Raw genomic sequence first — 121896 nt, 5'->3', positions numbered from 1 at the left:
ATTGTCTGTAGGAGCCAGAGCATGGCATCCACAGTCCACTGGTTCCAATGCAAAAAAACAATTATGCACTTTTTTATCAAATAATATGGGTGCATTTATTATTTTTTTGCAAAAGATGGACTTACTGTAAGTCGGTCATAGATGAGTAAAAAACCGAACAAAAATTTGTGTCTATCGTCAAATCATTAATGTGCCAATAGTGTGCATCATTAGTGTGCCAGCTGTGATGCGCAATTCTTGTGCTGCAATCAAAATTGCCTGATCCAACATGCTGGTTTTTTTTAGAAAAACTAAACAAATGATGGCACAGTCATATTTTTCTGTCATTTTTCAGTTGACAGAATGTTTGGTTTTCTACTCTCTATGGCTGGCTTTAGCCTTTTAGTCCACCCTGCACACATCTCCCAAATAGGAAAACATTGCATCATGCTTTTCTTCTATTGTCACTGCACAAGTCAAAGCCCTCGGATCTCATTCAGTGAATGGAAGAGTAGTAGCTCAATTGATTAAATGAGACTTTGCACGGCTTCCGTAGACTCTGACCGGAGTGCTGATTATGTAGATTATCCAGGATCAGAGCAAGTTTCAGCAGCTGTCAAGATGTGTTCTCTTGTTATGATCGCAGCTTGTTTCTGGGATCGTGTATAAATGTACTCTTTGAAATCGCGCTTTATAGATAAATCCAGCAGTGTTTTGGTGATGAAAACTAACAAAGACAATTCATGAACTTCGGCATCTAAAGCTACAGCAATGCCTGAGACTGTGGGATCCTTGATGGGAACTTTCTGCTCTGTAAGTTGAAATTTTACACAGTGGCCGTGTGCCAGCATTCTATTTTATTCAGGTCACGATGCTGTTGCTCACAATTAACACAAATCCTGTTTTTGCTAGAGCTTGAGAAAGGGTTAACACAGAAAAAAGCTTTCGTGTGGGTAAGGAATTTGTATGGAAAGCTCTTCACTTGTTGAGGAATGTCACTGCCTTGGGCAGATCTCCTTACCTGCAAATAAAAAATAGCATAAAATATAGGATGGTCTTTTCAGGTTACATGTCAGCAGTTACTGTAACCATTGTTTTTCCCAATTTACTAGGTTGTAAAACAGTAACTAGACATTGACTTGTGTGTATGGACTATGACACCTATGACGAGAAAGCAAAAAAAAAAAAAAATAGTATACAGTATGTAAGTTTTTAAAAAGATGATCACATTATGAACTACTAGGGTATGTAAAATGACGTCATAAACATTTTTTTACAGCAGTAAAATATGTCGGATTATTAACACATTTGTTTATCTAGAATGGCTTTACAGTGTCTATGTTTGTTTTTCATTTTACAGCAGTGGAGTTGCTTAGTGATTAGTAAAGAGATCCCTCGGGTTCATAAGATACTGTTTATTTCACTCTGCACAAAAGTCTATAGAGATTGTAATTTTTATACTATTTATCTAAATTTTGGTCATTTGAGAAATTAAACATATAAAGGTTTATAAAACTCTAATTCCTCTGAAAGTGGTTGTAAACTCTACATATACCCAGTGAAGTGACTGGCCTCATGTGATACACAGAGATGAAACAAATCCTTCTGCATAAGGTGTACTTGTCTATCTGCAGCTCCCTCTTCTCTACATCCGTTCAAAGTGCTGAATTTTAAAGCTTGTCTGAGAGATCAGAAAAAAGGAGGCAGAGAGCTGAAGTTACACTCTGCAGAGCTCAGTGAGGAGAGCTATGACAGCTGATTGGAGGGAATAGACCCCCCCCCCTTCACGCAGGAACAGAGCTGAGGCTGTCAATCAGCTAGAAGTACCTCCCCTGTCACCATTTTTCTCTTGGTGTTAGGAAAACTTGTCAGAAGTGATTTATGCTGAGCTGATACCACAGGAATGAAGCAGTAGACAAAAGTGACACTTAGTGCTCTTAATTGACACCCGTACACAATGTAGAGGGATATGCATTGTTCATATTTAATGTCTGAAGTTTATAACCTCTTTAAATGTATTCTTCAATTTTGCTTGAATATGTTCCTCAGTCTATTCTGAATTCATCAGAGGGCAAATCAAGAACCATACACAGTGCCCCAAAAATGAGTAGTGGCAGCAGCAGCATGAGGGGCTATACCATGGATGCAATGGGAGTTCCAGTAGCAAAATAATTCGTTTTCAAATTACTAGGGAGTTGACAATATCCTCTAGCTGTGGAGGTAGTGTCCACAGGTTCAATGACCAGTGTTTCAATGTGGGAGCTGGAATACCCGGATGGAGAGGAGCGGTGCCATGAGTGTTTGTTTCACTAGCACACTCAGAGCTCCATTTATTGACACACTCTTTGAAGCAAGTCAAGAGGAGAGACTCAGGAGGATGGCATCAAGAAAAAAAAAAAAACTGGAATGTTTAAGTGAAAGAAGGAAAGTTTGAAAGCACAATTGTCCGTGTTGATTTTTTCTGCATGTATCACTGCAACATTATGATTGATGGAGGCCATCTAAAATATATGTCAGAGCAAAATATATCTAAAAAGAAATATGCCATACATTTCTGCATACATGCACATTTCCCGCATATTTTATTAATTTAAAGGGTAAGGAAACGTTCCCACAAAGTCTCTTTTCACTTTTGCCCTTAGCTGCCTAAGTAAATCTAGCCCTCACTTCCTTCTAAAAAGTCGTATTTGCAACATCAGAGGCTATGAATGGAGCTTGTTTCTGTTAGAATACATAGTGATGGCTACCTTATGTGTCTGTAAAGGATTAATTGCAAAGGTAAACTGCCCCAGTGACGTCAGTCTGCTCATGCTAGATTGTTGACCCAGAGAAGATTAATCTCTGCAAGTGTCAATCGTACAATCTTGTTCCCTTTAAAGCAGATATAAAATATGCCATTTAAGTAGAGAGGAGAAATGGACATGAGACCTTGTCTTAACAACAGAATAGTGAAACCCCCTTTAAAGAAAGGGAATCAGCTAACCTCACCTCATCACCCACCCCTCTTCTCTTATAAGAGTTGCAAAGCACACAGCGTTGTGGATAATACAGTATTCTTTAGGGACCCACTCAACTGAAGAAATTATCAAGACCTGAAGAAAGTATATGTACCCTGTGTAGGAATTTGCCACCCAGTGGTTGCTCTTACATTGATGGCAAAGGAAGTAATTTCTTGGTTTAAAGAGGTGCATGCAGCAATGAAATCTAATGTCAATCTTGAAAACATCATCGCAATAGATCTAAGGCTAGCTGGAAAACTCATGGGGCAGGCAGTGTTAGACATAGTCTGCTGCTCAACCAGGTTCATGCTACACTCCATTATGGCCAAAATAGCCTTAGGGTCAAGCCCAAGGCAGCAGGGTTCTATAGTGAATTGGTAGGAAGTTCAATTTAACAGAAACATTCTATTTGGTTGCAAATTAAACACTGCCATTTTAAAAGTCACTAGAGGGCATTCAGAGCTAACACCTCAGGATTGGGGCCATGACACAATAGGCAAAATGCTGACAAATAACTATTCTCCTAAAAATTAAATGAGGCCATACTGACTTGAAAGAGAATTCTGCAGAGCACGGTGAGGCACCAAATCCACCTTTGTGAAGCTGGCAAAGAACAAAACTCAATTGTCTTCACAAGAAGTCCAAAAGCCCTTTTGAGGGTGCACCTATCCCCATCAAAACATTTAACCTCAGGAGATATCATCCTATAGTGCGCAGTCACAAGAATGTAATCGCCTTGAACATCAGTCATCTAGGCTGAGGAGTCCAAAATCTAAATTATTTGCTCCAAGCCCATTGGAGGATCCTCTCAGGAAATACAGTGTAAGACATTATCAAAATCAGTGCAGCTTATCAAGCTCTAAAAGCCTTCCTGCCTCTCATTCTCAACAAGAAAGCAATCCTCCAAATGAACACTATCACAGAAGTCTCTTATGTCCATTGCCAAAGGGATATGCACAGCCCTTCCATGCTAATAGAGACCCACTCACTTTTGTGTTGAGCCCAAAAGCACCTTGAAAACCTCCCAGGCACTTGCATTGGACAAAAAGATCGAGATGATCACCAGAAAGTGTGGCAGATCAGAGAATGATCTAATGGTTACACCTGACAACTACTAGTATGCTCACAACTCACTTCCTAGCTCACTACCCCTTCTGACAGCAGTGGAAGGCATAAGTGCAATAAACAGTCGTGGGGCTTCTCCATGGAATGTGCCTCCCTCCCGACATCCCTCATAGAATAGTGAGCAGACTGAAGAATGAACCAGTGGTTCTGATTGCCCTTCCTGACCACAGAGGCTGTGGTTCACAGTGCTTATAGGTCTCAGCATCAAGACCCCAATATAGCTCCTGGCTCATTGATTCTGTTCGTACATGGAAAGTTTCTCCACCACAGTCTGCAGATTCTATTTCTCATGGCATATAGATCAAGAGACAGAAGCTAAAAAAATTAGTTGCTCCTCACAAGTAATAGTCTGTTGAAAGCAAGGAAACCATCCACCAACCAAATATATTAGGATCTGAAAGAAATTTTACCAGTTCTCAAGCTTCTTCCATCCATTGTGACTAGAGGTTAAGAACGCCTTAGATTTTCTTCAGACAAACTTAGGAAAAGGCCGTAGCGCAAGTTCCTTGAGTGTTCAAGTTTCTGCAGTCTCAGCCCTCTCGCCAAAGTAGTGGGTTTCACACACTTGTCAAATAATACATGAAGGCTTGCACAAAAATGCATCCACCAAAGAAAGCCTCTTTTCCCAAATTTTGCCTCTTTTCCATTTTGCTAGAAGTACTTTTACTTCCTCCGAACCACAGAGAATTGCTTCTTGAGCTTGAAGATTTTTCAATCTAGTGGCAATAGCCTATGGCTGATGTGTCAGAAATGAACTCCTTTAGATTCCAAGAGCCATTAACCTGTGTTTTTCCCAGACAGAGTGGTTCTGCAAGTGGGACTCCTCTTCCCTCCAAATTCACATCTTCGTACCATCTAAACCAAGAGGCAACACTGCTAATTCTCCCAGATCAATAAGGTGTGACTCATATTTTAAGTGTTTTTTTCTGCCAAGGGAACTAGCATTTTTTCAAGCCCAGTGTATTTGGACCCTTAATATAGTTTCAATATTCCAAATATACCTTGAAATAAAGTAAACTGCTCAGAGTCACAGACAGCCTTTTTGTTATTTCACACGGGCACAAAATGGGGCAAGAACCTTCTGCAGGGACCATCACTACCTGGCTTGTCAGAAACATTCAGAAATCCTACAAGAACGTGTTTCCCTGTGCTGGTAAAAGTTTGGACTCATTCAACAACAAGCATAGCTAGATCCTGGGCAGCTTTTTCTAAAGTTTCTTCAGAGGAAATCTGTAGGGCAACAACGTGGTTGATCATCCACACATTCATAACCAAATAGACCCAGTCTGTCTGACCACAGACAGACCTGTGTTAATCAATGTCAGGTCTTATGTTTAAATAAAGTGTGTTGTGCTTCTTGCATCTCTCCCAAGTCTGGGAAATTTAAGTCCCATTGGTATGCTGCCATGATGCTTCAGAAAAATGGAAAATTGAATCCTCACCTGATGGTAATTTTCCTTTCATGGTGCATTAAATGGCAGCACACACATACCCACCCATATTGGTGTCATAAACACAAGAATACTGCAACCAGAACTACAATTATTTATTGATATTCATTCCTTTGTGGTTAAGAGGGGAGGAACTTAACTCATCAGTATTCTGCCACTGGATGCACCAGAAAAGGAAAATTACCGTTAGATTAATATACAATTTTCAGTTTTGTTATCTTAAATATAATAAATGAGATATATATAACATATATAACAGTATACATCCCATTTCACTTATTGACCTGTTTCAGGGCTAGGTATGCATTTTACTTTACAGTGATGCTGATATAAGGATGTAATCGTGGATTATGTATACGTATACTTGTATTTAAATAGTCCAAGCCTAATAAGAAAGGCTGGCTGCATAGCTGTGGTAAGTATTAGATAAGCATTAGATTCAGACAAAAATTAAATACATTTATTGACAGTCAGACATCTTCTGCAAGCTGAGGTGATTCACATAAACACTTGTGCAGCATCCTCAAATAGTATGGCAGCTAAATGTGATGTAAACTGTATGCAGCAATATAATGATGCCTCTGTCTGGTAAGACCATAAGGTCTAGTATTACATGCAGAGTTATAGTCTGAGGGTTATTATATGCATAAACATACACTGGTTTTACTGGTTTCTGTTAAAGAAAGTCTAGTGAAAATCCACCTGTTAGCCTTGGCCTACTACCAATATTACATATAGCCCTACAGAGCTACAAACAGTGCACAGTCCACACTTGTTTATCTTCTGCTTCTATGCAAATAGGAAACAGGAACTTTATTACAGAGAAAAGACATAGATGTTTTATCATAGATGCAGCTACAAACTTGTAAACACTGCCATCTACTGGTTGAAGAATATATCTGTACTGAATACTGAAATAGTTATTACATGAACACTGTGTTCCAACAACTTTACTGAATTAATGTTAGTAGTCATGTTTTGAATATTCAGAGCTGCAAAGTGGTATGACTCATATAGAACACGTTTACGTATTAATGGATGGTGCATGGGCTGGTACATTGCTCATAGTCTTTTATTGAATTTACCAGTGGTAGATTTTAAAATCTTATAAACATCAAGTTGCTAAATAATTATAACAATATCCGCTGCACATCTAAGGACACCGGAAGATTTTAGAACAAAAAGAGTCTATTAGGTTTAGACATTGTATGCTGTGAGTTATGAGGGATGAAGAAATGGGGACATCACACTGCTCATTGCTGAATGGATGGGGTGGTGGATCATTAGTCAGAACATCCAGCAAGAGAAAATAATCTAGGGGCATTTTTATGACTAAATCTGATGTGATGAGCTGTGAAGGCTTTTAAAACATTGCCTATAGACAAATTTTTTGTATCATGTTTTACTGCTTTGCCGTCTCACAAGCAACTTTAAGGCTTGACATATTTGATGGCTAATTACTTGACACAGTCTCATCTTTTAAAACATTAATTTAGCAACATTAAATCTTGCAACTACAGTCTTTTTATTCTACAGGTTCTTGGCTTTCAGGGAAATAGATTTTTCCATTTTAACATGTTTTTCTTTGGGGAAATGTAACACTAAGGGGTTGATTTACTAAATGCAAATAGATTGTGCACTTTGCAATACTCTGAAAGTGCAGTTTCTCCAGCTCTTAGTAAATGAGCAGAAGCTCTGCTGACTTCAATCAGCCAACCATGTGCTAGCAAAAAATGCTGTTTTTTATTTTTTCCTTTCACATGATTGGATAATCTTTGAAAAGTGAAGCTTTACCTCATTTACTAAGCTCTGGAGCAACTGCACTTGCAGAGTGCAAATGCGCTTTGCAAAGAGCACAGTCTATTTAATTCAACCCCTAAGGCGGCTAAAAGGATTCAAAAAGCTAGAGATACACTTTAAAGTGTCAGAAAGAACAATTTGTGTCTATCACAGTATAATGTTTCCCCTTTCATCAATCTGCCCTGCAAGCAACAGAGAATCTGTTTGCTATGTCCAGCAATGAGTTAGGACTACGGTTGGTAGTTCGAATTCCAACCACAGCATTACCTGCAAGGAGTTTGCATGTTCTCCATATGCCTGCATGGCTATCCTCCGGGTACCTCCCACACTCCAAAGACATGCTGATAGGTTAATTGGCTCCTGTCTAAATTGGCCCTAATATGTGTATGTATGAATGTGAGTTAGGGATTTTAGATCATAAGCTCTACCTATACCTGTAATAAATAATTAGTAATATTTTAAAATGTACTTGTTCACTCACTAACACTTTTTTTTGTTACACTGTATATAGAATTATTATTTTACAGACATATGGTATAGTGCCCAGGGGAGGACTGACAACTCATGGGGCCCCCGGGCAATAGGGGATCATGGGGCCCCTGTGTCCTTGCCCAAACTCAAAAAAGCTTATCAAAAAGGTACCAGGGGCATCTCATGGGGCCCCCTACTGACCCCCGGACCTCGGGCACTGCCCGAGTTTCCAAATGGTCAGTCCGCCCCTGATAGTGCCTATTGCATAAGTAAATCATTGTCTGTGACTTTTTGAATCCTTTACTATTACTTACCCATTTTTCTCTACCCTCTATACCTCCTATTCAGAACGTGCTGTAATGCTTATATTTTGCATTGAGTTCATTGTTAGCACTTTGACATGTATCTGAATATGGCAAAATATAATAACATAAAAAATTACATTGTGTGTCTAATTCCCCAGCTAAGAGAGTGTAAAGGCAACATAGGAGGAGCTTTTGAAGATATTTTGGAAGAACGGAGAAAATCCAGTGATTTTCGACATGCCATTAGGAATTTTACTCCAGTGATATACAGAGATCTTACTCCAATCAAGCCAAGTGTCATTAAAACCACTGTCATGGATTCTGCTCGGATGCAATATGTTATGGAACAGGTAAGACCCCTCAAAATAATTAGCTAGTATCCTTAGTGCATGGCTACATGTGGGATTTTTGTATCTTTAGGGATTCTAAATTGTACTCTGAATACTGACTTTGGGGTTGATTTAGTAAAACTGGAGAATGAAAATCTGGTGCAGCAGTGCATGGTAGCCAATCAGCTTCTAACTTCAGCTTATTCAATTATGTTTTGAAAAAAAAAAAAACCTGGAAGCTGATTGGTTTTTATCCAGAGCTGCACCAGATTTTGCAATCTCCAATTTTAATACATCAACTCTTTTGTGTTGCTGCAAGAAATTGGGTGATTCTTGAGAAATAAAATCACCAAACAATCTCATGAATCAATTACTCTACTTATCTTATTCAAGTATAATTTTACTTCACATATTAAGTAGGTAGGAATTTTGTTTGCCCCCCTCTAGATAAGTGGACAATGTCTGCCTCCGACTAGGTCATAGAGAATGCTGATAATCCTAAGGTTGAACCCACACAACTTTTTTTGCAGCTCAGGACATGCTATAGAGCCATTCTTTTTTTCTAAGGTTTGCAAGGCAACCCAGTGCTGACTTATTCTGCTGACTTGTCCAGTTATTTTTAATGGTGTAAAGGGACTGATGACAAAAAAAGCTGCTCTTATTTATGCACCGTTATTGGTATTTCTGTGCAGTAAGGTTGAAAAACTGACAAGATTGGATATTGTAATAAATATAATGTTAGGCAGACACACAAGTATAAAAAAATATTACATTGAACTTTGGATGCAGAATATAACATTTACATAAATGTAGGCATATACATTTTATTTATTGTGCTGTTTTGAATCATGTAGAATAAAAGGAAGATATAAATAAATATAAGAATTGCTAATCATTAATTAAAATGCCAACACTTGTGAGTTACAATATTTTAACAGATAACATGGAAACGATTTATGCTCAGACATTTGCATTCTTCACAATCCTAGCAAAATGTAATATTATAGAGACGCGAAAAGCCTGTGATATAAAGCAAATCTAGCAAAAAGAAAAAAAAAGACCTAATATTGCTTACATTTAAAAAAATAAAAATTTAGAATATACTCCCCTTATTCCCTGGGTTCAGTTCACTTTCTGCTGCTGAGGTCAGTGTGTCTCATAGCAGAATGTTGGACAAGCTGAGGATCACAAATCTTGCAAAAAGAAGCTCCAGCACTGTGCAGATGTATTTGTAGTTTATAGCACTCACCCCCAAAGAAGCTGATGGATGTTTAGCATCCCTTCTGTCCTGCTCTAATGATTACCCACACTTACTGGTACCTGAATAAGTACCTGAATACCACAGCACACTTGAGAACTTTCAAAGGGCTTTACTGGAAAGGGTTAGCAGGCATGTAGCGCAGTGCAGTGCAACAGGCATTTTCAGCTGAACAGACCATTACTGACCTGACCATTACTCAGGTTATCTAGTGGCTTAGGCCTACCTAGCCACTGCCCAGTGAACTTGATGACAAAGTCCTACTAACAGTGGAACCCCTGTAGCACTGGATTGCTCCGACAAACAGAATAGTTAAATTACATAGTTGCAAAAGACATCTCATGAGTGCACCAGTTGGTTCCATGATGGCCAGAGAAAGAGTTTTCTCTCTCTGCCTGGGCTCACCACTAAAACCAGATTTTTACAGTGCTCTCTATTCTCTAGGACACTTTGTCAGCAGCAGCACTTTGCAGCAAAAGGACAGGGATAACTCACATAGTCTTTAGGGATTTGCAGCATACACAGCATTAAAACAGTTTCCCTCTGGATCTCTGTACACAGACACCAAGCTCTGCATGCAGTCGGTCTCTCCTGGGCTCTCCAGTACACAGCCCAGGCACAGCATGGCTCCTCATCATAAAACATGGGGGAAGATGAAACACTCGCCACTTAAGTTTTGGTAGCCCCCAGGAAACACAGCCTTCCATGTGGGTTCCCAGAGCTCCCCTCTTAGCAACTTGCTCCCAAGTAGAGCCCAGGGTACTTTGAGTCCATCCACAGTGAGCTTAGCTTCCAGCCGTCCAGTCAATCAGAATCTTCCTGGCTGGTAGCTAAAGACAGGTACTGGCCCATAGCTGAGCTGGCAGCCAATCACAGCTAGTTTAGCCTCTTCTTCCCTGCAAATGCCACTCAAGCAGGCAAAAGAGAAAAAATAAATTTACTGTGTGTAGCGCTATAACTTCGAGGGCTGCTGGATTTGATGGGTCCCCCTAAGCTCTGCATGGCCAAGCAACACAAACTTTCCACACCTTTACACACACAGTCAGTAAAAAAGTCCGTAAGCTTGTTTTTGTTGCTTTTATTATGGGTTGGATGGGGTCTAGGAGAATATGGGATACCAAGGAGCTGTAAAACTTGGAGGCAACTTCTCAGCAACTACTGTACACTGTACAAATATGTGGAAGAAAAAGTAGCAACTGTCTTTAACCACTTGCCAACCGCGCTATAGCCAAATGACGGCTACAGCGTGGTTGTCCAGTTCTGAGAGGGCATCATATGACTCCCAGAACGTGCCCTCCTGTGCACCCGGCATTCTCCATGATTGCTGTGCCCTACGGACACAGCTGATCACATGATGTGGTAAAAGGCCAATCACAGCGGACTTTTACCATGTGATGAGCAGTGTCCAATGACACAACAGATCACCGGTAAATGCAGTTGCCGGTTATCGGCTGCACTTTCCTCATGCTATCACAACGTGAGGAAATAACTGCCGATAGCCGGCAATAGTCAGAGGACGGATCGGCACCAATCATCAGGGCACTGATGATCAGTGCCCTGATGATCAATGCCCAGCAGTGCCACCCAGCAGTGCTCCCCACCTTTGCCCAACAGTGCTGTCCACAAGTGCCCATCAGTGCCACCCACCTGTGCCCATCAGTGCCTAGTAGTGCCACCCACCTGTAACCAGCAGTCACCCACCAGTGTCCCCTATCAGTGCCGCCCATCAGTGCCACCCATCAGTGCCCAGCAGCGCCGGCAGTCAGTGCCAGCAATCAGTGCTGTCTATCAGTGCCCATCATTGTTGCATATCAGTGCAGCAGCATCAGTGCTGCCTAATAGTGCTGCCTATCAGTGCCACCTACAGACCCTACAGAGGTTACACAGGCAGTCCAAATCCTCCAGGATGGCACATCAATACGTGCCATTGCCAGAAGATTTGCTGTGTCTCTCAGCACAGTCTTAAGAGCATGGAGGAGATTCCAAGAGACAGGCAGTTACTCTAGGAGAGCTGGACAGGGCTGTAGAAGGTCCTTAACCCATCAGCAGTACTGGTATCTGCTCCTTTGTGCAAGGAGGAACAGGAGGAGCACTACCAGAGCCTACAAGATGACCTCCAGGAGGCCACTGGTGTGAATATCTCTGACCAAACAATCAGAAATAGGCTTTATGAAGGTGGCCTGAAGGCCCAATCTCCTCTAGTGGGCCCTGTGCTCACTGCCCGGCACCATAGAGCTCGATTGGCAATTGTCATTGAACACCAGAAATGGCAGGTTTGCCACTGGTGCCCTGTGCTTTTCACAGGTGAGAGCAGGTTCACCCTGAGCACATGTGACAGATGTGAAAGGGTCTGAAGAAGCCACGGAGAACATTATGTTGCCTGTAACATCGTTAAGAATGACTGTTTTTGTGGTGGGTCAGTGATGGTTTGAGGAGGCATATCCATGGAGGGACGCACAGACCCCTACAGGCTACACAATGGCACCCTGACTGCCATTTGGTATCAGGATAAAATCCTTGGATCCATTGTGAGACCCTACTCTGGTGCAGTGGGTCCTGGGTTCCTCCTGGTGCACGACAATGCCCGGCCTCATGTGGCGAGAGTATGCAGGCAGTTACTGGAGGATGAAGGAATTGATACCAGTGAATGCCCCCCACGCTCGCCTGACCTAAATCCAATAGAACACCTCTGGGATATCATGTTTTGGTCCACCAGGTTACACATCAGACTGTACAGGAGCTTAGTGATGCCCTGGTCCAGATCTGGGAGGAAATACCTCAGGACACCACTGTCAAGGTCCTACCTTTTCCCTGAGGTTATGTTACTCCATGTGCTGGCGTCCATCTTGGATTCTGCTGTGCATGGTGGGAATCCTTTTTATGCTTTCAGGTCTCTGAGGTCCACCCCCCAGAGGGGCGTGGCTGATGACATATAAGCCTGTGGCCCGCACATGCTCTTTGCACTTGTGTCTTGTGTCTTTGTGTTACTATTACTCTGTTCTGACTCTCCTGGTATTCTGATTCGGCTTGTGACTTGACTATTCTTTGTATTCTCCTTTGATCTGACCCTCTGTTGCTGAACCCGGCTCGTAACCTGTGATTCTTGTCTGCTGTCCTGTACTGTTTTGTCCTGTTGTTGTTGACCCCGGCCTGTCTGACTACTCTTTTGTCTCTTCCACCAGCTACACGCCATTGGCGGCGGCCATTACCGCAGCTGAGGTGTCTCGGGGGCCGCGACCTGGTTCCTGACTGCGTCAAGTCCATCCCCACCATCAGGGGCCCTGGTGAAGGGCAGCCTGGGACTTAGACTTAGCGCCCTGAGGGACTTTGATCTGTGGGTGGTGGTTGTCGTCAGCCAGTGCGTTACATTGTTAGGCCTGCCTGTCCGTTCCTCGGCTCCTGCCCTGACAACCATCCATCATCTCATTAGGAGCATGCCCCGACATTTTCAGGCATGCATACAAGCACATTGGGGCCATACAAACTACTAAGTACTATTTTGAGTTGCTGCAATGAAATTTCAGCAAAATGGACTAGCTTGCTGCATAATTTTTTAACTTTAAATCTTGGGGTGTCTTTGAATTCAGTCCTCTGTAGGTTGATCATTTTCATTTCCATCAAACGATGGGGCATCCTTTACGTTCCTAACACATTACCCAGTCCATATCAGTACAGATATCCAGCATGATATTTTTCCCCATTGAGATCTGTTGTGTTTCTTTAATTTTAGTATATATAGATGGACACCTGTATAGAAATACTTTAAACTTCATATACAGTACTGTGGAAAAGTTTTGGGTTGGTGTAAAAAATGCTAGTGATAGTTTATTTTTAACAATTAACAAAATAGAATGTAAATGAACAGAAGAGAAATTCAAATCAAATTAATATTTGGTTTGACCACCCTTTGCCTTCAAAATAGCATCAATTCTTCTAGGTACACTTGCACATAGGTTTTGAAGGAACTTGGCAGGTAGGTTGTTCCAAACATCTTGAAGAACTAAATTAATCAAAGAAAAAATTCCACGATATTGATATCAGGTCTCTGTGGGTGCCAAACCATCACTTCCAGGACTCCTTATTCTTATTTACGCTGACGATAGTTCTTAATGTCATTGGCTGTATGTTTGGGGTCATTGTCCTGCTGCAGAATAAATGTGAGGGCAATCACATGCCTCCCTGATGGTATGACATGATGGATAAGTATCTGCCTGTGTTTCTTAGCATTGAAGACACCATTGATCCTGACCAAATCTCCAACTCCTTTTGTCGAAATCCACCCAAAACTTGCAAGGAGCTTCCACCATGCTTCCTGACAATCATTATTGTACTGCTCTCCAGCCTTTTGCGAATAAACTGCCTTTTGCTACAGTCAAATATTTCAAATTTTGACTCATTACTCCAGAGCACCTGCTGCCATTTTTCATTGCCCATTACAAAGATTGGTCAGTGTCATTGTCCACTCATTTTCAGTGTTCTTGCTGCTTCTGTATCTGCGGATGAAGTTTCACGGATGAAGTTTCAGCGCCAAAATCTTGTTCACTTGTGCTTACTCTGACTCCTTCTTCTTTTCTTATGCTGTATTTCTCTCATTTCTTCTCAGCTTCCTTCCTTCCTCTGTTACCATCTCATAGAGCAGGTGTCCTAGTTTCTGCACAACTTTTGCCTTTGTTTCTTGTACTTGCCGATTGACTGAACACGTACAGTATCATTGCTCTCATTTCTTTGGTGCAACGGTAGACCCTTGGCTGACCTATTACAGTGAAATGCTTGCTGATTTTGTTTCTGCTGAATTTTAGACTTGCCATAATTCAAAAGCTTGTCCTAGTGTCCCTGCTCATTAGTCTTGCAGGATTCCTGTCCACACATTGGCTGGATTTATTTTTTGATCCAGCAAACGCAGATGAATAACTGTAATAGCCTGTTTTACTTTATACATCAGTCTCTTGACTGTTTTTTTTTTTTAAGAATAAAGTTTTATTAAGGTTGCGGGACAGATACAATAATAAGCACACTGTTTTGGTTTCTTCATCAAAAGGGAAAGAAGTTACAATCTTTCTGTTGGAATATAAAAAAGCGCTGATGTACACCATAGAGGAGATGAACAAAACTACAAAAAAAATCTACAGGTGTCTGGCTTAAGCAATCCCTTGAACAGAATAAGAATGTAGTTCAGGGTGAAGGCAAAGAAGAGGAGCCAGGCCTGGCCTCTTGGTTGTCTTTACTGCTAACTCTTATTTACCTTTTGCGTTTTCTTTGTTTATCAACTATTTATATTGGAGCCAATGCTACAATACAAGTAGGATATCAAATTACAGCATGCATTACAAAATATAAGTATAAAAGGTGTATATCACAGCTCTATGCTTTTTTGTTTAAAGGAAACAATAGCAATTCAAACAGGAATGAACAACAGTAAGATGACATTAAAGATGTAATGCAGTAGAAAGAACACTGCTGCATCATAACTATTAATATACAGGAGCAAACAAAAATACCCATAGATATATCATATAGGTGTCTTCAATAGATCTTAGAGGTCAACATTCAACTCAAATACTACAGAAGTCTCTTTACAGAAATAACTCAGTAGGATGGCCGGTTTTCCTATTTGCTGTCAAAAACTGACATGGTATCCATGATAGTGTGATAAATTCTCTCCATAATTTTTATGGCCTTCATACGTAATAAAATTTGGGACCAGGGGACTTTACCATTGCTTTGAGGATATCCTGGTGATGAAGTTTGGTACTGAATCCCACATCTTACTGAATTGCCTAACTCATCCAAAGTAAATAAGCAGCTTTATAAGAGAATATTTTCTCAGGGAAGCCATACTTTGCAAAATGAGCTTTGAGGTTTTTTTGATGACTGTTTTTGTTCTTGTGTTTGTACATAGTCTACTTCTCAGAAGTTTGAAAAAATAGCCCACAGTTTTAAGGCACATTTTGTAATTCCAGTTGAATAAATCTTTACCTGTTTTAGACTAAAGACTATCTGGAATCTAATGTGGTTACAATGTTTCCTTTTGTTGCTTGTCACACCATGATGTAAATATATCACATTTTGTAATCCAGTTTAGTTTTTTGGTCATTCGTTTCAGGCCAATAAATGTATTCTCATGTCTGGTGTAAGCGTCTTTCTACACCAGTATGGGTAGAGTTTACTCTCTCTAGTATCTCTTTACTGATCAGTTCTGGTATGAATGCTCTTTCACCTTCCATGCTGCCATCCTGCACTGACAGTTCACCATATGTGAAAAAAAGTTGAGACTTTCACTGGTGCATGTTGTTTGTATTATGCATTCTTTAAAATCTGTAATTAGAATATGATAAGCGTTTTTTCTATTACACTTTGTGAGCGGCTTTTTAAACTTATTTAATAAAGCAGAGATTATAGTTTACTGTACCATTGGAGTATATCTTTTACTTTTTCACGATTATGACATCTGGTGGAAAGAAGTAAGGAGAAGTATAAAGTCCATCCATGACCTCTTTGTCTCCTGCTCCCTTAACCTCCTAGCGATCACCGAAACCTGGGTCCAAGCAACAGACTCTGCCTCCCCCGCAGCACTCTCCTATGGAGGTCTCATCTGGACCCACTCGCCCAGACCTAGTGGTCGGAAAGGTGGTGGGGTTGGTTTGCTCCTGTCACCCCTGAGCACCTTCCAAGTCCTCCCTAACCCTCCCTCTCTATCCTTCTCCTCCTTCGAGATCCACTGCATCCAGCTATTCTCTCCAATCTCTCTGAGGATTGCAATGATCTATCGCCCTCCTGGACCCGTGTCCCGCCTTCTTGACGACTTCGCCACCTGGCTACCCTTCTTTCTCTCCTCTGAGCTACCCACTATCATTCTCGGAGACTTCAACATCACTATCAACACCAATAACCCGGCTACATCCCAACTCCTCCACATAACCTCTTCTTTTGCACTAGCACAGTGCATACAGTCCTCCACCCACTCTGACGGGAACACTCTTGACCTTGTCTTCTCTCACCTTTGCACTCCCTGCAACCTCACACACACACCCTTTCCTCTCTCCGATCACAATCTCATCACCTTCTTTGTCTCCTCGTCCTCAAACATCTATCCCTCCAAGCGGCAAACAATTACCAGCAGAAACCTCCGGAATTGGAACCCTGCTCCCTTCCACTCTGCAACTGACCAACTTTATGACAGCATCCATCCCCTGTCCTGCCCTGACCTGGCCACTGCTGTCTACAACTCGCTTTCAGCCACTCTAGACTCGCTCGCACCCCGAACACGAAGCATTAGGCCCCGCCCACTACAACCCTGGCAGACCGACTACACCAGAAACCTCAAATGACATAGTCATGCGCTGGAGCGACTATGGCGTAAAACCAAATCCCAACAAGCGTTCACCCGCTATAAATCTGCATTCTTAACGTACACTTCCTCCCTTCACGCTGCCAAACAAGCCTACTTTATTACCCTCATTAGTACCTTCTCCTCCAGTCCTCGCCGGCTCTTCTCCACTTTAACTCTCTACTTTCTCCGCCCCCACCTCCACCCAGTACCTCACTTACCGCCCACGAGATTGCCAACCACTTCAAAAACAAGATTGACGCAATTCGTAGGGACTTCGCCACTGCTCAGACACCCACCACACTTAGAACTCCTCACACAATAACCCCCTCAACACTTTGCTCCCTTGACCTCACTACCACCGAAGAGGTCACTAAGATTTTCTCCGAAGCCCGCCTCACCACCTGCCCCCTGGACCCTGTCCCCTCACAACTCCTGCAGTCCCCCTCCTCTTCCATCCTATGCTCCCTCACATCTTCAATCTTTCCCTGTCCACCGGTACCTTCCCCTCCCCTGTAAAGCACGTGCACATCACTCTCATACTTAAGAAACCCTCCCTGAACCCCTCCGACCTGAACAACCTAAGACCCATCTCCCTACTGCCATTTACCTCTAAACTCCTATAATCGCCTGAGCTCCCATCTCACCGACAACAACCTTCTCGACCCTTACAGTCCGGCTTCTGCCCCCTACACTCCACTGAAACTGCCCTACTCAAACTCACCAATGACCTACTAACCGCCAAAACCAATGGCCACTATACTATACTCCTACTACTTGACCTCTCTGCGGCTTTTGACACGGTTGACCACCCCCTCCTCTTCAAAAAACTGCACTCTCTTGGCCTCAGAGACTCCGCTGTCTGCTGGTTCTCCTCCTATCTATCGCAGCGCTCCTTAAGTGTTACCTACAACGCTGCCACCTCCCCTTCACTCCCTCTCTCTGTCGGGGTCCCTCAAGGCTCTATCCTCGGACTCCTCCTCTTCTCCATCTACACCTCCTCCCTTGGCCAATTGATAAACTCCCACGGCTTCAACTACCATCTTTATGCCGACGACACACAAATCTATCTCTCTACCCCTCACCTCACACCCTCAATCTCCAATCGCATCACCAGCCTACTAAGTGACATATCGGACTGGATGTCACTCCACTTCCTCAAAATCAACCTTTCCAAAACTGAGCTTCTAGTATTCCCCCCAGCCCGTGCCCCCCCTGACTTCTCCATCAAGATCAACAACACTACCATCAGCCCCACCCCTCACGCCAGGGTACTAGGTGTAATCCTAGACTCCAATCTGTCCTTTCAGCCCCAGGTCCAATCACTGACAAACTCATGTAGACTCTACCTCCACAACATCTCCAAGATACGACCGTTCCTAACCTCAGAAACCACTAAGAAACTCATTCATTCCCTTATTATATCACGCCTTGACTACTGTAACTCCCTCCTCACTGGCCTACCTCACCGCAGGCTATCCCCACTACAGTCCATCATGAATGCTGCTGCCAGACTCATTCACCTTACTAACCACTCTATATCTACCACCCCTCTCTGCCAATCGATCCACTGGCTTCCAATTGCCCAACGGATAAAATTCAAAACACTAACACTGACGTATAAAGCCGTTCATAACACTGCCCCTAATTACATCCCCGACCTTGTCTCTAAATACCACCCAAACCGTACTCTCCGCTCCTCGCAAGACCTCCTACTCTCTATCTCCCATGTCTCCTCCTCCCATGCTCATCTTCAGGATTTCTCAAGGGCTTCACCCATCCTCTGGAACTCCCTACCCCAAGCTATCAGGCTATTGCCTACTCTGCTTACCTTTAGGCGCACTCTGAAAACCCATCTCTTCAGGGAAGCCTACCCCACCCCCAGCTAATACTGGAATCCACTACTCCTCCTACCACTCCATTCCCCACAGCTAATTACATCTTGTACCACTATCCCCTCCCTCCTAGATTGTAAGCTCCAAGGAGCAGGGCCCTCTATTCCCTCTTGTATTGAACTGTATTGTTACTGTACTGTCTCTCTCCATAATGTAAAGTGCTGAGCAAACTGTTGGCACTATTTAAGTCCTATATAATAATAATAATATAAAGTTTACATGGCGATACCATGAGAATGGAAGGCATGTGGGTCTGGTGATTGCATACCTAAATGGGAAGGCTGTTTCATAGCACATGGTGATTTTGGTTTGGGGATACTGAGCTAATAGGAAGATTAACCACTTGCCCTCCTGAAGATTTACCCCCCTTCCTGACCAGGCCATTTTTTGCATTACGGCGCTGCGTTACTTTAACTGACAATTGCGCGATCATGCAACACTGCATCCAAATGAAATTTGCGTCCTTTTTTCCCCACAAATTGAGCTTTCTTTTGTTGATATGTGTTCGCCTGTGTGTTTTTAATTTTTTGCGCTATAAAAAAAAGACTGACAATTTTGAGAAAAAAACAATATTTTGGACTTTTTGTTATTAAACACGTCCAGTAAAAAAATTTTAAAATCAAATTTCATAATAAATTTACCCCAAATGTATTCTGCTACATGTCTTTGCTAAAAAAAAATCCCAATATGTGTAAATTAATTGGTGTACGTGAAAGTTATAGCGTTTACAATTGGCGGTATAGATACTGGAACTTTTAATTTTTTTTCAATTTTTACTAGTAATGGTGGTGATCAGCGACTTATAGCAGGACGGATACTCTGACACTGGGGGGAACTGACTTGGTGTCACTGACATCCCCTACCCGGAAATGCAAAATTGCGTATATATATGTAATTTTGCGCATATGTGCTGCCCTGTAGCAGTATTTCTGCTATAGGGCGGACAGAAAGCGGTTAAAGCACTGGAAGTGACCTCCTTTACTTTCACAGTAGTGGATCAATTTAGATTTCAGGATTGTTTAATTTTATTTCACTTTTCACATTGTCACTGTAGAATGTGTTTAGTTATTTAAATTTATTTTATTTAACTGGCAAAACACCTCGTCCCTCTGAGTGGACACCATATGGCGTCCTTTCAGGAAACACAGTGCGCCTGCCCGCAGGGCCGCTCTGCAGCACGATCTATCACCGGCCATGTACCTCGGACACGGCCGATGACAGATCTGTGTACCGGCCCCGTTTCCAGTACCATGTGACCTGCTGTGACCAATCACAGCAGGTCACATGACAGTTGTATACAATGGATGGCTTCCTTTCATGCCATCCATTGTATACTAGTGTGTCTAGCTGTGAATGGTCACAGCGATCACATGAACAAGCTGGGTCAATCACAGCCCGGCTGTGTCATGTGATTAGCCGTGGCCAAATCACAGCTAAGCACAAAAAAAACCCTGAATGAATTGATGTAATTCAGGTAATGCTTGCTTATAGCAAAGTAATTCTATGATGATGCTGTACTGCACTGTTGACAGTATGTAAAAAAAAATAGTGAAATTTTTATTTTTAATTTTTTAATTTTCCGTAAAATTATGACAAAAAAATTACAACTTCAAAAAACTCGCCATGCCTCTTATGAAATACGTTGGACTGTCTACTTTGCAAAAAGGGGTCATTTGGGGAATATCTGTACTGTTCTGACATTCTTGGACCTCAGGAAATTAGATTGGCCGTCCATACTTCAGGATTGACCAATATTCAGATATATACCATAGTTTGTGAACTCTATAAAACTTTCCTACAAACAAAATAATACATCCTAATTTGGGTTATTTTCACCAAAGACGTAGTAGAATACATCTTGGCCTAAATTTATGAAGAACAATTATTTATTTGCAAACTTTTATAACAGAAACAAAGAAAAACGTTGTTTTTTTTTTTCAAAAGTTTTGGTCTTTTTTTGTTAATTTAGCAAAAAATAAAAACCCCAGTGTTGATTAGATACCACCAAAAGAAAGCTCTAGTTGTGTGAAGAAAATGATAAAATTTTAATTTGTGTACAGTGTTGTATGACTGCGCAATTGTCATTCAAAGCGTGAGAGTGCTGAAACCTGAAAAATGGCCTGGGCAGGAAGGGGGGTAAAAGTGCCGGGTATGGAAGCGGTTAAGGTGGCAGCGGTGTTCAATATTTATTTATTATCACTTAAGTGAGATAATTTATTCATATGTTGAGTAGTTCCTTCTCAATCAAACCTGTTCTGTAGGTTTTAGATTTCTGCTTGTAAAGGCAATGGGCTGTTTTCCTTGCATCAATATGGCTTCTAGGCTAGTTTCCGAAGCATATTGTATTGCCACTGCTTCATCTGGGCTAAAGAATTTAAGGGTGGTCATGTCTGCACTAGCATTTTTCACTGCCTAGAATGCTGCCTCCTGCATGTCTATCCATTTCCACAGCACATCTTTATGTGTTAACTGTGTCAAAGGGTTGCACATATGAAACAGATGCTTCCAGAATTTGTTTAGGTAATTAACCATACTCATGAGTCACATAACTCTCCAAACATATGTAGAAGTATAAATAAATATTATTACGGGCTGCGCCACAGGCAAAAAAGTTCTTCAAACTGAAAATTACTGATCTAATCGCTCCCGGCAGATGCTATTCTAAATGAAGTAACCATCACCAATCAAGACAAATAAACATGGAACAGCACTACCTGCACTACAACACCACAATATATGTTCCTCATATAAAAGTGCAATGTGCAAAACCACAACCTCTATTCTGCAGACAATACTCTCCAAAAATATTCTAGCGTGCATAAAATCAATATGCAGATTATATATTGTGGCAGCACCCAAATATTGCAGAGTTCCCCTGTAAGCTTTAACATTTCTAAAAGCATCTGTTTGCAGAACCAGCTCATCAGCTCATTTCCTCCCACTCATTTCCTGTGGAACAATATGTTCCAGTCTAGCAGCTGACACCCTAACTTTCAGTTGGAGATATTTTATCTAAATGTGAAACCACAAAGGCTATATTCTGAACTGCTCAGAATGTATGTTAAAAGGTACAAATAGTAAAGAGGAAATATATGCATTGTGACATAATTGTTGAAATATACACCATGTAAGATGCTTTTCAAGGCACTTAGCTTGCAGACACAAGTCTGGCTAAGTCCCAGCTGGTAAATAAAAAGCTTGTTTTCCTCCGTGTCCGTGTCCAGAGTTTTCCTGGAAATCTGAAGTTGCTATTACAATATAACACCCCCATATACTGATGAAAGTGCAATATGCTCAGAAAAGTGCAATAAATAATCAACATACACTAATATTCATCTAAAGTGCAGGGGATCCTCAAATATCCCCACTTATATCCATATAAAGTGCATGAAAAACATTGTGCAAACTATATGTAACATCCCCATAAACAAATGAATGTATAATATGCTGGAATAGAGCAATAAATATACAATAATGCTCAAATAAAGTGCCAAAAATCACAGACCATGTACATACTTATTTGAATGAAAATATCATATAACTCATATATAACTCCTTATTGATTATAATGTCCATAAAATATATAAAAACTATAAAACAGTCCACCAGTGCAAAGCAAACTTCTGAATCTTCTCGTAACACCCCAAACCAGTGCTCTTGCACCACCAAATGAATTGAATAAACTCACCAGAGCAATAGGTGGTGCAAACACCTAGCGCCTTATCCAAGGTTTATTTGAAATGAAAAAAAAGAAAAAAAACATACTCACAAAATGAAGTACATGCAAAAGCCTAAACGCCACAATGATGGCCCACAATGATGGCAGAGTGGCCGACTGGTGGTACGGTTATGTCAATATCCATCGCGGCGCCGGCTCTGCGCAGGCGCAGTGTGCCGATTCGCACTAGCGTGCGGGCACTAGGTCCTGGGCGGCCACGACGACGGCAGAACACGCGCATGCGCACTCGGGATCGCGGGCGCATGCCTGGCACCAATGAAAGTGCAGGGCGCACTATTTAAATCCGCTCTGCACTGACACTGGTTGCCGTACGGTCTAATCTACCTGCTCCTGCGTACCTGTTATTTGATTGCTGCCGACCCTGCTTGATCCTGACCTTGCTGACTTCTCCTGCCCTGATCCCTGGCCTGTTTGACTTCCCTTTTGGATACCCTTATTGGATCTGACCTCCTGTTACTGACTCGGCGAGTGACCCGACTATTCTGTGCCTGCTGCCTTGTACCGCGCTGTCCCCTCCGTTACCGAGTCGGCCTGTCTGACCACGCTTCTGCTCAGCCATCCATCCATCCGTCCTACACGGACCCATCCGCCTCTTCACGTCAGGCTCTTCTCCAGAATATACCTCTGGCGGATCCCTCTACCACGGGTGGATGTACTCGGGGGCCGCGACCTGGTCTCTGTCTGCTCCAAGTCCATCCCCACCATCAGGGGCCCTGGTGAATAAGCAGACTGGGACTTAGACTTCGCGCTCGGGGAATCCTATCCTGTGGGTTGCTAGAGGTACCGCCAGGCGGTGCATTACAGGTTAGCTTGCTGATGTATTTCGGGGATGTATCGCCTTCCTCAGATACATCTCTGACAGAGCTTGAGCTATTTTGCAAAGAAGAATGGGCAAAAATTTCACTCTTTAGATGTGCAAAGCTGGTAGAGACATCCCCAAAAGACTTGCAGCTGTAATTGCAGCGAAAGGTGGTTCTACAAAGTATTGACTCAGAGGGGCTGAATACAAATGCACTCCATACTTTTCAAATATTATTTGTAAAACATTCGGAAAACCATTTATCATTTTCCTTCCACTTCACAATTATGTGCCACTTTGTGTTGGTCTATCACATAAAATCCCAATAAAATAGATTTATGTTTTGGGCAGTAACATGACAAAATGTAGAAAATTTCAAAGGGTATGAATATTTTTTCAACACACTGTATAGAGGTCCATAGAGGGTTAAACAGCACAAGTCCCAAGATCACTTTTGAATGGTCTGTACTCACAAGGCCCTTGCTGCAGGTCAATTTCCTCTGTGATATCAGACAAGATCTGTAGACATCCCCCTCAGTCAGCTCTCACAAGCACCCTGGGTTTCAGTGTTCTGGCTCTCAGGTTGCCCATCCGAGGCCTCTTGGCTGCATGTGCCAGAGGAGGCAGCTGCCTCAATCCTGGCTGGAACTACTTTCTCAGAAGAAGAACACAGATTCCATGTGCTCACTGAATATAAATACTAGTACCCAGCATGCTCAGGGGCACCACTTCCTGTAATTGGCTGAAGCTGCATTCATATTCATTTTACTCATCTGCATGGCTCCATCCTGTCAATCCAGAACCTTCCATGGTTACCTGGACACAGTTGAATCTTCAGCCAGATGCAGAAGCACTGTTGGGAGGGGAGATTTACAAAAACGGGTGCACTCAGAATCTGGTGCAACTGTGCATGGTAGCCAATCAGCTTCTAACTTCAGATTGTTCAGTTAAGCTTTTGGCAATAAAACCTGGAAGCTGATTGGTTTCTATGCAGAACTGCATCAGATGTTGCACTCTCCAGTTTTAGTCAATAACCCACCTAGGGGGAGATTTGCCTAAACTAGTGCACTCAGAATCTGGTGCAGCTGTGCATGGTAGCCAATCAACTTCTAACTTCAGCTTGTTCAATTCAGCTTTGGCAATAAAACCTGGAGGCGGATTGGTTTCTATGCAGAAGTGCACCTGATTTTGCACTCTCCAGCTTTAGTAAATAAAACCCTGTGAGTCTCACAGGGTGAACTAGCTAAACAACTGTAGCTCTTCTGTTAAGCAGAGAGAAAGCTACTAAATTTGCTTAACAATCTCTTGTTAACCACTTTCCGTCTGGCCCATGTACATAAATGGCTGGACGGGAGCAGTGCAGGTGTGGGTTGCCGTTCATAAATGGCGCCTGCATTTACAGCCTGTGTGCGCTCCCTGGAAAAACTGATCGCTGTATGGGACCTCTGTGTGAGGTCCCGATCATGTGATCACTGATTGGCCAATCAGTGATCACATGAATAGTAGTAAGCAAGATGTCACTTCTGACATCATTGCTTACTACAAGTGAAATCTGTGAATGATCACAGAGGCAGGGGCGGACTGACAACTCATGGGGATCATGGGGCCCCTGTGTCCTTGCCCTAACTCAAAAAAGCCTATGAAAAAGGTACCAGGGGCATCTCATGGGGCCCCCTCATGACCTTGGGCCCTCAGGCAGTGCCCGAGTTTCCAAATGGTCAGTCCGCCCCTGCACAGAGGTCACATGGTACAAGGCTATTCACAACAGCCACGTGACAAGCTGTGACCAGCTCTCACAGTATTTCTCAATGGCTGCAAGAATGCAGTCAGAGAGAAGGAGAAATAATTGCTTTTACAGCCTTTATGGGTGTAAAAGCAATGTGTAAAAAAAAAAAAATCTTCATCACCCGCCACAAGTAGTACAGTATCATTATGGTGACACTGTACTGCTAGGGTGACAGTTTGTTAAAAACACTAAAAAATACAAATAGCATAAATAATAAAAAGATAACTGAATAAATTGTGTCCAAGAATCATGAAGAAAGATTATTTATTTGCAAAATTTTATAAGAAAAACACTTATTTAAAAAAAATTTTTGGACTTTTTTATTTAAATAGCAAAAAATAAAAATCCCAGTGGTGAATAAATACCACCAAAATAAAGTTTTATCTGTCACAAAAAATGCTAAAAAAATTCATATGGGTACAGTGTTGCATGACCGCGCAATTGTCCTTCAAAGTGTGATAGCGCTGAAAGCTGAAAAGTGGCCTGGACAGGAAGGGGGTAAAAGTGTCCAGACTGGAAGTGGTTAAGCAGAGGACCATATTATACTATACTCAACTATCTACATCCTAGCACCTATCTAGGAGGGCGCCACACTATGAATAAAGTCTGTGGAGTTTCTCTCTCAGTGCTTCCACGTTTGAGACAGATTAGTCTTCCAGGAGTTTCAGTTCAGTTTCCATGATGTCTAAATATGACAATGACACTTACAGTTGCTGTGGCTCAGGGGCGGACTGCCAACTCATGGGGCCCCCGGGCAATGAGGATCATGGGGCCCCTGTGTCCTTGCCCAAACTCAAAAAAGCCTATGAAAAAGGTACCAGGGGCATCTCAAGGGGCCCCCTACTGACCCTGGGCCCTCGGGTAGTGCCTGAGTTTCCAAATGGTCAGTCCGCCCCTGCTGTGGCTTTATCTTCAGCTGTAGGCTTTCCTTTCTCTCTCAGTGATTTCAAGACTCTGAAGTCCTGTATATAGCTGCTACCATGTTTAGAGAGTTACCCTTGCTTAGGATTGCTGACACGCATGGTGGTGTACTGTATAAACCAAGGGGGTTATTTACTAAAACTGGAGAGTGCAAAATCTGGTGCAGAAACCAATCAGCTTCCAGGTTTTGTTGCCAGAGCTTAACTGAACAAGCTGCAGTTAGAAGCTGATTGGCTGAGTACACCACTTTTAGTAAATCTCCCCCCAAGTGTTCTATTGATGCACAAAATATGTCCACGTAGCATGGACGTATTTTGAACATATATGAACAGAAAATAGCAAGTTCACATACATCCTTGGTATCAACCTTAGTGAGACATCTAGTGGCAAAATTACAATATAACACAGTACTTCTCATGCTTTTTCCAGTCAAGGCATACCACTTGCCCCCCAGAAAATTTGCCCCCCCCCCTCCTGACCAGGACATTTTTTGTGATAGGGCGCTGCGTTACTTTAACTGAAAATTGCGCGTTCATGCAACGCTGCACACAAATTAAATTTCTGTCCTTTTTTTTCAACAAATAGAGCTTTATTTTGTTGGTATTTGATCACCTCTGCAATTTTTTTTTTCACACTATAATCAAAAAAAGACAATTTTGAAGAAAAAAACAATATTTTTGACTTTTTGCTATAAAACATACCCAGTAAAAAATTAAAAAAATCTAATTTCGTCATACATACATTTAGGCCAAAATGTATTCTGCTACATGTCTAAAATCTCTGTATGTATTCTGCTACATGTCTAAAATCTCTATGTATTCTGCTACATGTCTAAAATCTCTGTATTTATTCTGCTACATGTCTAAAATTTCTGTATGTATTCTGCTACATGTCTAAAAAAAATTCCAATACATGTAAATTAATTAGTTTACATGAAAGTTATAGCATCAACAAATGGCGGTGTATATACTGGAATTTTTATTTTTTTTATACTAGTAATGGCGGCGTTTAGCGACTTATAGTGGGACTGCAGGAAGCATTCTGACACTAGGGGAGGGGGACTGACTAACTGCCACTGACATCCCCAGTGACACTAATACAGCGATCAGTGCTAATAAAAAGCACTGACACTATACTAATGACACTGGGCAGAAAGGGGTTAACATCTGGGGCAATCAAAGGCTTAACTGTGTGCTGTTTTAATAGGGAAACAAGCTGCTTTATATTGCTCTGCTGTGCAGAGCAATATAAAGCAACCTGCTTGTGCTGACAGGGGTGAGATCTGTGTTGTTTACACGTAGACCTTTCCCTTTTCATTGTTCTTCAGTGAACGCTGGGTGCCATCGGGGAATCTCTCTCTGGTACCTGGCGATCGGCAGCTGTAGCCACCAATGGCAGCACAGGCAGGGCAGTGCTCGCGTGCACCCCCTTACCTAGCAATGCAATATCACACACACATATCTGAGAAGACCTTGGTGACCTCCTCAGTGGTGGCAAGGCTGAAGGAGCGGAGTGTTGGGGAGGTAATAGTGTGCGGGATGTTAGATGTGGAGGGGGGCAGGGCGGATGCGAGGTCAGAGGAGGGGAGAGTTGGTGGGGTTATGGTGGGAGGGAGGCTAGGTGGGGAGGTAGGTTGAGCATTGGTGATGTCCTTACGGATTGCGTCGATCTTATTTTGGAAGTGCTTGGCAATCTCGTGGGAGGTGAGTAAGGTACTGGGTGGGAAGAGAGTAGGGAGTTGAAAGTGGAGAAGAGCCGGCAAGGACTGGAGGAGAGGGTGTTGATGAGGGTTACGAAGTAGGCTTGTTTGGCGGCATGGAGGGAGGAGGTGTAGGTGAGGAAGGCGGATTTGTAGAGGGAGAACGCTCGAGGGGATCTGGTTTTGCACCATAATTGTTTCAGCGCACGACTGCATCATTTGAGGTTTTTAGTGTGGTCGTTCTGCCAGGGTTGAAGCGGTCGGGGTCTAATGCTACGTGTGATTAGGGGTTCTAGGGAGTCTAAGGCAGCTGACAGCGAGTCGTTGTACGTAGTAGTGGTCAGGGCATGAAGGATACTGTCGTATAGAAGGTTAGCTGCAGAGTGGAGAGGGGCTGGGTTCAGGTTGCGGAGGTTACAGCTGGTGATGGTTTGACGTTTGGGGGGGTGGTGTTAGAGGACGGGGAGATGGAGAACGTAATGAGGTTGTGGTCGGAGAGAGGGAAAGGGGTGTTAGTGAGGTTGTGGGGGGTGCAGAGATGGGAGAAAACGAGGTCCAGGTTGTTCCCGTCGGTGTGGGTGGAGGACTGTGTGCACTGTGAGAGTGCAAAAGAAGAGGTTAGGTGGAGGAGTTGGGATGTAGCTGGGTTGTTGACATTGATAGGGATATTGAAGTCACCAAGGATGATGGTGGGTAGTTCAGAGGAGAGGAAGAAGGGCAGCCAGGCAGAAAAGTCGTCAAGGAAGCGGGATACGGGTCCAGGAGTCCGATAGATTACTGCAATCCTCAGAGGGGTGGGGGAGAAGAGTCGGATGCAGTGGGCCTCGAAGAAGGAGAAGGATAGAGAGAGTGGGTTTGGAAGGACCTGGAAGGTGCCGACCCCACCACCTCTACGACCAGTCTGGGTGAATGGGACCAGACGAGACCTCCATAGGAGAGTGCCACAGGGGAGGTGGAGTCAGTGGCTTGGATCCAGGTTTCGGTGACCGCTAGGAGGTTGAGGGAGTGGAAGATAAAGAGGTCATGGATGGCGGCGAGCTTGTTTTTTGTTGATGTTCTATGAACTTTACATGCAATTCATTTTTATGTCAATTCTTTTAATGTAATGGTTATACCATTGGATCAGATTATAGAAAATTTGCATTTGCTGAAAAATCATTGGTAATTAATTAGTTTTTTGCTGATTTGTATGCCCCAGTTTTGCAAATACTGTTGTGTTAGAAAGAAAAGTGTGACATGTGTCTTACATTAATAATTTTCAGTGGAATCCAATTCACTGCATTTATCAAACACATGTAGCGCTACCCCCACAGGGGCTGCTGGTATTAACTGGTTCTCCCGAAACAGTACAGATGCCACCAGCCACCCAAGCAACAATTCATATGCTCCAGCTCCAATGAACAGTCTAGGGGTTGTCTTTATGTAATTTATTGAAGGTAAAACTTGTAACAAGAGAGGAGTTGGTTCATGGCATACTCCATAAAAAGCTCAGCAGTAGCCAGTAATCACAGGACCGTCTTTCTAGCAGTAGTAGTAATGGTTATTAGGCTACTTTCACACTGAGGAGTTTTTGAAGCATTTTTGTGTTAAAAAAGCGCCTGAAAAGCTCAAGAAAAACACTTCCCTATGTATGTGAATATATATCTATATACGTTTTCACAATGAGGCATTGCGCTCGTGGTGCGGTGTAAAAACTCCTGCTTGCAGCATCTTTGGGGCATGTTTGGTGAATTAAAAAAAAAGCCCCAAAAACACCTCTTCCCATTGAAATCAATGGAAAACGCCTGAAAAGCGCCTGAAAAATCCCTGAACAGCGCCTCAAAGGCCCGCTGAGAAGCATTTTTGGTGCAGTTTTTATGTCATGTGTCCTTTAAAAAGGTTCAGAAAGCGTAAAAATGCAGATGCGTTTTTGCAGCGGATCAGTGTGAAAGTAGCCTTAGTGAACAATCTGAGGCCCCACAGCTGTTGATCATGGGGCAAGAATTTGGGCATCTGGTTACCTTGCGCCAGTGCTCAGCTTTCGGTACACATTGCAGTGCCCAGCACTCAGTCTCAGGGATCAACTTAAAGTCACTATTCACAAGTTCCCTGGACAGCTTCCTCCAGATACAACCCACTGCATGAGATAGCACCTCTCGGGACTGGATCCCTTTGTGGTATGGGTTTTCAGTCAGCTCTGAACAAAGTCCATTTGAGCCTTTGATCCTAGCAGCTCTGAAGCCTCCTTGAGCAGTTGTTCAATCCATGGGCTGCCTGGCAGCAGCCCCTGCACCTGTGGAACACTGCTGGGAAGAAGAAACCCTGCTCCCAAGTATCTCAAACTATTATCATACACTCCAGCCTCCTTCAGGAAACTTCCCCTTAAGGGATTGGCCAGAGCCTAATAAATATTCAGGCTGGGCGACTTGAATCTCCCACCCTAAGCTCTGGAAGTTTCTACTAGAGGCAGGGGGAAGAAATCAAACTCCCTGAGACCTTGAACAGGCAAGATCAAACCATTACTACTCTCTTGATTGCAGAAGGAGCCAAGAGCTAAATTTATCTAGCCCCTACATTAGTTGGGTGCTCCACAGATTTCCTAGCAAAGCGTGCTGTACACATTTTGCTGGACCCATAAACATTTACTGATGCTCACCTATTACTATTCATTATTGCTATTTCACTATTACTATTCACCCTACTTATCACCTAGTGAATTAGGCATTCACATTTAGTTTGCTCATTCACCATTCTGAAGTGGCAGATTTTTGCTTAAAGGGCATTTGAATGATTTGTAAGTGTAGTGCTACCCCCACAGGAGCCACTTGTTTGTTGCCCCATTTTCCCCTTACTTTGCTCTGCAGCCAGGCACAGTGTATTTCTTCAGCCAAATACACACACACACACTTCCGCTCATTATATTCAATGACCAGCCCAGGATGTTTGTTTTTGGTGTTAATATAGAACTGGGGATAGGGATGGGAAATTGTAGTAGGATACTCCAAAATTAGAACTATTCACACTGAGGACATCTAACTGATCTCTTCGTTGAACACTTATGAAGTCTTGCCAGTCAGTAGATAGCAGACTTCCCTTTGCACATATAGCAGAAAGTAGTTTAGGAGTGAGCAAAGTCCCTTTAGAAATAGTAGAAGTTACAGAGTTCAGCTCCTCAGCCAGTTACGACAGACTGTGACAGCGCAAAGGTAACATAGCTAAGCAAAGCCCTTTGCAGTAGCAACACTTGGACAATTCTTCGGAACACCAGCCAGTGTTCCCTTTTTCCAGACCCACGCTGACTATCAAACCCCAAGTGAGGTAGCATGCACACAGCATCCCAAATATCAATACTCACAAGGCCCAAGGATAGAATGGTTGCCTCCTTCCAATCTTCCAAGCGAAACCCTCCAGTGATACTAGACAGAGCCTTGGCAGACATCTCCCCTCAGTCAGCTTCCTGCAAAACCAGGTCACTCTCTCTAACTTCAGGCCCGCAGGTTGACCCACCCAAGGCCACATGGCAAGAAGTGCCAGGCGAGGCAGCCTCCAGCCTGGCTAGTGCAACCCAACCCTGGGAAAAGACCCTGAACTCATGTGCTCTCAGAATATAAAACCATTTTCAGCATGCAATGGCACTGCCTTCTCCTGCAATTGGCCAAGGCTGTATCTATAATCATTCTATTCCTTTGTCTAGCCCCTACGCATGTTCTTGAAGGCTCTCATAGCTTCCTGAAGGCGGGCAAAACTCAGACAAACTCCAACAGCACCAGAGCAGAGCAAGCAAACCTAACTAATCAATCACAGCACTTTGTTAAGCAGAATGCCACACTGAATTTACCTAACATCCTCTCTGGTAAGCAGAGAAACACAGCTATGCTTAACCTAACTATACACATCCAAGTACCTAACTAGGAGGGTGCTACATAAGTATAAGAACTGTGAAAAATTGGCTATCTGTCTCTCTGTAGGGATTTACCTGAGGTATCCTGTATGTAATAAAAAAATTTTCTCTATAATATGTGAAATGTAATGTGTCATATACAATGTAATATAAAAAAAAGATTTCAAGGAAAAACACGGGTTGTTAACAATTTGATTTGATGAACTAACCAGGTTGATTCAAGGAATTGAACCTGAACTTGATATAAATTAATAACTGGTACACATTTGTTTGCCTAACATAATAATAATATAATAAAAAATAAAGAAATAATAATAAATGCATACCATGTATCTTTAGGTGAATACTTTCATTATTATTATTATACAGTATTTATAAAGCGCCAATAGTTCGCTCAGCGCTGTACATTACAAAGGGGGACAGAACATGTGACAGAACAATAACAATACAATGCAAAACATGAGGGGATTGAGGGCCCTGCTCTTTCGAGCTTACAATCCAGGAGGGAGGGGATGGTGGCACAGGAGGAGATAGCTGTGGGGGATGGAGTGGTAGGAAGAGTGAAGGAGGTTGGCAAGTTAGCAGGGGGTGGGGTAGGTTTTCCTGAAGAGGTGGGTTTTCACGGTGCACCTAAAGGAGAGGAGAGTAGGAGATAATCTGATGGGTTGGGGCAGGGAGTTCCAGAGGATGGGTGACACCCTGGAGAAGTCCTGGAGGCGGGCATGGGAGGAGGAGACCAGGGAACTAGAGAGAAGGAGGTCTTGTGAGGAGCGGAGTGTGCGTGCTGGGTGGTACTTGGATATTAGGTCAGTGATGTAGTTCGGGGCAGTATGGTGGACGGCTTTGTACGTTAGTGTTAGGATTTTGAATTTGATCCTTTGCGCAATCGGAAGCCAGTGGAGGGATTGGCAGAGGGGGGTGGCAGAAATGGAGCTGTTGGAAAGGTGAATGAGTGGGGCAGGGTTAAGGTTGCGGAGGTTACGGCTGGTAGTAGTGTGACATTTGGAGGGGTAGGCGTTGGAGGACGAGGAGATAGAGAAGGTAATCAGGTTGTGGTCATATTTAGATTTAAAAAGTTAAAGGCAAATTCTAGGGACAATCAGACTGTGCTAAATCAGAGCCATCAACTGCCCCTACTATACTGTACATTACAGCTAAACTCTGGTCAGCAATTTAAAACATTAGAGGTGCCTCCCCTTTCTTTTTACACTAATGCTGCTTTTGTTTGGGTGTAAGGAGGGTGTAAATCAGAGCAGTAGTTACTTTATTCCTCACTTTCCTGACAGCCATCTCTTTTCGATGATCCACTCCAGCCCTGAAACATGAGTAGATTCTCAATGTCTGATAATGTTGGTGAGGCATCAGATGCATGACTGGTTTAGAGAAAAGCTTTAGGGAACCAGTGCTCTGTGCCGAAAATTGTGGGGACTGAGGAAGAAGCCTACAGGAAAGAGGAATGTGGTAAGTATTCATCTGCTTTACACCCTCCTACACAAAAAACAATTAAGTAATTCCTTACAATATCGGGGGTGGCTAACTAGAATTCGGCTGTAAACATGCACCTACAGTCCAGCACTAAAAAAGGCTCTTTATACTGATAAGTAAAGAAAGCTGCTAGCAGATATAAAATGCTGGTTGACAGAAGAGCTCCTAGATATCCGCAGCAGTCTTCAGTATCCTCTGGTTTTCCAGATTGCCAGTCATTTTTATTAGGCAATGTTCTGTGATTTTTGGATGGCCAACCTTCAGCACTATGAAGTGCTAACTCTTTTCCAAATCAGAACAAGACAGCATTCACGTGAAAAAAAAAAGCACACAGGTGGCGCAAACACCTAGCGCATTATCCAAGGTTTATTAAAATGTATAAAAAAAGACAAAAACATACTCACAAACTTAGCGTATAAAAAGCCTCTAAGGCCACAGAGATGGCCGAAATGGTGGCAGAGTGTCCTTTTGGTGGTGTGATCAGCCTGCTGAAGCGTTTCGGGGATGTGTCCCTTTCCTCAGAACTGAAGCTGAAGCATTCAGGTGAAGTAGAGGATAGTGAAATCTGACGCTATTTGCAAGTATATCTGGGTTCCTGCACTTAATACGTGTAAGCTGCTTTCAGTATTTTTTAAATGACAGGGTCCCTCTAAACATTTTCCAGCTGCATACAGACTTTATGAATATTGCTGATGAATGTCAGGGAATTCAGCATGGCTTTCATATATAGGTTTGTTTGAGTTTTATGAATATGACCACATTTGACAAGAATTTGCAAGGGGTTTAATGTTATTCTCTGTCATTTTTTGTGACCTGTTCTTGTCTTCAATTTAAAGATCAGCTTGGAAACTGGAGAACCCTTTGAAATGATTCAGGAACAGGCTCGTGAGATATTGGATGAAATGGGTCACAGTTTAAAATTGGGTGCAATTCGGATATTTGCTCTCAGTTTAAGCAAGATCTTTAAACAGCTTTATGGGAAAATATTTTGCAATGTGGAGGGCATTCAGAAGGTAAGTGTTATCAAAAGTCAGTCTAAAATGTTAATGTAGCATTCAAGTACTACTAGTGCTAATATGTAAAGGTATAGCCTTCTTTATATTTTTTTTAAATGAAATAAATAAAATTACAAGCTTGGCTATGCATGCTAACATTAAATATGAAATCTACAAGTCAATCCAAATCCTTTTCCATTCAGCTAATTTGGTTCCTTCTAGTTTAAATTTTGGAGTACATATATTTAGCATCTAAATATTTTACTTTATACTTGTCCACATCGGCTTGGAAATAAATGTAGCGCTATTGACCACATGGGGCCATTTACTATATGGACCAATTTCCCATTTCTGACTATTTGTTTTCGAACTATCAATGTTAAAGGGTAACTCCACTTTTGTGGGGAAAAATAATTGCAAATAAACAATTTAGCATATACAATTGCTACACAAGCCTTATTAAAAAAATTACCTTTCCTTTTCAATCTGCAGTGCTGTAGTTTTCTGAAACATTTAATGCAGTAGGCAATCTGGAGGCCTTCTGTGCAGAGTTGGTATACAGAACTGTAATTTCCTGCTTGTGTGATTGACTCACTGATTTTCTCAAAAGTCTGCACTAAGATACAAGTCAGATTTTAGGCATCCTCTGCAACAAAAATGTACTTTTTGGCGAGATACTTCCAAAGGGTAAATTACTTTTTAAAAGATGCAGACCCTACAACTTTCCTCATCAGAAAACTACAAGTGAATCACCTTTTCAGCAGTATTTACATTTTTCTTATAAAAGTTGGTGAGCATAGGTGTTAGGAGGCAGGAGGGAGCATTTTTAAGACTGGTAAGGTCTAAGAAGACTGAGATTGAGCTCTGCAATCTTTTTTGTAGCAGTTGTTTTCTTATTCCGGGTCACAATCCTGCACAATGTCCTTTTGTTTCTTTTGGTCAGTTGACCATGTTGACCACACTTATCAGATGACGTTTTCCCAGAAACTGTATATGCCAGCATAACCTTTGATACTGTACCTCACAACACGGCAAATACATTGGCAACTTCAGTCACAGAGGCACCAGCTAAGCAGGCACCAACAATTTGCCCTCTTTGAAGCTCAGTAAGCTCTGACATGACTATGTATTACTAGTAGCTCAAGCAGTGAATTATGAAAGTGAGGCTTCCTGACTGTTAGCTAGGTGTCTCATCACACAGAGAAAGCAAAAGAGTGTTACATCACTTCCGCTTTCAATGTGAAACATGTTGTCACTTTCACACCTGCAATATATGTGGTTTTTCCATTTTTTTGTCCAACACCTGTATGATGTGCATAGCAATATGAAGATGCAGGAAGCATGAGTGGGATTAGCTTTGTACACTTTGAGGAAGTGTCCAAATTTGAATCATAAAATGCTGAAGAAGACATCTAAGCTAATGTATGTACTGTAGAGGCATGGCCATGTGATACCACAGTCTGTTCAGTAAAATATACCGTATGTTAGTTTTAAACAGCTGTTAGCAGTCTCCTTATCTGCCCCACTAAATTCAATGTGCTGCTAATGAGATGATTGTCAACAAGTACTTAAACCACTTAGTGGCAAGAGATTAAACTGCCAATGTAGTCCTAGCTTTAGAGCATTCCTGTGGTTGTTGTTGTTAGTCGAGGAGAACCTAAAGTAAATAAATTGAAAATTTCTTCCTCTGTTCTCAGGTTTAGCTGGGCTTTTTTATAACACTTGCCCATATCCTTTAAGATAATTTATTTTATTTCTGCAGCTGGCAAAAGCAGTTCAAGAATATCCTGTTGTTTTGATGCCCAGCCATCGGAGCTATATTGACTTTTTGTTGATATCATATGTTATGTACACCTATGACCTCGCTATTCCTGTGATTGCTGCAGGAGAAGGTAATTGCTTTTAATTTTTATCACTCATGGTTTTTTCATTCTTATTTAGTGATATTTCACCTTGTTCAACATTTTATTGAAGAACTACCCTCTTAAGGCCCACTGGATTTGGTTTGGGTCCCCTTATGCTCTGCACAGCCAGGCCACACGCATTTTCCACACTTCTACCCTCAAAGTCAGTAAACAGTCCTTGAGCTGGTTTTTAGTTGTTTTTATTAAGGGGTTAACAACATGGATATGGTCTAGGGGTAAATGGGATGCCCAAGGAACTGTAGAACTTGAGGACGAACTTCTTAGCAACTATGTACAAAAATGTGGACTAGCAAAAATATAGCACTGTCCTTCTTTGGTATACCTCCTCAGACCCCTTATGAATCTTCCTCTCCAACCAGCTGTATTGAGAGTATTCCTGAGCAAGAGGTCCCAGAATCTTGCAGTTAAGCGGTCCCGGATGAGGACTAGTTGTTACAGTCAATTACTTCTGTTTATAAACAAAGTTCCTTGGTGAGGGTCTGATATAGATGTTAATTGGAGACCATCACACAAAAAAAGGCATAAGGATAAGGGCCTCTTCCCCACAATCCTGGCCTGGTGGTTGTGGGGGTCTGCAGGTAAAGGGACTTATCATAATCTAAAAGCCCCCTTTAAAAATAAAGATCCCCAAATAGGACCCCCCCATGTGAATGAGTAAGGGGTACATAGTACCCCCCACTCGTTCACACAAAAAAATAAACACTAAATAAAGACAGTTACACAGATTTTAACCCTTATTACAAAGAAAAAATGTCCCACGGTATACATCCATTGTCAATGATGTCGCCCAGTGATGTAATCCACATCAGGCATGATAAACAATGCCCACCAGAAGAAAAAATCTCACTGACCAATGGACATATTTGATACCATGTCTGCCCACAAGAATCTCCTTGGTGACCCAGGGTTAAAACTCCTAACTTGAAACTGAAAACTGGATGAACCTTGAAGTACTGAAGTGTTTTAACCACATGCCGCCCAGCCACTGTATAAATACGGCGGCAGGGCGGCACGGCTGGGCAAAACCACGTTTTAAAACGTGTGTTTTCAAAACAGGTAGGGGGCGCAGACGAGGCGCGCCGCCGCCCTACCTGTCCTACCGATCACGGCTGCGGATGTCAGTTGCTGGGTCACAGCCGGTCGATTAGCGGCAATCAGTGACAGAGAGCACAGCTGTAGTAGCTGTGCTTTCTGTCAGTTCCCTGACAGCTCCTGACAGGCTGATCGGGAGAGAAGAGTTTATCTCTCCCGATCAGCGATGTTCCCTGCAGTACACACCCCGGTCCCCTAGTAAAACACTCCCCTCAAACAGTTAACCCTTTCACTGAATAATAAAGTTAACCCCTTCCTCCCCAGTGCCATTAGTGCAGTGTCAGTGTTTTTTTTTTGCACTGATCACTGTATTGGTGTCACTGGGGATGTCAGTGACCCCAAGTCAGTTCCCCCCCAGTGTCAGAATGTCCGCCGCAGTCCCGCCATAAGTCGCTGATCGCCACCATAATTCGCTGATCGCCGCCATTATTAGTATAAAAAAAAATTAAAAATCCCAGTATTTTTCCCGCCATTTGTAAACACTATAACTTTCACGTAAACCAATTAATTTACACATATTAGGGTTTTTTGTAGAAAAGACATGTCGCAGAATGAATTTTGGCAGAAATGTATGACTAAATTTGATTTTTACATTTTTTTTACCGGACATGTTTTATAGCAAAACGTCCAAAATATTGTTTTTTTTCCTCAAAATTGTCAGCCTTTTTTTTTAGAGCGCAAAAAATAAAAAACGCACAGGCGATCAAATACCACCGAAAGAAAGCTCAATTTGTGGGAAAAAAAAGGATGTAAATTTCATTTATGTACAGTATTGCAGGACCGCGCAATTGTCCGTTAAACTAGCGCAGTGCTGTATAGCAAAAAAAAATGGCATAAATTACAGTATCTATACCATAGTTTGTAGACGCTATAACTTCCACACAAAGCAATCAATATACACTTATTGGGATTTTTTTTTACCAAAAACCAAAAATTTATAACTAACTTTGAGTTTACTATATATTTTTTATAGCTTAAATAAAAAATATTGCTTTTCTTCAAAATTTTGGGCCTTTTTTTGTTTATAGCGGGAAAAATAAAAAGCGCGCAGGTGATCAAATACCACCGAAAGAAAGCTCTGTTTGTGTGAAAAAAAGGACGTAAATTTTGTTTGGAAGCAGCGTTGCATGACCGCGCAATTATCAGTTGAATTAGTGCAGCACCGAGTAACAAAAAGAGGCCTGGTCATTAAGGGGGGTAAATCCTCAGGAGGGCAAGTGGTTAAAGGCATCTAGTCATCAGCAGAGTATCAGTGATAATGGACACTTATAATAAAAAAGGTTATCTGTATGGAGAAATATGTGCATATTGCGCATAACAGCTAGTCAGCATTATTAAAGCCACTTTTTAAAGCCATTATTCATGCTTGTTAGTGCAAAACTTTTGGAGGTCTGTTAAATTGTTTATTTACCTTGTACTGTGAAATATATTTAAAAATGTAATACTTTATCCTTTCCTGACCAGGTCACTTTTTTGGGATACGGCTCTGCGCCTAACTGACAATTGCGTGGTCATGCCACGAAATTTACGTCATGCGCTATAAATAAAAAAGACTGACAATTTTGAGAAACAAACAATATTTTTGACTTTTTGATATTAAACATGTCCTGTAAAAAATTTTTAAAAATCACATTTCTTCATAAGTTTAGGCTAAAATATATTCTGCTTCATGTCTTTGCTAAAACAAATCCCAATACGTGTAAATTAATTGATTTACGTGAAAGTTATGGCGTTTACAAATGACGGTATATATACACTGGAATTTTTTTTTTTAACTAGTAATGGTGGCGATCAGCGACTGACTTATAGCGGGACTGCAGCAGGCATTCTGAAACTGGAGGGAACTGACTTGGTGTCGCTTACATCCCCAGTGACACCAATACAGTGTCAGTGCTAATAAAAAGCACTGACACTGTGCTAATGGCACTGGGCTTGAAGGGGTTAACGTCAGTGGCAATCAAAGGGTTAACTGTGTGCTGTTTCACTATGGGGGCTGTGTGTGTACTTCACTGTAAACACACTGCTTTGTATGGCGTAGAACTGGTTATAGAGGAACAAATCTGCTGCTCCAGTAAAGAGCTTGGACTGTCTTTTAAATTCGTTCATGTTTTTCTACTTCCTTTAGATCTCAGTCGAATGACACTTATTGGACATCTTCTTCGCTCATCCGGTGCCTTTTTTATAAGACGTACATTTCAGGGGAACAAACTGTATTGGGCAGTGTTCTCAGAATATGTGAAGACTATGATACGGGTCAGTTCACTCATAAATTCATAATAATTGTTTCCAAAGTTTGAAATTCATATAGTTGAAGTTGAACTCCTTTAAAATATGAATCTGCATAGGAACAAAAGGTGAGCATTATGTATAATTTTTTGTTGATCCATCAGTTTAATATCCTAGTTAAACAACTTCCAAAACCTGTCACCCAGCATGTCCATCTCCCTTTTCCTAGACAATGGCTTAAAGTGGGCCCTCGGTGCAGTTACACATACCCTGTAGGGCACCACAGTCCCAGCCCTCTCCTAGTTCTAAACTTTCCTGTCCCCAATCCAATGAGGTTGTGGGGCTGATTTACTTAAAGCAGAACTCCGGTTAAAAATGTTATTTTCCCAAGCAGTGGGGCTGTGCCCACACTGTATGGGTTAAGTGCTCATTTTATCTAGGGGCTCATGCAAACATTGTACTTACCCATTCCTCCAATCCTCCAGAGAACCGTGCTCCCCCACATCCAGGGGTGGACTGTTTCTGCTGTCCTCATATCCAGAGCCTGTCTGCGAGTGTGATGATGTCAGCACACTCATAAGACCTCTAGCATGTGGGGGGCAGGAGAGGCGGGGATTGGCGCTCAGAGGATCAGGTAAGTATATCTTTGCTTTCTGAGCCCCTAGACAAAAAAGGAGCATTTAACCCATGCAGTGCAAGGACAGCCCCACTGCATGGGAAAATAATAATTTTGCCCGGATTTCTTCTTTAAACTGGAAAATGCAAAGTCTGATGCAGCTCTGCTAAGAAACTAATCAGCTTCCAGTTTTTTTTTTGTCAAAGCTTAACTAAACAAGCTGAAGTTAGAAGCTGATTGGCTAATATTATAATTGGCATATTTTGCACTCTCCAGTTTTAGTAAATTAACTCCATTGGCTGTCTTGCTCCTTGGTGCTGTACAACCACTTGTAAAAATACTGCTGGCTGGGCTCGCTCATGTGCTGTACAGTCTCCACTGAATCTTATGGTGAGTTGTACTCCAAGGAAGAAAGGTTTTAGTAGTACTTGGCAAAATACTACTCCAGTTATTGCTCTGGGCCCTTGAGTTTTTGGTACTAGAAAAAAACGTTAATGTATAGTTAATTACTTTTTAAAAAAATATACATTTACTAGGATAAAACCCCATTTATATATTCACCTTGAGTTTTGCTTTAAGTTTGCAGAGCAGTACAGTAACTAGGAACAATTCAGAAATAATCTTTGTTTTGGTTTCATATTATAGTGGGAAAAACTGAAATGTTTTACCAAGAGAAAAATATGAGTAGGTGACTTATGAATAAACCAATGCTAAATAAAAACAGTAATTGAGTGACGTTCATAGCAACCAAAACAAATACATTGGATTTTTTATCCCATTATTTTTTGTAAAATATTTAATAAAAATATGTTTATTTAACCACCTTTCAGAATTCATTGACTTCAAATATTTGTCAGCATTACGCTGGAGTATTATCTAATGCAGTAATTCATCTACAATAGTCCTGTTTTTTACTATGTTTTCATAGTTTCATTCATTTTCCTTAATTTTATTGCTTCTGATGCAACGTTGATCCCTGTAATAGTATTTGTAGTAGTTAGTAGTCATTTGGCACCAGGGGTGGACTGACCATTTGGAAACTCGGGCACTGCCCGAGGGCCCGGGGTCAGTAGGGGGCCCCATGAGATGCCCCTGGTACATTTTTCATAGGCTTTTTGGAGTTTGGGCAAGGACACAGGGGCCCCATGATCCCCTATTGCCCGGGGGCCCCATGAGTTGTCAGTCCACCCCTGTTTGGCACTTACATATACTGTGACATCAGTGATTCACCTTTGGTGCTAATCTGTTTCCTGTATATAAAGATACCGTACATGCTTTCACACGAGCAAAACAGCAATCAATCAAAACATCTGCTTTTGTATGAAATTTATCATAACTGAAGGCTTTTTTTTACAGATTGGATATGCTCCTCTGGAGTTTTTTATTGAAGGTCAAAGAAGCAGGACAGGAAAGACTATACATCCAAGGCTTGGTATGTATAGATTGACACCACCTTGTACAGTAGAAGTTCCACTATAAAATAACTGATTGCATATTTCATAAGCGAACACAATATTTTATTCTTTTTTTAATTCTTGGCATATTTCTCTATGCTAAAGTATAAAATATAAAATTGAACCTTTACAAATTACTTTTTGTCAGGAATTAGATACAACCCAATGATTTATATTGACTATAAAAAGAAACAGTAAAAGAGGCTAGGATGAACACAAATGGAATTTACTGCAAATTCTGTGTTACATCAAATTCTTACTAAATGAAGTTTAGAAATATAATCCTTTACTTCCATTAATTATTGCTAATACGTTTACATCACCTACATATCATTTAGCTTTCTAACCTTAGTTTGCCACAGGTGTAAAAAAATAATTAATTTTTAAGTTCTCTTAACTTTCTAAATTTAGTTTTGGATAGAGTGAGGTAGGGTTAGCGTATCTATAAGCTTTTAATTACCATCTGTGTCCCTGTTGGGGATTTTTTCCCATCCCTTTTCTGTCATAAATGAGAGAAAAACCCAGGCAATTTTTTTCTTTTTTTTAATGCAGTGGGAAACGCTAGAACTGGTGACATTGGGGTTAATTAGCAAATTGATTGTTCACTTTGCAAGGGAAGTTGGACTTTTCAAGGGTATTTTCCACAGAGTATAATGAATAAGGTGAAGTGCCAATCATGTGCAAGTAAAAATGCTCTTTTTTTTGTTTTTATTGCATATGAATGGGTATTTTTTTTGCAATGTGAAATTTCACCAAATTTGCTAAGTTCTGGGGAAAATCCCTTGCAAAGTGAACACTTCTTGGCAAAGTGAACAGCCTATCTGTCTTTAGTAAATCAGCCAAAATGTTTTCATTTCTGATTATTTCTTCCTGTCCTGATGACATATAGAAACTCAATTTTTTGGGTCACAGAGAGGAAGTAAGGAAAATCTCCCAAATGGGGTCACATACAGAAATAAAAACCTGATAGGCAGATGTTTTAACCCTCTCTCTTTATCCAAAACTGCAACATTTTGGCTGGCATTAGGCTGAAGGCCCGGTTCACACTAGTGGTTTGCCTGCATTTCACATAAGGAAAAGGTGAATGCACCTTTTCCAAAATACATCTGCACGGAAGCTACATGCAATTTCCTTGTGGTGAATGGCGGTAGCATGTGGGCCAGTGTGAACCTAGCCTTAAACAGGTTAATCATGAGTTTTATTTACTGTATGATAACTTGGATGTGGTCTCCATCCAAAAATTATTATTAACTATTATTTCCTCCCCTTAATCATCTTGCCAGAAAGCCAGAAAAGAAGGCTCAACTAGCTGCAGTACAGAGATGCTTATGCTATGCTGGGGAATTCTCACAAAAAAAACCTGCCTTGTGATGTAATTGTAGAGACTCATGCAGGGAAGTAGATAAATGCATGCCACAGCTGTTTAACACTGACATGGAACAAGTATAAGAATAAGGAATTCCTATCCTTTTCTGAACCCATTTATAGGATGCTTGATGTTATTGAAACCAGAGACAGCAAGCAATTTGCTTTATCAGAACAGGGGCAACAATGGAAGCCCACATACTCAAAAGATGCAATTCCATTCATGCCAACACTAGCTGCTGGTGCTACTCTTGTGGTTTGCAGGCCTTCAAGCTTTTTTCTTTTTCCCTTGTTCATTGTTGACTTTACAGCTGGTTCTTTGGAAATGCTAATATTCTAAATGGAATAAAGCCCAGTGTCCTCAATGCTAAACCCAAAAAATGTTAATGGAAAACAGTTATATTTTACCTCAATACCTGTAGAAAAACATAATTTTACCTACAGAGTCTTTATTAAAAGACCTTGCTAATGTGTGTTAAGGAGCTTACTCATCTCATTGGTAATAGTTTGCTGCCCTTGCCGAGGCCTTAAAACTAAATTGCAATGAGAAAGAACAATTATGGTATGTATCATCTGAAAAAATATAAAATGTCTTCATAAGTCAGCTTAAGACAATGGAAAAGGACTTTGTTGACTCATTGCCCTGCTTGTTTAAAGAATACCAATGCAAAACAAATCAAACATAAAATAAATGTAAGAAAATGCAGTGAAGAAAATTTGTAATAGGTTGTGTTTGTGTTGCAGGGTTTTTGAATGTTGTAATGGAGCCATTCTTAAAAGGAGAAGTATTTGATACTTACCTCGTTCCCATCAGCATCAGCTATGAAAGATTATTAGAGGAAGCCTTCTATGCGCAAGAACTTTTAGGAGCTCAAAAACCCAAAGAATCCACATCAGTAAGATGTACTTCAGGCTGACTTGATGCCTTCCATTATGTGTGACATAGTTAAATAATAGATTTGGTGCACAAATGCCCAGTGGGAGTTTCTAGAGGACTCAAAGTTGGCACCATTTTATGGAGAACCACACAAATGCTTCTAATCATTAAACCAAATATATCCCTCCATGTCCAGTGCTCTGTTCAAATTTTCCATCTTAACACCAAAAGCCCTGTCATAACACCCATTCAAAAACTAACTAAGCTTAAATCTACTGTCACTCCCATTCTAAGCCTATTATAGCTATCCTGTAAAGGGAAAGACGTCTATACTTACATATTCTGAAGTTGCTCTGGTCTGGTCACATGACCTCTCCAGCACCTGGCTTCAGTGTAGATGAGAGATCGCGAACAACAGCTGCAGAGCCTGTGTGATGACGTCACCTATAGGCTTACTATGAGGCATCCATTTTCAGCTGTCCCTCCTCTACACTGAAGCTGATGCTGGAAGCCGGTCATATGACAGGACCGGAGCAACTTCAGAGTAGTTAAGTATATGCATCTTTCATTTTGCAGAGTAGATAGAATAGGCTTAGAAAGGGGGTGGGTGTAGTTTTAGGCTTAGTTAGATTTTGACTTGCCTTTTACTTTAAATAACATACACTTACACTCTAAAAAGTAATGCAACATCCCCTTCCTCTAACTCTACAAAATGCAGCCCAAGGGCCGGATGCAGCCCTTTGCTAGCCTTTATCCAGCCCTTGGGGCACTATTCTTCCCAGTGATGTGAGGTTTATTCCTCCCACTGACACCAACAATGGGGCACAATTTCTTCCACTGATGCCAATGATAGGGTACTATTTCTCCAACTAATACCAATCATGGGGTGCAACTCCTCCTCCTACTGACCACCAACCCTGAGGCCATGTTTACCCTCACTGATGATGGGCCCAGGACATTTTCTATCCCCACTGGCCACAATCTGGCCTCCCTAATGTCTGAAGAATAGTAAAGTGACCCTTTGTTTGTAAGGTTTGGAGACCCCTGCTCTAAGTCATCCAAGTTAACTGCTTGCTCAGATGTCAGAATAGCAGTTATCCACCATCTCAAACATTATCCAATTTCAAATGATATTAATCGTTCAGTGATCTACTTGGAATTACACTTGACAAATGGTTCCAAAATACCCACAACTCTCTTTCATTTGTCCCCTAGGCCAACTTAAATGTCACCTTCTCTATTGTCTAATGACGTCAGATGTTCTAAACAGATCACATATACTGACCCTTATCAGATGTCTATCTGCCACTGCTATACTTTCTTTGAAAAACAGTTGAGATGTTAATAAATTTCAACTGGACTTCGTCTGGGCTTCCTAAAATTCACCCATGTTTGTGTACAAACAGTCCCCTCTCTCAGATATTAAAATAAAAAAAAAAAACCTGCTTACATGAGAGGAGGCATGACAACACCATCCTGTATAAAATCCTTTCCCTATGACAAGGCATGCAACAGGCTTCACATATGACTTGATTATTCTTAGTTTCCTCCTGTGATGTGACCAGACATTTTCCTATCCCTAAATGTGATCCTACTACTTATTTTCAGTAAAAATCTGGCTCTAAAGTGTCCCTCATCCGCCTTTCCTCATTTAAGACAAGCAGAAAAGCAGGCCAGTCATTATTTTATCAATATGCACAGGTATGACCTTATCCTCCAAATTACTTGCATCCCCTTCTATCTAATGTGCTTTCCAACACCTGTATTGTATACACCCACCATTATATTTTGCATATCGTGACCAAAAGACAGGCCTCTTGATTGGTGTTTAACTACTGGTTAGTAGGTCTCATGACATAAAATGTCAGCCGCTACAGATGTAGATAATTCAGTCAGGCATTATTTGCAATACAGAGTGTGCTGATCAGCTGGTCTCTTCTCAATAGTGACTCTATATTTTTTAACCTCCCTGGAGGTATTCCCAAGTGTAGCTCGGGGTAAAGTTTCAGCACCAAAAGCGGTAACCCCGAGCTACACTCGGGAATACCTTGCAGCGTTGCTCCGTGATCTCTTCTTCACTTACCTTGTCCTTCGCTCCCACGATGTCCCCTCTGCAGCGTCCCCGGCAATTTCCCCCAGCCGATGCCGGCATCTGTCTTCCGGGTTCTGTTCCCTGTGATGTCAGGACGTATGGGGACGGAACTGGCGGGAAATTTAAAAATGTCAAAAAGTGGCATTCATTAAATACACTAAAATCACATAGTAAAACATTACTGTATCAAACCATTTCACATACATTTTGTCCCTAGTGCTTTTTTCTGTGCCCTGCCTGCATTTTTACCATTCTTTCTGCCTGGAAACTGAGAAATGTCCATGGCGCCCAAAAAGCGTCCCTTTAGGTCAAAAGCAGTTTTAGACCAGCTAGAGAACAGCGATAGTAAATTAGAACCACTTGCAGGATTAAGTGATAATGATTTGTGGGGAAATTCGTCATCAGACACTGAAAACGATTTTGGACTTTGCTCAGTGATGTGCTAACTTGGCGCTATATTTCAAATTTCAGTGTTTTTGGTTTGAGTATATTATTGAGTTAAATTTATTATTATTATATTATTTTTTATGATCATTTATTAAATTATAATTTATGATTTCTTGTTTCAAATTTTATCATACCCGGGATGTTTACTAGACTCTTGTTCGGACAGATTTCAGTGAGTTATTCCTAAAAATTACAGGCCTGCAATAAAAAAACGAAATATTTCCATGCAAAATAATGTACCGCTTTGAGCACAGAAATACTGATATAATCAGACCTCTAGGGAGGCTACAGACTACAAAACTCAGTGGCAGGCATCAGTGTCAGTACACTTAGTGCTGTCAGTACAGACTCACTGAAGATGTGAATAGAGGAAAAGAAGAGTCTCACAGTGCACTGTTCTAGCATGTAAGCTCCATAACTGAAACATGAGCACTATGGGTATATTTTCTACATTTACATGCGTATCAGACAGACACACTTGTGTTTTATTACAAATTTAAAGGAAACCTACAGTGGATATAAAAAGTCTGCACACCCCTGTTAACCTCCCTAGCGGTATGATTATTTCAGATTTTTGGTGCTGAAAGCGGTACCATTTTTTTGCATGGAAATATGTATTTTTTTTATTGTAGGCCTGTAATTTAGGAATAACTCACTGAAATCTGTCCGAACAAGAGTCTAGTAAACATTCCAGATATGATAAAACTTGAAACACAAAATCATAAATTATAATTTAATAAATAAGCATAAAAAATAATAATATATTAATAATAAATTTAATTAAATAATATAATCAAACCAAAAACACTGAAATTTGAAATAGAGCGCCAAGTTCGCACATCGCTTAGCAAAGTCGCAGAATCGTTTTCAGTGTGATGATGAATTTCCCCACAAATCATTATCACTCAATTCTGCAAGTGGTTTTGATTTACTATCGCTGTTCTCTAGCTGGTCTAAAACCGCTTTTGACATAAAGGGACACTTTTTGGACGCCATGGACTTTTCTAAGTTTCTAGGCAGAAAGAACAGTCAAAATGCAGGCAGGGCACAGGACAAAGCAGTAGGGACAAAATGTATGTGGAATGTTTTGAAACAGCAATGTTTTACTATGTAATAATCATTTTTTAAAAAATGACATTTTTAAAAAAATGTCAAATTTGCCGCCGGTTGCGGCGCCCGTACGTCCCGACGTCACAGGGACAGGAACATGGAAGCCGGATGCCGGCATCGGCTGGAGGAGTTGGCCGGGGATGCTGCAGGGGACACATCGCGGGAGCGAAGGACAAGGTAAGAGCTGCAGGGACTCCCTATGCAACGCTGCATGGTAAGCCCGAGTGTAGCTCAGGGTTACCGCTTTTGGTACTGAAACTTTACCCCGAGCTACACTCGGGAATACAGCTATGGAGGTTAAAGTTACTGACTCCTGTTTGACATGATTTTAAATGTGAATGCTTAATCCTGAACACAGCTACATCCCCAGTTATAAAAGGGTGTGCACATTTCTGAAACCACGTTATTTTTTTTTTATGTTTACTTCCCCCTCCCTAAAAGATTTCAGTTTGTTTTTCATTTGAGTTTTACAGTTTATAGGTCACATTAAAAGGTGGAAAAAGTTCTGAAATGATTTATCTTTGTCTCATTTTTTTACATCACAGAAACCTGACATTTTAATAGGTGTGTAGCCTTTTTGTATCCACTGTACATTCAGAAATATACAGGCTTCTACTGTAAACCTTAAATACCACTTTTCAGGCTGTCATGATATATCATCAGCTTCAGTACTTTATGACTGACCAACCTGGAACAAGTTTGCAGATCAAAAGTTATGACTTTACACTGACTTTGATGGAACTGAAATAGAGACAGCAAGGCAACTAGCTTTTTCAGAAGGAAGTCAGTATTGGCAACATCAATATTTTATCTGTTTAGATTTTCATTGAGATGTACTGTTAGTAGCACTGTAAGTAGAGTGGGTTGAGGGGAGACCAACAAGGCACCACATCCCGATAATACACACATTAGAATCAAACAAATTAAAAATTGTGGAACTTTTAAGGTGCCGATAACCACCTTAAAAGTCCCAACATTTTCAGTTTAGCTTTTTCTAAAGCATGTACTGTACATAGATCAGCCCAATAAAGTGATTATTTTTATGTAGATGAGTATTTGGAAGCCTTCATAATGCAAATGAGCTGCACTCACATTTATTTTTTGTTGTAGGGTTTGATGAAAGCCAGGAAGCTTTTAAGTGAGAATTTTGGTAACATTCACATTTACGTTGGACAGCCATTATCTATACGGTCACTGTCTTCTGGGAGGATAAATCGCTCTGAATATAATCTTACCCCAAGGTACTGTGTCATAGACATTATGGGGTAAATTTACTAAAAGGAAGAACCGCATTCAACAATGGCAGAATATAGGCATTTTGGAGCAGGAGCACATGGAACAAACAGATTTAATTCTGCTGCAGGCCCTTTAGAAACTCAAAGTTCTTCTTCTCCGTCTGACTATAGTCATGGGTTATAACCTGAATTGCCTGGTGCATTTACATTTTGCATTTGTGAAGTTAATTATTCACCTTCTTGCAACATGCTAGCTTCAGTGGGTTCATTAATTGAAGCAGTAAGCACTAGTCTCTGGCTAGATGCACCTAGCTCTGCACTGCCTCCACTTAATCCAATAGACATGAAAAAGAAGGCAATTCCTAGATAAGCCCCTCCCTATTCTTGATCAAGCCAATTGGGATCTATATAATAACTGGCCCAAATCTGGTACCCTTCCTGACATTTTTGCTGCTTTCATGGATATCAGTGGTTCCAAAATAATAACAAGTACTGCAGTCGGGAACAAACAGAAAAAGATACACACAGTATCTTTAAAAAAAAGTTTTTTGTTTTATTTTGCGCTTTTTAGTTTTTCTATAAACATGCTCAAAAAGTTATGGCATTAATATTATAATTTTACTTTTAAGTAACAATGGGAGTGGCTGAAGCAGTACATGGTTGGGTTAGTTCTTTATCAGGGTCTTAGGAATGTACGTGCCAGAAGAATTAGGATAATGGAAAAGACTTTGGCTGCAGTGGACAAAATGAAATACCTGTATACACAGAGTTTAACATTTCTTTCACACTGCCTTGTACCCTATGGAAAAAGAATTAAAAAAATGGACAGTTCCCATGGTGGACCCAGCCATTCTTGCACTAAATAATGTACTGTTTCTACTGAGGGCATTGCCCAGTTGCTTCAGTTGATAGGCATTTGAAAACTCTTTCTGAATTCATCCTATGAACATATAGGTCTAGCCCTACAGCCAGCTATTACCACCTTATTAGTTGCCCAGACTATGTAGAACTTGATTGGAGAACTCAATAGTGAACTGTCTCCTGACATAGAAACCTGAATCATATTCCTTCTGCAGATTACAGACTCTTGCCCTCAGCCCTACCATTCTGTGTAGATGCCTTGGAGTATATGATTCATCAGATCTCCAGAATGTTCCTACTTCCTGTGCATATGCACACAATTTTATGGCTTCAAGCTTGGTTGACTGACCTTGGTCGGGGAAAGATACTTTTTGTGCATGCCCTTTGAATATAAGCTCCTTGGAAAATGCCTTGAGGAATACATTGAGATGGTTACAGAGGGAAGAAGTTTCCTATACCACTATCAACAATGATACCTCCCTGTTGATTTTTCCCTATCTACCTTATGTTTACAATCTGTTTGGCCCCTCCAGGCATCATTATCCACTGCAGCTCCATCCTTTTATAGTAGACCCTTCACCTCTATACCCACTGGACCTGGTCAAAAGGCTCAAGGTCATTGGAACTCTCCTCCTCACTGTGTAGGGAGTTTAGCTCCACTATATAGTCCCCCTTTTACACATATCTCCCTGGCTTATAACCGTCAGACTCTGTTCTTAGGTTTGATATGCCCTTCCTTTCTGCATCAAGGTTGCGGAATACCAAGCTGCTTGCTTTACGAGTTGAGGAGCCATTCTGTTCTTCCTTCCTCAAAAACATGACCAGTCGGCTCTATTTGCTGGCTTAATGCTGGTAAAGATTGCATTGTGCCTGTTCTCAGCACTCCCCTTATGCATTTGTTTCCCCTTCACATGCGATCTGTAGGTGCCCCAGCACTTGTCTACCTCTCCCATATAACAACTTCAGTTATATGATTGCTCTAAAGATTTGTACCCAGAGATCTCCCAGCATTCATCACCAGCACATTCCAATCTCTATACTCTGCAATTTATCGTGTGAGGTAGTTCTCATCCACTGTGAGGATAGGGGACTTCATCCCAGAACTTGTTTCCATTCCTCATCCTGCAACTTCTTTTGTTTGGAATCAGCACACACTTAGCCCTTGGAACCCTGAAGGTATTGGTTCTGCCTTGTAGATCTTCTTCCTAGTACCTTGACCAAAGTATTTAAAAAAGCCAGTCTCTCTTGCTTCCCTAGGGCTCTTCTTATCACATTCTGTGGGAATGGCATTCTTCCACCCCATGTTCTGCCTTAAGGGCATGTCAGACAACTTACAATTCACAATATGGGTGCAGTCAGGCCTGTCATCTATGGCTGCCTGCCACGTCCGTCCTTGAAAATTGACCCCTCTTCTGTTTCCCCAAACGCCAGACCCTCTGTGGGATTGCACTCAGCTGGGTAATCTTTTTTCTAGGCCTTCTGTCCTCTGAGATGAGTCCCTCCTTCCCTACCTAAACCCATTCTTCGAAAGATGTCTGGGTTTTGGGGCTTTTTACAGCATCTAGCATCTGTTTTTTCTCACATGTTGCAGGGCTACCTCTGTTTCTCTGTTCACATTTTCAAAGGTGGTTTTTTGACCATTGGCAGTTTGATTCTATGCTGATCTGTGTTTCTGCTGTCAACTGTCTATTTGAGCCCACTGAACTTTGTTTTTTCCTGTCAGCCTATTGCTGCTCTTATGGTTAATTGTTGTTAACCCCACCAAATATTGCCTGGGGATATCCCATGTTTTATGAATCAATTACTGTGGCCTGTGCTGTAAGATTAAAATAATAGGAAATTATTTTGTACGGGCTCAAATCACACCACAAAGGTATCAGTACTCAGATTCGGTGAGTACTTGACTGAAAGTATCGGTACTCATACTTGCCGGTAAAAAAAACAGTATCAGTACAACCCTATGTAAAACTTTGAAAGTTTACATAAAACCTTGTGTCAATAATAATAAGAAAAGTAATCTGCCGTTTTTGTAGACTAGAGTCATACAGTTCAATGCATTCTTAATTCACTGGATCATTTAATGTAAGGCAATGTATAAGTCTATTTAAAATGTATAATTCATTACAGAACTGGTTGTGCTCACCATATTCCTAAACACTGCTTTTCTTATAGTAAAAATAAAGTTATACCTGCAAAAACACCCTTTTAGGATCCATGCACACTGGCAATTTTTAAGCTCCTAGAAGCTGTTATTAGCATTTTTGTACTGCTCCTAGAAGCTAAATAGTGTTATCCTATGTGTCCATGCACACTACTTTAGGCTACTAGCATTCTCTGAGCTTCAACGTCTAGGAGCAGAAAGAAATTGTTTTTGTAGAGTTTTTTGGAGCATTTTTCCAGCAGAAAAAAAAACACTAAACGCTCCTAAATGCTAATAAAGAGCTCCTAACAGCTTTTTTCTAGCTTCTTTTCCCCTCTACATGTACTGTGAAAACGGTTATAAACCACTCGTAAACACCTCGGAGTGCTACAAAAATGGTATTAAAATGCTATTGCCAGCACTTTTTATCCAGTGTTTTTTCCAACGTTTTTTGAGCTTAAAAAAAACTCTAGTGTGCATGGAGCCTAACTGTTCAGACACAGGTTTGATTTTTCTTTGTGCCTCTTGCATGTTTTAGGCATTTATCACATCGACCATCTGAAGATATTCAAAAGTTTATCACCAATGTAGCCTATAAAGTAGAGCTTCACCAAGTAGCCAACATGGTCCTCAGTCCAGGTACCTTGATAGCAGCCATTTTATTGCAAAATTTACCAGCTTTGAACTTCAACATATTGGTTGAAAAAACACTGTGGCTAAAGGATTTAACAGAGGACTTTGGAGGGATGCTAGAATGGCCTGGTATGTATTTACATTGTTATCACAACTGATATTTTACAGTTGATTACTAATTTATAACGAAAAGCTTAAGGCAGATGATTGGTGTTTTTTGTGATCCAAGTCACATTATTTTGCTGCCAAATGTGTGTTATGACCAGGGGCGGACTGACAACTCATGGGGCCCCCGGGCAATAGGAGATCATGGGGCCCCTGTGTCCTTGCCCAAACTCAAAAGAGCCTATGAAAAAGGTACCAGGGGCATCTCATGGGGCCCCCTACTGACCCCGGGCCCTCGGGCAGTGCCCGAGTTTCCAAATGGTCAGTCCGCCCCTGGTTATGACATTAGTAGGCCTTCCCATCATTCCTGTTATCCTCTTTTATCCAGGAAACAGCTTTCTGCAACTCAGTTTGGAGAATGGCAAATGTTTTTATTTGCTTTTACTGTCACTCAAATCTTGAAACATGAACACTTTCTACATCTGAGACTCACACTAGTCAACACAGGGCCAGTTAGACAAACTTTTAAGCATATCCTTCTCTTTTCAGAGGCCAACATGTTTTTTTGGAATCTTAGCATGACAGGGCGTCTAGGACAGTTCCCTAGTACACTGAGCCCGGCAGCTTGCTCTAAACTCTGGGAACGCAAACCTTTCCAAGTTAACCACAGCTGCCCTATATAGAGGTTAGGCTTCTCTTCCTCAGGCCAACTTACTGTGACAGATTGGTTCAGTTTCCCAGGTCAACACCAATGACACATGGACCAAATGTCCCTAGTCATTCAGAGCTTCTCCGTGAGTTTGTAAAATAGCACCCACAGGCTGTACATGATTGACACAGTGAAGCACCAGAGATTTACAACTCTAGACTCAGTGCCAGGCCATGTCTCAAGAAATATATTATCATTTTCTAGCAAAATGTCCATTTTATCTTCAGCCCAACTATTGACCCATTAAATGAAGCATCACACCTGGATGTTGCTTTCCAGATAACGTAATCTTTACTGTGTTCTACACATTTCACAACAGAACACAACTATTACAACCAAACCTTCAGCAAGGATGTACATTCTGTTCCAAATTGTTCAACAATTCTCTGTTGGAGAAATTATAGTGCTCATACACCTCCTTGAAGGCTACTCTTCCTCCCCACTTCAGAGGAAAACTCATCCATTTGCTTCCCAATCTCCTCCAGGGAGGAGTCCTACTTCTCTGAAGGGGAGTCTCAGCCTGTGAAACCTACATAGTCACCTTCTTTGGGTCTCTCTTCTGCTAAAACAAAGTTCAGTCTTCAGAATCTTTCTCTCGCACACCAGCACTGACTCTACTCACAGCAACTTATATATCCCAGTACAGGCAAGTTGCATGACAGGGCACTCCCTTTTTGTGAATCAGGGCAGAAGCAACCCCCCTGCCTATTTCCTTGCAACTACAGCCCTACAAACTGCTGGTAGAGTCTACCAGACTCAGCTTTTTTTTTTAAGTATGTCTGCAAAGCTCATGCTTTCTAAGTTTTTTTCACTCTGTGTTAAAATTCCTTTATGCTATTGCATTTACCATATTACTAGTAGAGTACGCTGACAACCTGCCTTTTTTGCACTTGCTATCAAAGCTGACACTTGTTAATAGTTGATTTTTATTCAATCTGAATAAAATTGGCAAAAGCATTCTTTAATAATATTTGAGGGCAAGGACTGCCACTTCTCTGGACTGCCACTTCTCTGCTTAAATTGCTTTTCAGAGGTGTTTGATAGGTGTTGGTAATCCTCTGAATGCCACACTACCATGTTGCAACCATGTGCATTGCATGTGGTTGACAGGCGGTTGCAGCGTGGCCTCATTCACTTCAAAGAGTAGTGTTCAGCAGGAGGTAGTGCCTGCCAAATGCGAAAGGGTATTTACTCCCTGCTGCGGCTGTGAAGCAAAGCATCTTGGCTGTGGCATGTGTACACCCCAAGCTGCTTCATTTGCAGCTTAAGGGGGAGTGCTTGGGGGTGGTAAAAACAACATGACTCAACCATGTGTTTTTACCACTGATCCACCCCCGATCACAAGTATAAACAGGATCTAAGGATAGGTGAATCTGCCTAGATTTGATTCGCTAAGTGTTCAACAAATCCTTTTTAAAATTCAGCAAGCTCAAACTTCACTGCAAATCCTACTGAGGTCTACTGTGATGGAAATTTGGCCATGTTTGGGGCTAATAGGCAAACTATCGTCAAAAAGGGTATGGGAAGCTGGGCACTGCCATGGCGATACATGGATTAACAATCCAATTTTTTTTTTCTAAAATTACCAAACAGCAAGGAGAGGGTCTTTTCTTGCGGTTTTGAGGACAACATTTAAAATAAACAAATCTTTTAAATACTATGTTTTGGAGATACCATAAAACTGTACTTGGTGTAACAGAACAGTACGATTTTCATGGACAACAAAAGTTTACTATGACAGTGCATACTTGGCAGTGGCTGTGTAAGGGGCCAGCAACAGGGCAATTCTTAAATAGCAAGGCTAGGCCCAAATGTACTAGAGACAAAGAACACAGGCTTGGATTTTCCTACAAGAGTTAGGATACTGCAAAGCATACAGCAGTAAAAAAAAAGTCCCTATCACATAAAATAAAAATTAAAAAAAAACTATATGAAAACCCCAAAATACAATCTCTTTGAAACAAAAGCCCACATTTTTTAAGAAAAGAAAACCTTGCAGCAAAAAAAAATGAAATAATGTTTGTTATGGATTGGGCAGCAGCCAAAAATAACTGCTAACCTCGAATCATTCATAAATAAAATAAAGACAACCCACTACAACCCCCACCCCCAAAAAAATATATGATCGAAAAAGCAGAAAAGGGGCTGATTGTCCAAAAAGATAGGAAATAGAATGAATCTCTCCCTATGTGGTTTGTCAGTTCTCCCTATCCTTTTCCAATAGCAGATTTCAATACACTGTGCTTCTCCCGTCGTTTAGCTCTGGTTCACACTGCATGGGCTAATTAAAGGTGTAGGAATCACATCTGTTCCCACACCTGCAACCACCCACAGTCAAATGGCACTGCTCCTAGGAGGCACGCGGGGCTGCCATTCATTCTGAATGGCATTCCCATGCATCTCAACCTGCAGTGTGTTTGTAGGTGCACAAACTGCAGGGAAATCGCATGGTCAAGAAGGACATGCGATTTCCCTACAACCACATTTTTAGACAATGCATGCACCTTTTAAAAAATCCGCCACAGGAAAATCGCATGGTCGTTTTAACCATGGGATTTCCCTGCGGTTCCTACACCCGCAAGCGCAGCGAGTTTATATTGAAGAGGCTATCTTATCCAAACCCACCTTATTGACTCTTCTTAGTCTCCTGGTCATAGTTCAAAGGTTATGCAGTGGATTATAGTTTATTGGCAAATAAATTAGCCAGGACCACAAATCTTGAACCAACAGGATTTACCTCAAACCCATTGTAACAGTGAACCCAAGCCTCATCTCTATATCTGACACTAAGCTTTGCATTCTGTGTCTAAACTCTGCCTGCTTGGATAAAAGGGAATATCGATATGCAAAATGTCATGTTTACCTAAAAAAAGAAAAAAAAAAGATATGTAACATTTTATATAAAGAAGAAAGAAAGCGATTGATGTGCAAGCCTCTTCAGTATATACCAACAGTTGGCCAATGCCCATCCAGCAATAAACATTGTTCCATTTAGGCTGCTTTCACACTGAGAAGTATTCCAAGCGTTTTTGCATTAGAAAAAGCGCCTCAAGAGCTCAAAAAAAACTGCTTCCCTGTGTATGTGAATGTATATCTATATATGTTTTCACACTGAGGCATTGCGCTTGTGGTGTGGTGTAAAAACTCCTGCTTGCAGCATCTTTGGGGCATGTTTGGGAAGTTACAAAAAGCCCCGAAAACGCCCATTCCCATTGAAATCAATGGAAAATGCCTGAAAAGCGCCTTAAAAACGCCTCTGAGAAGCCTTTTTGGTGCAGCTTTTAAATCATGTGTCCTTTAAAAAACACCCAGAAAGTGTGGCAAAAGCGTTGTAAAAATGCCTGTGCGTGTTTGCTGTGTTTTTGCGGAGGATCAGTGTGAAAGTAGCCTTAGTCTACATCCTGCTAATTGCAAGTCACTATATAGCTGATTTTATTTATAACTTTTACTTTTAGTAATTACATCTGGAGTACATTAAAAAACAATACTTCAATAATATTTCTTCTTTGTGATGTTCTGTGTTTTATTTTATGATCTCATATGCAAGCTAACATGTGTAAAGTTGGAATCTCTACATTTTGTTATATATTTATATGTATTATAGGTAACATACCTGTTGATGAGGTGGTTCGATCCAGTCTACACCTACATTCAAACTTTATGAGCCTTGTGGATGATCAGGTAGTTTTGCTTGAACATAACGATGATGACATGACTGAAGATTTGGTGAACAAACGAGCGGTCACATTTCTGATGGGCGCTTCCTACAGAAACCAGCTGATTAATATTTACATAAGGCCTGCTCTGGTTGTATTGGCTTGTAAACTGACAAAGACTTTCAAGAAAGGTAGGATCTAATTTCTTACACAGGTGATGACCACATGCATTCTTAAATGGACTTAAAGAATGAATCCAATCAAAATAATCCAATTTTGGTAGGAATTTGAGGCAGGATTCAGATAAAAAGTAATACATAATTGCTGTGCTTAAAGTGGTAGTAAACTTGTTAAAAAAAAGTTTCCTTCTGCAAGGTAATATCATAATGTGCTAGTATGAATTGCATACTATCACATTATGAAAGTTTTACCTTAGAACAAAGCCCTTCAGCAGTGCGCTGACACTGGTACAGAAGGCTTCCATCTTCACCCGGTTTTCCTTTGCCGGCTGTGGCTGCTTGAATGGCCGAGCCGCAACGATGTCACTCCTGCACAGGAGTTTCAGCCATGGGACACAGCTCTGAAGGAACGGCGTGGGCATGCCGTTCCTTCATAACGTATGTGCTTGTATTGTCACCGTATGCTGCTCGGTGAACATTTAGGAGATATTCATATTATTTACAGGGAGGCCTTTTTATAAGCTTACCTGTAGGTAAAAATATACAAAGTGACTTTACTACCACTTTAATGGTGTAATTGAACCACTTCTGCACCTTGCATCCGTTTATGAGAACGGTTCAGTTAGAAAGAAAACTTTGAAACAGCTACTGTACATACAATGTACTACATTCACAAACATTTCACAAACATAAGCTTTCAAAATCTATTTAAAGGCTAACTAAAATCACATAAGTAAACATTAAAAGAGAAGTTCAGGAATTTAAAAAAAAAACATACATACTCACCTAGGTGGAAGCAGCAATGACCCGGAGCAGCATCTATCCACCACCACCTCTAAGATCAAGAACTGAGCAATCAAAGACGTCTTCAGTGAGCAGAGAACTGGTGATTGTCAGTCACTGGCTTTCTACGCTGATCCTCCAGCTTCTGTGGAGCGCTGGGCTGTGGAGGGGAATGGGAGTGGTTGGCTCAGGCTCTGAGCACAGCACTGAGTGGCTGAGCCAGTTGCTGGTCCAGGCATCTGACTGGATCCTAACCAGGGGCGGACTGACCATTTGGAAACTCGGGCACTGCCCAAGGGCCCGGGGTCAGTAAGGGGCCCCATAAGATGCCCCTGGTACCTTTTTCATAGGCTTTTTTGAGTTTGGGCAAGGAAACAGGGGCCCCATGATCCAATATTGCCCGGGGGCCCCATGAGTTGTCAGTCCGCCCCTGATCCTAACTTTAAATTTAGGATCTCTCCAGAGCCTGGACTGGCTCACTGACATCAGTCAGCAGCAGGCCTTAGCCCACCTTCGGCTGAATATGGGTCACAAGAGTGCAGAGCTAAGTGCACTCCTTTGACCCACAGGACAAGTAGGAGCAAAAAGAGCTTTGGCCTTACTTCTCTTTTAATTTACACTCACTGGCCACTTTATTAGGTACACCTTGCTAGTGCCAAGAACATATCCCCCACACCATACAAAGTAGGATGGATCCATGCTTCCATGTTGTTTACACCAAATTCTGTCCCTACCATCTGAATGTCACAGCTGAAATCAAGTCTGCCCATTCTCCTCAGACATCAACAAGGCATGTTCGTCCACACAACCACCACTCAATGGATATTTTCTCCCTAGAGATGATTGTGCGTGAAAATCCAAATAGCTCAGCTGTTTTTTAAATACTCAGACCGGCCCGTCTGGACCAACAACCATGCCACATTCAAAGTCACTTAAATCCCCTTTCTTCACCGTTCTGATGCTTGGTTTGAACGTCAGCAAGTTGTCTTCACCATGTCTACATGCCTAAATGAGTTGCTGTCATGTGATTGGCTAATTAGAAATTTGTATTATCAAGCAATTGAACAAGTGTACTTAATAAAGTGGCTGGTGAGTGTAGATAGACGTTGTATGAACAACCTCCATTTTGATAGTCTTACTTCCACTTGGCACCAGTCCAATAAGCATTAGATTTTGACAATGCTAAATTGCACTTCCCAGTTGATCACACCTGGTTATCTCCTCTATTTTTAGACATTTTTCATCGAAAAACAGTTACAAATCATGATATACAATTGATCATCCAGAAACAAAGCTAAAACATTACTGCTTAGGCTACGTTCACACCTATGCAGGTTGTGTTTTATCCGTTTATTCATTGTGTTTTTGCACTTGCGTTTTTGATGCATTTTTGATGCTTTTTTTTATTTTCCTTGTTGCTAGGCAGATTTAAAATGCATCAAAAACGTGGCAAAAACACAGCTAATAAGCAATACATTCTTTTCTGCAGCGTTTCCATTTTAGTCTATAGAAACTAAAATGCAACTTTTTGCGTTCCAAAAAGTCCCTGACCCTTTCCAAAGAACGCACCGGGTGAAATTGCACAGGTGTGAACATGTCCCATAGGAAATCATGTTAAATGGACTGTACTGCGTTTCTGCAAAGCGCTGCAGAAAACGCTTGGGTGTGAACCTAGGGTTAGAATGCCCTGGTATGTTATTCTGACAAGCTATTGCTGCTTTCAGGTGCTGGTTGGTATTTAAGCTGATCAGGCTCAATTTAAGACTACAACAAAATTTCACCCTCCTGCCCACTGTTAAAGCATGCTCATGGTCACAAACTATGTAAAAGTGGCTTCAGCTTGTCCTCCACCCATGGAAGAACCCCCTCTCCAAGTGTTTCACCCAGTTTGGGGCTTATTAGGAAATCTGTGTGGTTCCAGCAACACAGTGGCTAAATGGTTATCACTTCTGCCTGGCAGTACTAGGGTCATTGGTTCAAATTCCAACCACGGCACCACCTGCCTGGAGTTTGCATGTTCTCCCTGTGCCTGCATGGGTTTCCTCCAGGTCAGGGGCGGACTGACCATTTGGAAACTCAGGTACTGCCCGGGGTCAGTAGGGGGCCCCATGAGATGCCCCTGGTACCTTTTTCATAGGCTTTTTTGAGTTTGGGCAAGGACACAGGGGCCCCATGATCCCCTATTGCTCGGGGGCCCCATGAGTTGTCAGTCTGCCCCTGCTCCAGGTACTTCGGTTTCCTCCCACACTCCAAAGATATGCTGGTAGGTTAATTGGTTTCTATCTAAAATTGGCCCTAGTATGTGTATGTATGAATGTGAGTTAAGGACCTTAGATTGTATGCCCCTTGAGGGTTAGGGACTGCAGTGAATGTACAATATATATATATATATATATATATATATATGTGTGTGTGTGAAGCGCTGTGTAAATAATCATAATAAATAATAAATAAATAAATTTACTCTATATTCAATGTCAGCTCTTTATAAAACTTTAGAAATGCTGGAGCTCTTGCTACTGTGGGACATATACAGTAAGAATGCCGAAAAGTATCAGCCTTTTTAGAAATGAATTGAAAACATATTAAAGTCCCAGGGGCTATTTTAAAAAGGAACTAGTTTAACAGTTATTTATCCTACCACTGTCTCCAAATGGAACCCAGTCTCAGCTGATCCGGTGGATGCCTACAGGATTCAGTAATGGAACTGTAATGGAACTATTGACTGTAAAGGACAGCTGCAGTCCGGAACTAAGCCCAGAATCTAAACTATTCAGCTTCTGGGCTTCTGATAGTGCTACAGAGCTCTCAGGTACATTGGTCCAAAGTGGAAAAAGTGCAACACAATACTTTTGCATTGTGTTTAAAATGGAGATTTTATTACCTTACCCCAATCAGGCCCCCTATATTAATGTTGTCTGAGATAACCAAAGAGTTATTCATTAATAATATTCTAACTGTATCATCTTTGTTTCAGATGATGTTTACAAATCATTTACGTTTCTGCGAAAAGTTCTTTCTAGAGAGTTCATATTTTTCCCCGGAAGTGAAGAGCAGGTAAGGCATAACAGGGTTGATTTACTAAAAATAAATAGGGTATTTTAATTTAGAGAAGGTCATGAAAATTTACCATGAAAACAATACCTAATCAAGTGCTATGAAAAAAAAATTAAGGATTTTGTAACTTGAACATGATTGGATGAAGTCAACAGAGTTTCATCTGTGAAAATCCCCTTGCAAACAACCTATTTTCATTTCCAATACATCTATATTATCCCATCCATAAAATCCCAATACATCTATAATATATTTCAGCATTTAGTTTAAATAATAACTACTTGCTCTTTAGAGGATTTACCCCCCTTCTTGACCAGGCCATTTTTTGCAATACGGAGCTGCGCTACTTTAACTGACAATTGCACGGTCATGCAACACTGCACCCAAATGAAATTTATGTCTTTTTTCCCACAAATAGAGCTTTCTTTGGTGGTATTTGATCACCTGTGTGTTTTTATTTTTTTCCCTATAAACAAAAAAAGACAGACAATTTAGAGAAAAAAACAATATTTTTGACTTAAAAAAAATGTAAAAATCAAATTTCGTCATAAATTTAGGCCAAAATGTATTCTGCTACATGTCTTTGCTAATATAATATACCAATACATGTAAATTAATTGGTTTATGTGAACGTTAAAGTGTTTACAACTGGCAGTGTATATACTGCAATTGTTTTTTTACTAGTAATGGCGGCGACCAGCGACTTATAGCGGGACTGTGGCAGGCATTCTGACACTGGGAGAAACTGACTTGGTTTCACTGACATCCCCAGTGACACCAATACTGTGATCAGTGCTAATAAAAAGCACTGACACTGTACTAATGGCACTGGGCAGGCAGGGGTTAACATGTGGGGTGATCAAAGGGTTAACTGTGTGCTGTGTGCTGTTTCACTACTTGGGCTGTGTATACTTCACTATAAGCACACTGCTTTGTATGGCTCTGCTATGCTATCACTGAGTACCGGCGAGTATTCACCGGCCGGGACCCGGTGATTGACATCCGAGGCCTCGAATGGTGGCGCTGGTAGGGGGTGCATGCGCCCCCTACCCGGAACTGCAAAGTCACATGTATATATATGTGATTTTGAGCACCGATGCCGCCCTGTAGCAGTATTTCTGCTATAGGGCGCCGCAGAACTGGTTAAAATGGTTCTAAAACCTAAACATTTTTTACCTTAATGGATTGCCTGCATTAAGGTAAAACATTTTTAGGTAGAAGTATCACCCCCTCAACCCCCCCTCATACTTAACTGAGCCCTCACTTGATCCAGCACTGTGCCTGTCTGTAGTGGTTCCCATTTCTCTCCCTACTCTCACCGGTTTTGCAGAGGTCATTGGTTACCACCACTGCAGTCACTTAAATCCTGTAACAAGGAAGCCGAGGCAAAGTGTGTCTATGGAAGTAGGCAGCAAGACTCGGGATCAATCCAGCATGAGTGCCCCCATAGCAATGCTATGGGGGCAATTATAAGGGAGGAGGAGATAGGAGAACCAAAAGCACACCCAAGAAGAGAATGATCAGGGCTGCTCTGTGAAAAAACCATTGCACAGAGCAGGTAAGTATAACATTTTTGCCATTTAAAAAAAAAAAGACTAACATTTATTAATTTGCAACAGCACTTGAAAAAAAAAAAAGAGTTAAAGGAAACCTGTACTGAGAAAAATATATTGGCTGTCAATGTTGACCTCTCTTTCTGAAAATGCTTTTTGACTAGAGGTTATACTAATGCTTTAGCTTCAGCATTTACTAACCTGGAACAAGTATAGAGATAAGGGTTCAAAAAAAGCTCCTAGCAGCAGCGTCTAGAGTTCTTTTTTCTGCCTCTATGTGTACATGCACACTTTGTAGCCTAGAGGCGTTTTTTAGGCTCTTTGTTTAGGAGCAGAAAAAAACGCTCTGGTTGGTGTTTTTGAGAGGGATTTTCCAAACTGCTCCTACAGGATATTACTGACACAAAAAAAAAAAAAATGCAGCAAAAAATGCTAATATCAATGTTTTTTATCCAGCGTTTTTCTGCCATTTCTTTAAGCTCTTAGTGTGCATCAGTTGCTGTTTGTTTGTTCCCTCTGACTCCAGCAGGGCCTTGGATAAGGGGGTACCACCAGTTCTTCTATAAGGGGCCAAGGCCAGCATGGGGACCCAGACAGCTGGGTGAATCGGATGTGGACAGGGAGGGTGATTGGCATAGTGGGGGGGAAGGGGCAATTACTGGAACTGAACCCACCCTGCCACGTTGATCACCCTCCTTGTGCACCATACATTTCTCCCTGTTGCCCAGCCCCCCACCCCCATGTGCCCCCACCCCCACATTGGTGACAGCTTCCCTCCTCTCCCCCCCACCAGCAGCTGCAAGCACACAATAGGATCCTTCAGGATGGTGAGAGAGGGAAGGGACCGGTGAATACTGTATGTAACATTTACCAGCCCCTTTCTTTCCTGAGTGAACACAATGAGTGATCGGTACCGATTGCTCACTGTATTCATTCATAATTGCAATTCTATGCATAAAGCAAAGAAAACTGTTTTTTTTTAGGGCAGGGGGCCCTGTCAGGTTGGCTAATATGGGGCCCTGTGGTTTCTAACAGCATCCCTGGACCCAAGACGGGATTGAAACCAGGCATAGTCAGGTAACTATTAAGTGTAATATTATGTAATGGAGCACAGAGCAGAATATCAGCCCTGGAGCATCCACCTTTCAAAACAACAGCTCCAATATTTCTTTCTAATTTTAGAATTGGAAAACAATCCATCAGGTTTGTTTTAATGTGGGTCATTTAAAATTGGTCCAACAGCTGTTTAGCATATATTTGTTTGTAAGCATATGTGACAAACTGCGTTAAACAAACGCATACGTGTTTACCAGAATAGCATATGTACAGATAATTCAATGCATACTTTCAACTCATTTCTTGTAGGACTTTGAAGAAGGCTGCTTCTTGCTTGGCAAATATAATGCTGTCCACATTACATCAAATGAAATGATATCACCTGACTCCAGCGTGACTCTCTTTTTATTCAGAATGTTGCATCCTCTTCTGGAAGGCTACCAGGTATAGAAATGCTCCATGTGGTGCAACTATAGTCTATATCTGGCTACATACTTAGAGACATCAGTGTAAAATATTTATATAGAGAGAATGAAAACACACAGGATTGAATGCTATTGTTATGAAGAAATGATTGTATAAATGGTAATTTCCCATGTAAGCAATGGTTTACTTTAGACTAGACAATGCTTTAGTGGATTCATATTGATGCATGCTTCTTTTTGTCCAGTTAGCTTGCAACTACCTTTCACAGGATATGTCTGAGAGTTTCACAGAAAAACAATATATGTCTGGTATGAGATGTTTTGTCTCCCGCACTATTGCAACAGGTATGTAAAATGTATGAGAGTATAAAAAATACAGTGAGCGCTCCAATGGTCAGCAGCTGAACAGTCAAGGAAAACACATAAAAGTCCCAAAAATATATATATAAAGAAAATGCAGCGCTGTGTGATGTTACTATATTGCGGGCAGATATAAATAATAAATGAAACTAAAGCAAATGAATAAATAAATCACTAAATAAATAAATCACAGTCCAGTAATGGTGCTCGCTGATTCCCAGTGTAAAAGTTAGAAATGCGCACTAACCAGAAACGTATTAATAATACGCTTGTGTATATGATATCGTGGAGATTCCCATCTCTTTTCTGGTCTGGTAATGGGCAGGAGCTGGAGATAGTAGAGGAGGAATTTTCCACTTCACACACTTCTGTAAGGATTTCTGTGACCTGCTGGACCTCCATTTCGCCACACGAGGGCGCTTCATCTCTACTATCTCCAGCTCCTGCCCATTACCAAACCAGAAAAGAGAGGGTAATCTCCATGATATCATATACACATGCGTATTATTAATACGTTTCTGGTTAGTGCGCATTTCTAACTTTTGCACTGGGAATCAGCGAGCACCATTACTGGACTGTGATTTATTTATTTATTGATTTATTTATTGATTTATTCATTTGCTTTGGTTTCATTTATTATTTATATCTGCCCGCAATATAGTAACATCACACAGCGCTGCATTTTCTTTATATATGTAAAATGTCTGGTTTACAGCAATGGAACAAAAAACAAAACATTGTGTATGGAAGAAGACGTGGTATTTGGGGATCTGAAAATGAAAAACGGATAGTATGAATATGTTGTATTAGTTTTAATGAAGTGTCTCTAAATGTTATTGGTGTTTCTCCCTGAATGATATTTGCATTTCACCCTGAGCCTGGGTTCACACTGATGCGGTGTGGAATTCGCACCGGTTTCTGTGCAATTCTGCACCGCATCATAGTCGCACCCAGTTCATGAGAACCGCTGCGGGTGTGTGTGTTAGGGTAACAACACCCCGGAATCAGTTCATAAATTGCAGTGTGATGTGCACAATCGGATTGCATGGGTGTGAATACCCATGCGATCCGATTCTAGTGCAGACAAAAAAAGGGTCCTACACATTTTTGGTGCGGATGCAGTGCGATTTGAGCCATACAAAATGTATGGCTTAAATTGCACCGCACAGTATTCGCATGTGATTTGCACTGGAATGTGGTACGGTTCCTGTGTGAATCGCATGCGATATGCCGCACCGCAGAAGTGGAACCCAGGCTACATGTTATTTGTATTTTGAGTGACCTTGGTAGAGTAGCCAACAGGGAGGCAGTGTAGATAAAGATACAATTTGCATCTACAACTGTTTTTGTTACGTTTTTGGGGTTGTATTTGATATGTGCAAAGGTAGATCAAACAAATACTTTTAGTGTAGCATTTAATTAAAGGAGAAGTACAGCCAAAGCACTTTTGGCTGTACTTACCCTATGGATCACAGGAGTGCAGTTCATTCTGCACTCCTGTGACCTGTTTTCAGCTAACAGCAGGCTGAAGCCCACTGTCCAGGTTGGGGAAAGATCCCTACTTTAAAGTCGGGATCCATCTCAGAGTCTGGAGCGTCACCTGGCTCAGTCTGTCAGCGATCTGCTGAGAACCTGAGCCAACCGCTCCCTCCCCCTTCACAGCCCAGTGCTCCAGTGAGCACTGGGAGAGGGGGCAGAGCAGACGGCAGTGACTGACAGACACCCCTCTCTGCTCACAGCGGCAGTGAAAACTCAGAGATCAGCGGTCATGTGATCGCTGAGTTCTCACACTTAGAACCGACAGGGGACAGATGATCAGTACCCTGATGATCAGTGTACATGTCCCCTCTGAGGAATTAAATCCTGCTAGATCACTTCAGACTGGCTCCTGTTTAAGATATAGCTATGTACAATATTAAAAATAAGTGCCTATACTGTTTAAAATCCAGTAATACACTGTCTCACCCTGCTCTGCACATGCTCAGTTGCTCTCTGTTTTTAGGCACTGTGCTGAATTTGTAGAGGCCAATCTGCTGACAGCCTACAAATTTCATGCGGCTTAAGCAAAATGGCAGCCTCCAGCTAGAAGAAACAGGAACATTGCTGGAGGCAATTTACAGCACACACTAATTTTGGTAGCATCATTATTATTGTGGAATAATTAATTGCTATGTGGTCTTTCTCTACTGCACACACTCCAGTGATCTGCCCTAACAAGCATATAACCAAAAAGGTTGATGGTGTTCTCATGGAGGTTACTCACAGGCAGTTACATTTTCTAGATCTCAGTTTGAATTAAGAGGGGTGACTCACCATCCTATGTTGGTGGAAACCTCGGTTTGTCAAACTGTTTCACAATGGGCTTAATGTCTTATTGAGGACTACTCCATCAAAAGGCAAGCCCTGGTGTCATGGTACATTTGAATTAATGTCTGGAGTCCTGTGCTTTAGCTGTGAGGGCCTCTTGTGTCTTACATGGGGATGATGTCTGTTCATATGAATAGCAGTTTGTTTACATGCCAGGGATGCTGCTAATACATCCAAACAACATATCAGTTGCCTTTCAAGAAAAGTTGACTCTTCAGTTCTGATCTTGATTCATTGGTTGTTGGAATGTGCTCCTGCCTTAATTAAAGAGGTCTGTGGATGGGGTATAGGAACCTTACTTTTCACCTTCATCTACTACAACAGTAGTTTCTTGTAGACAATAAGAGCCTACATCACTTTCAAGCTGCAGGTTTCAAGGCCAGAGGTCCTCTATCCCCTCTGCTCAGCCTTCTGCATGAAGGCGTGCCTCAACTACTGCAATTGGGGTGCTGTTTGTTTATCCTTCTGGGTCTTATGGTAGTTTGCCTCCTCAACATTTGGGTGCTCATGTCACCCCTGTAGCCTCCATTGTGATACCTTGAATAAGGAATCTCGTTCAGTTGCTCCTTGCCCTTCTGGTATTAGTGCAACTTATTGTGCCTGGTTTGTTTGGACTCACTGCACCCTGGGACCTCTCATACCTACTCTATTAGGAGCTTGCCTTAGTGAATGGTATTCCACTCAAACTTGCACTCATCTTCGTTTTCACCTGCAGGTGGTTTCAACCCTTGCGGTAATTGAATCTTTTTAGTGCTATCCCTCTTTTGAGTGACTTTTTGTCCTACATGGCAACATTGATCAATCCATATGCCCCCCTGTCCTAGCAAGGACTTGACTCTGCTGGGTGCTTTAGCAGTTCTCAACCCTGCTCATAGCACTGGCCTTTATATCCACCCTAATGCATTTTCCTTGCATCCCCATTGTAAAACACTCAGGAGATCTCTCTTGAAGAAAGCCTTTTTATATTCTCACAGTTGCCAAGGGTCACACTAGTACACTGCTTCATATTCCCCTTAAGGGAGCATAGTGTAATTTCAGAGCTCTTTGTGAGATCTGATTACTGGGGGGATAGGTCATCTTTGAGAGGCTGAGCTGTGGTATTTTGAGGAAGGTTTGGCTCAAAAGCATTTTTTTACTACATTAAGTGTTGCTCTTTTTTCCCCCAATCAGGTAGCGTGTTTGTTTTACCTGTTCTTTGATGGATGGATAGATGATCGGTCCTTCACTTGTGCCCATCGTTCCTTCAGGTTGCAGTTTCACCTGTGCCGTGATTATCTGTCCTGGCCTAGAGCACCAGGTTGATCCTTGGTAGCCTCCTATTAGTTGTGGCAATTTCCAAATTTGAGTTGGTTTTTTTGTTCATCTAGCCTAGATTCAGAAAATTTGTTGTAGAATTACCTTCACACTTGTTGGACCATTCAGTGGCTGTTGCAGCCCCCCATTTAGATTGTTTTTTAACATCCCAACTGTTTAGGAATTCCTGTGCTCCTCAAGGGACTAAAAATATATACAGTAAATATGTTTTTTGTACTTATCCTAAAAATGAGGCAGAGTTATACAGGGGCTGGCTTGAACACTTTTTGTTTGCCATTATCCCTACCTCCTGTAGGCAGCAGTATAACTTAATTGTTCAAGAATTCCTGAATTCTTGTTGTCTGGGCTTCAAGAAAAAGCTTTAGGGTAAGTACAAAAATCTTATTGTCTTGCTCTTTTGGTATTACATACAAATGACATACAATACACTAATAATTTCTTTTTTGCAAAAAGTACAATGACCAAATTCTCAACTATTTCTTAAACATGTAATCTCTTTCATACCATTTCCAACCGTTTATTTTGTGTCTTCACAGGAGCCAGCAGTTGTTATGAAATCTTGTCTTCTGATATGTTGAAGAACTCACTGTCATCGTTTGTGATGCTAGGTGTTGTGGAGGCCAGTAAATCGTAAGAGTAATACTCTACATCTAATATAACATACTACAGTAGTAAAGTATATACAGCCGGAGAATAGATGCAGGTGCTCCCTCTTTTGTGTCACCCCTTGTCTCCACCCCCTTCCCAGCTATGTGCACCATCCCTTGGTTCCACCCCCTACCCACCTCCAAGCACCTTCCCTTGGTTTCACTCCCTACCGACCTCCTAGTACGTAAGTTTGTCTGGAATTTGGTATTGATAAAATATATCTCCCGCAGCCAGTGACAATAGACCCCCAGCAATAATACCTCCCCCAGTAACAATAGATCCACCCCAGCAACAATATATCTTGGAGCAGCCAGCAACAATATATCCTTCCCTCGACAGTAGATCCCTCCCAATAACAATTGACCCCCCCAGCAACAATAGATCCTTCACAAGCAACAACAGACAAAACTGTTACAATAGACCCCCAGCAACCATTAACAATAGACCCATCCCTCAACAGTAGATCCCTCCCAGCAATAACTGACTCCCCCAACAACAATATATCTTTCACAAGCAACAGTAGACAAAACTGTAACAATAGACCCCCAGCAGCCAGCAAAAAAAGACCCCTCCTTCAACAGTAGATCCCTCCCAGCAACAACTAACCCCCCCAGAAAAAATGGCTCCCTCACAGGAAACAATAGCCGCCCCAACTACAATAGATTCCCCAGCAGCCAGCAACAATAGACCCTCAAGCACGCCCCATCAATGCTTAGCATTGCATATATTCAGTGCTGGAACTGTGTTTTCCCACTGAAAAAAAGCTCTGCATACAGCATATCTTGTACATAGGAGTTACTTCAGGGATTACTACTTCCTAATGCATTGAAATTCTACCCTACTAAGTCAAACCTTTGTGTAAGAATATCTGCCTTTTTGATTCTAGAACAGTGACTTCCATTTTTTTTGTGGTGTGATGTCAATTAGCCAGCTATTTATTGCTAGGATTATATTTCATGTCTAGTGCCAAATATACATTTCTTGGTTTAATATCAATAATTATGTTTTCTTCAGATTACCTATATAGAGCAAAAAAAGAAAACTATACTATAACTATACTATCCAAATTACCAAACTTCTGAATGTAATTCCAAAATATGGATAAGAATGAGTATATATTCAGCCTGGCCAGGTTTTCTGGCCTTCTAAGGAGAGTAGGGAGAATAAAACTTGTCCATGGAATGTGCCATTATTTCCTTATGATTAATGAAAATAAAGCTAATCCATGGGTCAAATGATATTACAACTTCATACTTATGGTGTTGGCAATAAAGCAGCAAGTCTTTGTTCTGCCACCTAAATGTGTACCCCACAAGAGAATTGTGGCAAATGCTTCAGAAAGGACTACTGTTTATTAGTCATATCACAGAAAAATAAAATTGCTTTCTGCTTTCCCACACTACAACATTACTAATTTCTTAGATCAGAGCCACCAATTCTTTTTACCTATGCAAACTATTTTTTTTTTTAATTCACATTACATTTTTGAATGCTAATTCTGTTGACAGATTCTGTTGTAACTGGTAAAATGTATGCTCTGCAAGGTACAGTGGAAGACCACCTGTCATCTGAATAGTGATGAGTTTAATGTTTGTGTGACAAGTTTTGCATTATACTTTAATGCTTCACCCCATATAACCAGTGCGGCTTGCTTTTGCCTACTACCTATATTCCAAACATATGTTCATGTGCATACTTCCTTTATACTTGTTCACTGCCTTCTTATCTGCCTACTATCAAGTGGGCACACTACCTTTATATCTGTCCACTATCAATTATGTAAATCAGTGGAGCATTCATCACATGGAAAATTCTTGTGAGGTTAACCTAAAACTTTCCAGAGAGAAAAATGGAGGGCTACCATTGTTATCCTCCTTTCCTGATAAACATGTTCCATGCCTGTTATGCTGACCCTCTGGCTTCAATACTAACATTTACCGTAGATGCATACCATAAAGTCCCTGACTTTACTTGATGTACTGTGTTTTTAACTTTTGCCATAAACATATCAAAGCTATTCAGCATGCAATGATTAGGATGCTTGCTGAGAATCCCAAATTAATTTTTTTACATAATATGATCAATCCAAACTGTAATCTGTTAAATTAGAGTGTGTTTATTTTCTAGGTCAAGTGGAACAAACTATATTGTACATAGCAAGACAGCAAAGGATATGGTGACAATATTTGGTAAGGTGTTGAATGTTTGGTTTTTGAGAATTTGTTTTGTAAAATCCCTTCAAAGCTCGGGTAAAGTATTACAGCATTATGCTGAATACAGCTTTTAATACTGATTCCATTATTCTTTTACTTTTATAGAAAAACATCAAGGAAAATTCCCAGGAGCCAGACTCTAAGGATATTAGCCAAATTTCACATTCCATCCACAGTGGTGGCTGCTTGACAAAAATATAATTTATTGAAACACAGAAGCCAGCTATCAGCATGCAGTCCATGGACAAGTTACAATAACCATGTCATTCAACTTATACCACTGTGAAATACTATATTATGTATTCATCTGTTGAAAATGTACAGCTCAAAACTCATTCAAGATTGCAGCCTTCTGAATTTAAATGCAGTAAATGTTTCTTACTATAGACAAGTTTGCTAGCAAAATAAACACTTAGGGGCATATTTTTTAAAGTAGTGGAGACAACTTTCACCAGACATTTCCTGTTACTTGAAACACCTGCACTAGAAAGGTTTGCTACAATGGATATTTGGTGAATGTCAGGTTAACTGCTTTGTTAATTTGCCCCTTATTGTAATTGGCTTTATGAACAGATTAATAGGTTAGATCAGGAGTGGGCAAACTTTTTGACTTGAGGGCCGCAATGGGTTCATATATTGGACCCGGGGGCCGGACCAAGAGTAGATGAATGATGTGTATGTGTCATCCATAGTAAGTATAGTAATATTCCCCCATAGTAAGCATAGTAATTAATCCCCCATATAGTAATTCATCCCCCATAGTAATTCATCCCCCATATAGTAATTCATCCCCCATAGTAATTCATCCCCCATAGTAATTCATCCCCCATATAGTAATTCATCCCCCATAGTAATTCATCCCCCATATAGTAATTCATCCCCCATAGTAATTCATCCCCCATATAGTAATTCATCCCCCATAGTAATTCATCCCCCATAGTAATTCATCCCCCATATAGTAATTCATCCCCCATATAGTAATTCATCCCGCCTATAGTAATTCATTCCCCATATTAATTCATCCCCCATATTAATTCATCCCTCATATAGTATTTCATCGCCCATAGTACTATTCCCCCCCAAGTAGTAAGCCAAGTCCCCCCTGTGTCAATTTACTTACCTTTGCTCCGCGCGTTCCTCTCGCTGTGTTCCCGCGCCGTTCCGGTCTTCAGGGCGGACTGTGAGAGGAGCCTAGCTCCCCTCACGTTCGTCACGCTGCCCCGCCTACACACATCCTGACAGCCAATGTATCACGCTCCACGGGCCGGATTAAAAGGTCCGCCGGGCCGTAGTTTGCCCATTGCTGGGTTAGATACCACTATAAAAGGACATGCAGTAGTGTCAATCTTTCAACTTTCTTTGAGCACCCAAGCTCCACTCATAGGAGGAACATTTGTATCAGTGAAGAATGCTGTATTCGACAACAGGTAAATTAGGGGCAGAAAGTGCCATTTTCTAGCTCAGGGTAGAACATGAGAAATCATGTTAATGTGCCATAATTAACATTTCATGAATTCTGAGAAAATATTATTCTTAACTGGAAATCCAGTATATTATTCCTAACCATTGTCAACTCTTGTGTTTTTTTTTTTATCTTATTCTCGTTTATACAAAAATATATTTTTAGCAAAACTATTTTACTAATTTCAAACCAAGAGATTTTTTTTTTGTGTTTTTCATTGTTGTAAATAACTTTCAATGGCTGATGTTTTTTTTTTAAATGATAGCAGAAAAATTGTGACAATGCTTTATGCAGTGTCCTGTAAATCATATTCTTTTATGATTAAATTTGAATTAATGATGATGATATTGTAGTTAAAATGAAGAATAACACTTAATTTTTTTCTTGTTCAATGATTTTTTTTTCAGGGAAAAGGTCAGTTGGGTTACAGAGGTCATAATAAATTAAAAGCAAAGAATAAAAGTACAGTATCTCATATCAAAAGTAAGTTAGATGTGAAAAATTTGGGCAATCCAACAGAGCATCTCTGGAAACACAAATTCAAACAAGAAAGGTCAGCTGTGGGCAAAGTCAGCCCAAACCCATAATACCTAATAATGGTTAAGATGAGCTAGTACATAACCTTCAGTCTGTTTCAGAAAGCAAGTGCGTGCTTTATAATTGGGATAGAGATATGTTTGCGGTCTCCAGGGCTTAGCCAAAGATTAGCCACTGATAGAGGGTCAAAGACAGATACTTCAAAAGCTACCCACAAGGGTATTTCATGCACTGAATGATATTTTGTCAGATGAGCCACTTGTGCAGCATAATAATATTTTGTAAAGTTAAGAAGACCGAGTTTGTCTCTCAGCGTCGGTAGCTCTATGGTGCGTTTAGGTAGCCAGGGTTTAATAGGGCCCAGGTAATATCCCCAGGTAATACTCTAGAATCAGGACAGGTAAAACTTGGAAGAAGAAAATTTTTTGAAAGGAGCATCATCTTGACTGCATTGAGGCAACCCATCCTCAACAGCTGAAGAGAAGTCCAGCATTTGAGAAAAGAGGAAAGATGAATCCTAGAATATGAAGCTAGCGCTTACTGTAGCAGCTAATGCACCAAAAAAGTAACCACAAACTTTCCCAAATAAACAGATTATAAAATATATTGCAGCGCTAAAATAAATAAATGCCAATATATTAGTGTCTGAATTAGAATATAAGTGACCAACCAATCATAAATATAAAAAGTCAATATAGTGTCCAAAATCAATGATTCAGATGGTGGTGGTTATCCCCACTGGTGAACAAATGGACAGGTTCTATATGTCCCCGTGTGTATCAAATCGTTCTAGGCTGTACCATCAAGGGAACCTCCGCTTCTGGTTTATCTGATCTTTGCGCATTAAGATTGCGCTTCCGGTGAGTGGGCAATCTTTCCATTTTGATCGCATGTCACCGGACTTCAAGATTTAATACACACGGGGACATATAGAACCTGTCCATTTGTTCACCAGTGGGGATAACCACCACCATCTGAATGATTGATTTTGGACACTATATTGAATTTTTATATTTATGATTGGTTGGTCACTTATATTCTAATTCAGACACTAATATATTGGCATTTATTTATTTTAGCGCTGCACTATATTTTATGATCTGTTTATTTGAGAAAGATGAATCCTATTTGATAAAAAAAAGAGGAAATATGAATTACCATTGGAGAGTAATTAAGTTTGAAAGTCTTCAAACCTACATGGAATTTTAATATCTAGACAGGTAGGTCACTGAGGTGCCCAGGTGAAGGAAAATGTCTCCTGCAGGTGTCGAAGTTCTTCTTTTAGAAGGGTTTCTTTGAGAGATTTTAGAATTTATTTCATCGATGTGCGTTTTAGGGGGATAACTTACTGTTGAAACAAAAGTTTATTGGATCTTTGTATTTTTGTAAGATAAAGGTCAAAACAAAGGGAGTGGTTATAAGAGTTGTCCACCATAGAAGAATCAATCTCATTCCAAAGGAAACACTCAAACTCACATGTAGGTTATTTTTGGACATTTTGTACTGCACTAGATATTATTTGTAAAAGCTTACTTCAAGCTTTTCAACATATCTGGGGATGTTGGCTCTGGTTTGTCAGGGCAGATACTGACCATGTGGCTTGAAGCTGACCTCCAGACACACATAAAAGGTGCACATCAATGCAGCTTTGTATTCACTAATACTTCATTAGACTTTTTTTTTTTTTTTTTTTTATGAAGTGATGTAAGTACCTGATTTTAACTTGTAATCAGTCTCTTGCATTCTCCTGTACAGTAAAACACAGACTGGGAGAGGCAGAAGTTGTAGGAGGAGCCAATCCATTGTACTCATGCTAACAAGGAGTATACTGACAGACATAAGCAGAAAGAAATATAGACTATCTCATTAGTGTGCTACTTTTCTTTTCGCTGTTTAATTAAAGGCTGGGGAGGGACAAGACCTATAAATGTTACTAAAGTGAAACAGATTAAAATCAGGTCTTGTCTTACAAGGCAGAATTGTGATGTATGACAGATCTGTGTAAATCCCACCTAATGGGCAGAAATACAAATCCATTGGCTGGTAAAACAGCTCACATATACAGTATTTTTTTTTATGTATTTAGCCATCAGCCTGGAGTTCGACTTTAACCACTTCAATACCGAACACTTTTACCTCCTTTCTGCACTGGACAATTTTCATATTTTAGTGGTATCCCATTTTGAATGACAATGGGGACAATTCAGTAAGGGATCTTTTTACCGCATTTGAGTATGCAGTAAAATGATACACAGAGTTTTTGAAACAAACTGTGTAATTCAATAAGAAACGCTACTTAATATATCATATATATATTGCATGCCTTATATTGCCAAATCATGCAGTAATTACCACATGAAACCATGCGGTAAGTTAAGCATATAGCATAAATGTCAATTGCACCAAGCAAATTTGGGATTCCGGCAATCCAATAGAAATCATTTTTAATTTGATCCCACTCTTGACGAGATTCCAGAGAGTTTATATATTTGGGTGCTGTTACACGGAAACCGTGCAATATATTGGTGGGGATATGGGAAAATAATGCCTGTGAAAATTCCCAACATCTCGCCAGCTACCATCTGATAGGATGCTTTCCCAAAAAAATGTAATGTATCCAACAGTTCAGTCATAGCTGCTATGACATGATTTGCTGGGTTGGGGGCTCAAGGTAATCTATGAGTTGGGCATATAGTTCCATAACTAGTACCTTGGATAACCAGAGCTTCTGGAGGGTATCAGCATACATTATCCAGCAATGTGCCCTTCTTAAAGTATCTCTTCTCTGAAAGGACCACTCTTGATCTTCTCCTCTTCCTCTTCTGCATTACTTTAAATTCCAGAAGATTGCATTCAAAGGGATCCATCGTCTGTGCTATGCAGTCTGACAACTTCCAGAGACAATTCCTGAGTGGAACCTTCAGTGGATATAAAAAGTCTACACACCCCTTTTAAAATGTCAGGTTTCTGTGATGTAAAAAAAATGAGACAAAGATAAATAATTTCATAACTTTTTCCACCTTTAATGTAAACTGTACAACTCAGTTGAACAACAAACTGAAATATTTTAGATTAGATTAGAAGTAAAAATAAAAACCTAAAATACTATGGTTGCATAAGTGTGCACACCTTTAAACTAATACTTTGTTGAAGCACCTTTTGATTTTATTCCAGCACTCAGTCTTTTTGGGTATGAGTCTATCAGCATGGCACATCTTGACCTGGCAATATTTGGGCACTCTTCCTTGCAAAAGCACTCCAAATCTGCCAGATTGCAAGAGCATTGCCTGTGCACAGCTCTCTTCAGATCACCCCACAGACTTTCGAGTGGATTCAGGTCTGGGCTCTGGCTGGGCCATTCCAAAACTTGAATCTTCTTCTGATTAAGCCATTCCTTTGTTAATTTGTATGTATGCTTTGGGTCATTGTTATGCTGAAAGATGAAGTTCCTCTTCATGTTCACCTTTCTAGCAGAAGCCTGAAGGTTTTGTGCCAATATCGAGTGGTATTTGGAACAGTTCATAAGTTCCTCTACCTTGACTAAGGCCCCAGTTCCTGCTGAAGCTAAACAGCCCCAAAGCATGATGCTGCCACCATCATGCTTCACTGTGGGTATGGTGTTCTTTTGGTGATGTGCAGTGTTGTCTTTTAGAATTATGGCCAAAAAGTTCAACCTTGGTTTCATCAGACAATAACACATTTTCCCACCTGCTTTTGGGAGACTTCAGATATTGTTTTCCAAAATGTATCCGGGCTTGGATGTTTTTCTTTGTATGAAAAGGCTTCAGTCTTGCTACTCTACCCCATAGCCCAGACATATGAAGAATACGGGAGATTGTTGTCACATGTACCACACAGCCAGTACTCACCAGATATTTTTGCAGCTCCTTTAATGTTACTGTAGGCCTCTTGGCAGCCTTCCAGACCAGTTTTCTTCTTGTCTTTTCATCAATTTTGGAGGAATTTCCAGGTCTTGGTAATGTCATTGTTGCGCCATATCTTCTCCACTTGATGATGACTGTCTTCACTGTGTACCATGGTAAATCTAATGCCTTGGAAATTCATTTGTACCCTTCTCCTGACTGATACCTTTTACCAATGAGATCCCTCTGATGGTTTCAAAGCTTTCTGCGGACCATGGCTTTTGCTGTAGGATGTGACTAAGAAAATGTCAGGAAAGACCTACTAGAACAGCTTATCTTTATTTGGGGTTAATCAGAAGCACTTTAAATGATGGCAGGTGTGTACTGACTCCTATTTTATATTATGTTGAAAGTGAATGCTTAATTCTGAACACAGCTACATCCCCAGTTATAAGAGCGTGTGCACACTTATGCAACCACATTATTTTAGTTTTTTATGTGTACTTCCTCCTCCTAAACGATTTCAGTTTTTTTTCAATTGAGTTGTACAGTTTAGAGGTCACATTAAAGGTGGAAAAAGTTCTGAAATTATTCATTTTTGTCTAATTTTTTTACATCACAGAAACCTGACATTTTGACAGGGGTGTGTTGACTTTTTATATCCACTGTAGCTGCCACCTGGTCCAGCTTGCACTCCCCGCCTATTTTTTAAACTAATCCCTGATCTTGTAAACCCAGTCTGACAGTTCCCATACTTATCACATACTTATTGCAAGCCTGGACCACTACTTAATTACCACATGCATTTATTTATGTATTTCCTTCTGTGAATTGACTTTAATGCCTTTTTATGTGGTATTTACCAAGCGTTTTTTCTGTTTTCGGCATACAAGCAATAGTGAATTGACATTTTCATTATCACATGCAATATATGGTCACGTGGCTGACATAATGCATGTGGTAACCTTTAGTGAATTGTCCCTACTTACTCAGTTATGCAACCCTGCACCCAAATGAAATGTATATCAGTTTTGGTGACAAATAGAGCTTTCTTTTGGTGTTATTTAATCACCACTGTTTTCCCCAAACCTTAGTGAGTCTAGTGAAGAGTTTTACTTTGCAAAGAATTCCTAATTATGTGCAAGAATAATAAAAAATAGTAAAAAAAAATTAAAAATGCATTTTCCATAATTCGTGCACTCCCCCCCCCCCCATATATCTACCTCAAAATATATTCAACAAAGTCTTTTGTGTAAAATTATATCACATAAATGTTGGTGTCCTGTAGTCTGGGATGCAAAGCAGTTATAAAGTATGTGAATATAGAAAACATTTTACATGACCATGACACAGACCTCTGTGACCAAGACCTGGTGGGAGGGGCGAAACACGTTGTTCTTCAATGCAGTGAGAGCTTTATTATAAGTGTCCTCTGCTACTGTAAAAGTATAGAAAACATGCAGCCTTTCTGCTTCCAGGCAGTGAAGTAAAGCACACTCTCTAGCAGTAGGTAAGTATTTTTTAGCAGCAAGTATGTAATTCTTAAGCATACAAATAGAAGTAGACACAAGGCATTGCAGACTCACAAGGGTGTGGAAGACAAGGTGCATGCTGCTGTAGAGAGAGCATGGACATTCTTGACACGAATCTTGCTGTGTCCTGCAGCCTTTCTTCTATTTTCATCTGCTGAAGGTCTGTTGTTTTTCAAAAGAAATGATTGGTAACCTGCAATATATTACATTTTTGGTATTGGTTTAATACCATTTTAAGATAAGACTTAGTTTGGTTGAAGAGGGATAAAGTAGCAATTTTTTAATGTTTGCTAAAACATTCAAATGACATTTCATTGACTTGTGTGAGCATTTTGTGCTTGTGCATTAAGCACAAATGTCATCTAGACCAGCCTTTCTTGACCAGGTTGCCCAGGCACCCTGTGGTGCCTTGAGGTTTCTTCAAGGGTGCCTTGGCAAAATGTCTTAAAAATTGCCCAAAACTTGTATACAAGCCAGCAGGTGGAACAAGCCTGCCTTTAAGTTACACAAAGCCACAGGTTTTCATTGTGCACCATTACGACCTTCTAACCGCCGGCATCCTGGTAGCCAATGACATCATTGGTTGATAAGGAGGATGTCAGCTGCCTGCACAGCATCCTAGATTGACCCTCCCCTGCCCCTTTTCATCAGTGCTGGGGTCACATTAGCTCAGTGAGGGATAAAAACTGAGGGAGAAGAGAAACACTGGAATACTACTTAGTACCAGTGTGAAAAAGTGTATTTGCTTTGAAATAATATATCATCTCTGTTGTTAGGTGTCCTACTTGTGTGGATGTTGCTGTGTTATCTAAAACTATTAGAATAGTTTTTCACATTTTAGAATGGGGTGCCCTTTTAAAATCATGGACAGTCTTGAGGCACACCGTGGACAGCTTCGGGACTGTCCATAATTTTCAAGGGTGCCTTGACCATGGGCGAACTTACAACTCATGGGGCCCCCAGGGCAATAGGGGATCATGGGGCCCCTGTGTGCTTGCCCAAACTCAAAAAAGCCTATGAAAAAGGTACCAGGGGCAGCTCATGGGGCCCCCTACTGACCCCGAGCCCTTGGGCAGTGCCCGAGTTTCCAAATGGTCAGTCCGCCCCTGACCTGGAGGAAACCCATGCAGGCACAGGCCTTGACTGAAAAAAGGTTGAGAAACACTGATCTTGATCATCATGGTTGCGACCTGGGGATTCATTTTGGGAGGGAAATGTTTTTTTAGGAAATTATAATTATATGGGATTTATATACAGTAGTGCTAACAGTTTGTGTAGCTGTCAGGGATCTGGGTATGACCAGAAATGTGTGGGAACACAGGCGTTGTCAGGGCTGGAGAGGTGGAATGGTCAGGCAGGCCGTATGGGTCTGTAATGCACCGTCTGGCGGTACCTCTAGCAACCCATGGAATAGGATTCTCCAGAGTGCAGAGTCTAAGTCCCAGTCTGCTTGTTCACTAGGGCCCCTGATGGTGGGGATGGACTTGGAGCAGACAGAGACCAGGTCGCGGCCCCTGAGTACACACACCCGTGGTAGAGGGATCCGCCAGAGGTATATTCTGGAGGAGAGCCTGACGTGAAGAGGCGGATGGGTCCGTGCAGGACGGATGGCTGAGCAGAAGCGTAGTCAGACAGGCCGGGTCGTTAACAGTGGGGACAGTGCGGTACAAGGCAGCAGGCACAGAATAGTCGGGTCACTCGCCGGGTCAGTAACAGGAGATCAGATCCAATGAGGGTATCCAAAGAGAAGTCAGACAGGCCGGGGATCAGGGCAGGAGAAGTCAGAAGAGGTCAGGATCAAAGCAGGGTCAGGAACAAATCAGATAGGCAGATATGCAGGCACACAGGATACCAGGTACAGGGGCTCATGGGAAACAAACACCAAGGCACTGACTGCAGGTCTGGCTATTGCTTAAATACACCTCCTGCAATCAGCCTCAGGTGATGACTTGATTGCAGGAGTGAGATTCTGCCTGCATTTTTACTGTTCTTTCTGCCTTGAAACTGAGAAGAGTCCATGGCGTCCAAAAAGTGTCCCTTTATGTCAAAATCGGTTTTAGACCAGCTAGAGAACAGCGATAGTAAATCAGAACCACTTGCAGAATTGAGTGATAATGATTCGTGGGGAAATTCGTCATCAGACATGGAAAACGATTTTGCGACTTTGCTCAGTGATGTGTGAACTTGGTGCTATATTTCAAATTTCAGTGTTTTTGGTTTGATTACATTATTGAATTAAATGTATTATTATTATTTTTTATGATTATTTATTATATTATAATTTATGATTTCGTGTTTAAAAGGTTATCATACCCGGGATGTTTACTAGACTCTTGTTCGGACAGATTTCAGTGAGTTATTCCTAAAAATTACAGGCCTACAATAAAAAACTGGCATATTTCCAAGCAAAAAAATGTACCGCTTTGAGCACAGAAATATTGACATAATCAGACTGCTAGGGAGGTTAAATTAGTTGGCTGGGGTATGACCTTAATCTGTCTGTGAAGCGGTGCATATGTACAATGTATTCAACCTACTAGCAAAAATGGACATGTAAGTAGAAAACAAAATGCTGTAGAAATTCCTGTTAAATGACAGCTTCTGGATGCTTCATTCTGTTTGTAAACAATGTGGATGGGGATTGTCTTCATCTATACTCCTAGCTTATTGGAATCTGAAACTTCCCTTTAAAATGAAGGGAGCCCCGAGATACCACCTCTCCCTATGTGAATGAATAAGGGGTACATAGTACCTATACTCATTCACAAAAAACATGAATAGTAAATAAAGACACGCACTTTTTGACAAGCCCTTTAATAAAAACAAATGTCCCACAATGTACATCCACCTTCTATTACTTCATCCAGAGATGCAGATGCTCAATTACAATGAACAATGTTGAAAGAAAAAACCTAATGAAAGTGGAACCTTTGCATTCTGCTATAATAGATATGATATATAGCGCACTTTAGTTTAGATAGGATTTTTGTGTTTAGTTAGAGGCTTGCTAGAAGCCTGGGTGTGTCAGTCTGGGAGTGAGTCAGTGGGGTCAGTTCAGGTTAGGCTGGAAGGCTCTACAGGTCAGGGCTTCTGGAGCCCTTCCACCCTTCTAGAAACGTCCGGCACTGGGGAGGCACTGGGGAGGATGCCTAGATTTGCATGTTTGAGGGATTCTGGCCAATCCCCGGCAGGAGGCCTGGCGTAGTGGCTAGATCAGTCCTTAAATATGGGATAGACTGATCAGCAGGTGAGTTGGAGTAGGGTAGAAGGTGGAGTGAGGAAGGTGGTGCTGATGTGGAGCCTGGGAGGGAACCCCAGAGGAGGAGGGCCTGCCCACAGGCTGAAACTGGACAAGGACCTCCACTGTCCCACAGTCTACTCAGGAGAGACAGACTCTCAGCAGGAAGGAGCCAGCCCAGTGTAAGACCTGAAAGCAGCTGCAACCCATTAAGCTACAGGAACAGGACAGTGGAAGTAGTTCTACACCCCCTGGGCCAAAGAAGGAAGAGGTCAGTCAGGTGCAATACCCACTTCTACACCCCCTGGGCCAAAGAAGGAAGAGAGCAGTCACGTGCAATACCCAATCTCCCTGGAAGTACTTAATTTGTAAAGCTCTGAATCCCTTGCTCAGGGACACTCTCAAGACTGCCAGGTGGATGAGGAGATTTTCATTTGGAACCTGAGGAGGTTCACCAAAGGGAATCAAGTGCTCCATACAAAGACTATGTGCTGATTTATCCTTTTCACTGAGAAGTTCTCCTCTAAAGTTGTACAGTTCCATTGGGCATCCCATATACCCCTAGACCCCATCCAAGTTGTTGAGCCCTAATAAAACAACAAAAACCAAGCCTAAAGATTGTTTTACTGACTTTGGATGAAAGTGTGGAAAATGCATGTTGCCTGGCTGTGCATAGCTAAGGGAGGACCCAAAAACTCATCAGCCCTGAAGAAGGTAGCGCTACAGATAGAATAGGACTGCAATATATACATGTACAGTATAATATTGGCAGCCAACATGATGCCTTTTGTGGCGATTCATGATTTTGCCCACCATTCACGTTCTCTTTTTAGTTTATGTCGATAGATTTTTAAACTACCACCATCACAATTTCAGCAAATATCATTCAACAACACACATGCCACTTAAATTTACATATATAGTATTTTGATTATATTTTCTTTGTTTATGTTTAGGACTAAATATTAAATTAAAGAGTGAATATGAATATTTCATATGTAGGATTTATATTCAGCAGGTGGAGTCCTAGGCTTTTATTTTACCAGGTTACATCTAAATGTTTATTTACAGACAGAGCTCAATTTAACAAACTTGGGTTACCAACACACACAGCTAATAGACCCAGAGGAGTGACTTATTTTCTGCCTACCCATGTGTTCGGACATGCCTATATGGACCTTCAGGGCCAATTCACAATATGTGTTTCAGTGTGCTTTATTTCTGCATCCAAAATGCACAGAAAGTAGGATATATGGTTGTCAATGTCATAGTTCACATCAGTGCTTGCAATTCCAGTGTGTTCCGGTTGCAGAAAAAAAAGTAGAACAGGCTGCATTTTTCCTGCACAGAACTGTATTGGAACGTGGTAAAATGCATCAAAAACGCACCAGAACACACCAAAACGAGCCAAAAAGGCACATGTCCCTATTTAAACTGAAGAAAAAGAGAGGGGAAAAAATTAACCACAAAGCATCAAAAACGCATCTGTATGTGCCAAAAACACATCAAAAACGCACCAGAAAGCTCCAAAAATGCATCAAAAATGCGCATGCAGAAACGCATCCAGAACACATCTGGACTGCATTTTTATGGTGTAAACTGGCCTAAATAACTGGAAAAAATGTCTAAAGGAAACCAGCTTGTGCTGTGTTTTTTTTTTCCTTTACCGTCTGTAATGCTCTGTAAATCCTGTGAAACAGATGCACTCTATATTAAATGCGAATAAAAGAAAGCTGTTCCAGGAAAAGTAAAGACATTTGAAAAACATCAGTTAAAAAACATATAACGTTAAAAAAATAAAATGAAATTGCCCCCCAAACTGTAATAGTGCCATTTAAAAACTACCAGAACAAAACATGCCATTCTGTTTTTTTAAGAGCTTTTCTCAAATAACTCATTTAAAGGACTTGAATTGTGTGCGTTTAATTGTTGTGGTCTTTTTTATGTGTATAATTTTTGTTATCACCTACAGTATTCTTATTTATTCAAAATTGTGTTAAAAGCTAAAATTACCGCTGTATGCATATGCAGTTAGTCACCTGCCTTTTCTCATAACTACCATGAATAAAGTGATGTCAAACAGAGTTATTTTAACTGTGCAAATAGACTACTAATCAACCCTTCAGGGGCCATTTCTTATAAGTTTCTGTCGTCAATATGTATTCTGCTCAGAGGGTCTTTCTTTTGATTAAGGTGGTTGAGATTTTGTGGGTGCGGCAGATTTTTTTTTTCTTAAATTGGTCTGGGAGCAGGTGTGAGTCCATTCAGCCATCTCTAACCACTGATGTTAAATGAGATCTTTTAAATCATTGGTAAATGACTTGTTTCTAATTGTTCTTTCTGTATGGGTCAGTATGGATTCCCTGGGGTCTACCTTTTGTAAACACAGAGAGTACTTAAAGCTAGTGACTTGTGTGGAAAGCACTGAAGTCACAAGGGACCAGTTATGGGAAATCTGCCCCTATAAGAGGATTTGGTTATAGTCCTTCATGCATAAAGCAGCACAGAGCTTTAAAATTGAACACATACAGATTTCGAATGTTACAGCCTTTTAAAAACATAAACCAGTGCAGCTGGCCAATTAAAGTCAACATAATACTGAAATGCAATTTGGGGAAAAATTGATAAAACTCTGCTGAATTTAGGCTAGGCATGGTGATGACTTCTAATGCTATTCACTGTAAATTCAATGGCAATATGCACCACATTTGTAGCAGGGTGTATGTTCAAACTGGCAAATGTACAGTGAATATTTACAATGCAGTAGGTGCAGTAGTGTTGAAATTGTGCATTTGAAAGACATTGAGAAAGACCTAGGGCACTTGTAGGAGTGAAAAGCTTTGGTGCATTTAGAGTCCCTTTGCATATTTCCACATTTAGTTAATACAGTGGGTGTTAATACATTATAGTGGACATGGATTAAAGGTGCATGGGCAAACAGAACCAAAATCTACTCACTGTAGTAATCAATGAAGTGCCCACTTACATTGGTGGTCACTGGTGATGTGGACCCTTACATCAGTTGTCACTGGTGAAGTGGCCCTTTCCCCTTCATATTGGTGGACATTGTTAATTAATACATTGGGTGTTAATTAATGCAGTACAATTTTTTTCAATTCCCCCTGATGAAGCCACGTGACCAGAGGCGTAACGCGTAGGGGAGGGGCTCTGATGTCACCGCGTTCGATCGGCTTTGCTGTGATACGGCGAGTACTGAGAGAGAGTGTGATACACACTGATGGCTATTTTTACTGATGGACTTGTTTTTATCTGTTACAATGTGAGTGTGGCAAACTTAGTTTGGCAATAAAGTGTTTTAAAAGGATAAAGCACTATTCTTTGTTTCCCTTTATTACCATACATGTGGAGATTGCTGGAGTAATCTTTAGGAGGTTCATTCCCCAGGAGGGGTGGAAGAGGCATATTATATCCATTTATCCGTATGTCCATAGAAGAGGATTAAGTGTCCAGGTGGTTAATCAGGAACACTGACGTGTGGAGAGATCCAAAGAAGGTGGTGGTCATCCAAGGGATCCTTCATCCTCATGTGGGATAAACTGCGTTTATTAGCCTGATAGGCTATGAATTGAGGTGAGCGCATAATAGAGCAGCAGTGTTGCTATAAGGAACTTGGAAACCTGGAATTAATCCATTTGATTGAAGCTGATTTATGGGAAAGAGGACTTGTGTTTATTATACTGTGATGATTTTTGATGCATGGGTGGGATAAACTGTGTTTATTAGCCTGATAGGCTGTGAATATAGGTGAGCACATAATAGAGCAGCAGTGTTGCTATAAGGAACTTGGAAACCTGGAATTAATCCATTTGATTGAAGCTGATTTATGGGAAAGAGGACTTTTGTTTATTACACTGGGATGTTTTTTGATGCATGGGTGATTTTTTATGAGGATTTTTGTGTATTATATTGGGATGTTTTTGCTGCATGGGTGGATTTTTAGTGGAACACAATTAAGAGGGTTATTGCATGTTTCTGAAAATTGATGTATATGCACATGCTGTTTTTGTTTTTAGGGAGCGCAGCACAATAATTTATTTATTAATAATTAATGCAGTACAGTTGTAGTTTAAATGTTTATGGTTAAATAGAAACTATATCTACTCACTGTGGTAACTAATGAGGTGCTCACTTACATTGGAGGTTAATGTAGTCCACCCTTTCATTGTGGTCTTTGGTGATGTGCTGCCCCCTTTATATTGGTGATCAATGGAGAAGTGACTTGCTTATATTGGTGGCCAGTGTACTACCCCCTTTCATTGGTGGTCAGTAGAAGAGTTGCCCCTTTACACTGGCTGTCATTAAAGAAGTGCTAGTTGTCAGTGGTAAAGTGCCCCCCATATTGGAGGACAATCGAGAAATGTCATGCTTACATTGGTGGTCATTGAAGTGCCCCCTTAGTGATCAGTAGTGTATGGCCCTTTTACATGTGTAGTCATTGGAAAGGTAGCCTCCTAAATTGGTGTTTATACTAGTGTAACCTTTTTCAAACTCTTTTCCACGGAACAACCATTGAAACAGTATTCAGATCATGGGGAACCCCTGCTAAGAATTATTATATGTACAGCTCATGGGTACATTACTTATGCAACAGTAAGAAGAATGCTAATTACATTGGTGGACATCAGGAACAATACCCTCTTCCAGACAATTAACTCGATCATTAATGTCAGTAGTCACTTCTGTGAGAAACAAAAGGAGAATCTCCACTGGTCCCATGCCTTAGGCTCTGCCAAGTGGTGTTGGTAGAAGAACTATGGGGACACCATCACACAATAGGTCAAATCTACCTCTGCTCAGTTCTTAGCAAACTCTGGAGGAACTCTAGGGTTCTACTAATACCCTGAGTAAGAAAGGCTGCTCTACTTACTATAGTGTAGTGAGAAAAAAAATGTTATATGAATTTATTTAATATCATCAATTCATAATGAATAGTGCATGAATTAGAATTTTGAATGAAACAGTACAAACTTAAGTAGATATATCTTACGTATTTTTCTGGTGAAAATATAATCACCCTCAGCTGTATTACATGTAGATTTGAAAGCCTGCTTTCTGCTACAAGAAGAACAGGGGGTGATATGTAAATAAGGATTCCCTTTTTTAACAGGAAACAACAGTCTAATATATTCTAAAAATGATAATTAATCACTGGGGAGGCATTGACCACAAGCATAGCAATTAAACCCATTAAAAGCCACCAGACACACTTATTTTTCAACTAAAGTGAGTAAAATAAAGTCCAAAATGAAATTCATATTGCCAACAAAGGCTGTAATTTAAATAGAAATTTGATTTTTGGACTTTTGGATTTTTATATGTGTAGCACAAACCCTGTAGGGGCCTCTGGTAAAAACTGGTTCTTCCCTAGAAGTACAGAGGCTGCCCACCACCGCAAGCACCAGTCCATTCACACTGGCTCCATTAACACAATCTAGAGGATGTCTTTTTAGTATTTATTGCCTAAAAAAACTTTAAAAGGATAGGCATTTAGGGTCACAGGATACTCCAAAATGATCAGTATTAATAATGGGAGAAATATATAGAAAGTGCAGCACTAAAATAAGTGAATATTATAGTGGAAATAAAGTGCAAAGTCAACCTGACAGCAAAAAAAAAAAAACATGATAAACGGAACAGTCAAATGCAGCATATAATAATCAAATATAAAAAATGTTCAATAAGTCATTCAATAAATGTGAAACAGTAAAGTGCAGCATAAAAGTGAGAATATATAAAATATCAGTGGAGTAAGAGCTATACATTGTCCGTAAGGATATAAGTACGGCAAACACGATGAAATATTGAGAAGTGATCCACTAGGGAATCCACCACCTCTGTCAGATGGACACTCACTAGACATCTACTGGTAAACAGCATGTAAGCATATCTCATCTGGGTACAGGTAACAGCAATGAAGCCTCTGCAAGGGATGCTCAGCCAAGGGCAAAAATTGCAGATGGGCCCTCTCCTATGAGGAATAGCTCACCACAGGAGCCAAAAGTAGTATATAGTGTAGTATTTTATTAAATAATGAATAAAAGACAATCCACGTGGAAACAAGTAAGAATGCAGGTAAAATGGAGTACCAAGATGGCCGTCGCTCCGACCTTTGGCAACGGCGGCGTGACGTCAGCAAGTGCGGCTCCACCCGACGTGTTTCGTGTGCATGCACATCTTCAGGAATACGTTCACTCCATCCAAATTGATATTTATATATTATATTACTGTCAGGGAATGGGAAGATCGCCTCGGCGATCGAATCTGCACATACGTAGAATCCTGACAAGACATACAGGCAGGCAGGCACTAGGACCCAGGCGCGCCTGTCACCAATGATGGCGCCGGGCAGGCACTAGGACCCAGGAGCACCTGTCAGGAGTTGGGCGGCCTATTTAAACCCAGCTCTTGCAATGCTCAAGTGCCGTATGGTCTTACCTGTTTCCTGAAGTTCCTGTTTAGTAGTTTGTCTTGTTGCCGACCCTGCCTGACCCTGATTTGCTGTCTGTCTCCTGTTCTGATCCCTGGCTTGTCTGACCATTCTCCTGCTTAACTCTGCACGTTCTGATCTCCTGTTAACGAACCCGGCTTGTGACCTGTTTATTCCTCTGCCTGCTGATTTTGTACCACGCCGCCACCACTGTTACCGACCTGGCCTGTCTGACGCTGCTCTTGTGACCTCCTCACATCAGACTCTCACCTGCTATACACCTCCAACGGTGCTTCTACCGCAGCTGGGTGAACTCAGGGGCCGCGACCTGGTCTCAGCCTGCTCCAAGTCCATCCCCACCATCAGGGGCCCTGGTGAACAAGCAGGTAGGGACTTAGATTCCGCGCCTTGGGGAAATCCGGTCTGTGGAGTGCTAGAGGCTACCGCTGTAGGATCCCTGACAATTACTAATAGGAGGAAAACCTTCTCACTAATCTTCTTACAGCCGCCTTTCTTGAAGGTAACGGGGAATGGCCAGTATATCTAGGACCCTTATCAGAACAACTCCAGTCCATGTAGAAAACTGGCTCTTAGATCTCTTCTAGTACAAGCATGCCCAAAGTTACAGAGCCACACTACTCACAATATCCTTGGGGTTGCCTGCTACCCATCCTCCATAGGTATATCCTCAGGGAGGGAGATATAAAGATCCTTCTCCATGTCCATGATTTCAGAACAGTGTCCTCCAGCATATACTCCTTCTGTAGTCTTCCCTGACCCCTTGGCCCAGCTCCTGCTGAGACCTAGACTGCAATCTCCTATTTCAGACTCTCTCACCAAGTGGCAGCAGCCCCCCAGGAGACTGGAACTCTCCCTAAAAAAGGAAATACACTAGAGCTTCCAATACATTTATCACATTCCCAGACACCTTCTGGATGCCTCCTTAGCAGGGATTGATTAAGGCATGATAAATATTCATACTGGTCATTTTCATCTCCCTGCTCTATATTCTGGAAGCTTCTTTGAAAAACAGGTGGGAGAACTCGTAGGCTAAGTTCACACTTGCTTTGTAAGCAGGCGTTTTGCAGGTGTTTGAGGGGCATTTTTAACGCTCCTCAAATGCCTATGAAAATTATACACATGGCAGCACACAGTATACAATGATGTACACAAACCCTGTCCACAATGCTTTGCGTCGTGGCTATAGCAAAACATATACGCCCTGTCACATTCAACAAACAGTACCATCGCTGAATGCGACCTATTCAGGTGAATAAGGCCACCCAGCAACTGCACGTGGCTGCAGCGCAATGGATTGGCGCGGTTGACTACCTGTGAAACACTTTTGAAAAGAGTTCAACCATGAAATGCTTTTCAGAGGGGCAGCAAGTTCTGACACACATATATACTTAACCTAAGAATATGTCCATTTGTTTCATTTTAGTCCTGGAACAAAATATATCAGCTCTGTGTTATAAAACTTATAATAAGAATTAGATTATATTGCTAAGAAAGGTGCCCCAAGGTGTAAACAGCAGATGCAGCTGCCAAGTGCAAGGAAATCAAACAATATCACATTGTGTGCATGGATCAGATGAACCTCTATACAAGATTAAAACAGGTTATAACCAAAATATTTTGTTGAAGGAATTATCATTACAAACACTGTACCTGTAGTAAATATTTTCTCCAAAATACATATTAGTATTGCTTGAACCCTGGAAGAAAAGGGTTTCCCCCCCAAAAGCTTGTTCTGAAAATTTGAATGTTAGTGGATATAAAAAAAAAAAGTATCAGGGGCAGTACTCATTTGTTTTTGTTGTAAGTGCACAAATATGGCTACAATAATCTAATTTAGTGGTCTCCAAACTATGGCCTTGGGGCCGGATGTGGCCCTTTGCCTGCTTTTATCTGGCTCTTGGGCTGTTATTCCCCCCACTGTCAGCAACAGTGGGGCATAGTTCCTGCAACTGAAAACGGGGTCCTATTCCTCCCACTCACACCAATGATGGGGCACTATTCCTCCCACTCACACCAATGATGGGGCACTATTCCTCCCACTCACACCAATGATGGGGCACTATTCCCCCCCACTGACACCAATGATGGGGCACTATTCCTCCCACTGACACCAATGATGGGGCACTATTCCTCCCACTCACACCAATGATGGGGCACTATTCCCCCCCACTGACACCAATGATGGGGCACTATTCCTCTCACTCACACCAATGATAGGGCACTAGTCTTCTCACTCACACCAATGATAGGGCACTATTCTTCCCACTCACACCAATGATAGGGCACTATTCCTTCCACTCACACCAATGATTGGGCACTATTCCTCCCACTCACACCAATGATAGGGCACTAATACTCCCACTCACACCAATGATGGGGCACTGTTCCTCCCACTGACACCAATGATGGGGCACTATTCCTTTCACTCACACCAATGATGAGGCACTATTCCTCCCACTCACACCAATGATGTGGCACTATTCCTCCCACTTACACCAATGATAGGGCACTATTCCTCCCACTCACACCAATGATGGGGCACTATTCTTCCCACTCACACCAATGATGGGGCACTATTCCTCCCACTCACACCAATGATGGGGCACTATTCCTCCCACTCACACCAATAATGGGGCACTATTCCTCCCACTCACACCAATGATAGGGCACTATTCTTCCCACTCACACCAATGATGGGGCACTATTCCTCCCACTCACACCAATGATGGGGCACTATTCCTCCCACTGACACCAATAATGGGGCACTATTCCTCCCACTCACACCAATGATAGGGCACTATTCCTCCCACTCACACCAATGATGGGGCACTATTCTTCCCACTGACACCAACAATGGGGCACTATTCTTCCCACTGACACCAATAATGGGGCACTATTCCTCCCACTGACACCAGTAATGTGGCACTATTCCTCTCACTGACACCAGTGATGGATTACAATTCCTCCCACTGATACCAATGATGGGGCACTACTCCTACTGACACCAATAATGGGGCACTATTCCTCCCACTGATACCAATAATGGGAAGCTATTCCCAAACTCTGGCCCTGGGGCCGGATGTGGCCCTTTGCCTGCTTTTATCTGGCTCTTGGGCTCTTATTCCCCCCATTGTCAGCAACAGTGGGGCATAGTTCCTGCCACTGACAACTGGGCCCTATTCCTCCCACTCACACCAATGATGGGGCACTATTCCTCCCACTCACACCAATGATGGGGCACTATTCCTCCCACTGACATCAATGATGGGGCACTATTCCTTCCACTGACACCAATAACGGGGCACTATTCCTCCCACTGACACCAATGATGGCGCACGATTCCTCCCACTGATACCAATGATGGGGCACTATTCCTCCCACTGACACCAATGATGGGGCACTATTCCTCCTACTGACACCAATGATGGGGCACTATTCCTTCCACTGACACCAATAACGGGGCACTATTCCTCCCACTGACACCAATGATGGCGCACGATTCCTCCCACTGATACCAATGATGGGGCACTATTCCTCCCACTGACACCAATGATGGGGCACTATTCCTCCTACTGACACCAATGATGGGGCAATATTCCTCCCACTGATACCAACAATGGGAAGCTATTCCTCCCTAATAGTATGTTGTGCTCCCACTGGTGACAGTCTGGCCCCCCTAAAGTTTGAAGGACAGTGAACTGGCCCTTTATTTAGAAAGTTTAGAAACCTCTGACCTAATCCAAAATACACTGACTCAAATCTAGTTCCACTCCTCCAGCATCTTCTTTTTTTTTCCACAAGAGGGAGCTCAAATATCAATACTATACTTCCCAAGCAAATAGATTTTTCCCAGGACAATAATAGAAACACTGCAAAAGTGAGCTTGCGACTAATGTATACCCAAAACAAAATTACTTTACTTTTGATACACAGTATTTTGTATTTAATTAGGTGCAAACAAAACTGCCTGGAAAGTACTACCAATGAAATTTGATAAAAACTAAAGTGCACCATCACCATACATAATGGACTGTTACCAGATCATATGAACTTTTTTTAGGCAAAAAAGAGTCGAACAGGCATGTGTTTAAAACATCTAGACTGGATCTCGCCATTCCTTCATATCTCCTTATGGTACATGATGGTCAATTCCCAAAAATGTAATTTCTTATTCTTGACTGGGTACATCCAAACCGGAGAGGGGGCGACTGGAACTGGAAGTTGTTGTTGCAGTTGGATCTTAGATGGATTTTCCATCTACATGTTACCTTCCCCCCCTGACTTGAATGAATTGGTCAATTACAGGCCCTTTTTACAGGGGTCTGGTGGTATGGAAAAATAAAGTTCACGCAATAAGCCTTGTTCTGTCTATTTCTCCTGCCCATAGCTGTTATTATTTTTGATACTTTGTTTCATACTTTAAATGGCTCTGATTTAATGCCCTATATGTGGAATGCATATCTCTTTTTATTCTGTATCACTGTTTGAGATTTCCCTGTTTCATATTATTTCCAGCCTTGTATTTTTATTTCTGGTATGCATGGTTCTGTTTTGCTGCTTTCCCGGATGTGGGATCTGATGGGGATTAAGCCCTGGAGCCAGGGCCCTTCCTCTTGGTACCTGGCATGCTGGGGCTGTGCCACTGGGCTTTTATTGCCCAGTGAGTGCAGCACTACATGGCCGCTGCGACCTGACGTTCTGGCTTGTGCCACTCGTCTTTGGTCCAGCTGCCGTGTTTTTCTCCCAGCGTGTCGGCCATCCATCGACGAGTGATGTGGCGTGGTGGCGCCACGCACCGACACATTGGGGGGCAGAGCCTACTGGTGCTCCTCATTGAGGCAGCGTGGTATTGGCGTTCGGGCGCCATTTTCCTCTCCCTGCCTGCCCACCTAGATGCTGTTATCACTGCTGGACGATTGGACAAACCCCTCTTTGGGGTTCCAATATACTGTATATAGGACCTGCATTTGACATTTAATACTCTTCTCTTTTTGTGGGCTGGTGTGGATCCTCTCAGATTGTGGTACTGCGAGTTCTTATGATGATCATTATGTAGATTTCAATATCAAATAGGGGGCCTCTCCTTTTTTCGGAATTGGGGTCTTGGACCCATATTTTCTTTCCAATGTTGGTGCAATGATATATGAACTTATTGATTCTTTATTAATATTATCCTTAAAGGTCCATGTGGTGTGACCTGGTGTACACTTTAAAGATTCCTATCTACATGCCCCCTGGTTCTTCTGTCTAGTTGGATCAATTTTTTGGAAATATACTATATTGCCAAAAGTATTGGGACACCCTGCAAATCATTGGATTCAAGTGTTCCAATCACCTCCATGGCCACAGGTATATAAAATCAAGCACCTAGGCATGCAGATTGCTTCTACAAACATTTGTGAAAGAATGGTTCGCTCTCAGGAGCTCAGTGAATTCAAGCTTGGTACTGTGTTAGATTATCACCCGTGCAGTAGGTCCATCCGGAAAATGTCCTTGCTACTAAATATTCCACTGTCAGCTGTTAGTGGAAATATAATAAAGTGGAAGCAACTGGGAACAACAGCAACTCAGCCAACAAGTGGTAGGCCACATAAAATGACTAAGATTGCTGAAGGGCACAGTGCGCAGAAGTCGCCATGTGTCTGCAGAGTCAATAGCTAAAGACCTCCATACTTCTTGTGGCCTTCAGATTAGCACAACAACAGTGTATAGAGAGCTTCATGGAATAGGTTTCCATGGCCAAGCAGCTACATCCAAGCCTTACATCACCAAGTGCAAAGCTAAGTGTTGGATGCAGTGATGTAAAGCACACCACTGGACTCTAGAGCAGTGGAGACGTGTTCTCTGGAGTGACATAACGCTTGTCTGTCTGGCAATCCAATGAACGTGTCTGGGTTTGGTGGTTGCCAGGAGAATGGTACTCACCTGACTGTATTGTACCAAGTGTAACGTTTGGTGGAGGGGGGATTATGGTGTGGGGTTGTTTTTCAGGGGTTAGGCTTGGCCCCTTAGTTCCAGTGAAGGGAACTCTTAAGGCATCAGCATACCAAGACATTTTGGACAATTTTATGCACCTACATTTCTGGGAACAGTTTGGGGATGGCCCCTTCCTGTTCCAACATGACTGCACACCAGTGCACAAAGCAAGATCCATAAAGACATGGATGAGTGATTTTGCGGTAGAGGAATTTGACTAGCCTGCACAGAGTCCGGACCTCAACCAGATAAAACACCTTTGGGATGAATTAGAGTGGAGACTGCGAGCCAGGCCTTCTCATCCATGCCTGACCTCATAAATGTGCTTCTTGAAGAATGGTCAAACATTCCCATAGACACACTCCTAAACCTTGTGAACAGCCTTCCCAGAAGAGTTGAAGCTGTTATAGTTGCAAAGGGTGAGCCAACTCAATATTGAACCCTATGGACTAAGACTGGGATGTCATTAAAGTTCATGTGCGTGTCAAGGCAGGCGTCCCAATACTTTTGGCAATATAACGTATTCAGATGTCCACAATTATAATGGTGGGTTTATCTCATAGGTGATGTAATGCCTCTCCCTATTGTTTAAATATCCTTTGGAGATGTTTTTTACTACTTAAGTCCTCTCTTGCAGTCATTCGGGTGGCCCCTGTGTTCCTTTTGGGAGGGCCCTGAGTATCCGAGGACCACCGAAGTTCTGGCTGGGTAGTAGCAGCAAACTATAGCCTTGTTTTTAAGATTTATCCATTTGTCTTTTTACTCCTTTAATGTTGTGAGTATATTATATACTTGGAACTATGCAAATATCCCATATGGACATATATATTGTATGTTCTAAACAAATGTATTTTTAATCTCACTTTCATGCAGAGTCTTTTCCCTGAGGAAGGAGTAGAATTACTCATAAAGGCGTTGGATTATTACATGACCATTTCTGTAACCAAACAATATCTTTTGATGGTGATGTCATGATATACGATGATTTCTGCAAATAGTTGTCATTCTATATCTTTTATATGTGTGAAAACTTGATGGGAAAGAAAGATTTCATATATTTTTAAGTTTATGTATTTATGGCTTAAAAGTCCCACATAACTGGGGGGGTTCTCCTATATTTACTCAGTATTTTAGGGATGGTGGCTGTTTATCGGGAATTTCTTTCTTTTATCATATCTCCATATACATCATCAATAGTAATGATTCCGTTTTACACCTGCTCCACAGTTCTGCTCCAAGTTAATACCATCTCCGATATTATTAGATTTCATTCATATCATAGAAAAGAGGAAGGAAAACTCAAATAACGTAAAATCATAAATGTAATTTTATGTAAAATTAATTGAATTAACTCAAATGCCAATCGATACAATAGTGCTTGTAAACATGTATACTGGTCCCGGGAGTCGATCGAACCTCAAACAGTAAACCAAACAGCATGATGAAGTCAATAGTGTAAGCTCTGTCCAGCTTCCAAACTCCCAGCAACGCACCCTGGCCATCCTAGGCTCCACTTGTCCATCTGCATGCCTGGAACTGGCAAGGTGGGTGCCACTGGGTAGAGGGAAAAGGGCTTTGTGGACATGCGTCTGCCCTCCTCCCCTTCCTTTTACTGACCTGGCAGCAACGTGTAAAATGTCGCTTCCAGATCCCACTTTCCTTGGCCATACTGGCTAGAAAAGAATCTAATGCGATCTGCACTACACTAAATTCACTGGAGGGCAGATGAGACATCAGGGGCCTTTTAAACTCCAGATGTCTCATTAAAGAGAACCTGTCACCAAAAAAACCATCGCATAGGAAACTTTTTGTCCCCTAGGTGATGAAAAAAATAGTTGAATGCAGCTTGGCCCTGCCTCTCGCTCCATTCTCAGTGGTTGTGATTGACAGCAGTGGGAGCCAATTACTCCCACTGCTGTGTCTCAGCCAATGAGGGGAGATAGTTCCAGGAGAGCCCAGGCTGTCAAGCACATTGCTGGATAGAGATGGGGCTAAGGCAAGTATTGGGGGGGGCTGGGGGGAGCTGCACACAGAAGGTTTTTTTACCTTCGTGCATAGAATCCACGAAGGTAAAAAAAAACCTTCACCCTTTACAACTACTTTGAGTTTTAAGTCTACTTTAAGTCTTAAGTAGTGCTTTACCTTGAATTGTAACAGGGACTGCAAATTCTAATGAATCATACAGGCTATAAATTGTAGACAAGACATTTCTGTGAAAGGTTTTTCCCCGGTTTACTTGAAACGTAAAGGAATCAGACGTCCGAGAGAAGTCTAAGACTGTTGTACATTTAAAGAGTGTGCCTCTAAATCTGTGGCCAGCCATTTTCTTTTGTTCAACCCACTGGTTTTTCCTCCTGCTGAGCCTTTGTAATTTGATGGTGAGACTTCCCCATCATCAGAACCGGGTATAGTGGTGGCACTGATTGAAAGAGAATTTTACAGTAGGCAATCAATAAATTGTCTTATATACAACCAGCCTGCCCATACATGGATTAAAATTTGTGCAGTCTCTGCTGAACTGGGCGAATTCCAATCCATGTATGGCTGGCTTAAAGTGATACTAACAGTTTAGCTTTTATAAACATGTTATAATTGCATTTTCTGTGCAATGGTTTTGCACAGAGCAGCCCCTATCCTCCTCTTCTTGGGTCCCCTGTTGGCACTCCTGGCTCCTCCCCCCTGCTGAGTGCCCTCAGAACAAGCTGCTTTCTCTAGGGGCACTCCTGCATGCTTGTTCCTGAGCCGCCTGTGTGTATCCATAGAACACACAGCAAGGCTTAGCCCTTCTCCCCGCTCCCTCCACATTGGCTGTGATTGACAGCAATGATTCCTGCTGCTGTGTCGCAGTCAATGAGGAGGGAGAGACTTGGGAGAGCTACTGCTCTTGTGCGCACCACTGGATCTGGCTCAGGTAAATATTAGGGGGGCTGAGGGGGAAGCTGCACACTGAAGGTGTTTTGCCTTCATACATAGAATGCATGAAGGTAAAAAACCTTTAGCCGTTAGAACCACTTTAAGACGCTTAGATCATTACAGTGGTCTTTAGAAGGTAAGAATTCTTTACTGTGCAAGCACTTTCAGAGGTTTGGTATTAAGATCTGCACCTGTCTGGAGAACATCATTCAAGGAGTCAACCTCAAGTTTGGCATTGGAGTTAAACACTACTCTTATCCAACCTGACTTTGTGGGTAATATTCTTCAAATTCTGGCAGGTAACAGAACTTCTCAGAGGCTTTAAGAGTGGGAGCTGTTTCTGCATGACCATCCTCAATATATCCATGATAAAAAAGTGGTTTCTCATCTTTGACTTTCTCTGGAGATTATGTATAAGGAAAGAGAAACCCTTCAGTACTTGTTCTTTATTATTAGGTAAGTGCAGCTGCTAATGAAAAGAGGTAGGACCCAACTGTTTGTGTCATCTTTCAATAGTCCTTTCTCCATTGTTTCTTAAAAGAGTTTGTCCTCAATAGACATTGCCACCTGATTGTCATCCTTTGTTCTTTGAAAGTCTTAGTTATCAAGAATTGCATAACACTTAATGGTTTTGTCATTTTGACCTGCTAGGTAGACCCTGACTAGACAGATTGTGGAGCAGGACCTGCCACTTATAGCTCCATTGCAAATCTCAATGCAATTGTGAAATGATTTCTGGTGTAGTTTTAGCAGTGTGCTTTGTATCCTTGCCATCCTTGATGGTGTTGTAATTTCCATGGGGCTTTCTCAGGGTGTAAATATGTGCTGTGATCTGAGCATTTCACACTAACCTTACAGTCCCTGGCAATGTGAGTTGTCAATGAGCAGAACTTGTAGCAGATGCTGTTGTCTTTCAGAAAGGCTTTGCAGTCCTCAAAGAATCTCTTTTTGAAGACCTTGCATTCTCGGAGAGGATTTGGCTTCTGGTGTAAGGGACACTGCTTTCCAGCATGTTTGACTTTCATCAATTAGTAAGAGGAGCTGACAGACCTGTGACAAGAATCTTGAGGAAACATATTTGTTTCATGTACTGCTATAGGAGGTTAATGGGTCTTAAAGCGTAGCTCCAGTCTCCTCTGAAAAATATAAAAGTCAGCAGTTACAAAAACTGTAGTTTCTGACTGTTAAAAAAACAGACACTCACCTCTCTTATGATCCAGCGGTATATTCACACCATCCTCTCTCCCCTGCACCAGCACCTTAAGCTGTGACAGCTTGCAGCTTTACAGCTGGGTACCCATTGCACATACACAAGTAGCGCCGTGGATTGTGAATTGTTCTGTAGTCTTCTGGGACCTGTCACGTGTCCCAGAAAACTGTGGTAAAGAAGAGGGGGAGGACAAGTTCTGCTTCTGATCGCCTAGGCGGTCAGAGCGGAAGTCACAACGGGTACCTATCAAAAATGGGTATTCACTATCCCCCCTGCTCCCCATAGGTGCCAATTCTTCACAGGGAGCAGGGGACCATTCCTTAAAGTAGAATTTCCCCTTTTGGATGGAACTCCACTTTAAGTCCTAATGGAGCAGCACATGATAATGTAAAATAAAAATTAATCCATAAAAAAAATTGTTGAAGGTGGTGGAAAATTGTACTGTTTTGTTACAGTAGGAGCCATGTGTGATCCACTGCTCTTGCAAGTTATAGGGCAACTTTTGTACAATGGGGTTGACACCTCTGGATGTGTCAAGGAATGTAAGTCCTTGTGAGTCCCCTTCAAATTAGGTATCAGTTCATTTGAATGGTGAATTTTCTATTGCTTCTGCTGAGCTAGAACACTCATCAATTCTATCCCATATCACTTTAAGGCCAGCCTCTGGGTACTTTACATTTATCATCTGATTTGTCTGATATGCTCAGCATACTAATTTCCAAGCCATTTGATCAAGAGGTTTACCTTTTCACTTAATGACAAATCTAAACCTCTGATAGCATTTTGGGAAGACCACCAAATTCTATAGGTTTCAGGATCATCACTAAACCTTTTAAGTCCTTTTATTGAATAACTTGGGTTGTGGAAAGAATTTGGCAAAGTCCATTGCGATTTTATTAGAATTTGGACAATTGTGCTGTGTATTACTATGATGAAATGATGGTGCACAATAATTCCGTATAGGAGTCTGGTTTAAGCTAACCTGTATCATACATCATTTTAACATGTAAATATGAAAGCTGTTACTCTAGGATAATTATCCGATTGTGGGGCCTTGTGTATGAGAAATCTGTTGTGTATGATGTCACTTTGCTTGGAGTTCTCTTGTTTGCAGACTTGAGGCTTGTTACTGTCTTGCAGTGATGGTGTATAGCATCTTTGGTAAGTCTCTTCAATGGTGTTTTTTCTCATCTCTTCTAGGTGAGTGTTGCTACTTGATATGAAGATGTTAATAGATGTACTCTGGAATGCATTGCAGAGAATCTTGAAGTGAAGTTCAGTTTCTGGACCAAGTATATTGCTGCATCTGCTGCATTCACTGCCTTCTTCAGCTATGGTTATGCTATGGCTATGCAGCTGCTTCCTTCTCTACAGCAAGCTTTTCAAACTTGGGCTTTAGACGTGTTTGTTCAGCCTCTCTTTGTGCTTTATCAACTTTTAAAGGTGCTTTAAAGGTGTGTGCTGGAGCAGTAACTTTCCACGCGGTTCCATGAGTGGACCAAAAGTGTTCAGCGCATATGCTGCAGGTAGTGTACACAAAAAAATTGCTAGGAAAAAGGGTAAGGAGTTTTTGAGCATGTGCCAGTTTGCAGTATATTTCTGTTTACATTTTGTTATTAGCATATATAGAAAGACTTCTTATTGCAATTTCTTTATAGATGCTTCTAAATTCACTCCATTGACAACAGTGGACACCCAAATACATTAAAGTGTCATTAAACCCAGACCATGAAAAACTCTTATTACATGCTATATAACAGAGTGTGCATACTCACAAAGCCACTAAAGCATTTACCCAGTTGATCCTGCCTTCAGCTGTCCCTCCCATTTGCTCTGTGTCCCCACTGCAGCCCTAGATGGTGTAGACCAGCTGGTGTCCTTTACTGAGCATTCTCCTATTTCAAATCCCTTCTAAGTTCTTTATTTCCTCCTTTTTCTTATCTGTGCAGCCAAAATGATTATAGAGTCACACACGTGGACGTATACACATTGGTAAATGACAGCCCCTCCTTCCTTCCTCCTCCAAGTCCTCCTATTGCTAAACACTATGGGAGCAGATTATAGTATGCTGATTGATTACATTCACTAAGAAGCTCAAAAAAAATGCTTTGTTTTAATATAAATGAGTATTAAATATACCAAATGTAACTGCTAATACCTGTAAAGTTAAAAAAGAGCCTTGGATGCAGGTGCCTTCTGAACAAAGTGAACACTAGTGTCAATCATCTTTGAGTCCTCCTACACCATATTAGCGTACAAACAAATAAATATTTTATGTTCAATAAAGATTTATAAAGATTTATAGGGAGCTATAAAATAGTTTTTTGATATGTAAATATAATTGAATTTTAATTGCTCTTCTGAAACTGTTTTTTTAGGCATGTGATTGGTGCAGCACCAATCAGGGTTATGCAAACAGAGTTATGTAGAGAGCATACATCAGCAGAGTAATAGAAGCCCCTCCCAAGATTCTTGGGAAGATCATATGATCATACAACAGCGACACAAGAACAATGGTACTTACAGAATTTACAAAAAAAAAACCCAACAAAATACAGTGGCAAGATTTATATGATTTAATGCTGATTCACATATATGCAAATTGGATGCGGTTTGAACCGCTTCCAATCTGCATGACATGTGAAATAAAATTGCTTCCTATGCTGCCTGTTCACATATGACTGGTGTACTGGTGGTGCAGATTCAGTGCGGATTCAGTGCATTTGAAAAAGAGTCATGTACGATATCTGAGCAGTGCCTTCAGGTTCAGGTGCAGATTACAGGCTATTGACTTCTATGGGAACCATTTTTAAACTGCAACAGGATAAGATCCTGAGCTAATCCTGTCCTGAACCCGATGTAAACCTGACATGAACTGGTGAACTGCTACTGTGTCAATTAGCTGTGAAACCTGAGCTTCAATCCGCACCACACATGTGTGAATCAGTTCTCATGTGAATTAATTATGTCAGTTGTCACTGTTTAGCATTACTTTAGATTTTAACTGTGTTTTCTGTGTTTTTGAAATAATGTAACAACTATTACCTTTAAGTGATTTTTGTTTCTTTGCAGTTGTTAGGTATATAAATTGGGAGCGTGTGTGTAGTCAGAGGTGGTTGCTGGAAAGTATCAATATATGTACAGGGTTGGCGTTTTTGTAGAGTTTTGGCAGCATTGAATAGGCCAATTTGCAGAACAGAGTGTTTCTTCCTCCAGAGACACCTTGTAATAGCTTCAGAACGCAGCAAACTATCTACAGCTAAACTGATGTGTCAGTGTAATGTGGCAGCACCCAGATATTGCAGCATTACCCTTTAAACATTAATATTCCTAGCAGTCTGTGTTTGCAAAAGCAAGGTCACCAGCTCACTTCCTCTCTCCCTTATTTCCTGTGAAGTAATGTGTTCCAGCTTGTAGCTGGTGTCCTTATCTGTAGCTGATATTCAAGGCTATATACTGCACAGTTTAGAAAGCCTTTTGAATTTACAGAAAGGGAAAGAGGAACAATATGCATTGTGATGTAATTGTTAATGTGTATACTCTGTGAGATGTTTTTGAAGCCACTTAACTTTGCAAGCATGAGTCTGGCTATGTCTCAACCAGCACTGGTTGAATAAAAGTTTTGTTTTCCTCAAGTTCATGTCCGGAGTTTACCTGGTATCCCCAAAGTTGCTGCTACAGTAACCATAGCAGCAATGACCTGGTACAAGTATCTTTTTATGCTGTGTGTCTCTGGGGTTGATTTACTAAAGGTTAAATTTTGCTGACTTCCATAATTCAATCATGTGCAAGTAAAAATCCTGTTTATTTTATTTTATTTCCTTGCACAAGATTGGGTGTTGTTTGCAAAGTGAATTGTCACCACATTTACTAAGCTAAGGGAAAATTTCCTTGAAAAGTGTAAAATTCCCTTTTAAAGTGAACAGTCTATTTGTGAATCAATCCCTGTGCTAGTGTGTGCATCCATGGGTATTGCTATATGCTACACTTGCTGTCAGATGAACTTCCAAATCCAGCTTCTTGTTGGATGTCAAAAATGGGAAATTCATGACTCTCTTTGGGAAGTTTCAGCCCAGGAAAAAAGCTTTGTGCCAAGCAGGCCTTGAAAGTACATACATGGAGACAATCACCTCCTTCTAATGTTATGTACATGTTGTTAGGCCAGAAATGAGCAGACTGACCTTAGAAGTTATTCTTTGCTGTGTCAACACAGAACGTGCCCAGACATTGTTCTCCGCTGGATGCATCTGGATGGCCTTTCCTCTGGTTATAATTTAATAGTTGTTGGGTGAGCGAGGGAAGAAAGTCGATAACGTAACCTTGAATCACACTGTATACGGCCATACCATGATAGGATGGATCTTTGAAGTTTTCAGTTTACATTAACATGATATTAGCAGTTACAGATAAAAAAAAGAGGAACATGAATGGTAATTGCAATGTATTTTCATTTTTTCAAGCTGAACTCCAGACCAACGGTTAAATACACTGACAAAATACATCAAAAGCTGTTTTACCTGCAAAAAAAATGATAAAAAGGACTTTTTGGTGCAAAACATTGCAACAGATATTTTCAGAACCAGGGTAGATGTGAATGAACTGGTTTGCAATTGTAGTCTTTGGATAAGTTTACACTGAGCCTTGGTTCATGCTTGTGCGCATATCACATGTAATTCGCACAGGAACCGCACCGCAGTCCTGTGCAAATCACATGTGAATTCTGTGCGGTGCAATTTGAGCAATACATTTTGTATGGCTCAAATCGTACTGCATCCGCACCAAAAAGGTGCAGGACCCTTTTTTGGTCCGCACTAGAATCCCTCCTTCCCCCTCCTCTCTTTTCTTCCTCATCCCTTCACGTCCTACACATACCTTGCACATTTTTCATTTTAATAATTTTTATTTTTCTTAATATAAATACATTGTTTTCCCCCGGTCATTCTTGTGCTGTCTTATTTTTTATTTTTTTCATTTTTATTTTTCCATTTTTTAATAGTCTTTCCCCTTCCTGGATTTCACATCGTTCCCACTCTGTCCACGTTTGTTTTTGGTCTTTGGGGGGGCTTTAACCCCTGTCCCCTCAGGCCGCCCCTTCCCCGCCCCTCCATCCTATTTATATGACTCTTCTCTGTTCTTGGCATCAGTCTTGAAGAAGGAGTTCTGTGCATGCTCCAAAACGCATCACAGTTCCACTCCCACACCACCTTCGGTTTGCGGTCCCCTGGATAGTGTGCGCTCCAGCGGCCCCGGAAGAGCGCTGCTCCACTTTTCATCCCATCCCCAGCTCCCCCTGCAGCTGCTGTTTGGCACAGTGGGTTTTAGCATGGTGGATAGAGCCCCCGCATCATGACGGATTATACAGAGCCTGTTTTTACTGCCACTTTGTAAGTGTTTTTAACCATTGTCATTAAAGTGAATTTCAATATACTGCACTTGGAAGCACCTTATTGTCTCATCCTACAAGACTGCTATATACTTCTGATGAGAAAAGGTATTTAGCAGTTTATATTTACTAAAAAAATTGCATTTCCATGTTCTGTGTACTGTGGGAGACCAGATATAGTGAATGCAGGGTCCTGGGTTATGTAACACTTTAAGTTTGGAATCTGTAAAAACAGGTGGGTTATTTGCGTTCATCACCCTCCAACTGCCCCCCATTCTTAAGCTGCAATGGCAGCCGGACAGGGGTGTACACATGCTTTGGTAGTGATACTTTGTTTCCTTGGGTACAGAGGAAGTGGATTAAAGGGCTGGTTTACCTTTACAAAAAACTGTCTATGGAGGTAAGGAGTGCCTGTAGATAAAAACAAACTGTGCAGCTTTGACCAAAGTTAAATCATGCTCTTGCTTTAGGTGTAGGCCATTTATGGACCTTCTAAACCTTGGCATTATCCAATCCTACCTTGCTACTAGATTGTTGTCAAGACATTCCCAACCAATTCAAACCTCCTCGCGTATGCTTTCTTTACCTGATCACAGTAGCTCTGAGCTCAGCGATGCTGTGATGGAGGAAATAGTGGACAATACATGTGTGGGTATTTAAGTGTTTTTAAAACAGTGGATAGATAGCTTTAAGTAAGGCCACATTGGCTGAAACATGTTAGCCCCCTTGCTACGCCTTGTTTGTAAGCCGGAGAAGAAATGAAAGACATATAGAAGATCAAAGACCAGATGCCATTTTTCTTTCTGTTTAGACACACATGCAGGGGTTTGAGAGAACACTCCTGTGATGGTGGGGGTGAGCAGTAATGGCTGGGAACAGGTGAAACAGCTCTACCACCCTCTCAATCCACAGCTCCAACCCGCTGCTCAGATTGTGAGGCTTCCGATGCTACTGAAATGTATGATCTACAGGAGAAAAAGTCAGCACCCAAGATAAATTCAAAAGCGATCTTTCTTTATTGAATTACATGTATACAGCTGTAAAAACAGCCAACGCATTTCAGACATGCAGGGTTTTGAGAGCTCACTCCTGTGATAGTGGGCAGTATTGGCTGGGAGTGTCAATGTCCTAACAAGGCAGGACAGGATAATTTCATCTCTGGGAATTTTTCAGCCAGGCTTTAAGAGGTAAGTACATGGCCTACACCAGGAGTAGGCAACCTGCGGCTCTCCAGCTGTTGTGGAACTACATTTCCCATGAGGCATTGCAAAGACCGGAAGTTACAAGCATGACTCTACAGGTCCCATGAGACATTGCAAAACTGACATTTACAGCTACGACTTGCAGAGGCATGATGGAACTTGTAGTCCTGCAACAGCTGGAGAGATGCAGGTTGCCCACACCTGGCCTACACCTATAGCAATGGTATTATTCAGCTTCGGTGAAAGCTTCACAGTTTGTTCTTATCTACAGACACCCCTTACCTGCATAGGCAGTTTTCTGGTAAACGTAAACTAACCCTTTAAATTATGTTGACCATCAGACTAGTGGGAGAGTAAAAGTACGGTGAGAAATCTCTGGACTAAAGCTGAAAAATACCACAAAATATTTTTTTTATAATTTTACCTTTTAGTGGGATATTTATCTTTAACTTTTTGATTTCTGTCTGGAATTCTGCTTTTAATATACATCTTTAACTCTTTACAGTTATATTGGCACATTGCTTGAATACATTTTTTAGTTCACAAGGATCAATATGGATGTATACTTCTCAGGCAGGTCTTTGGTAACATAAGGAAAGGAAAGTTTAAAATCGTATTCACCATACCAGTAAAATGGAAGTCCAATGTCAATTCTTACCTTAGATTTTGAAAAGCAGGGACTTACTGAGAGGGATAGGTGCTCAATTGACTTTCTCTGACTTTATCTTGAATAATGTCTGTTGGGCATCTTTCTGCATAAGACAAGTAAATAATACCACCAATAACTGAAGAACTAGTTATTTTGGAACATGCACATCAGCCAGTCAGCAGCAAATAGTTTGATTGAGAGGCTGTATAGAGTTTCCTATTTAGAACCATGTTTTGCTAAATTTTAATTACTTTATTTTGTATCTATGGAAATCTTTTTATGTCCCAATAGGTAGCAATGAATGAAATTATTTTCTTGGTAAAGCACAGAGTACCATGAAAAAAGAAACCTAAAAAGAGTACCTAAAGTGAAAATAAATTGTGCATATGGCCATGGTCCTCAGGCTAAGACTGCCCATAATATAATCGGCCACTGGTTACAATGACACTATGAATCCCAGTTTTAGACCCAAACTCTTTTTTTTTAGTTTTGGGCAGGGAGAGAGCATGGAATGAAACCTCGGTTGGATTATTTGTGGTCAGCCCCCCTTTACTCCTCATTGGGAGGATTTCCCCTCCATTACTAGGACAGGCAGGAAGTAATGAGAAATCTTTCCAGTGGGGACACAGGCTGCAACAAAACACTTTTTCTCAGTAAAATGGGTATGAGTTAGACCAGTCTTCCTAATTTTTTCTCACAAAGAAACCACTGAAATAATGTGAGCATTTAGCATATTTGACATCTAGAGTGGATTATTTTTTTCCCAATACCCCTTGGTCAATAAGATAAAATGATTTCCACTAGTAATCATGAAATAAACAAATAATAATAATGGTCAGAAAAGAAATGCAAAGATAATGGAAACTGCAGTGCCACTTTACATTATTGGTCAGTATTGTGTTCTCTTATATTGGGGGTCAGTGGAAAAAATGCTCTAACACACTAAGGAAGGGTGGGGGTTCAGACATGCTGCGGGTGGAGGTTGGTGCACTTGTTCGGTGCTATTTATGTATGAGGTCATGAGTCAAGTTGATAAATATTAAAAGGTGTCTGACACCCAAAAATCAGAGCGTGGACCAGGGTTCCCAAATTTGCTCATATATGGCATTTATATTCATAACTTTGGCTGTCAGTTTTTCAAATAATACAGTTTGGGAGCGTCTAGCATTGACTTCAGAAATACTAATTTTGATTAATTAAGATTTTGCATAGCCATTCTCCCAGTGAAAGTTCATGAGCATTCATCATATGGGAAAGGGGGCAAAAACTAATGTAAATAGGCTAAATCCTGTGCTTTTGAATGTAATTCATTGATTTACAATGGCAAATACCATATTTGGTCACTAAATATAACAAGGTATCATAGGGATTTCCTATAATAATTTGCTCCATCTAGTGGCCACATGCAGTATTTTTCATTTACAATTAGCGATTTACATTACAACACAGTGTATAGCCTATATACACTGTATACATTCTTTTTTTGCACCATACACACAGAATGAATGGACATACAATTTCACTGGCCAAATGGCTATGCAAATTCTATAAATTATAATTCAACCCCTAACTATATGGGACTTTCAGACTTTGGCAAACATTTATTTAGCATGCGCAAATAATGAATTAAAAAAATGTAAAGGTATACTTTTCTTCTTTTTTTTCGTTCTGCTGTTTAGCAGCGCTTCATATGGATTTTTTTCATGTACCTGCCATATAATCTAAAAATGATCTTGTACACATCTTGTACTACTTGTATTGTATTTTTTATATCTTTCTTTAGTATTATGAGGCCCAGAACAATGAAATGTCATTTTTGAATAATAGATTTTTGAACTTACCATAATATCTTTTTTTTTCAGTCCATTGGGGACACATGAATGTAGTAATTTTTTGGACATTTTAGTTATACTGTCACCTTCAAGAGGTTGGTACATTTGTAAAAAAAAAAAAAAAAAGTTATGGCAGCTCCTGTATAACCCTGCTTTTATCTATCTCATCTATCACGCTGAGATTTGTGAGCAAGCAGAACATAAAGCCAATAACACAGACAGACAGAAGATGTGTCTCTCGATAGACTAAGTACAAAATTATTCTATTCTTTATCACCCTTTTAGGGTCATAGAAATTTAGAAATTCTTGGACCTTTGGGGTGTACAAAAGCAGTGCAACTGAGTGGTGGCCAACAGTCATTAAAAGAAACAACAGATGTGAAAATCATATTACAAAGAGTATTGGAAAGGATTAATACTTGAATGAAGGCTAGACAAAACTGGTCAATCAAAATTTGCCAAATTGGAAATTGTCACAACCCAGGGGGAGACTACTGAGGATTGTTCTAGCACTCAAACCACAAATGCTACTTGGAAAATAATGGACATTGGCAATCAGTTGCCAATGTGGAGGACTACCAATCATCCGGAATAAAGAAACCACATGAAATAAACTAGCCAAAGAGGAGAAGAAAACCTGGGCAACAGTCAAGGTGGTCCACAACAATGAATGTTTGCCAAGATACAAAAAAAAACTAAGCCTATAAAAACCAACACTTGATTTCAGGGAACAAAAGTTTGGATAGACAAAGTTTATCCAGAAAAAAGACAGACCATAATCAGAGACTTAAGTAGAACCCCCTAAACCCTCCACACCAGGGAGAGGAAGGTGCATGATAAGCAAGGTGCTACCTGATAGACAAGTAATCTCTTATACAGACATATAGTACATTAATGTAAAAGCCCTTCAGGTTAATTCCAAGGGACAGAGGGCAAGAAGCCCTCAAGCTAGGGAAAATAGGAGGGTATTAGCCCTAAAACCTTTTATAGAAGAGGGTGGGGTGAACAACCACACCTGTAAGAAAAGGGGAAAGAGGGGTATAACATAATGCAATTGGCATAAAAGGACATTGGAAGTAAGAGAAAGAGTTCTTCTGAACCATACCCATAGGTGTTTCAAGTGTTTGATATCCACAAAGTAAACCTTTCTAACCAGTTATGAATATATTGTTCTAAGAATCATAAAAAGCAGAATGCCCCTTAGAGATGCTAGGGGTAGAAATTCTGATACAAACACTAGGAATATTAGTTTGATAGAACATAGGAAGAAGTAGGAGATTTCCCCAAAAGACTGTGGGTCCCTCTGCAGAAGGATGATGGGGTGTCTTGGCTGCTGACTTTCTAGGGAAGAATGTGACTTAATAGCAAGGAGGAAAGGAAGCACACTCACATGCTTACTTCAAGGTGGAGAACATCAGATGTTGGGATTTGAAGGCTTGGACTCTAGGAAAAAATAAATTGTGTGTTTAAAAAGAGACAACCAACACTGTCCAACTTAGGGAAGAGATAGCATGGTCAGATACAGGGTAGTTTCTAAAGGTGACAACGTAGCAACCTTCAGGTGAGATATAAAAACAAACATAAGGAGTAGGCAAGTGGATGCAACCAGTAGGAGACCCCTCCAACAATGGGGGAAAGAAATATTTCCCATCCTGGCCAGAATGCAGTAGTAGCTAGTATGACGTCTTTGTCTGAAGAACCAGCTTGGTGCCCATCCAAATTTCAGATTCTTTAACTCAGAGGGCGAGAAGGGACAGCACAAGAAGAGGGAGCAAGTTAAGTGGAATTCCTCAGCAATCTCATCAATCCCTAAAAGGTTAGGGAGAATGGTCCCCAAGGAGTGTAAACGATAGAACTATTAAATCAAATGAGTGCAAGCAAGTTGGAGGGGTGGATGTACTAAAACTGGAGAGTGCAATATCTGGTGCAGCTCTGCATGATAACTGATCAGCTTCCAGTTTTTTGTCAAAGCTTAATTGAACAAGCTGAAGTTAGAAGCTGATTGGCTACCATGCAAAACTGCATTAGATTTTGCAGTCTTCAGTTTTAGTAAATCAACCCCTGAATCTCTTTAGTGACGTGCCAAGAAAAAAAGCATTAGGGTGGGCATAAGGGTCAGTGCCATGAATATGATCTAGAACAAATGGATGACACTGATTAGTCATGGGCATGCAAGGTAAAGGAGCAAAGGGAACTGGCCCTGTCAATCTTGTCGGCCACTCCTTCAAGAGAGGGATGGGGATGAAGAGTCAAACACCAAATAGGGTTTAACCATCCCTGATATAAACAGGGCTCCCCTGCAGAAAGGAGTGCAACATCCAAGGGATAGGATTCCCATGGTATGATGCTAGGAATTAGTGATGCAGGGTTCAAAGCACACAAACAAAACTGGGGCAATGGAGTGAATTCATCCCAGAAAGAGCAGCTAAAGCACCTGTCAGATTCAAGGATCTAAAAATGAAAATGGAGAAGCCTGAGCATCCAAGCTGTGAGAAGATAAACTATCAAGGGACCCAGCAGGGTAAACAGTTCATTACTTGCCAAAATAGAGGTGTATTTTCATGCAGAAGGCTGAGCAGATGAGATAGAGGACTTCTGGTCTCAAAATCTGTGCTTTAGATAGGATGTAGACTTTGATACAGTCTACAAGATATTACTCTGACAGTGACCATGCCAAGATCTCCTTCATCAAAGCAGGCACATGGCCCAATCACCAAAGTCATTGGGGATAACAGTGTCAAGGGCAGAATGAAAGAGTAAATACGTAAAAGAAAAGTAAATCAAATGTTCCTTAAATATATTCCTGGCGTGCCAGGCACGCCAAAGTGCCCTACGCATTTGAACAGATATTACACCCATGTGAGGCGCAAGCTTAGATGCTTGTAAAAGACCTTTACAGCTGAACCACAGGGCCCCAGACATTTGTCCCAAAAGGAAATTAGGATTTGTCCTTGGAATGAAGAGGCATCCTTTTTGAGATTTGATCTTTAAAAGGCATTCATTCACAAATCTGAGTCACCTCCTACTGGTGATGGAGAGTTACACCAGGTAACCCAAACCAAGATCTAAGTAGAGAATCAACTGTCTGTCAGTGAAATCCCTAAAGGTGCATCATCAACCTGTTTCATTGTTTGTTGTTAAGGCAGATTACTTAAGTGTTTAAAGTGGCCTGAGACCACTTATCAACAAATTCCCTTTCAAAGAGAAAAGGTTCCATCACATTGTTGTGAGGAAGTCATGTTTCCATGGGTTGTTTTCAGTCCTCATAGAGGAATTTGTACACACTGGGTGTATTGGGGAAGGTGCGTGCATTTGTAAGAGCTCTATAAAACTCTATGCCTGGATGATCCTCCCAATGCAGGGCAGATCTCTCTGCATAAATCAGATTATCAAGCCTCCTTGTACATCTGAGTTATATGGAATTTTCTGACACACAGTCTTTTCAGGAGAAAATTGTGAACCTGAATCAAAGCTGGTGTTAGGGGCCTGAGGCACACTTAGAGGTGAAGGTCCAATAGGGCCAGAATTAGATTCTGTTATGGATGGCATCAGAGTGTGCTTAGAGCTATTGAGACCAGACTGCTCCATTATTGTACACAATGGGGCACACATTTTGCACAAAGCAATAGTAAAGCTGAAATGGATTATACAGGTCTTGTGGACACATTGTAGGTCTGAGCTTCATGCTGCTCTGAAGCTATACAAGATTCATATGAGAATGAACCTTAGTAATAGGGTTACTGAAATCTAATTTACAGGCACCTGTCCCTTCTGGGAATTTCAGGAAATTGCCCCAAGCAACAATGTAGACACAGGAATTTACATTGAGCGGGTTTAGGCATCCATGTGCAAGAGCCCTTAGAGAGCAGCAATCCTGAAAATCTGTCCAGACACTCCTGTGTTTCCATGAGGTGCACTTTGCAAGGTGCTGTCTTTTAGAAGCACGTTAGTTGCATGTTACATGTAGTACTATTCATGACTTTGAACACCCCTTTTTCATTTTTCTGTAATAAATCACATGAATTTTGCTGCATAAAAGTGCATTTCAAGGATTTTTTTTTTTTTCGAAGTGACTGGTCCTCATCAATACGCTGAAGTTTAGTGTGTTTTCATGAAGGAAACTATAGGGGCCCATTCATGCCTATGCATTGGTGTTACTACAGGTATTGCAGCACTTGTAAGTGTGAATGGACCCTAAAATTAATATTAGTTTATCACACTAAAACACAAAGTATGTATGAATGTGGCCTAAGGATTGCAGCAATTTCCCAGTCAATGCTTGCATTTGACCTTTTATTTAAACAAAAAGAAGGCATGGACTAGTTAGGGGTCTATGTACAGAATGTTTATTTTGCAGTTGTGAAAATCATTCGCACAATCGGGGCAAAAATTGCCGTACTTCCTGTATTATGTGTGATTCCTATGTCGCCAGTGCTATCTAGTGGCCACAATACACTTTTTTCCCTGTTTGAGATATTTCTGGAAATAAAAAGCGTTATGTCCACTGGGTGGCACTGACACAACATATGCCATCGCAGCAATTGTATTTAAACTATATTTTAGAAAATGCCACCCAACACAGGCCAAAAAGGCTTGTGTGAACCAGCCCTATGGGCCAGTTCACACTATAAAAATGCCGTCCAGATGCGTTCCGCATGCGCATTTTTTATGTGTTCTTGTGCATTTTTGATGCATTTTCTACACATTCTGATGCGTTTTTACGTATTCCAGTTCACCTTTTTCCCTCTCTTTTTCTTCAATGTAAATAAGGACATTACAGTGCGTTTTTGGTGCGTTCCAGTGCATTTTTAATGCGGTGTATCATGTTCCAGTACAGTTCTGTGCAGGAAAAATGCAGCCTGTTCTTTTATTTCTGCAACTGAAACGCACTGGAACTGCAAGCACTGATGTGAACTATGACACGGACAACCATATAACCTACTTTATGTGCATTTTGGATGCAGAAAAAAAAAAAATATATATATTTATATATATATATATATATATATATATATATATATATATAGTAAATGATTAATTATAGTGGTTGGGATAAACCATAACAGCGCAGAGTTTGCTTACAACAGTTACTTCTAATTACAGTGATTTTAAAACCTGATGGTTTTTTACCTCCATGCATTCTATGCATGACAGTAAAAAACCCACAGCATGCAGCTCTGCCCTCAGCCTCCCCTAATACTTCTCTAGGCCTGATCCATATCCAGCAATATTCATGAGAGCAGAAGTTCTCCCGGGTCTCTGCCTCCTCATTGGCTGAGATACAAGAGGAGGAGCCATTGGCTCCAGCTGCTGTCAAATAAAGCTAGTGAGGAGGGAGCCAAGACACGCTCTGTGTGTCTCATAGACACACAGAGGCTGCACAGGAGCTAGCATGCATGTGTGCACTCAGCAGGGGGGAGGGGCCTGTAGCGCAGGAGGGGGACCCAAGAAGGAGGAGGATCGGGGCTGCTCTGTGTAAAACCATTGCACAGAGCACGTAAGTATGACATGTTTGTTTAATTTAAAAAAACAGAATCTTCACAATCATTGGCTGGTTCATGGCAGGAGGTGCAATCACTTTATTTGAATGGGCTACCCTATGTGTGAGAAACACACAAAAAAGTGCCTGAACGATTTTCAAAATTGTGCTGCACCAAACTGCATGTTCCTGCGGTACCAATGCATTTTGCCGAGCATGAACTCACATGCATTTGCAAGATTCGTGGGGATGCCGTTAGGGATGAATGACTCCACTGTACATCTGCAAAGGGCTGTATTTTTATACGTAGATGGAAAGCGCATTATTTTGTGTGCGTCCCAGCAATGCACTGGAGTGATCGATCCCCTAAAGAAAACTGTTCTTGTCTCGTTTCAAACACCAATGGCAGTAATATAGTTTTTCACCGCCCTGTCGCTGTCATTATTTTGAAAAAGTGCTTGTGCACGAAACATGTCAGGAAGCCTGCCTCATTGACACAGTATGCTTGGTACACTTTCTTATGGACACCAGACTACCAGATTGTTACTATTTGGAGATCATTTATCCATTGTGAGTTTATTTCATCTTCTCATTTTAACCTTGAATAAATTAAAAGTTACTACACTATGGGAAGTCTTTTTGTTTTGGCTCACTTCTGGTGAGTCTTTTCCACAAGGATACCCATTGTGATCTGACTGAAGTTACTAGTGTGATTCCCCTGGTGGCTAATCCATCCTCAGTGCCGAATATTACCTGATGGTGTGCTGTCTGCCCCCCTGATGCCCACCAGATGACCTGATGTTTTAAGTAACCTGATGCTGATGACCAGGAGTTGGTCCTTAATAATCAAATGCGCATTCATTTGCGCTCTCTGGTGAGTGCAATCTACGGCCATTTATTTTATCTTTCACCATCATAAATCTACACTAATCAGAGACTAATCACATATGCACCTGGAAACTCCAATTGGGGACGTTATTATCACGTCTATACTTCACCATATGTTTATAGTGCGTACATTTGCACTTCACCATACGCAATAGGGCGTGTATTGATTTCTGGCACCTTAAACTTTTGCGGATATTATATCTTGTCATCTATTTATGTCACTATAATAGATAAGGTCATTGAACTTGGTCACTTTCATATTTTTAACATTTGCGGATATTATAGCTTGCCATTTTATATTATTATCTATTTATGTCACTATAACAGATAAGGTCATTGAACTTGGTCACTTTCATATTTTTCAATTTCGTTATATTGGTATCCTATAATTTACGATTTTATGTGTTTTACCATACTTTTAGCGCTGCATGAGTTTTATTTTATTATTGATGAGAGGATTTGAGGTTTTTACCTTTTCATGCTAGCTGCTCCTTTTTATATGTTTATCCAGCGCTCGTTTTATCTGATTGGATTTATTATATTATTGCTGGACCATTAGTCTGCATGTTATAAATAAAGCCCTATGAAATTAAAAAGATATTAACCATTAGCCGCCCGGCCAATGGCCGTTTGGCGGCCGCAAAAGCGCTGTAGCTTTCCGGGTGCACGCCATTTGGCACATGCGCAGTTTTCGCGCTTGCAGAGCCGCGAGGCGGCGCGATCTGTCACCGGCCGTGTACCTCGAAAACGGCCGATGACAGATCTAAGTACCGGCCCCCGTTCCTGGTACCATGTGACCTGCTGTGACCAATCACAGCAGGTCACATGACAGTTGTATACAATGGATGGCTTCATTCATGCCATCCATTGTATACTAGTGCCTAGCTGTGAATGGTCACAGCTAATCACATGCACAGAAAAAAAAAAAAAAACTGAATCAATTTCATTCAGGTAAATGCTTGCTTATAGCAAAGTAATTCTTTGCTTTAAGCAAATTGTGTAAAAAAAAAAATAAAATACTGATCACTTCCCCAAAGTAGTACAATGTTACTAGGGTAACATTGTACTACTTTGGTCATAGTAAAATAAGAAAAAAAAATCTTAAAAAAAATAAAAAAAAATGTAATAAAAAATTTAAAATAAGAAAAAAAATAAATAAATATATATATTTTTTTTCATACTGTCACCAGTCAGTGTCCCTGTTCACCGCCATTCCAGTTATATGGTAACGCTGTACTGCACTGGTGACGAAAAATTATGACAAAAAAAATACAACTTCAAAAAACTCGCCATTCCTCTTATGAAGTACGTCGGACTGTCTACTCTGCAAAAAGGGGTCATTTGGGGGATATCTGTACTGTTCTGACATTCTTGGACCTCAAGAAATTAGATTGGCTGTCAGTACTTCAGGATTGATCAATATTCAGATCTATACCATAGTTTGTGAACTCTATAACTTTCCTACAAACTAAATAATACATCCTAATTTGGGTTATTTTCACCAAAGACATGTAGCAGAATACATCTTGGCCTAAATTTATGAAGAACAATTATTTATTTGTAAACTTTATAACAGAAACAAAGAAAAACGTGTTATTTCAAAATTTTTGGCATTTTTTTGTTAATTTAGCAAAAAATAAAAACCCCAGCAGTGATTAAATACCACCAAAAGAAAGCTCTAGTTGTGTGAAGAAAATGATAAAAATTTTAGTTTGGGTACAATGTTGTATGACCGTGCAATTGTCATTCAAAATGTGAGAGCGCTGAAACCTGAAAACTGGCCTGGGCAGGAAGGTGTAAAAGTGCCCGGTATTGAAACGGTTAATATACTGAATACTAATTTTAGACCTATACACTGCAGAAGGCAATACTTTTTGCAACATAATTCTTTTGTGAATCACTGATTTTAATATGCAAAGGGTAAAGTGCCTGCTTCCCAGAAGAATAGTCTACTGACTTCCTTTATTATTGTAAAGCTATTAGCTGATAAGCTCTCTAGAATTCCTAACAAGGATAATCAGTAAAATTTGCTCCATCCACTTCCCACTATCCATATAGGTTAAGTTTTAGAAGTGCAGCAGGTGTGTCTCTTCAAAACACAATCTGCTTGCAGTGCTCCATCTAGGCTCTGGTTAATGTTTTTCTTGTTGGCCTGCTGTGTACACAGCTTCCCGCAAGATAAGCAAGCAAGAACTGCCTGCCTGTGTGTGCATAGTGACACAATGGGTAGCAATAAACCTTCCTCACCTGGTGCCCTTAACCAAACAACCTTTAATCAGAAGACATAACATACCAACAATCTCTACTGAGATCTGTTTTACAGAGATTTATCTAATCTCCTCGGTGGAGAAAAAAAGGGCAGAGCTCATCCACCTGCTCAGAGAATCTTTATGAGCATGATTATTCATTTCCTGGCTCACCTTTGTGGCAAATAATACCGAAATAAAGTCATATTACCTAAAGATGGAAGATTTGCAAGTTACTTTTGATACCCGAAATGGTCTGCAGTCAATGACATTTTGTGGATCTCTCCAAGGCATGTAGTCCCAGAGAATTGAACAATAAATTGGGGATAGTCCCACCTCTGCAATGGAAACAGGGAGTGATGCCCCTTGTCACCGCTTATTTTTGTTCTCACACTGGAACTCTCTTAGAAACATCAGACTACAAACCTAAACATCACAGGTCTTCAGGCACTTCCAGGCCTCCATGTAGTAGCGGCTTATGTCAATGATCTTTTATTTTCATTACCAAACCTGAACTAATCGCTTCCAATCTACTAGCAGAAGCTGAGAAATATAGGAGGCTGTCCAATTTTAAATTGATTCTTCAGAATCCAAGGCACTCAGTATATCTTTTTCATTACCTTGGCACGAATGACTCAAGTCAATTTCACCCTTAAATGGGCTGACAATCACCTTCTTTTACCTTGGAGCAAAGACCATCCCAAAGATTGAAAAGCTATTTGAGGCGAATATTATTTCTCTTTTGCAACCTTTAAAGCCTTTGGAAGTGGCATAAAGACGTACATTTGATTTTGCAGGGATGCCATTCTTAAAATACATGTCCTCCGTCATATACTCTACTTATTTCAAACATTACCTATCACCATTCCATCCTCTTTTCTACACAGACTTTGCTGGGAATTTACATACCGGTACTTCATTTGGTCTCACAAACCCTAGATTGGTCCACCAGCTGTTGACCATGCCTAAAGCCCATAGAGGCAAAGGTTTCCCCAACCCAACTAAATATTACCAGGCTACCGCTTAGCCAGAATGTTGGACTGTTGTAGGCACTCCACCATCAAAAAATGGGTGGCTCTGGTACTGTATAGAATCCTACTATGCTTGCCATGGGATAGCAAACAGCATACTAATCTTCTCAAAACACACTCTACAATTGTCCCTACCCTTAAAGTTCTAGCCATTGTGAGCTCCATTGCTCCAATGAATCAAACTGTCACTGGAATGAACAAAAAACATTGATTCACCTGCTGAATGTGGCGATTCCACTATGTGAAAATCACACATTCCACTGACAATAAAATTGTGGTACTTGTGGTACATGGAAGCTCTAACTTTTTCCCTTAAACATCAGGCAACAGACTCACAGAGTTATGGGTTTACTCCACAAAGTTCTCTCACTTGCTAAACTTGAGACTGGCTTACCCTCCTCCCCTACATTTATCCTTTTGTCACTACATGTGTCTTTTCACTGAAGTAATGAGCAACATTTTCTTTAAGTTGAACTAAACTTACTTTTGCTGCAGCATCTGTTCACAAGCTTCCTTACCAGCAACAACATCAACTTTTCCCTGGGTCCTTCGAGATTTGGGAACTTCAGCCATCTTGATTGGCCAGAATAACATAACACCTGCATATCCATAGAATTCATTCATCCCAACACTGAGGCATGCTGGGAATGTACACCGAGCTGCGCATGCAGTAATAAACCTGCCCTTCATTGGTGTCAGTAACAGTGACACCCATAATAACCCATCCCTCCTGCTTTCACTGGCATCAGTGTCAATCTCAGCAATAATAACTTTCCTATCATTCATGTCAGTAATAATACCCCCCCCCCCTTTATTGGGATCAGTGGATAAAATAATAAACCCCCTTTTTATTGGTGTCAATAGCAGTATCAGGAATATAACCGACTCCCCCATCCTTAGTGGCAGTGGCAGTATCAGCAGTACTGGTATTAGTGGTTACTTATCTGAACACATGCCACATGCTTCTGTGCTACTTTGTTCTTCCCTGATTTTGGGCCAGAACTATACTATCCCTATCTGGCAGAAGATCACTTCGCCCAAAAGGCTATGTTCCAGCACATGGCACTTTAAAAATAATCTGCATAGGCTGAACCTCACCTCACAGCAAATGAAGACCCAATGGGCTGAAAGTTAGACAGCCCTGCTCTAATTTACAGTATCTACCCAGCATAATTGTAAGGGCATATTCTGTTACTAGTGGAGGTATGAGAATGGAAAGAATTGGAAAACAAAATATTTTGTTAGTAGTAGGGGTATGAGAAAAATATCAGAAAAAAAAAACAATTTTCAGGAAAGGTTATAGTGTGTTTCTTATACTCTGGATGATAGTAATAATTACCAAGAGCAAGGACACTTAGTAGAAGACCTGAGAGCCATTTTTATACAAGCACAACAACATGGGCCATTCTGATCAGGTCCACCTGAAAAACATTGGGACCTACCCGTGTTAAAAGTACCTTATAGCATATATATCAATGGATAATTCATAGTGATTATAAAGCTTTAATAATTTTATTAAATTATTAAACTGTGATACTTACCTGCCCTGTGCAATGGTATTGCACAGACTGGCCCTGAACCTCCTCTTCTCAGTTCTAGGCTCCTCTTTTTCTTGGTGCAACACCATAGGAAACCGCTTTCTATGGGGCTGCACCTGTGGGCTCGCTCCTGAGCTGGGCTGTGTGTGTCTATTGACACACACACAGCTTGGCTCAGCCCCACTGCCTACTCACTCCGCACAGGATTTGATTGACAGCAGCAGAAGCCAATGGCTCCTGCTGCTCTCACATAGGTGTCCATTTATGAACCAGCGGTAATAGATCGCTGCTCAGTTCTCCGGCATTCTCGGAGAACACAGTTCTCCTGTGAATGCAGTTTATGAAGCAGTTCTCCGAACGAAGGGAGAACGGTCTCCAAACGCTCGCGAGATTACAGTAAAAGATCAGTTTTCTAAACAGAGGTAAATTATCTCTGCTTAGTTTTCGGTCCCTCTGATTCTCCAGCTCTGGGCTGGAGAATCTGGAGGGAGAACACAGATCTCCAGAGAAGGGCTGACATGATCTCCTGAGTGTCAAAAACTGTGAATGACCAGAGAATAGCTGAGATCTGTTGAATCGCAGCTATTCTCTGTGTCATAAACGGAGTCCTATGAGGAGAGGAAGCAGCGCTGCTGCATTCGGACACTGGAACGAGACAGGACTCGGGAGGTGAGGGGGTGATATGACCAATGGGACATTTTTTACATTAATGCATTTCGGACCACTTTATTGACAGGTGTGCCCAGAGGCAACACATGGCTCCTTAACCTCCCTAGCGGTCTGATTATGTCCATATTTCTGTGCTCAAAGCGGTAAATTTTTTTGAATGGAAATATGTATTTTTTTTTATTGTAGGCCTGTAATTTTTAGGAATAACTCACTGAAATCTGTCCGAACAAGAGTCTAGTAAACATTCCGGGTATGTTACAATTTGAAACACGAAATCATAAATTATAATTTAATAAATAATCATAAAAAATAATAATAATACATTTAATTCAATAATATAATCAAACCAAAAACACTGAAATTTGAAATATAGCGCCAAGTTCGCACATCACTGAGCAAAGTCGCAAAATCGTTTTCAGTGTCTGATGACAAATTTCCCCACGAATCATTATCACTCAATTCTGCAAGTGGTTCTGATTTACTATCGCTGTTCTCTAGCTGGTCTAAAACCACTTTTGACCTAAAGGGACGCTTTTTGGACGCCATGGACATTTCTCAGTTTCCAGGCAGAAAGAACAGTAAAAATGCAGGCAGGGCACAAGACAAAGCACTAGGGACAAAATGTATGTGAAATGGTTTGATACAGTAATGTTTTACTATGTGATTTTAGTGAATTTAGTGAATGTCACTTTTTGTAATTTTCAAATTTCCCGCTGTTCCGTCCCCTGTACGTCCCGACACTCACAGGGGACGGAACCCAGATGACAGATGCCGGCATCCGCCGGATTACATTGCCGGGGACACTGCAAGAGGAACATCGCGGGAGCGCAGGACAAGGTAAGAGAAGAACAGATCCTGGAGCAGCGCCGGATGGTATTCCCGAGTGTAGCTCGGGGTTACCGCTTGTGGTACTGAAACTTTACCCTGAGCTACACTCAGGAATACCGCCAGGGAGGTTAAAGGTGCAGGGACACACCCGAAGCTTTCCATTGCACAATGGCAGCTAAAGTATTCCAATGTGTCCCCAAGCCAATTCCAGAAAGTTAAACAAAAATGGCAACAACCATAATTTATAACAAGCTTTTAGAGCAAGGTACGCATGGAAGGGCTTGGCACAGCACAAACAAAACAAAATGTATTTCCCAGCACACTTACCAGCGAGCCAAAAAAAAAAAAACATATTTCACTGTCTAACAATTAGCATAATTATTTTTCATGCTAGCTTAAATTGATCAATGTGTTGATAAAATGCTTTGTGCGGAAAAAGCAATGAAATGTGTGCTTTCATGTAGCTATAGTAAAAGCACAGTGGAGATAGGGAGCAGATAGGATCCCTCTCCATGGTACTGAATAGCGAAAACATATCGCTTATTTACTGTGCTTCTAGTAGACAACCTGTCCACATGTAACAATTTACATTTGACAGAATCTGTACATATTTGCATTCTGCAGAAAGATTTCAGTACCATCTGTGGGAGAGATTTACTAAAACTGCAGCATTCAGAATCTGGTGCAACTGTGAATGGTAGCCAATCAGCTTCTAACTTCAGCTTGTTGAATTAAGCTTTGACAAGAAAACCTGGAACCTGATTGGTTTCTATGCCAGTTTTTGTACACTCCAGTTTTAGTAAGTCTCCCCATATGTCATCCGTTAAAACAATGCTGAGCTGTATTACATTTATAGAGATCCTTAGGTTCTTGTTTTCCAGTACTATATGGGTTTCATTTCCGATATGCTGACTCCGAGAACACTTTTGTCATGGGCACCTTTGTTGTATAGCATAGTTCAATTATTTATTTTATATTAGCTAAACACTATGCTGATAATAAATCGCACATTTTATCTAAGATGTGCAATTTTTGTTTTCTTCTCTTCAAAGAAAACAAAGCTATCAGTTTAGGAAAATATTAACTGCACTCCAATAATGTACACATACATTGAACATTAATTACAGTATATATGTCCTAAAACTGTAATTTTCTCTACTGTGGATTTTGGAAAGCTATAAAATTAAAGTTAGGATTGAAAAAGCTGATAATAAACAACGTATGCATTTAGTAATATGAATGCTTTATTTATTTCAGGTACCGTATTTTTCGCTCCATAAGACACACTTTTTTCCCACAAAAAATGGGGGGGAAATGTCAGTGCGTGTTATGGAGCGAATATGGAGCGGCCGGTCCGGTATTTCCACCACCACTGTGTCAGAATACCGGGCCGGCCACTCAGCGCTGCAGCGGGACCTTACCTGTTCCTCTATCCAGCGGCGCGCTGTCTTCCCGGCTTCTGTTGTGTGGGCGCTCGGCTTGACAGCCGGGTGCAAAGTGCGCATGCGCAAGAAGTGGTGCTCTTTGTGAATGGTAAGGCGGCACCTGGGACACATGACAGGTCCCAGAAGCTGCCGGACCAATCACAAAGCGCAGCGCTTCTCGCTCATGCGCACTGGGCACCCGGCTGTCATGCCGAGCGCCCACACTACAGAAGCTGGGAAGACAGCGCGCCGCTGGATAGAGGAACAGGTAAGGTCAAAGAACAACTCCAAATTCAGGTACCCGCTCCCCCCCCTCCCCAAAGGTCAGCAGTCATCTCCTGCACTGTCCGCACTCTCTGGTCATCTCCTGTACTATGTCCGCAGTCTCTGGTCATCTCCTGTACTGTGTCCGCAGTCTCTGGTCATCCCCTGTACTGTGTCCGCAGTCTCTGGTCATCTCCTGTACTGTGTCCGCAGTCTCTGGTCATCTCCTGTACTGTGTCCACAGTCTCTGGTCATCTCCTGTACTGTGTCCGCAGTCTCTGGTCATCTCCTGTACTATGTCTGCAGTCTCTGGTCATCTCCTGTACTGTGTCCGCAGTCTCTGGTCATCTCCTGTACTGTGTCCGCAGTCTCTGGTCATCCCCTGTACTATGTCTGCAGTCTCTGGTCATCTCCTGTACTGTGTCCGCAGTCTCTGGTCATCTCCTGTACTGTGTCCGCAGTCTCTGGTCATCCCCTGTACTGTGTCCGCAGTCTCTGGTCATCCCCTGTACTGTGTCCGCA

General features: G+C 41.2%; 1 protein-coding gene across 2 annotated transcripts; it reads left to right on the top strand.

Moving 5' to 3' along the window:
- The first annotated feature begins 553 nt into the window (after positions 1-553).
- LOC149468639 (dihydroxyacetone phosphate acyltransferase-like) lies at positions 554-72309 on the top strand. Of its 2 annotated transcripts, XM_089669694.1 has the most exons (16): positions 555-792; positions 8289-8480; positions 34085-34261; positions 36006-36135; positions 39386-39513; positions 41459-41534; positions 43666-43817; positions 48558-48688; positions 52222-52445; positions 56735-56977; positions 60726-60805; positions 63724-63858; positions 64085-64184; positions 68417-68510; positions 70656-70717; positions 70847-72309. In XM_089669694.1, exons 1-16 carry the CDS (start codon positions 751-753, stop codon positions 70882-70884), a joined length of 2004 nt encoding a protein of 667 aa, XP_089525820.1. In that variant the 5' UTR covers positions 555-750; the 3' UTR covers positions 70885-72309. The 2 variants fall into 2 exon arrangements, 1 of the variants encoding a protein (XP_089525820.1); XR_016311641.1 differs by lacking the exon at positions 70847-72309 and having other exon boundaries at positions 554-792; positions 64089-64184.
- Positions 72310-121896: the final 49587 nt, after the last annotated feature.

Source organism: Staurois parvus, unplaced genomic scaffold, assembly GCF_062004578.1.
Source record: "Staurois parvus isolate SC_StPar_1 unplaced genomic scaffold, SC_StPar_1.0 ptg000081l, whole genome shotgun sequence".
NCBI classification, from domain to species: Eukaryota; Metazoa; Chordata; class Amphibia; order Anura; family Ranidae; genus Staurois; species Staurois parvus.
The sequence above is the reverse complement of the archived record's forward strand: the minus strand, read 5'-3'. Positions and strand labels throughout refer to the sequence as shown.

Excerpts from the sequence above, each read along its gene's own strand:
- LOC149468639 (XM_089669694.1), top strand. The coding sequence starts at position 751 with ATGCCTGAGACTGTGGGATCCTTGATGGGAACTTTCTGCTCT. Across the intron at positions 52,446-56,734 it reads AGGGATGCTAGAATGGCCTG|GTAACATACCTGTTGATGAG; the intron begins GTATGTATTTAC and ends TATGTATTATAG. Across the intron at positions 56,978-60,725 it reads GACAAAGACTTTCAAGAAAG|ATGATGTTTACAAATCATTT; the intron begins GTAGGATCTAAT and ends TCTTTGTTTCAG.